General features: G+C 46.2%; 18 protein-coding genes across 33 annotated transcripts in view; 11 read left to right on the top strand and 7 right to left on the bottom strand.

Annotated features, from left to right (window-relative positions):
- LOC104585398 overlaps positions 1-5,775 on the top strand; it is a 7,576-nt gene extending 1,801 nt beyond the window's left edge. For 2 of the 10 annotated variants that reach the window (XM_024457268.1, XM_024457267.1), the window contains one exon: positions 61-4,027. In XM_024457268.1, coding sequence (XP_024313036.1) covers positions 1,424-3,718 — 2,295 coding nt within the window. In that variant the 5' untranslated portion in view covers positions 61-1,423 and the 3' untranslated portion in view covers positions 3,719-4,027. Of the gene's footprint in view, positions 4,055-4,900 lie in introns of those variants that run through there. The other 8 variants (XR_002962080.1, XM_014897693.2, XR_002962079.1 and 5 more) reach the window with 8 other exon arrangements.
- An 18-nt stretch (positions 5,776-5,793) lies between these two features.
- LOC100842832 (auxin efflux carrier component 2) lies at positions 5,794-9,609 on the bottom strand. The gene is made up of 6 exons (XM_003563291.3): positions 8,195-9,609; positions 7,789-8,101; positions 6,735-6,820; positions 6,482-6,639; positions 6,268-6,344; positions 5,794-6,146 (listed from the first exon to the last, which is right to left on the bottom strand). The coding sequence occupies exons 1-6, from the start codon at positions 9,429-9,431 to the stop codon at positions 6,080-6,082; spliced, it is 1,938 nt and encodes a 645-aa protein (XP_003563339.1). The 5' UTR covers positions 9,432-9,609; the 3' UTR covers positions 5,794-6,079.
- A 12,169-nt stretch (positions 9,610-21,778) lies between these two features.
- Positions 21,779-31,543, bottom strand: LOC112269940. The gene is made up of 5 exons (XM_024457479.1): positions 31,309-31,543; positions 22,980-23,082; positions 22,847-22,900; positions 22,486-22,773; positions 21,779-22,392 (listed from the first exon to the last, which is right to left on the bottom strand). Exons 1-5 carry the CDS (start codon positions 31,375-31,377, stop codon positions 21,779-21,781), a joined length of 1,128 nt encoding a protein of 375 aa, XP_024313247.1. The 5' UTR covers positions 31,378-31,543.
- A 3,368-nt stretch (positions 31,544-34,911) lies between these two features.
- On the top strand, positions 34,912-36,360 carry LOC100829859. The gene has a single exon (XM_003560352.4). It carries the CDS (start codon positions 35,331-35,333, stop codon positions 35,997-35,999), a length of 669 nt encoding a protein of 222 aa, XP_003560400.2. The 5' UTR covers positions 34,912-35,330; the 3' UTR covers positions 36,000-36,360.
- Positions 36,361-40,072: 3,712 nt separating this feature from the next.
- On the top strand, positions 40,073-41,754 carry LOC100827451 (transmembrane protein 230). Its single transcript, XM_003563326.4, has 2 exons — positions 40,073-40,502; positions 41,216-41,754. Exons 1-2 carry the CDS (start codon positions 40,313-40,315, stop codon positions 41,335-41,337), a joined length of 312 nt encoding a protein of 103 aa, XP_003563374.1. The 5' UTR covers positions 40,073-40,312; the 3' UTR covers positions 41,338-41,754.
- Positions 41,755-45,804: 4,050 nt separating this feature from the next.
- Positions 45,805-46,299, bottom strand: LOC104582100 (E3 ubiquitin-protein ligase EL5-like). Its single transcript, XM_010231430.1, has one exon. The coding sequence runs from the start codon at positions 46,297-46,299 to the stop codon at positions 45,805-45,807; it is 495 nt and encodes a 164-aa protein (XP_010229732.1).
- Positions 46,300-50,385: 4,086 nt separating this feature from the next.
- Positions 50,386-50,955, bottom strand: LOC104582099 (E3 ubiquitin-protein ligase Os04g0590900-like). The gene has a single exon (XM_010231429.1). The coding sequence runs from the start codon at positions 50,953-50,955 to the stop codon at positions 50,386-50,388; it is 570 nt and encodes a 189-aa protein (XP_010229731.1).
- A 5,975-nt stretch (positions 50,956-56,930) lies between these two features.
- On the top strand, positions 56,931-57,797 carry LOC104582098. Its single transcript, XM_010231428.1, has one exon. It carries the CDS (start codon positions 56,931-56,933, stop codon positions 57,795-57,797), a length of 867 nt encoding a protein of 288 aa, XP_010229730.1.
- A 6,261-nt stretch (positions 57,798-64,058) lies between these two features.
- Positions 64,059-65,243, top strand: LOC104582097 (F-box protein At2g34280-like). The gene has a single exon (XM_014896041.1). The coding sequence runs from the start codon at positions 64,059-64,061 to the stop codon at positions 65,241-65,243; it is 1,185 nt and encodes a 394-aa protein (XP_014751527.1).
- Positions 65,244-68,001: 2,758 nt separating this feature from the next.
- On the top strand, positions 68,002-68,700 carry LOC104582096 (putative F-box protein At1g30920). The gene has a single exon (XM_010231426.1). The coding sequence runs from the start codon at positions 68,002-68,004 to the stop codon at positions 68,698-68,700; it is 699 nt and encodes a 232-aa protein (XP_010229728.1).
- Positions 68,701-81,520: 12,820 nt separating this feature from the next.
- LOC100824364 (60S ribosomal protein L30) lies at positions 81,521-84,263 on the bottom strand. Its single transcript, XM_003563316.4, has 5 exons — positions 84,111-84,263; positions 83,919-84,024; positions 82,097-82,198; positions 81,927-81,995; positions 81,521-81,841 (listed from the first exon to the last, which is right to left on the bottom strand). Exons 1-5 carry the CDS (start codon positions 84,129-84,131, stop codon positions 81,798-81,800), a joined length of 342 nt encoding a protein of 113 aa, XP_003563364.1. The 5' UTR covers positions 84,132-84,263; the 3' UTR covers positions 81,521-81,797.
- Positions 84,264-86,669: 2,406 nt separating this feature from the next.
- On the top strand, positions 86,670-87,242 carry LOC104582095 (E3 ubiquitin-protein ligase Os04g0590900). Its single transcript, XM_010231425.3, has one exon. It carries the CDS (start codon positions 86,670-86,672, stop codon positions 87,240-87,242), a length of 573 nt encoding a protein of 190 aa, XP_010229727.1.
- Positions 87,243-89,712: 2,470 nt separating this feature from the next.
- LOC104582094 (E3 ubiquitin-protein ligase EL5) lies at positions 89,713-90,237 on the top strand. Its single transcript, XM_010231424.3, has one exon. The coding sequence runs from the start codon at positions 89,713-89,715 to the stop codon at positions 90,235-90,237; it is 525 nt and encodes a 174-aa protein (XP_010229726.1).
- A 3,681-nt stretch (positions 90,238-93,918) lies between these two features.
- LOC100825578 (glutaredoxin-C8) lies at positions 93,919-96,933 on the bottom strand. The gene is made up of 4 exons (XM_003563320.4): positions 96,661-96,933; positions 95,820-95,899; positions 94,458-94,556; positions 93,919-94,357 (listed from the first exon to the last, which is right to left on the bottom strand). Exons 1-4 carry the CDS (start codon positions 96,822-96,824, stop codon positions 94,287-94,289), a joined length of 414 nt encoding a protein of 137 aa, XP_003563368.1. The 5' UTR covers positions 96,825-96,933; the 3' UTR covers positions 93,919-94,286.
- Positions 96,934-97,303: 370 nt separating this feature from the next.
- LOC100828949 (protein trichome birefringence-like 5) lies at positions 97,304-98,911 on the bottom strand. Its single transcript, XM_003560350.3, has 4 exons — positions 98,237-98,911; positions 97,967-98,160; positions 97,738-97,896; positions 97,304-97,646 (listed from the first exon to the last, which is right to left on the bottom strand). Exons 1-4 carry the CDS (start codon positions 98,909-98,911, stop codon positions 97,304-97,306), a joined length of 1,371 nt encoding a protein of 456 aa, XP_003560398.1.
- A 180-nt stretch (positions 98,912-99,091) lies between these two features.
- LOC100828649 lies at positions 99,092-102,160 on the top strand. Of its 2 annotated transcripts, XM_003560349.4 has the most exons (5): positions 99,092-99,247; positions 99,869-99,975; positions 100,295-101,137; positions 101,349-101,486; positions 101,604-102,160. In XM_003560349.4, the coding sequence occupies exons 1-5, from the start codon at positions 99,133-99,135 to the stop codon at positions 101,970-101,972; spliced, it is 1,572 nt and encodes a 523-aa protein (XP_003560397.2). In that variant the 5' UTR covers positions 99,092-99,132; the 3' UTR covers positions 101,973-102,160. The 2 variants fall into 2 exon arrangements, with proteins under 2 accessions (XP_003560397.2, XP_014755933.1); XM_014900447.2 differs by lacking the exon at positions 101,349-101,486.
- Positions 102,161-108,751: 6,591 nt separating this feature from the next.
- LOC100828345 (villin-3) lies at positions 108,752-119,221 on the top strand. Of its 2 annotated transcripts, none has more exons than XM_010241881.3 (23): positions 108,752-109,052; positions 111,732-111,853; positions 112,096-112,195; positions 112,539-112,607; positions 112,697-112,939; positions 113,059-113,236; positions 113,319-113,451; positions 113,573-113,735; positions 114,054-114,201; positions 114,315-114,415; positions 114,759-114,914; positions 115,299-115,367; positions 115,448-115,516; positions 115,642-115,779; positions 115,898-116,026; positions 116,616-116,763; positions 116,900-116,910; positions 116,996-117,136; positions 117,229-117,354; positions 117,447-117,512; positions 117,814-118,129; positions 118,215-118,447; positions 118,521-119,221. In XM_010241881.3, exons 2-23 carry the CDS (start codon positions 111,798-111,800, stop codon positions 118,632-118,634), a joined length of 2,907 nt encoding a protein of 968 aa, XP_010240183.1. In that variant the 5' UTR covers positions 108,752-109,052; positions 111,732-111,797; the 3' UTR covers positions 118,635-119,221. The 2 variants fall into 2 exon arrangements, with proteins under 2 accessions (XP_010240183.1, XP_003560396.1); XM_003560348.4 differs by lacking the exon at positions 108,752-109,052 and adding an exon at positions 109,169-109,324.
- A 16,629-nt stretch (positions 119,222-135,850) lies between these two features.
- LOC100827431 (nuclear intron maturase 3, mitochondrial) overlaps positions 135,851-137,918 on the top strand; it is a 5,695-nt gene continuing 3,627 nt past the window's right edge. For all 5 annotated transcript variants that reach the window (XM_014897915.2, XM_014897917.2, XM_014897914.2 and 2 more), the window contains exon 1: positions 135,851-137,918. This exon is cut by the window's right edge and continues 464 nt beyond it. In XM_014897915.2, the coding sequence (XP_014753401.1) occupies positions 135,988-137,918 (1,931 nt within the window). In that variant the 5' untranslated portion in view covers positions 135,851-135,987.

The following is a 137,918-nucleotide window of genomic DNA, read 5'->3' as shown; positions in this document are numbered from 1 at the left end:
AGATGTCGCTTATCACTTCTATAATGGCCCCTTCATTATTGGTTAATTTGCAATCTGCAGAGCTGCAAAGGATCAGCTGATATTTGGCCCTGCAGAAGTGGCAGCATCCAGAATACCTTGAGATTTGATCCAGCGACTTCACAAACCAGTAGCCTTTTTGTTGCTAAGCTCATTAAATACAGTCTTAGAGCATAGTTAGATGCTCATAGTGTGAGATGTTGCAGCCAAATACCCAATAAAAATGACATTTTTTCTCAAAGCATGAAAATTGAAAAGTATTCAGATTTGACAATTTGTTGCATGTAGTTAAATTTGTGTCGATGTTGTTTTCAGAAAAAAAAACTAAGGAGTACAATATTTTAAGATTCCTTGGAACAATTTTTCAATGCTCTTTCAGGTCTTTCTTGTTGATGGTCTCGTATTGCGTGTATATTTGTTTTTAAAATTATTTTGTACAGTTAATGAAACCTTTAAATCCTAGCTGTATTTTTCCTTAATCAAAGGCATAATACTGTTAACGCGAACACGAACAAGAACAATTTTAATGTGGAGTAAGTAATATCCCTTGTTAGTCGGCACATGCTTAAATTTGTATGCCTAAATTTATCAGACTTTTTTGGATTAGTTGAGAATCTTGATCATAAAAATAATAGATACTTACGATGTTTCCTTGCACATGTTCATGGGCCACTGGGCTAGTTTCTTTACAAAGTATACATGCTGAATCAGTTGGCGTCAGGGGGCATTGGCCAGACTGGAAAAGGTTAGGGCTAATTGTCTGTCATTATTTAAATTTGTTCAATCCTTTCCATAAGACCCATGTGCGTTCCACATATTGCAGTGATGGGGAATTAGCTCCTTGGTTCTATTGTAGATTGGATCGGGGGATTCTGTGCCAAGTTAGTGCTTGCGATCTAGTCCATTGCAATATTTCAGTGGCAACAAACCAGAATTAAGTTGCCATTACAAAATGACAGAAGTGAGTCTACTTCATTTTAGAAAGGGACCCCTTATGGATGCATTCAGTTGGTCCTATCATATTTGAGTGGTCCCAATCAACTTGCCATTGAATATGCAACCACCAACTCATACACAGGAAATATTACGTTAAAAAGAATGACTTGGATCTCCTTCGTGGTGTGAACCTAACCCCCCTAAGTCAAGTCAAGAAAAATTAGTGTGCTACTGCAAGTACGTTCAGCTCTCTCTCTCTCTCTCTCTCATACATGTACATCTAGATCTGACTGGATCATACATATCCTGCTCTTGAGCTCTCTGTCTCTCCTAAGTCCGACAGTTGTATTGTGGTCTTGTGTTTTAGATTGCTATTCATAACCACGTAACTGAATGTACATGTCCTGTAAGTTAACCTCAGTCACAGTGCACCCGATAGTTCTTTTCTTGCTTGCGGTTTGGCAGATCAATGGGTGGAGCACCAACCGAATCACTGCTGGGCCTGTGGAATGAATGGGAGATCCAGCTTCTTGTTGTTCTCAGCTTCACCCTGCAGGTTTTTCTCTTCTTCTTCGCAGGGGTCCGCCGCTACAGCATCTCGTCTGTTCTGAAGGTCCTCCTCTGGCTGGTATATCTGCTTGCTGATTTCACCGCAACATATGCTTTGGGGCACATGTCAACAAGATCGTCTCCCAAGCAGCACAAGCTCGTGGCGTTCTGGGCGCCGTTCCTGCTCCTGCACCTCGGCGGCCAGGACACCATCACAGCCTATGCCTTGGAGGACAATCGACTTTGGCTGCGCCACTTGCTAAACCTGTTCGTGCAGGTTTCTGGCGCTGCATATGTGCTCTACAAATATAGCATTGCAGGCTGGTCCTTGGTCCCTGCCACAATCTTGGTTTTCACTGCCGGGGTTATCAAGTACGGGGAGAGGATATGGGCATTGAAGCATGCCGGCATGAAGGATTCCAAATGGCCTCTTCGCTCCTGTATAGATGTCAAAAATCAAGATCACTTACAAGGAGGCTTCACCACGGCCACCACGGGCGGCCATTTTGCAATGTATGAAAACATCGTACTTATAACACACTCTTTGCTCTATATTTTCAAGCCTGGAATCATAGACAGGAAGGTCGGAATGTCACAGTGGAACGACTATCCGAATCTGTGGGTTGCACAGGGAGATGATGGGATCTCAAAATGGGAGCAGACTATGTGTCTGAAGGCGAGAGCAGAGTGCATCTTCAAGGCAGTAGAGGTGGAGCTCTCTCTGATGTATGACCTCCTGTACACCAAGGCAGCAGTGATCCACACATGGTATGGCTACTGCATCCGTGCTACTTGCCTTGCTGCCTCCCTTGCCGCTCTTGTTATTTTCACAGTAAGCAACAAAGATGGTTACAGCACACCTGATATTGCTACCAGTTACATTCTTTTGGTTGGGGCTTCTGCACTGGAGATCATATCAGCTCTCAAGGCGGTTGGGTCAACCTGGACATATCCCATCCTGAGAGGCTACAAATGGGACCGGCTAGCCCGCGCAGTTCTCTTTATACGTTACTGCTTTGTTGTCGTCAAGGATGGAAGGTGGTGTGGTTCTGTCGGACAGTATAATCTGATTTCTTTCTGCAGCCGCGATGCGACCAAGACCAAGCTCAAAGGAAGAATAGCCAAGTTGATTGGGCTCGAGGACCGGTGGAACAGAGCTCATTACACGAGACATGCCAAACTATCCCCTGCCTTGAAGGAGCTTGTATTAAGGAAGCTCGAACAGATACTGTTTTTGTCAGCCTCACATGAATCTTACACGGATGGTTATAACCGCTGGCCTGGGCGTTGGGATCTCAAATGCACGGGCTTCAATGGGAGTGATCTGCTTAACTGGAGCTTCGACTGTGAATTCGAGGAGAGCATCCTGATCTGGCACTTTGCTACAGGCGTCTTCCTCAATTGCTCTGACGTCGAATCACAGATCGACAAGGATAATCCTCAAGCTGAAGCAATCAATACCCTCTCTGATTACATGATGTACCTCCTCACCGTGCACCGTGACATCTTGCCCATCTCAGCCGGAGAGAGCATCTATGATGACACCTGCACTACTTTTGCCGAGGAATGGCGTTCCTTCTCCATCGAAAACGAGAAGCAAGGCCTTGTGGCTGAACCACACGACATGATTCTGAAGTATAAATTCGTGAAGTTTCATCCGTCAAACACCGCTCGATTGGGCAAAGCTGTGCTGGTGAGAGCATGCAGGCTTGTCCGGGGAATGCTCGGCATGGAGTTGGACCTCACCGGCAAGCTCCAAGTGATTGGCCAAGTGTGGGTGGAGATGCTGTGCCACGCATCGACGAATGCCTCTGGGGACTTCCACACTAGGCAGCTGAGCAACGGTGGCGAGTTTGCGACCCACGTCCTGCTCCTCATGTCAAACGTTGGACTCCACAACAGCGTGAAAGTTAGGTGTGACATAGATCCATTGCCGGATGAATTCATCACCTGCACATATGATGAACATGGTAACCATGTTGTTGTCATGCCGGAGGACAATGATGCGACTCTCGAAGAGGCCGTTGACGTTCCAGAGGACAATTATGCGACTCTTGAAGAGACCATTTACGTTCCAGAGGATGATGGTACTTCTCATGAAGAGGCTGCTGACATCCCAGCTGGGGACGTCAGTGCCCGTCCAAATGTCGAGCTGGATTCGGACAATGTCGAGAGGAACTCTGAAGGGGCCTTCTTAGTTTCTATGCAACTCTGAAGGGGCCTTTTTCTATGCAACTCTGAAGGGACCTTGGAGATGCCGGAGAACGTTACTGTCGGTACAATGTCGTGCCATAGTTGAGCTTGCCCAAAAACTCTGATGAAGCATCCACTTCTTTCTCGAGTCTGCCACCGTATTCGTCAGGTGTTAACATTTGTAATCCCATTTCCATGTCAGTTTCATTGCGTGGTGGCAAACCAGTGATCCACTATGTAATCTTGCCAACTTATAAGTCCTCGAGGAAATCCTGTTGAAAAATCAGAAACTACTCATTGGATTCTACAATCCTTGTGTATTTTTTGACCAGTCTGGTAATCTCTGCTTCTTCTGTGATGTTTCTAAATTGCGGTAGTCATGCACAGATTTAAAATCTTGTTATGTAGCAGTATCTTGTTCGCTGTGATTTGGCATTGGAACCCCGCGGGGCTGGGGCAGCCTTCATGGAAGTTAGAGGTGTAACATGGTGATCCTCAGGATACCATTTGACTCTTCTTAGTTCAAACAAATGAAATAGTTTTTCAAAAAGTTGTGTCATTTTAAAACTTAAGTTCATTTGGTTGAACTAAAGAGGATCAATGGGTACCCCGAGGGTCACAAAGGACTACCAGTTTGCTTTCAAAATTAGGAACTCAAAAGTTGAAATTTTTAATGGATTGTCTAATTGAAAATTCTAACACACATATTGTTTTTGTCTCGGCCAAGGTCTAGCTAGTTCGTGAATCCTCCTTTACGTTTTTCCGAAAATTTCTTTGAGGCGTTCGATTTGTCAAACAGAAGCCTTGCAACTTTTAAAATGGAGATGGATGGTTGATGGGTCCTTAGAGGAAATATCCGTTGCATGCACCTAGGATGGACTCCGCTAGGTAATCTTTCGGTGTGTGATGCCTATCTTTCTTGAGATTCCAAGCTGATGTGGAATGCTTGACTTGAGAGTGGACTATTTGATTATCATCCTCCAGACAACCTGAGCTGGTCTATGTAATTAACTACTGTACATGTTGTTTGCCTCGTTTTACTGGATGCCGTTGACTATTGGCTCATTCATTTTTGTTTCCTGTTCATGTCATTCAGCTACTTTAGCACTAATACTGTTGGTCTACTTTGCTGTAAAGCAGCGAAAGTGCTATTAGCAGGCACATTATTTTGTGTACAAAAATCTCACCTGGGTTAAATTTGCAGATCTGGCCCAGCTTGTTAAATGGAGCTAGAAGGATATGAACAGAGTCCACAGTGTCCAGAACAAATATAGTTGCATGCATACGTCACGGATGATTCAGAATATAAAGAACACCATCATGAAGGTATGATGGCGCTCATCAAGGCTAATCAGGTTGAAGACTCATCTACTACGAAAAAACAATCTGTTCGATATCCTAGACCTCCATGTTTCATGTTCCATGCAGCAAAGGACAACCCACTAGCTGCAGAAAAATAAAATACAGAGCTTCCACATGCATGTGAGGTAGCACAGACCAATAGCATCTAGCTAACATCTGACCACTGAAAGTGAATTAATTATCCATCAAGTCACATTGTTAGGCAGACAAGAAGATGTATATATAAATATATATACTAGAAACAATCACAAGATCCTTCATGCAGCTCAGATCCTCTGTTAAATCCCTAGAAGCCAGCGCTTTTTGCATGTATGAATGGATATGCATCTACTGCCTTGGACTCATCAATGCAAGCTATATGACACCTTTACACTACACATCATTGACATCAATAGATTAACAATGCTTCAAGCTAGCTGATTTGCCGTATGGATCCAGATGCAGATTCAGAGTTGGGAGTTTATGTCAAGAAGAGTTCAGTGTTCAGAGATCTGTCCAGGCAGGAAGTACACTGAAGCATCTAGCTCTTGCCCCCAAAGCATCAGAGTAATCTTGCCATGCCATGTGGGAACCGCGAGTATTAGTTTATCTGGTGTATAGGATTGCAACTACAGTTACCTTTGCATGAACTTGTGTCAGGCAAAAATTGTGCAGATCTGTCATTTGACAGAAGAATCAACTGATGGTATGTCTTAATTTAGTAGCAACTTGTCGATCGATTTAACGGTTCAACTCTTTGTACTCAAAGCTCTAGCCTTTACTTTGGATCTAAAACAGTCGCAAAAATATTACATAAAATAAAATAAAATAATGGAATCAAGGAGATATCTGCTTTTTTCCTTTGCATTCCTGTCTAGGGGTCCTACTTAGTTTTCCCTATCCTCCTGCTTGCTTGATCTCATGCTTCTTCAGGTACTCAAGACTACTCACATGTTCATTTGTTGCCATTTCAATTCTCTATAGAATTCTACACTTGCCTACCCATTAATTTGCTGACATGTCTTGTTGAAGGTCACTCTAGCTATATCCCAAGAAGAATATAATAGAGTATCGTGATCGGGAGCGCGATGAGCATTCCAAAAATAACCCTGAAAAATTCAGGAACACATGTACAGATTCTTCAGCAAGAAGTAATTACTAATGGAAAATTGACAAAGTATACTAATACTGCTTATGATCTTAAAACATGAGCAAAAATCAATAGCTTACGCTGTGCTAAGTATTTGAGGATGGCAATTGTATTCCTTGGCGAACACAAACGGAACGATGCCCTGTGGAAGTGCTGCCTGTCGAACAATCACATATTCAAAAATAATTCAGCTAGATCATCACAATATATACAATCCACACACTTGTCAGGATGGTTCTTATCTACTAGCTAGTAATATTTAAGATTTGTGATATGTTGTTCCATTATGCAAACCTGAACAATGGCAACATGTAGGAGGACTCCCCGGAGCCCGACGGCGATGGAGGTGGCCGCGATCACCGCCGGACCTGTCAAGAACCTCACCGCCATGGCGAACGTGGCGACGGACTTGCCGCAGGAGATGATCTTGGGTTGCAGAGCCATGAACAGACCTGGATCATATTAATTGCATACATATTACCGTTATGATTTGTCGGAGAAAGTAAACACAGGATACAATATTTGAAGATGTCAACGCTTGCTGTACCTAGGCTAAACATGGCCATCCCTAGCCCTGCATCGGACAGGATAGATATGGAACCTTTGATTATTGTAGGCATCTGAATATTCCACCTGTAAAATAAATTCCGGATCAGAAGAGCCAGTTACTTTAGTCAATCCATATTAGTACTAGTAATCTATACTCCTATGTTGCATTGCAAAACATGAATTAATGTGATAAGTGAAGCCAAGAGAGGCTTGTAGCATGGATGCAAGCATGTGATCCCTCTGGCCTAGAAATGCAATGCTAGCTCCTGTGTTTTCCCTGAAGTTTCCTCCACCTGTTGGATGTGCCATCCCGTCTCGTCATGTATAGTAAATACTAGCTAGCACGTACAATGATCGATGGATGTGCATAAATCATTGTATTGTACACATGGACATGTCATGTCTGGATGGAGACAAACAGGGCATTAGCATGGTTAATTTGGTGGTCTCCTACATAACTCCAGGTGATGAGGTCTTCTCTGAATGCAGTACACATAAGACCTGCACCTGCACTGCATGGATGGATTCATGCATGTGCTGGCCAGACCAGATCCAAGATCAACGTACCGGCCATCATGTGCTCTCACATGCATGCAATGCAACACTACCAATTAAGAACCAGCAATAATCATCTTGCAATTACCAGTAGCACCAATCCAGTAGACTAATGAGCATATATGATAAGGGTGTCTATTTCTCAGTCGACTTAGAAATAGTTATTTCTCAGTCGACAATTATCATCATCCGATTTAAATTTTCTCATCCTTTGATTCTTGCACGAATCTCAATGATTAGATCGGACGGTTGTTAGCATCGACTTAAAAATAATTATTTCTCAGTCGTTTTAAAAATAGCTAAACCGATATATGATCAAATGCATGGCAATCTAGATTTAAATCTTACTAGTCCCAATTGACGAATTAATCAATTAATGCATGTATGTGAAGGTAGCTAGTGAATGCCATGCCTGAATGAAATGTGAAAGTCAAGTAACATGAATGAAATGTGAAAAGTTCAAGTAACATGAATGGAATGTGAAAAGTTCAAGTAACCTGAATGAGACGAGTGACCAGACGAGGCCGATGAGGCTGGAGTAGGTGTTGGGGTTCCGGATGAGCTTCCGCCACACCATGATCAGGATCAGCCTCGTCATCACGCTCGCCGGCGGCATCGGGTGCGCCGCCTCCTCCTCCACCAGCCCCCCGCCAGCGCCTTTCTTCCTCGGCGCCACGTACGGCGACCCCGTCACCGGGAACTTCGCCGCCAGCCCCGCCGCTGGGCTCTTCATCGTCCCATCCTCGATCTCCAACTCCACCGCACCGCCGTCCTTCATCTTCATCACCGGCGTCACCGTGCCGCTCACACCTAAACAAAACATGATCAGCAAAGCGTGCGCTCCAGAAGACTAAATGACGAACGTTCGCTCCTTATAAATTCCATTGAGTGTTCACTCCTTACCTTTGGGAGTGGCGGCGGCGTCGTGTGGCGTGGCTGAAGCCGCCGCCGCGGGTGGCGCGGCGGCAAAGTCGGTGGACGCGGCGTGCGAGATGACGGCGTTGCGGAGGTTGGCCTCGGACACGGGCGACGCGCTGGAGCTCCACACGAACATGTGCAGCTCCTTGTTGGAGTTGGAGTTTGATCCCCCCAGCTCCTTCTTCCTCGGCGCCGGCGCCGCCATCATCCCGGGGTTAGGCGCCGGGTAGTCAACCCCACCCTTGAACTTGTTCGCCACCTGCTCATCGAGCCCCACACGAGCGCCACCACCATTATTCCCATTATTCTGCCCCTGCTGCCCCATGGGACTCGGGCTCGCGAGCTTGCTCGTCCCAGTCCCCGTCCCCGCTGCAGAGAACATGGAGTAAAAGTCATTCTGGTTAAAGCTCGACTGCCTGGGCGTCGGCTCCCTGGACGTCTGCAAGGAGTAAATCTCAACCCCGGTCAAATTCGACGCCCTGGGCGTCATCCCCCTAGACGCCCTTCCATGGCCGCCAATGCCATAGCCGCCGCCGCCATGGCCGGCGCCAGTGGTGGATCCTGAAGCGGACCTCCGGATGACGACATGGACGCGGCCGTCCGTCCCAACCTCGGCGTCCGCCTGCAACGGCTCCCTCCCGTTGAGGGACACGACATCGGAGTCGACCCGGAAGGAGGCGATGCTGGCGCCGACGTCCGGCGGGAACTGCTCGGAGATGAGCGCCTTGGCTCCCCGGTACTCGAAGAGGAAGAGCATGAGCGTGTACCATATGACGCTCTGGAGCACCACGATCTGCACCATGAGAGATCCCGAGAAATCCCCGTACATGGCTCTCAGCAAAGGGATCCCCATGACCAAGGTGTTGGGCAGCGTGGCGAGGGAGAAGAGGGTGATGGTCCAGTCTAACTGGGCCGGGCCGCCGTTGTTGGGCTTGAAGCGGGAGAGGAGGTTGTGCCAGAGTGCGAGCGCCGCGAGGATGACGAGCTTCTGGAGCGAGTCGGCGGCCAGGAAGCGGTAGTCCATGGCGTAAGGGTCGTTGGTGGAGATGAAGTGGAAGGAGAGGAGCGGCACCGCGAAGACGGCCACGAAGCGGTTGATGCCGGAGCACTGGTCCGGCGTGAAGATGCCCCACCAACGGACGCTGCCGTACGCCATGAACATGGCCACGTACAGCGGCACCACCGCCGCCAGCACGTCGTAGATGTCCCGCCCCGTGATCATCGTCGCCGACGCCGACGTACGCCCGCCGATCGGGAGATCCTTAGGTTTGTTTTTTGAGGGGTCGATTTGGAGAGGATGACGATGATGGTCAAGCAGAGCAAGCTAAGCTAGTGTGGCATGAGAGGTTGGGGCATTCGTTATATAGGAGGGCGATCTCGATCGAATGGTGGTGGTTGATTAACAAGTACGAGCTCCTGTGTTGATTAAGTAGCTAGGAGCAGCTGTTAGATTAAGTTAAGCATGGTGTGCATGCATGTGTGCGTGGGGAAAGATTCCAAGCTAGGAGGGGACAAAGTGAGGACACTTGCACGCGCATCTACCTGGATTTTGTTTAGGAAATTCGTTTTGCAAACTCTAGCCAGAAAAAAAACTGCCGGTACATCAAGTGCATTCATCGTGCGTACATGTACAATTCAGGGCCCGGCGAGCCGTGGCGGCCCGAGAATTGCAAAGATTTGAAGGCCCAGTCCACCAATTCAGTGAGATAATAACTGTAATAAAAAAATAGGGAAAAATATGCCCAAAACCGAGTAGTATGTACCGACTACAGATACAGCGAATTAACTCGCACAGAATCCGTATGCCCAAAAAATAAATCACATAAATATCCCCGACATTTTGTGCCGTTCACGAGGTGCTTCTTCTTCTCTTCTTCTAGGGCGATGCATGCATGCATGTGCTAGATCATATGGTCACAACGGCCAGAAGAGAACCTTTTTGAGCAAGGCACTCAAGGTAATCAAAGCGATCACATCTTCCTTACGGTGATTAGTTTAATCATGCGCGGTCTGGTTGACATGTTTGACTACCCCAACAGCATACATTAATCAATGCTACTCCTATTAATTAGCGTTCACTTGTTGCTCTTGCCGTTACTGGAGCAGCTAGCTAGCTGTGGTTTTGTCCATATGTGTGTGTGTGAAATCTGAAATGTCCTGCTCCCTCCGATCCATATTAATTGTCAAAAGATTGTATGTATCTAAACGTTTTTTAAATATAAATACATACATATTTAGTCAAATTTGAAACAAATAATATGGGTCGGAGGGAGTAATTAAATTTTATTTTACTTTAGGGGATGTTTCTGCGTGTAATCTCTTCTTACGGGTTAATTAAAGTTTTTATTGTTTTTACGATGCGGTCGTTTAAATTTCGATCACCCCACTCAGGCGTAGTGTTAACTTCGAACAAAAACAAAATGCATACCCAACTTTTACACGCTTAACTAACTGATGACTCGATCCAATGTATTTGCGCTTTTGATGTATGTCCGTACCCAACTTTTGATGCATGCATATTCTGAATCATTATACGGAGTAGAGTATATCCGATCATATATAAGTATAGTACTCTCTCCGACCGAAATTACTTGTTGAAATATTTGTATCTAGACGCTTTTTACACATATAGATACATCATCAAATTTGAGACAGTAATACGATCGGAGGGAGTACTAGGAGTACTATATATATAGACGCACGTACGTCGAGCCGTTATGTACGTCCATATGCGTAAGTTGCAGCGCGTAACAAGCTGTCCTTGGGCAGTTGCATGCATAGTGTAGTGTCTGCCGCGGCAGCGACACCACCATGCCTGCATGCCCCGATCGAGGCGCGCGGTGCCGCCACTTATATATACCGCTCCACGTACTATACCGGCCTGACAGCTGATATTACTTGTCCGGCCCGGCTTAAGCTAATTAAACCTGGCCAGTGTGGATCCTGACAGCGTCGACCGATCGACCGGCCGGTTTGACCCGGCACCTCTCGTGCATGCAACCGTGTTTGTTTGCTTAATTTGCATGCTACACTATTGGGACCAGATTGACTTGCTGCTGGACGGAATCCCATTCACACCCCGTGTACTGTCTTAAAAAAAAGAGTGATGTGTATTTATATAAAAAGTTATACAAATCAACCTTCGTTTATTTCGGTATGGAGGGAGTACTGTACTCTCTGGATTCGTTTACCTCTCGGCCTTACGTTTGAAAGGTCAACGCAATAGCTTTTTTTTTTTCCTTTTTTTTTACTTATCGAAGCCATGTGCACCCGTACGTATGTTCTCTGTCGTCCATGGGTGGCTGGCTGTTTCATAAGCTATCGAAAAACTACAGATATTTTGGGTAAAGATGGTGGACAAATGGCAGAGGCTTTTTTGCTTTTGTGCAGTGGTGAGGAAGACGGGAATGATTTGAATGGAACGGGATGACGAGTAAACGGCCGTGTGGCCTGTGCGAGTGCGACACGAGGCCCAGACAAAAATGTGTCAAAGAAAGGCCGTGCAGAATTAGTTCCGAAGGTGGCCACTTGGCCCATTTTGTTGATCAAAACGGAGAATAGAAACAGAGGGAAACAAGGCCTTAGGCCCTTATCTGGCGTACTGGACCGGCTAAAAGCAAGCAAGTCGGCCAGCCCGCCCGTGAAGCGTACGCGAGGGAATACGGCCCAAGCCATGCATCAGGAGGTTCCCGTCCACAATGGGCCCGTTCCCTGTGGATCGTGCTCTGTCTTGTGCTTCCCTGCCGAAGTGGTTTAAGTGCCGATCCAGGGTCCTTGGCATCTTTGGAGCTACGAGAGATATCCACGGTGCAGAGCTCGTGCAGTGTTTATTTTTTCTTTTTTCCGATAGAAATTTTTCTCTAGACTCTGCATCAAAAGTCAAAACAATGTACACAGCCGCAGAAAGGGCCAAACACCGTTATGCATGCATGGAGAAGCTAATTGGGAATCATGGCTGTTGCATTGTTTGGAGTCTGGAGCTAACACTGCACGTCACGACACCAACCTGGCTGGGTGCCTGAGAAACGGACAGGATCGCCTCTGTAGTCTGGATACAAAGATCAGGATGCTCTTTTGTCGTTCCCGTTTTATTTATTTTTGACGAAAAGCAACACGATTCATTAATTAAGCAAGGAGGATATATGACTATACGACAGTCTCAACGGCACCTGAACGGCAAACAATAAAGAGGTATATACAAAGATTGGCAAAGGCCGGCAACAAAAGGAATTACTCGGGAGGTCTAAATCGGTGGAACCATAACTATTCAATCATGGGATAAGGCTAGCTAGCTTGTGCCCCGTGAATTGCTAGGCAGCAATCTCCTCAACGGCGAAGCTAATGATCGACGAGTTGGTGGAACGCTTCGCGATGAACGTCATGTCATTTCTTTTCTTCCAAATCGTCCACGAAGAGCATGAAGAAGACGCCAAGCCGCTCCTTAGCCACAGACGAGGTAGCGCCATCCGCACAGATAGTCCAGTGCTCCACCATCGATTTGTCCGGGGGACCACGCCATTCAGGCGACAGGTTCTAGAGCTGAAACAGCTCATCGCATGGATCCGCCACGGACGGGCAACCGATGAACGGGTGCTGCGCATCCTCCGGCGAGCTTCTACAAAACTTGCAAAACGGATCATGGTCAATTCCTTTGCGGGCAAGGCGGTCAACGGTGAGACAACGGTTTTGAAGCGCCATCCAGGCAAAGAAGCGAACTTCAGAGGGATCGTCACCGGCCAAATTAGAGCAGCCATACTAGGAGTGGAACGGCCATGGAATTTCATGCCATATGTTGGTGCCTCTGCTTTTCTTTCTTTCCGGCCTCTTCTCGCATGCTTGCAACTTTTTATATGAGTTGGTATACATTCCGATCCATACGGTTTAATTAGGCATCTCTTTCACATGGTTAATTTCAATTAGCGAGCTCGCAGAGAAATCAGTGTGAATGCGATGGGTCGTAACCGGGATCTAAATCCCATGAAAAGAAGAAGAAATATATACTTGCTTCGGCCGGGATCTAAATCCCACGGAGAGAAGAAGAATATATATACTTGCTCCCTGTGTTCCAAAATGAGTGATGTGAATTTGTATAAGAATTTATACAATTCGACGTCACTTGATTTCTTGATTTGATTTGGGCCTGAAGGAGTAACATATTTGGTACCGAGGGAGTACATACACATGGTCCCTTGACGTGATTGGTTTAGGTCCGATCCTGTCCTAATCACATTGGTCGGTCAATCGCAAATCAAGAGCTGGAAAGGAGGGCATGCATGGATTTTCTGAAAATGATCTTTCTGGGGCCGCAAAATTAACTTTAGTTGTTGCAACTAATGCTTGATACCGACACTGGTCCTGATCAAGGCATTAATTTCAACTAGTCTTTTACAACATTTTTTGGTGGATGCTTTGGCACTTTGTACAAATTGATCTGTTAGCAGTGTCGGGGATGACTTCGGGTAGGGTCATGATGACGCAACTCTAGCCGAAATAACGGATGCAAGGCCGGCATAGTTACGTATGCCGGCATCACATAGTACAACTAACGCTAAGCCGGCACGCCGAGCGTATGCCGGCAGCGCTATCTTATCTTATGAGTTTGCAGAATAAGGATGAGCACGTTGGACTCGGCAGTAGCCGAGATCTCTCAACGGTTTTATCCTGACCACGCGGTGCAAAGTAAAACAGCGCTATCATCACTCCAGGAAAAGCGGTCAGCGCCTGCACGTCGGTGTCAGGTGACCACGCTAAAGAAGCACCGAAAGAGAATCTATGACGGAAGCCGGCAGAGGATAGTTGTACCCGCTGCCGGCTGGCAGGAAAAGTAAAATTGTCTTGTCCCCTGCGGTACTGCCTGGAGGGAACCAAGCCGTGTGCCTGGCGGGGCTCAAGAAAGATGACGGGGCCCAAGGAAGATGACGTTAGACTCGGCCCATATGACAGTGTAACATGTGTGGCCTATAAATAGAACCTTACCCCTCTGTTGGGAGGGAGAGCATTCTAGGGTTTCTCCTTTTTTCTTCTTCTTCCTCAAGAATACAGTTCAAGGAGCGCCATTGTAGAGCTTATCAATCTCGGCTAATACAACTAAGCAGGAGTAGGAGTCTTACCTCGATAAGAGGGCTCCGAACCTGGGTAAATCGGTGTGTTTTGGTGTGAATTGTGCGTGTTCTTCTTCACGTCCTCCCTCCTCTGGTTCCTCCATCGTCCATCGGCCCCAAGTTAAGCCATCATATGGCATCTGCCGTGACGCCACCACGACAGTTGGCGCCCACCGTGGGGCTAGCAGCGGCGCTGGCTGGAGTTTTCATCCGGACGGGAAGCTTCCTCGTCACCGGAGAACGCGTGGTCTCCGGTTTGGTCCAGAGATTCGGTTCTCTGGGCTTCATCGACAACAACGCGGACTGCTTCAACAACGCTCCGCTTCCCTATGCAGGCCGCTTCATCAACTTTGGCATGCACGAGGTCTATGTTGCTACTGACAGCCCTTGCAGGTACCCAGAGCAGGTGGTGATGGTTGAAGACCCTCCCGCCCTCCGCACGGCTCGCGACCGGCATGTCGACTGCCCCGCTGACCATGTGGAGGTCATGGTGACGGCTCATGACGCTGATGCTGGAAGGGACGCTGCGGGAAGCGGCGCAGTCCCAACCAAATCCGGCAGAACGACGAAGCTCCCCCTGGAGAAGCCGTAGAACATCGCTGCTCAAGCCGGCACGTCGGCCCTGCCGCCGAAGCCGACCCAGCTCCAGGCCACCATCGAGCGGTTAACTGCGCCGGTAGCATCAAACGCTAACCCGGCCCAGCTGCAGGCGGAGTTAGAGTTGGAGAGACAGAAGCTGCTAAAAGAGGCAGTCGATGTCGCCAGCACTCGACAACAACTCGAGATCTCGCTTGGTGAGTATAACAGAGCTCATGGTCTTAGTTCTACTGCGTTTACTAACCCTAGCAGAGTCGGGGAGGTGCGCAACCGTGACAAGAACTTGAATGCCGAGATGGCAAGAGATGGCAGGGGTGTGCCAGCTGTGTCGGCAAGTTTTGCCTCGGCACTTAAGCCGAAGTACAATACCCCAGCCAAAAATCTCAGGCCTGCCGAGGCTGCGGCTGAAGAGTTGCCGAATCTTACGGGAGAGGCACTTCGGCAGCAGCAGCTGCCCATAAAAGAGCTGCTACAAACAGCAAATGAGCAGAATGAGGTATACATGAGAGTGCACAGTAAACGCGGTGCATCGCAAGTCATTCATTCGGCCGCAGACGCTGGTGGCCGGGTTGACAAACAAGCGTCCTCACCTGGTGGCAAACGGGACAAAAGCCTTAACACTGGCCGGGATAAGCAGCTGGAACGCTATGGCCCGGCCCTCGCCGAGAAACAAATAGTCAGAAGGGTTGATGACAGCCAAAGTGGGCTGTGTCCCGACGGCAACCGCCGAGATCAGCAGAAGCGTTACTCATATGATCGTGGGCACCGACCTCAAGATCCGGCACCCAATACTGCTGCGGGACAGCAGGGTGTCGGGCGCAACCCCATATATCGAGGTGAAGATCGCCGTTATGACCGTTACAATGACGGATACTCGGCCATGGCTGACGAGGGTTATATCAGGCGAGAGCGCGACAATCTCGATCCGCTCGGAGGCCGAATTGGGAACATGCAGGTTTCGCCCCTGGATGCTCGACACAGGCTTGATAGAATTTATCTATCCGAGCTTCTGGAGGAGCATGGCCCTCCAGGACCATGTTGTTTCGCGCATCGGATCATGAGGGAGAGAGCAGCCCCGGGTTTTCAGCTGCCCAGGGGTACAACAACGTATGCTTGTAGTACTAAGCCGGAAGATTGGCTGGAAGACTATGTCACGGCAGTAAGCGTGGCAGGTGGCAATCGCAGACGGGCAGTACGTTATGTACCCCAGATGCTCGTGGGGCCGGCAAGGATATGGTTGAACAATTTGCCGGAAAGCAGCATCAATTGCTGGCTAGACTTCGAGAAAGCGTTTGTCAGCAATTTCACTGGCACCTACAAGAGGCCGAACCGCCCTCAACAGTTGTCCATGTGTAAGCAAAGAGACAACGAATTCGACCGGGATTACCTGACAAGATGGAACAATTTCCGCAATTCCTGTGAGGGGATAGTGGAATCGCAAGCCATAGCGTGGTTCGCCCAAGGATGTCGGCACGACAGCATGCTATGGCAGAGGCTGCAAAGAGAGATGCCGACCACTCTATCTGAAATGATCAGGATCGCCGGCATGTATGTGCTTGGCGATCCAACTCAGCCATCGCTGATGCCAGCAGAACCACAAGGGAGCAGCCGACATACAATCCTGTAGGGGTTTTCCGGAGAAATGATCATCAAGATCACCCCAACAAAAGAAGGGATGACAGGCAGGATTACCGATACGGGCCAGCCCATGTCGTTGCAGTTCAGGACCAACTTGACGCTGGTTCTAACCAGCATCAAAAAACAGGAAATCAACAATGGGTTAATAAGGGGGAGCAAAAGAAGCCCTGGCAGGATAAGCCGAAGTATACTCTCGAGGTGATGTTGGATCAGCCGTGTCGTTTTCACACGACTAACCCCAACAAGCGGGCGAACCACACAACGCGGCAATGCAGATGGATGCAACAGGCCCAGAATGGCGAGGCAAGCCGGTTACCTCCGCCTCCACCTCTCACAGGCGCAAACGCACAGATCCAAGGACCCCCTCAGGCAAACAATGCAGTCAACCAGGTGGAGGGACAAGAAATCTCAGGGTATGCCGGGAGAAATGAGTACAAGGAGTCTCACCAGAGCTACATGATTTTCATCACTGAGCCCACTGACAAGCAAAGTCAGCGCAGGCGAGAAATGGAAGTCAATGTTGTTATGCCGGCAGTTCCAAAGTTCATGTATTGGTCGGAGCAGGAGGTCAACTGGAACCGGGTAGACCATCCCAAGGTTATGCTCAACCCTGGTGGATATGCCTTGGTGGTCGACCCGACGCTCATTGGGCCCGACATTAACGTCAAGTTCACTCGGGTTCTCATTGACAATGGAAGCAGCATCAATATCCTGTACCGGGACACGATGCTTAAGCTCGGCATTACAGATAACATGCTTGAGCCCAGCCGGACTACCTTTCATGGTATTGTGCCGGGAGTGTCTTGTGCCCCACTAGGCAAGATTCGAGTGGACGTCTTATTCGGCACCAGGGAGAACTGTCGGACCGAAAATCCAGTGTTCGAGGTGGACCTTAGCAGTCCGTACCATGCACTGTTGGGTAGGCCGGCACTCGCCAAGTTCATGGCTACTACTCACATTGGTTATTTGAAGATGAAGATGCAGGGACCAAATTGTACCATAACTATCATGGGCAACTACAAACGCTCAATGGAATGCGCGGCGGCTGGATTTGATTTGGCCGAGTCGCTGGTCATCGCCGGCGAAAAGAAAAAATTACAAGAAGCTGTTGCGATGGCGCAGGCAGCACAAGTCGGTCTGTCGGCAATGACCAATCCTTATGGAAGTGTGGCTTTTTAGGCAGCCAAGGAGACAAAGAAGGTCCAAGTCGACAGCGAGTTCCCGGACCGCACTGTCATCATCGGTGCCGGCCTAGGGGAGAAATAGGAAGGCGAGCTCAGCAGCTTCTTCCGTGCGAATCGGGATATCTTCGCATGGTCAACTCAAGACCTGCCAGGTGTGCCGAGGGAGTTAGCTGAGCACACATTACATGTTAGACCAGATGCAAGACCGGTGAAGCAGCCCCTTCGACGCTTCGCCGATGACAGAAGGAAAGTCATATCGGAAGAGGTATCCCGGCTTCTAGCTGCTGGCTTTATCATGGAAGTGTTGCATCCCGACTGGCTGGCAAACCCGGTCATGGTCGAGAAGAAGAAAGACGACCCAACTACTGCCAAAGTACGGCGCATGTGTATCGATTACACCAGCCTAAACAAGGCATGTCCCAAAGACCCATTTCCATTACCTCGGATCGATCAAGTGATTAATTCCACTGCCGGGTGTGAGTTGTTGTCTTTTGTGGATGCGTATTCTGGTTTTCATCAGATACCACTGAACCCTAATGATCAAATAAAGACATCATTTATCACCCCTTTCGGGGCTTATTGCTATCGCACTATGCCGTTTGGTTTGAGAAACGCAGGAGCTACCTATCAAAGGTGCATGCAGAAGTGCTTACATGATCAAGTCGGCAAAAATGTACAGGTATATGTTGACGATGTCGTCATAAAAACCAAACAGAGCGCCACGCTCCTGGATGATATCCGGGAAACATTCGCAAATCTGCGGAGGTTCCAAATGAAACTGAACCCGGCCAAGTGCACATTCGGTGTGCCGGCAGGAAAGTTGCTCGGTTTCCTGGTATCAAGCCGAGGAATAGAACGAACCATGTGAAAATTGCTGCTATAGAAAGAATGAAACTGTCAGAGTGCCTTAAAGATGTGCAGAAATTCACGGGATGCCTCGCATCACTGAGTCGTTTCGTGAGTCGGCTCGATGAAAAGGCTATGCCCTTATACCAGCTGATGAAGAAAACCGACAAATTTGTGTGGACACCACAGGCGGACCTAGCTTTTCAAGAGCTGAAAAAGATGATTGCTACGGCAACCATATTAGCTTCGCCGATGGAGAATGAGCCTATCTTGTTATACATAGCAGCGACAAATCGGGTTGTCAATGCTGTCATTGTAGTAGAAAGGGATGAAAATGGCAAATCAGTGCAGATGCCGGTATATTACTTGAGCGAGGTGTTATCATCGTCCAATCAAAATTATCCCCACTACCAAAAGATGGCATATGATGTATATATGGCGGCAAAGAAGCTAAAGCATTACTTTGAGGCACATCAGATCCGAGTTATATGTGAGGCACCCGTTTCGAAAATTATGAGTAACAAAGACGCGAGCGGCCGAGTCGCAAAATGGGCTGTCGAGCTGGCACCCTATGCGCTGCAGTACGACAGACGGGATGCCGTGAAATCTCAGGCTTTGGTGGATTTCTTGGTGGATTGGGCCGAGATGAAGTATGAACCACCGCCCCCGGAAACTAACTACTGGAAATTACATTTTGACGGCTCTAAGATGAAAAGTGGGCTTGGTGCCGGCATAGTTCTGACCTCGCCAAAGCGCGACCAACTTATATACGTATTGCAGATTCACTTCGCAGCATCCAACAATGTTGCCGATTATGAGGCACTTTTGCACGGATTGAAAATGGCGAAAGAAATTGGAATCCGCCGGATTCAGTGTTTTGGTGATTCCGACCTGGTCATCCAACAGGTTTCTGGTAATTGGGATGCATTGAATGCCAACATGGCGCTATACCGTTTTCATGTCCAGAAGATCAATGGCCATTTCGAAGGATGTGAGTTTCATCATATACCTCGGGCGGAAAATGAAGCAGCCGACACATTGTCGAAACTCGGTTCGACGCGACAGACTATTTCAACTGGGGTGGCGTTAGAGCATTTACGTAAACCATCCATCAAACCCTCACCAGAATCAGAGTCGATATTTATCCCGGCGAGCTCAGAAGCCGACGCCACTCCCATGGACGTTGATAGTGGCAGCGGTTCCGATAACCCGGCGACTGAGCGCCTTAACTCAGCAGAAACAATGGCGGTTGAGCCAATGGAGATAGACGAGCCGGATGAGCCAATCTTCACCACTCGTCCTGTCCCGGCCTGGGCGCAACCGATAATGTCTTGCCTTAAAGATGGGAGTCTCCCGGAAGAAGAACTGTCGGCAAGACAAAACCAGAGAAGAGCGAAAGCGTAAACCATCATCAATGGTGAGCTTTACAAGAGGAGCGTTACTAACGTCCTACAGTGGTGCGTCGAGCCGGAGGAAGGACAAGAAATACTTCGAGATATTCATCAAGGCGAGTGTGGCCACCACGCATCTTCGAGAACACTAGTGGGGAAAGGTTTCCGGCATGGTTTTTACTAGCCGAGTGCGCTACAAGAGGCAGAAGACATAGTCAGGAAGTGCAACAGCTGCCAGAGATACGCCAGCAAGATTCATATGCCGGCATCTGAACTCAAGACTATTCCAATCACTTGGCCTTTCGCCGTCTGGTGTTTGGATATGGTAGGACCGTTCAAGCGGGCGCGAGGAGGCATGACGTATATGCTGGTCATGGTCGACAAATTCACCAAATGGATTGAGGTCAAGCCGATAAAGAAGTGTAACGGCAAAACCGCGGTGTCATTTCTGAAGGATATTATCTTGAGATATGGGTACCCGCACAGTATCATCACGGATAATGGAACGAACTTCGCGGAGGGACCTTTCGCGCGATTCTGTGCTGAAAAGAAAATCCAGCTAGATGTTGCTCCCGTGACGCATCCTCAGTCCAATGGGCAAGTTGAAAGGGCGAACGGCATGATATTGGCCGGCATAAAATGCCGGCTAATCGAACCATTGGAGCGTACTCCAGGATGCTGGCTGGATGAGCTCCCGGTTGTGCTATGGAGTCTCAAGACGACTCCCAATCGCTCTATAGGCTACACGCCCTTCTTCCTCGCGTACGGGGCGGAAGCCGTCCTACCAGCCGACATTGAACATGACTCTCCGCGAGTAACCATGTATACGGAGGCCGAGGTGAAAGAGGCCCGAGAAAATGATGTCGAGCTGCTCGAAGAAGCACAGGAATTGGCTCTATCTCGGTCGGCCATCTATCAACAGCACCTAAGGCGTTATCACAGCCGAAAGGTCAACCCGTGAGTATTCCGGGAAGGAGATCTTGTTCTCCGGCTGGTGCAGCGCACACCCAGCATGCACAAATTATCACCTCCATGGGAGGGACCCTTCATTGTGAGCAAGGCACTTCACAATGATTCTTACTATCTTATAGATACACAAGATCCCAAGGCGAACAGGATGGACCGGTCAAGCGAAGAGACCAAGAGGCCGTGGAATGTAGCGTTGCTTCATCCGTTTTATACTTGAGAGCTGAGTATTTGTATCGTTTTATCATTATGTTGAATGTTCTAATTAAGACAATGAAATTATCCGCCAGGTTCTTAAAAGAGACTTAGGGACTTCCTTATAATTTAACTGCTTTGTTACAATTCTCTTTTGTATGTCGGTATGGCTTAATTGCGTAATCTTACGTTAATCTAGTAGCATGTCGGTATTGACAGAACCCCTCTATGACTTCGCTGTTGTCCGTAACCCGGCTTCATGGCAAGATAGAAATGGGTATAAAATAACCGAGCACATGAAAGATGGCTACGAAAACAAGCAAAGAGGCGATCCGAGATACATGTTGTCTTAATTCGTCATTTCTTTTTAACTCGGTTATTGCTGAGCGAATTCTTCGAGTTACTTTTTTTGAGAGAGTGGTTTTGCGACTTTGTGATTCATACGTTGAACGCCGGCAAGGCAGACAAAAGAACCAAAGTTGTAAAATTTCACTAAAAGAAAAACTGAACTCGGGGACTCGGTCGGGAATTCGACAAGCAAAAGACTTAATTGAATTAAAACCAAGATGTCTTACAAGCAGAATTACCTGGATTACATATACGCCCGGCAATCCGGAGATCTAATATTTCTAAGGTTTTTAGAGGACTAAGCTAAGAGGAGATGGAGGGGTTGGCACCCGAACTCGGCGCAGCATTCCCGGTGGAAGCCGACTCCACAACATCTTCCTCTGCTGCAGCCTCTTCCTCTTCCTCGTCGGTCATCTCGGCGTTAGCTTCAGAGGTTGGGCCCTCCACAAACGTATGCACGTCGGCATACTGGATGAAGGAGTAGGCCCGCTCCTTGCGCTTCGCCACCAGCTCCGGGTCCGTGAGATAGGGAGAGCCGGCACGCATCGATTGTAGCATGTCAAGGTTGATGCCGTCGTACCATAATAGTACGAACGACAACGCCTCATCGGTGCCGATGCGCGCAGCCGACTCCCGCCAGTCGCTTAGCCGGGACTCCGTCTCCAGCAAACGTTTTGCCAGAGTCAGGATATCCGCAGGAGCTTCTTCTCCCGGCCACAGCACGCGGAAGGCCCGGATGACGGCGTTCAGCAGGTCGACGCCGAACGACCTGAGCGGTCTAACCCGGCTCGCGATGCTCACCAAGTAATCCACCAAGTCGTACTCGAACGGCTCTCCCGCCGCTGCTGCCGGATCCCTCTTCTGACGGGCGACCTTCACGGCCTCTTGAGCATGCTCGAGAGATGTGGGGAAGAACTCTAGCAGAGACAAAAATAGCAGTGAGTCTCGGCACATTGTCGCTGCTACTCAAACAAGGAATTGGATGAGGAATTTAAGTCGAGATAACTTACTCGTTAGCATGTTGTCGATCTTGATGAGTTCACGCTGAACAACCCGGAACAATGCGATCTTCTCGACGTCCTCCAACTCCGCGGAAGTAGCACGGGTCTCGAGCTGGGCAGCTAACTCTTTGCCCTTCTTCACCTCGCCTTCCAGCTGAATCTTCTCATCAGCTCGGGAAGAGAGGGCCGAGGTGAGTTGATTCACCTCGGTTTGGTGCGCTTCCGCCTGCGCCGCGATCTGCGCCTGCAGCCGGGTCACCTCCTCCCGGTGCAGTTCGGCCTGCCGAGTCTTCTCATCTGTTTAACAGACATATATTACATAGATTGATATCTAATATGGATGGAACCCAGGATACGGACGACGAGTTACCTTGGACTTCGGCAACGCGCTTCAATAGCTCCGCTACTTGGGCGCTGTCCCCGGCTGTGAACGGGAGCAGGTGTTAGTTCTCGCAGAACATTGATACTCGGACAAAGATTCTTTTCTGGTAAAAGATACTTACCCTGGATCTCGCGCTCAGTTTTGAGCGCCTCATGCTCCGCCTCCAACTTCTTATACCTTGCTAGCAAAGTCTTGAAGATGGCGGTGCGCTTGTTCATGCAGAGCTACAAAACAGTGATTCACAGTTAAGGTTACTGCAGCAGGAAGTTAATGGCCCGAATAGGTGTTTGAAGTTCTTCGGGACAAGCTTCAGGCCGACTATTCTAAACCCGCCTTGAACCTCGGAGACTAGGAATATGGATACTATGCTAGATTTAGAAGTTAAAGTTTTCTGAAGGATTGTTCATATCTCCGTGGCTCGGCCGGCCTCGAATAAAGCCACCCGGGCTTGGTACATCCGGGTCTAGATTGACCCCAGAGTTGCTGCGGGCGAAGGTCCCACCAGCGGGCTTTGCCGAGCCGACTGCAAGGTGTTGGAAGTCACCTCGTAGTGGTCGGTGCTGTTCCAGTCCATGACGGACTGGCCCAACGACCCCTAGCTGTGCCTACTGGTCATCCGAAGGGGCACCTCCTGCGGCCTGATAGAAGGCCGCGGGGCAACGGAACCCTGAGCTGCCAACCCTGCTGCAGCAGCAGGGCCTTTGGCCTTCTTGGCCCGGGCGGCAGCAGGTTGGGCGTCCACCGGCCGCGATGGAGACGGAGGCGGCATCGGGGTCGGCTGCGGCCCTTGAGGTCCTTCAGGACCCGCAGTCGGCTGCTGCGGCATCTCCGAAGCTGGTGGCTCCGTCGACGTCTCGACTGCAGCCGAGGTAGGAGCGGTCCCGGTAGCGACCTCGCCTGCTGAGACCGCGGCCGCAGGAGTCTCGGTCTCGCCGACGACCGCAGCTTCGGCACTTGGGCCGACGTCCCGGGCGGGGGATGTCGGATCCCTAGCAGTCTTAGTCCCGCCCACAGCCGGGTTTGAAACCTCGACGCGGGAAGTGGGAGCCGCCGGGATCTCGGACGCGATACACGTCCGAGATTGCGTGGCCGTTAAAGCCTCCGTGCAGAAATAAAAAGCTTAGTCACTCGCATGATTTTGAAGAAGGAAGCCGGCATCAGAGGTTGAGGTAATAAGAGCCTTACCCGACGATCAAGGGTTTCGGCTTAGGACCACGTGCCGCAGTTTTCTTCCGCTTCACGTTCTGCAGAAGATTTTTCTCGGCGGGGCGCTTTGCAACCGCGCGTTTCTCCCGAACCGGAGCAGCAGCAGGAGCCGGTTCCGGCGCCTCAGCGGCACGCTCACCCGAGTCAGCTATTTCAGGGATAAGGCAGGAATAAGCGTTTTGGTTACAAGAATTATAAGGGTTACAAGAAGATGGTAGAGACTCTTACGTTTCGTACGGTGAGGTGAGCAATCGGCATGAAGTCCTCCGAGTCCGGATCTTCATGGTCGATGGTCAGGCGTGGGGCCGCAAAGCGTTTGTCCGGGGATCTCCCGTCTTCATTCTCTTGACGGGCGAACCTCTGCAGAGAAAAATCAGGTGCTGCCGAGTTAATTCAAAGCAAGGCTGGTATAATCTTATATCGGATGAGAGCAGAAGTTACATATAAAAAAAAAACTTACCAGGGACGCTCGGTGCTTCCGGTTGTACGCCGACATACCCCAGCTCCACTGCTCCGGCAGGCTGGTCTTTGCAATCGCTTTGACCTGGTGCCGGACTTCGGCCTGGTCAAGCCGGACTGTAGACACTCAGTCCGGGTCAAGCTGACCGCTGTAGAAGCACATTTTGTGTAACCGGCGCTGGAGCGGGCACAACCGCCGGTACACAAAAGTCGCCAGGAGATCGTCGGCCGTCATCCCCTCCTCCTTGAGCTCGAGGATGGCGGTATGGATCTCGTTGACCTCCGGATTGGTCTCCTTAGGGTCGAAGGACCAGTTCCTCTTCTATTCCAGGGGGGCGACTTCGAACCCCGGCAGGTTGATCTTGTCGGCTAAAGAGGAGTTTTTGACATAGAAAAAGGTCTTGAGCCATTTTTTACATGACTCAAGACCCTGTATCCTTGGGAAAGCCGAGTTACGGTGAGGGACAATGGTGGCGGCGCCGCATTGGGTCATCGGCTTTGCGGCGCCGGGATTATCTTTGTCTGGGAGAACCTGTGGCCGGAACATAAAGTACCGGGACCACAGATCAATGGATGGCCAGAGGCCGAGATAACCCTCGCAGCAGGTGACGAATGCTGAGAGGGTAAGAATGGCGTTCGCCGGGAGATGGTGCGGCTGGAGGCCGAAAAAATCTAAGAAGGTTCTAAAGAAATCGCTAGCGGGGAGAGCAAAACCACGCTCGAAATGCGAGAGGAAGACCACGCACTCACCGACTTCTGGAGTCAGAACGATTTCTCCCCCGGGAACCTGGCATTGGACCTCCTCCGGGACACGTCGGGAGTGGCGGAGCCACTCGATATCCACCGGGGTCACGTTGGAGACCTCCCAGGCGGCGCGCTCAGAGCTGGCCCTCTCCTTCGCCTGAGCAGCAGGGTCGATGGCCGGTTGGCGAGAAGAAGAAACCATTGAGGAAAGAACAGATCTAGGGTTTGGAGCTTCGGAGGAGGAAGTGCTTGCGCGAGGTCTGAGCTAGCAAGCTAAGCGCGGCGGAGGCCTAGGTGGTTGCGGGTGAAGCGACGGCTGCGAGCTCGGAGGCGAGAGACCGCGACGGCGGAGATGCTCGAAGCTAGCAGGCGGCGAAGAAGTGCGCGAGGAGCAGAGGAGAGCGAGGAGTGTGAAGGGTTTTCTGCCCACGCCCTCCTCCTCCTATTATACCCGAGCCGCAGTAATGGGGTGCGCTTTTCCCGTGCCATCGACTTAGTGGCTAACGGGAAGATTGCACACGATTTGGGCAGTTATGCTCATCAAGGCGTGCGCTCGGTTACAGTGCGGCGTGCCGCCAAGAATCCCGCGAGATCTGGAGGATAAGTGTTCGCGTGGGAACCGAAGTTCTATCTTTAAAGGCTCTGTCGGCTTTACTGTCCGACGCGACGGCATGCTCGCCTCAAAAAGCGCGATGGCAGTAACTCAAGCCTTATCCTCCCGTTGGTGACGGTTATGTCGGCAGAAGTGAGCTTTAAACTGTCGGTCATGGAGAGGAAAGAATCTCGGCAAAAAACTAGATAAGCATGCCAACCCGGAGTCCCGGATTAAATTGATCTCAGCTAGGAGAACCTGGGGATATCTTGGCGTCCTTCTTAGCTGGACTCGAGTGAGCGTTGGTGGTCTGTCTATGGGAAACTGTCGCAGCCCGACATCTTTCTATGCGGACCACAACAGCTTCGGGGACTAGTGTTGGGGGGATGACCCCGGGTAGGGTCATGACGACGCAACTCTAGCCGAGATAACGGAAGCAAGGCCGGCGCAGTTACGTATGCCGGCATCACAGAATACAACTAACGCTAAGCCGACACGCCGAGCTTATGCTGGCAGGGCTATCTTATCTTATGAGTTTGCAGGATAAGGATGAGCACGTTGGTCTCGGCAGTAGCCGAGATCCCTCAACGGTCTTATCCTGACCACGCGGTGCAAAGTAAAGCAGCGCTATCATCACTCCAGGGAAAACGGTCAGTGCCTGCATGCCGGTGTCAGGTGACCACGCTAAAGAAGCACCGAAAGTGAATCTATGAGGGAAGCCGGCAGAGGATAGCTGTACCCGCTGCCGGCTGGCAGGAAAAGTAAAGTTGCCTTGTCCCCTGCGGTACTGCCTGGAGGGAACCAAGCCGCGTGCCTGGCGGGGCCCAAGGAAGATGACGTTAGACTCGGCCCACATGGCAGTGTAACATGTGTGGCTTATAAATAGAACCTTACCCCTCTGTAGGGAGGGAGAGCATTCTACGGTTTCCCCTTTCTTCTTCTTCTTTCTCAAGAATACAGCTCAAGGAGCGCCATTATAGAGCTTATCAATCTCGGCTAATACAACTAAGCAGGAGTAGGAGTCTTACCTCGACAAGAGAGCTCCGACCCCGGGGTAAATCGGTGTGTTCTGGTGTGAATTGTGCGTGTTCTTCTTCACATCCTTCCTCCTCCGATTCCTTCATCGTCCATCGGCCCCAAGTTAAACCATCATATGGCATCTGCCGTGACGCCACCACGACAAGCGGCCCTAGTGCAGCAGAGTTTTTTATACTTCTTTTGTTTATGTGCCAATAGCCGCTTGCGTTGATTAGTGGAATTCCCTCGAGGTCATCCATCACAAAATCTACCTTTTGGGCAATATCTTTGTTTTTTCAAACATGCTTTGTAAGCATAGTGTCAATATAACCTCCGTCCACAAAGGATGTGTTTAACTTTGATTAAATTTGAATGCATATATACACTAAGTCATGTCTAGATACATCCAAATTTAACAAACTTGAGACATCTTTTGTTGGATGAAGGAATACATCATTCCCAATAGTCTATGGAATTCCTATATAGAATTTGTAGCATAAGACACGCAGCCACGTCCCAATGCATTTCCATGCATATGCAAACAAGCTAGTGTGTGTATATATATAATCCACATACCAGCCGACACTGCCCAAATCATTGTAGATGCCTTTACATACTTTATATTAGCTTAACACTAAACATGAGCTAGTGGTAAGAATTAGTGAGAGAGGATTTTGCGTAAAGACAGAGAAATTCATGTTGCGTACGAAGCTCATTCTCTGCAATCTTGTCTTGTTGACAAAACTGGAAACTAAAGGATCCTATATATAGTCCCATATTGTAACCTCATTTGGGTTGGATTTGGCTGAGTGGCATATATATGAAAAACTAATCCTCGATCGGAGGCTAGCTCGGATCTCGTGCCAGCCTTCTCCGATTTTACCAGCATGTGGCGTGCATGCCTCCTTGTGCTTAGACATTGCTACCCATATATATTTAGAGTACTCTATTTTAGTACAGTGTGTGCTTTAGATTTGGTTAAAGCAGGGACAGCACCGATAAACAAGCATGAGGCTAATTATACCCCCTTCTTCGACGACTCTTGCCGTGTTCTACCTCTTCTAGATCTGGGATGTCGTCGCTCTGATTTTCATGGATGCCATGAAAACTACTCTATTTTGGTAAGGAAAGTCAATCATTACTGTCCAAGAGCCTGAGCGCGGTAAAATTAACTAATCGGGAACCTCTGATGCATACACTTTACTCTAAATAAAATAAAGCTAGTACTCCGTGGTAGAGTAACTCGTATTATATATCCAGCCATGCATCAGCAATAATTAATTTCGGAGAAGGATTTAACTATATTCCAAGCGTAGAGTCTGCTAGAAGCACCATCGATCTCTCTCAGCTGGCGTATAGCAATCAGCTTTGGAGCCTAGCTAATTCTGACAATTAATCCCAAGGGGAAGGAAGGGAACAAACACATGGAAGCAGCAGGGATGGTCAGGTGGGCCGTGCTTGATTGAGGAGGGCGATCATCAGAATTAAGAAGGTATCCGATGTGCTATTGGACGTCAGCCGCTTGGCGCCTACCGCTCGCCGCCAGATGCCGTCGTTAACCTTAACGACACTAGTAGAATTTTTGCCTTCGTTGGTATAACTAGTACATTTTAAATACATGTCATGGTTTCAGTGCAGAGGGAGTAGCAGATCGTATCTATCTGGCCAATCTTTTCTTTTTTTTTTGACCAGTCTATCCGGCCAATCTTTGGTTTTGATTAAGTTCATCCTCCTTTATGAAGTGTGTATAATAAGGTAGATGTACAAATTTATTAGACGCCCGTGGCCCCTACTAATTAACATTAATCCAGAATTTTCATTTTTGAGAATGTTTGACAGGCCGGGTAAAAATGTTATAGCTATAGCTCGAATGCTCGAGCATACCAAGCCATTTTTTTTGTACTGCGCGCGCGACATGGAGGGGTAGATTTTGGCTATGAATAAATGCGCCGTACGTACGTAGCATGTGGAGTATATTATCATGATCATTACAGTTACAAATATACAATACTATACGGGCGTACGTACGTGGAGCCCTCTCTTCACCTGCGTCTGCATATGCCATGAAACGTAAAGATACAAAATTAAAGCAAGCATGCCTGTTAGTAGGTGGCAAACCTAAATCATATCGTACACTACTACTACACTTGACATCATGTACAGCTACCAACTTGGCTTTTAGTACAAATCTGGATCATGTCGTTCGGGCTAGCTAGCTTATTTTATGGCCGTGGAACAACTTAGAGCTAGATATACTACATGCATGGTGTAGTAATTAAGTGTGAGTGGTCCGGTCCTGAGCCTTTTTCTTTTCTTTCTTTTTTTAGATCTATCTTCTGTGATACGTACGCTGTTACAGAAGTTTTTATTGTAGAAAAAAGAGCGCGTGGTAGTGTAGTACTACTAATATTTCAGGCGGTGTGTGTGTGTCATATGTTGCACTGGGCCGCTTTGAGTAAAGAACGTCCTTAAATCCATTATTTATAGTTTGCGGCACGGTTCAGTGATTGTGCCCTGCCACCACAAGATTTGTTTATGTGAATTTGCTTGTTTTTTAACTCGTGCTATCTGATCGTCGATCTGGTAGTGGACACAGAGATTATTGCCTGTCTTTCTTTATTTATATATTGAGCATACAGTTATATAAATTTTCGACATTTCATCGTGTTTTCCAGCACCGGAATTTCGAAATTAATGTGAAATTGATTGATCGTATAGTTTCCCTAGACTTAGTTTGGATGCAGATATTAAAGGTCTTATACTCCCTCCGTCCAACAAAAGATGTCTCAAGTTTGTCAAATTTGGATGTATCTAGACATGACTTTTATAGATGCATTCAAATTTAGTCAAAGTTGAGACATCCTTTGTTGGACGGAAGGAGTAATTGAATTGGATCAAATACCAAATTGGCAGAAATGGCTCTACTACCAATTTGTTGTTTGTTGGTTGAACAGGATATTGCTAGTTAATTAGATTCAATCTATCAACCAATTCAAAAATTTGTCTGTAGAATTGGATTTGGCCAGAGCTCGCCGGAATTCACCACCGGCGTACTCGGACGGTGGAGTGGTACTACGTACCATACAATTCCACCCAATTCGAGGGGTAAATTAAGCTCGGAATCTAGAGGACACTATTTTAATTCAAACCCAATATTAATGGATTGAGTGTCCAGTTCCATTTCCTGATTATATGGACATCCAAACAATGCAATTCGCAAAACGTACTCAATTTTGAATTATAAGCTTAAAATGTCTGCGTCCAAACGGGGTAATTATCTGATTGATTAGATGTGTACTGGACTAGTACTAGTAAGGTCATGTATGTACGTACGTATGTAGTGCCCAAGAGATGTTCAATCAATTATCTCGCCGGTACGTATATGCATATATTACAGTAAGACGATTGTCCTTCTGGTGTTAGTTAATTCGCTGCGACTATATGTCCCTTGAAGTTTATTTACTGAATCATCCCTGCGACCACTTCCATTGATCCATGCATCTGTATGCAATTCCGTATCATCTGACCTTCAGAGCCGTGCACATTTGACTGCTAAGTACCATACGTACGTGCTGCTGTGTGCTGGGGATTATTATTTTTTGCGTACGTATACGTCACCTGATCCCCACTAAATTATAAAAATGTATATTCTAGTATTTCTCTAGCTATCTACCTAGTTGAGATGGACTGATGGAGTAGTTGGCACCAACAGCTCAACAGCAGACAAGTTTAAGGTTAGTGTGGCCCATATATATAAAGGTAAACAAACAGGGTCTGGCTTTCATATACAGGTCATGCATGAAGATTTTTCCCTTGCTAGCTATGGAGTACTCCTTAATTTCTCCCCTTTCTTTAGTGCCTTTGTTTTCCCGTGTTTCCTTGTAACCCTATGATCGAATGTTTCGACTATCTTGGCAATAAATAGCACGCTGGTCTGTTTCGTTAAAATCATGAATATTTTTTTTAATGCTCAGTCACACTTGTATGCTTTGTATCAACGCATCCAACTATCTGTATCTCTAAGTGTGTGTATATAAACCAAAATTACACTGACATTTCACTGAATTTGCACATCTTCAAAGAGTGCAATTTAGGCTTATTATTATTGTGTGTTTTAGGCGACCGAGATTCTCAGAGATACTAAGCAAAAGTTTGTTAAATAATAGTATTCCCTCCGATCCTAAATTGTTGTCAAAATATTACATGTATCTAGATACTTTTTAAGAATAGATACATCCATATTTTGGGCATATTTGAGTCAAGAATTTAGAATGAGAGGGAGTACTAGATAGAAATCCAAGAATAAATTAAAGTAATTGAAATCTCCAAAAACAATGTGTAAATAAGTAAAACCATTATAGTAGTTTTGACATCGATCGGCTATGAACTCCAATCAATTGTAGTTCAAGCACTGAATTACTGGCATACTTACAGAGTATATACTGTGTGAATGTGGGCAGCAAACAGGTCTGCGAAGGTGGTCCACCGGTCCATATTGCATCTCGATCAATTAATCAAAAAAGAAAGAGTGAGGAAAAAAATAATACGGATTAGTTGGCAATCCTGCAGCTATAGTTATAGTTGTTCCCCATATTGATTTGGTCCCAATGCATGCAATTTCATGCAACGATGATGAGGAGGAGACTTATGGCCTTGCATTGGGATCGATCGGCTTGCCCCCACGGAAGCATCTCTCATCTCATCTCTCACACCATATTTATGGCAGATGCATGGGCTGCTGGGGTATCATTCAAGGATCGGCCATGCATGCATGCAGGTTTTTCTGTTTGCTTAACACACAATGCAAGCAAGCTAGCCAAAGGGAAATATGGCCAAGGGAAGAGCCAAAAATTTGGAGGGAAATGTACTTTGAATTCGAATGTACCCTCCTAAATGCATTGATAGTTTCTCCTGCCCCTGCTCTGGTCCATGGGGGGCGGCAGTTAAGTTGTAGAGCTAACTTGTTTGTTTTGTTATGTCGGCATTAACTCCAATTAATTAACCCCACTGGCCACTGTAATGACCGATCAAATCAATTAACCCAAAAGCTTATAAACTAAGTTACCAGCTACTACACTCAAGGCAAAGCAATATGGGCATGTGACCCCAAGCAGGTCTTGCAGAGTGAGGGAGGGAGAGATCCAGAGACAGAGACAGAAAGATGGTACACCAGCTTCGCTAACTTGGGCCAGTAAATAGAATTACCACTAACGAGTGCCACATGTAGTGTTGTGCAAAAGCTAGCTAGTGCAGGCCCCTGTTGAGTGTTGAGTGTTGACTGCGCGGCAGAGAGCTTTAGCGAATGATGGCGGATTAGGTGACACTGAAACCCAGAAGCTTTTTCGATCGATCCAGGTCTAGCCAGCTTCTTCTTCCTCTGCTGCCAGATGCATCAGATCTGATCCATCCATCGATCTAGCTGCTACTCCTAGATGGTGAATAATATACTGATACGAGAGTGTCTATTTCTCAGTCGTTTAAGAAATAGTTATTTTTTAGTCAACGATCGAAGCCGTCCAATTTAAATTTCTTGTCCATCGGATTTACATTAGTTTTACACGATTCTCGATGATTAAATCGAAAGGTTGTTACCATCGACTAAGAAATAGTTATTTCTCGGTCGCCTAAGAAATAGCAAAACCGTACTGATATACTCCCTCCGTTCCATAATTCTTATTGAAATATTACATGTATCTAGACGTTTTTTAAGAACAAATACATTCATACTTCTACTTGGACAAATTTGAGACAAGAATTAAGGTACAGAGGAGTATTTATTTACAGGGGAGAAAATCGAAGAGAAGAAAAATATGTAATGCGTCCTTCTAATTGTGGCATGCTCTGCGAGGATCGGAGGGATCCAGCGGCAGGTGTGATACACGCATAGATGCATGATGCGTTGCATGCAGACATGTCAGCGTGGCGACCATAAAGGACTTTGCAGGGCTTTGCTTGGGGCTTGAATGCCTGCCTGCATGTACGGCCGCCGTCCGACGTGGCGCCTAGCTAGCTACGTGACCAGCTGCATGCATGCATGCAGAAGAGCTGGCAATGGCGCGGGAAAGAAAGATGCTAGCTGCCGGGCCGGGGATCGCGCGCTCGAGAGAGGGGCGTCAACTGTACGTGGGATCGACGTCCGCTTATTGCCCTACCTTCTGAGTTCTGCCCGCCACGCTATAATTTCAAGGTTTTATTGTTGCGGTTTTCATTTCTCTGTCGGTTTCGACAGTGGTCAGTTGTCGATCTGCCCATTAGAAAACAAATCTTTTGCCACACCTTCAAGTGCACGTTAACAGACCTAACTTTATTTTATTTTTGCGGAAAGAATACATATTTAATTGTAAAGGTTTAGCAGAAATACAAATCATCTCAGAGATAATAAAAAAAAACTATACTACATTGGGATCACTGAACCGTTGGATGCACTGCCGTCACCGGAACGAGCCGGTGACATGCATGTGGTAATTATAAGCATGTACTCTCTGTGTTTTCTGAATATAAGATGATATAGATTTGTCGTAAGTCAAATATTTAAACAAGTTTATAGAAAAATCTGCCAACACTTACAACTCTAAATTAGTTGTATTAATTCCATCATAATGTATAGAGATATATCTTCACTGTATACTTTATTTCATATGGTAAATGTTGATAGACTTTACTATGGTTAAGCTTTAATTTTGTTGATTTAGAATGAAGTTAAAACACATTATATTTAGGAATAAAAGACTTATTATGTAACCTGTCGTGGAAAAAAAAAGTTAGTTAGCTAAAAGGAAAATGATTAAAGCTGGATACGGTAATATGTCAAATGTAGCTTTACTTTTAATCCACTCACCTTGGTACAACTGGGGACGAAGAAATATGAACGTGCTCATCTGTCAAAGCGGAATGCATGCTGGTGTAAAGTTCACGCAGAGCAGAATGAGCAGATGGATCGATGGGACGCGTTGCAGAGACACATCATCATCAGGGCAAAAGTAGGCCATCCAACGGCCGAGATGGAGCCAGACGAATCGGATGGTCCATCGGCGCCAGTCCGAAAATTATTAGGCCCCCACCAGCCCCCTGTCGCGGGGCGAGACATGATACACGGCAGCCAGTCCCCACAAGAAAGGCCTAAAGCGCGCGCGTGTGTGTATACACATCTCTCTCTCTCTCTCGGTGAGACATGATACACGGCCACATGATGTTAAAGCTGCCCGTTAAATCAGTGGCTCGTACATATATGCATATTTGTATCAACATATTTCCAATTTAATTTTACTAGTACCGCTAATCAGGTCTAACTGTAAAATGCTGCCACTAGTTAGTAGAATACTACTCCTCCGGCTGGTATTACTTGTCGAAATATTACATGTATCTTGATGCTTTTTAAATATAGATACATCCATATTTGTGTAGATTTGAGACAATTAATATGCATCGAAGGAAGTACTAGTACTAACAAAAATGTACACTGGTTAATGTTGCTGGTAAATTAACAGTTGGAACAATAGGATTTATAATCCGTGACAAACAAAACGGGACAGGTCCATGTGTGCGTTGTATGCACACATATAAAGCACCCAGCGATGCAAGAATTGATGAGGGACATCCAACCCAGCGATACACATGGCAATTCAGTTTTAAAGTTTTACTACGGATACAGTGTGCCGTATAGGTATAGAATTACCAATACACAGTGTATGCAGATCGACAGAGTAGCATGGAAACGGAGATTAACTTTCACTGTGCATGCATGCATGCATGCTGCAGTAAATTAAATATCCCTGCTGTCCGTATAGATCGAGGTAGGTAGGCAGGCGACATTCTTACTGCCCTTTTACACAACCAATTCTCGGTCAGCCAGCCAGTCAGTTGCATAGCTGAATGAAAAAGGCAGAAATTAACAGCGGTGTCCGGCATCAGTAAAAATTCACACTGTGCCGATAGAGCACTATAGTATAGATCATCGGAAAGAGAGCAGATCAGTAGAACATGGAAGCTCATCTCATGTTCCGCCGCTGGATCCAAGATAGGTTGCAGTTAATTTTCACCGTGATCCGCATCGCATTCCTCCCACAATCATTTGCGGCACCCCTTCCCTGCTTTGGCTTGGCACGGCACCGGCACTGCCACTCTCTCTCTCCCTTCCGTCAGTCTCTTTCTTTTCTCCCATGATCTATTTAACGTGCGGCGAACCCGGCTTTCTGTTTCGCAGCTGCTTGCTTGCTTGCCTTGCCGGCATATAATTAGCTTGCTTGCTCGCTTCCCTTCCCCTCCACGGCCTTCTCCATCCATCATCACCTCCACGCGCTCTCCCCTCTTGTGCTTTACGCGTCTACATAAGCTCGATCCTTCCATCCCCAATTCTCAAGCAAGCAAACATACTGTGATAAGATAAGTTTTTCTCGCAGAATTGCTGCTCAATTGGAAGATTCAGACAAGTATAGCACTCCAGCCGTGGCTACGATGGGCATGGAGCTCGGCCTGTCTGAATTGCCTGAATTGGCGCCGCTCAGCCCGATCCGGACGCCGGCCGGAGACGGAGACGAAGATGCCGCCGCTGCCGCCGCCGGGTGCTGCGTCACGCCGAAGGCGGCAGGATCCGTGCTGTCCGTGGCCATGGCGCCATCAGAGGAGCTAGGCGCCGAAGACGCCGCCGGGCGCTGCGTCACGCCGACGGCCGCCGCGGGCTCCGTGCTGCCCGTGGCCATGGCCATGGCGCCATCACAGGAGATAGAAGGCGGCGGCGCGGCCGACGACGCCGACGTCGTGTGCTGCGTCACGCCGATGGCGGCGACCGGCTCCGTGGCCATGGCGGCAGCACAAGTGCCGCAGGAGGAGGACGGAGGCGTCTCCTACACGACGCCGACGGCAGCCGAGAGCGCGCTGCGGGAGGCCACGGCGTGCCCGCCGGCGCCGAGGAAGAAGAAGCCGTGGGCGGCGGAGGAGGAGTGGGCCAAGAGGAAGCTGCAGCGCCGGCTCTTCGTCCAGGTGCCGCACGACCTCACCACCGTCTTCCTCGCGCGCGGCGACCCCCCGCCGCCGCCTTCGCCTTCGCCGCCGGCCGCCAAGAAGCTCCGCCGCGGCGCGTGCCGTGCGGGCGCCGCCATCGACCTGTGCCGCGCGCTCTCTTGAGTTTTGACGCGCCATCGATTTGGAAGAAAGGGAATCGGCCGGCCATGTGGCGACGCGAAGATCGAGCTGAAGACGAAGGCCGGCCGGCCGGCCGGCCACCGCATTACAGAGAGCATCATGCTTGTGTACGTAATACTAGGGGAAGACTGAGCCAGCAGAATAATCGACCGAATTTGTGCATAATATTGCTGGCTCCGGTCCGATCGATCGCCCGTCTGTTAATTCCGCCTCAATCCAATTCTTCCGCTTGTGTGCGCTGCTCCCTTGAATTCTCCATAAAAATTCGGGCTTCATCGATCATTCGATCGATTGTACTGTAATTCCCAATTGGAATTTGGAAGCTGACTGATTCATCCGTGAAGCTTTCAAAGAGTAGCCTTTTTCGATCGGCTACCAAAATGGGTGCATGCATCGAACAGGGAGCAGGCAGAGGGCAGAACAGATCTGGAGAGGAAAGCAGTTAATGGCAGCTTCAGATCTGATCGCCTCTAGCAGCTTGCAGCAGCTGCTGCTACTCTCCCATCTCCAGGCTTCAATGACTCGGCTCCGTTCCCTTCCTCCACAACTGTTCATGCATAATTGTGGTGCATGCTAGTATGCAGTGTTGGGCTCCTGAAACATTTTTTCTTTTCTTTCTGTCTCTGGACCAGTACGCACGTAACTCGTACGTGCAGCACAATCAGCAGCAGGCTCCGTAGCTCACTGTATGAGTAGCTGCGGCACGCATGTGTGCTTTTTTTGTCTATTTTCGTGCCTTGCGTATCCAAAGAAGTTCTTCGAACATCAATTACGCACTGCGGAAATGTAAGGTGTGATCGTTCACTCTTTAGTCTTAGCGAGGCGGACGGTCATCCCCTGTGTTCTGAACACATGTAAAACAGCTTCAACCGAACCATAATCGCCGAAATTCACCGGATTGCCAATGGCCGCAAACTGTGCACGCACGTGCTGCTCAACTCGGCCATTCTAAGGAACAGATTATAAGTAAGTGGAGTAGATACTAGGCGACTAGCTTATCCAACACAATGGTAATGCATATGCAGATGCAGGCCTCCTGGTGGCGGTACGTGCCAAAGCATATGTTCCTTCTCGATCGTCTTGTAGCTGCTGTCAGAACAATATTCGGTAATCTTGTACATGTGGATATCATGCATCCATCGATTCCTAAACGGTCAGAGATCCACAGTGGGGAGCGCGCCGCGGCGTGGATGTATCTGCCTGCGTCCATGTTCAGATGGCGCTGATCAGATGGATGCATGCATGGATGGATGTCCACCACTAAGTTCCAAAGGCACACCTATTAAAGGTATCACACTTTTCTGAAATGAGCTTTATTTGTTGACCTGTTTCTTCTTTTAGGTAGCATTACTAGGAGTCCATTTATCTTTTCAGAGGCTATAATGGCTAATTAGGTGTGAATTAAACAAATGTTGTGTTTAAATAGTATAAGTGGATTGTCTAGTCATTTTCATTAGATCGGTCTTTTGGTTGTGTTGAGTAGCGCATGAAGCTCTCCAGGCTAATTATATTTACGTATGAGGAATTAGTAAAATTCACAAACCACACTTCTTGTGGCTAGTGTCTCATAGAACCACGATTAACGCTAATCGTCTCACAGGACCTCATTTCTTGGGACAGACTTTCTCACGTACCTCAAATCTCGTAGATTAGGCGATTTGACATGTTTTCGGATAGGTATGACCCACATGTTACATGGCATGTGGACGGGCTGGACAATTATCTTTTGCCACGTTAGATTCCGGCCCTGTCCTACCCGTTAAGTCTTCTTTTCTCCGAATCGCTTTGCAAGTCGGGTCGGAATCCAATGTGGCAAAAAAATCTTGTTTAACCCGTCCACGTGTCCTATGACAGGTGGGTCCGACCTTTTAGAAATCCTGTCAAACGACCTAATCTACGTGGGTAGGGATTTGTGAGAAATCCCGTCCACACCATTAAATGTGATTTCCTGAGACAATTAGCGTTAACTGTGATTCTGTGAACGCATATCCACAAAAAGTGTGGCTTTACGAAATTTACTCTCAGAAATTTCATGGATTGACCGGTGGAGTGGAAGCCATTCAAATTATGGAATGATTGTGTTTGTGTGTTGCTACAAAAGTAGTGGTAGGATTATATGAAATGTGTTGGTACAAAAGTAATATAATTAATTATGTCCATCAAATGGCACATCAATCCCCACTTAATAGAAATCCAATGCCCCACCTTTGTCTCCAGATCGAGACTGCGATGGTTGGTTAATTAGGTGGGGGAAGAGACAAAGACTACCTTCACATGGGAAATATCTCATATATAATTTACATTGTATTATTATTGGTTCAATAATGATCAACTGTCCTGGTGCAAGAGTGACCGAAATAGTACTGTTTTGCTGATTACCAATAGCCTTATTTTTGTTTCTCTCCCAAAATCTTGATACCTTAAGTTGCACATCACTGGTCCTGGAATCGCAGTCTAAGAAATGGACTTTTTAAAAAGGAAAGTAACACTTATCGCCAATGCTATTTTGGTTACAATTGTATACAGAATGAGATAGACAAGAAAGAGGTCGGTTGGATGTTGATTAATTCAGAGGCATAGAAATATTAGCAAGATCTAGAATTCTTAAAACAACTTAAGAGTATGCAGACAGATCAATCCCAAACGGAATCAATAGTCACAAGATTTGGCATGGGACTTGAGAATAATATATCCTCGTTAATGTTGCAAGAATTATGAGCCGAGAAACAGAGAGCTAGTTCAGAAAACGGAAGGCGAGAAACAGAGACCTAGTTCACAGTGAGTTTTCTGAACAAGCCAGATCAGCTCACAAGCTCAGCTCACCTGGCTTGTTCAGAAAACTCACTGCAAACAGCAGATAGCTGAAGGTCAAGAAGCTATCGATCACTGAGACCCTGACCCTGAACCACAGGCCAGCAACAGCAACCAAGAAGATGACCGAGATCCCCGGCCCACCGGTGACAAGGGAGTTACGCCGCTGTTCCGCTTTTGTTTTGACAAGCACAAAAGGCTGGCTCGAGTACTGCTACTGCTAGAGTGAGTCCCCGGCTGGCTTTCGAGCATCATCACGTGCTGTTTCCCTTTCATTGGATGGGGCTCATGGCATGCCGGCTTTGCTTTGCTCCTGATGATGATTCTGACGGGAGAAAAAAGGCTAAAAAGCGGTAAATAATGGATTGATTAGCGTACTGTATGGTGGTATGGGAGCTGATCGATTGGAGTGGAAGCCAAGGAAAGAGTATAGCTTTCCACAAATAATTTCGACCGTCTACTTGTTCTGTGGTACAGTTATCGCTCTGGCGGCTGGCCGGGTTCTCTTGCACATTTGAATTTTTCCATAGAATTATCGTTGAAATTGCAACCGGATAATCCCTCCGATTCTAAATTATTGTCGAAATATTACATGTATCTAGACGTTTTTAAGAATAAATACATCCATATTTGGACAAGTTTGAGTTAATAATTTAGGATCAGTAAGTAGTTTAGTTACGCACATTGCACGATGCAAACAATTTGCAAATGTAAGGTTGATAATTGTACAGTTCGAGTCTCGATCGGTCGAGAAACGTAGAACGGAAGTGGTTGGCTGCGAACGTTGGCCAGTACTTTTACGGGGCAACTGACTTTTTTTTCTTTTTTTCTTTTTGAGAGGAGGCAAACTGAAAGTCGAAACTCTACTCTATGGCTGCGGGCACATGGTGGAGCAAAGGTAAGGCGTAGGCTTTTTGGTAAAAAAGAAAAACAAAGTGAGGCGTAGGCCGGTTCTAGGCCCAAAAGTCTGTCGTCTCTTGTAGTCGGACAGCCCGGTTTGCTTTGGTCGCCGTTCAATAAGCAGTAGGGCTGGGTGTAGGCCCAATTTATTTCCGGACTAAACGGCACCCTACTTCATTTGTTTGCCTTTCTCCAAAAAAAAAAGAACTTCATTCGTTTGCCCCGGAGATAAAACCCAGTCCGCACCCAAAAAGAAGATAAATCGAGAATAGACGATTTTGAATTGACATTTTCTTTTGCTAATGTTTACATAGAACTGGAAAAAACGAATTGTAAATGCAACAAAAAATGTTTTCTACAGTAATTGTTTCGGGAAAAAAAAAGGAGGGGTGTGAAGGAAAAATAAAATAACATACTCCGCCAAATTCCGCGGCGGCGAGCCGGGAGAAGCGACCGCGCCACCTCTTCCTCCTTCGCCTTTGCCCGCCCCGCCGGCAAGCTTCGCCCCTCCAACCAAGTCCCAGATCGCAGCCCGACGCAACGCGCAATCCCTCCCGCTGCCCTCGAAACCACGATCAAGGAGGATGGCGTACGTGGACCACGCCTTCTCCATCTCCGACGACGACGACCTGGTCGGCGGCGCGGCGGGGGGCCCGCGCGGCGCGCCCGTCAAGGAGATCGCCTTCGCCGCCGCGCTGCTCGCGTTCGGCGCCCTCGGCGCCGTCGCGGGCCTCTTCATGGCCGCCCACCTCGTCGGCGGCGACCGCTCGCACGGTGAAAATCCTAGACCCTTTCCATTGTTTGGCGAAATTAACGAAATGTGTTTGTATGCCAGTTTAACCCATCGCATCGCATAGATTAGATGCTTGGTTCTGCAGAATTGCAGATCGTAGAAAAGATTTAGCCATTTATAACGTGCTATTAATGTACAGGGGAAAGTGGGCCAAATAACTAAAATCTACAAAGCAATTTGGTCATGGGAGTGATATACATCCATTCGATGTCATGGTGAAGTGACGAGAAAGTAAAATACGGAGTAATATGGGCTGAGAATGTCTGCTTCAACAAAGAAACCAAAAGCCATCTGTGCACTGTAATGTGGATCCATGTACAGATGGAATTGTTATTGCACAACTTACTGGCACTCAAAAGCTCAGCAATGTGCCAATGCCCACTACATGTTGCAGAAGAGTTACTGAGTTCTGTAGAAAGTAGAAACGTTTTCTTTGTTTCAGTAACTGGATGCAGAATCCTTTTGCATAACGCTGGCAAGCGGTGTGATTCCGATAAATGCAATTCAATCTGTAAGGAAGGGCTGATACCTGATAGCATACGAGCTTGCAAGCCATTGTTGCAATTTGCAGATATTGTTTAGTACTCCAAATGTTAACCTCTTAGGGAGCACTGCCACCCTATTTTATTCGGAGTACATACATAAACAAAATTTTCAACATCTTTGGCTTTTGCTGATCTTCTTTTGGATACAGGGATCTTCTTCACCGTGCTGGGCGTAGTAATGTTCATCCCCGGGTTCTACTACACAAGAATAGCATATTATGCTTACAGAGGGTACCATGGCTTCTCTTTCTCCAACATCCCTGCTATCTGAACCTGGTTGGATCGTCGCGTCGAATGACCCTTCTTAACATATATACTTGCTATTTTCTTTTCATTTCTTTCTCTGTACCGTTACAGAGTGGTGTAGTAGTTGTACATACGGAGTACAAAATTAAATAAAAATACCAGTGTAATGAGACCGTGACATTATGGCGATTCCACCTGAGAAGTTGACCGTTCTGTGATCCTGTTGAGCTGTCAGCCTACCCGCACCTGCTACTTACTGCATTCGGTTCTGTTGTCTGATAGTGCAGGCATCGTCAAGGCAGTTGAATGCAGATCTACTCTGTCTCTGTTGGGTACTTGGGTTGCAAGCAATTTGTCGCACTACCCAATGGCATCCATTTGGAATGGGAAACATGGCAGGGGAATTTCGACATGTTATATCAACTGTTAAGTTTGAAGCTAATTGTTCATGATGTGTCGAATAACAATAATATCATTATCTTGGAATTTTCGTTTGGAGCTTGCAGAAGTTTTTTTCTTTTGAGGGGACTTTGGAGCTTGCAGAAGTGAGCGAAGCATGTGCATGCGCCGGAAAATCCTGGTATTTTTGCCGATGGTACTGGGCTGCTGGCCTGCAGGAACGCAGCACTGCAGTCACGGCTGGGCCTTTGGGCGCTGGGCTGTCTGGAATCAATTCTGTGGGCCAAAAGATAATCATATTTACTGTGTTCTACACCTGGGCTGGACCCGTGCTACAGCCCAGGTATCACGGGCCGTAGGCTCAGCCCTGCACTCGGCAACGGCCTTAAAACACTCGAGCCTGCAACGCCTCACTCCACCTCTACAGAACCCAGGCCGGCTTTGCAAGTTCACGATGCACTCACGGGGTCGTAAAAAAAAAAACAAAAAACAAAAAACCTGACACCTCATGAACTTTCCAGGCTACACCGTCTGGGCGACGTTGGTGTTTTTTGGCATGGACTTGAGCTGCATTTGTCTCATCTAACATCTATATCCGGTGGTTGAGCCGGAGAAAGCCAACATTTTCTTTCTTTCTTGCTCAAGTGATCGGTGCTTGTCAGACGAAATAGTGAGGTTGGACACGCAACGTCAAACCGAAAGTTTACACTTTCCCGTCTAATAAAGGATGTCTTAAATTTAACTAAATTTGAATGCATCTATACACTAAGTCATGTCTAGATACATCTAAATTTTAACAAATTTGAGATATCTTTTGTTGAACGAAGGGAGTATAATGTTACCAAATGCTACATCATCATCTTAAAGTATCTCTGTTTGGAGCTATATAGCATTGCATTGCATTCGCGTGCGGCCGCTGGAAAGTTCTTCCGTTATGTGTTGTCGTTGATGTACCTTTTATGGGTCGGTCTCAGGACAAAGGAGAACTGAAATGGTATTGTCTTAACGTTTGGGCCCAAATTTCCTGCGGAAAAAAAAATGTTTCGCCCCAAATCCGGCCCAAAATCCATTCCAGCAATTCCGCCGTGCCCGATTTCAGCTGCTGCACTGTTTACTGCCTGTTTCTGCAGCAAGCAAATTGGCATATGAAGTACTCCGATCGGAGGGAGTACTTGAAGGCACGTGAGAGTTCTTGTTTACTACCTGTTTTCTGCCGGGAAGTACTTTAATTGTCCTAGGCCTAATATTGAGGACCCGTGAAATAATAAGTGACGTATAACATTGGCAAATGTTTTAGGTGAAACATTGGTGTGGATGTTTGGAATAACATGGATACTTATATGATGATTTGTATCTTGTTTGGATTTAGTGCTTTGTCAGTGGTGGGTTGATCCATTAGTTTCTTATGTGAAAACATGACGTGGGTTGTGTGGAACTTACCCTGAGTCAAGTCGTGGACTTGTACTCGTACTGGTTATTTGTGTGTTCACTTTCAGGTGTCATGCGAGACGTTCGTGCGAAGGAACAACGAAAACAAAGACTATGATGATCCGGGAGGGCACCGGTTTTTCGTACGTTGTTTATACCGGAGGTGTACGGTATTGGAGATATTCGACACGTGATGTTCGAGTTTTGAAGACATCACAAGAAGAGTTGATGGCACGGAGTGACATCGACGTGAAAACATGTAGGTCCAGCCGTGGCTGGATGAGAGTTGTTTAAAGATTAAACAACAGCGTCATCAAGATGGTGTCCGATGGAAAAGTGGTCCATATGAAAGTTGTGCGCGTCGTCGAGGCGAACAACTTTGCTTTTAGGGTCATCTCAATCCGAGGTCTTCTGTGGTCCCCACGGGCAGAATAATGACTGGGACAGAGGAATTCGTGTTGGATTCAGACTCAGTTTAGGGTCGCGAATTTTCGCTTATAAATAGAGCGCGTCCTAGTTAGGGTTTTAGCAAGGACATGAGAGAACTCAGAGCTTTAGATCTAGATCAATTCTTGGAGAGTTCTTGTTTGCATGGTTGCATCTTTTGTAATCGATCGACATCGTTGTAATTAAGAGATTCATTGGCGGTGTCATCTTTGTTCTTCTCGGATCTTCGTGGATTATTCGTGCTAGATTTTTCTAACACTTTGCTGCAGATTTATCACGAGTTCATAATATTTTGCTGCAGGTTTATCACGAGATTAAGGAAAGATCGTGATTATTTCATCTTTCTTGTTATTCCTCGAAATCGATTATAGATTAATTCTCGTAACTTTCTGTCAGCTGTTACTTTTTTGATCATATCTTTTGATTGGTAAATCCGATTGAGCTGATTCTTGTTGCGTTGGTTAGATAATTTTAATACCTTTATTTTTTATACTCGTACGTATTTTTTGGTTCATCCAATCAAAAGTTAAGGCTGTTTTACTATCACGAACAGAAAGATGATTTAGCGTTTGAACTTTCGGGAAAATGTTTAATTTGCTTCCGCGCAATCATTCACCCCCCTCTGATTGCCTGTCTCGATCTCACAGGACCATTAAAAAAGTGTGAATTCCAATTTTTTTTTCCTATTTGACAAAAATATCCTTCGTTTTACCCCATTTAATCAAGATACTTCTTTTGACACAGTTTTAGCCTTTCAAGATTTTGGCCATCCTGACAGAGTGATCTATAGAGGTGCCCTCACGTGCAGTCCTACATGTAGTCTCTATGCTAAAGCCTAAAGGCATATCTTTTGATTGCGTTCCCGATCAATGTTTAATATTTTAGGCAGCGAAATTTAAAGAGAAATTCAAAAACAATTTTTTGCACGCACCCTCATGAACTTTCGAGGCTACCATCTGCGTGACGTTAACATTTGTGGCATGGACTTGAGGTGCGTTGTCTCAGACGAAATAGTGAACCTCCACACGTAGTAACGTCAAACCGAAGCTTTAGTTGTGTAGCAAGCTTTAGTTATATCTGTTTCTAATACTCCATCATTATCTTAATTAAAGTAGGACATTAAAGTATCTCCGTTTGGAGCTTGCACACGTGAGTGAGCAATGCATTTGCGTGCGGTGCCGAAAAGTTCTTCCGTTATGTGTTGTAGTTTTTTTCTTTTTCTTTTCTTTGTCGTTGATGTACCTTTGTGAATCGACCCGTCTCAAGAAAAAAAAATCAAGAACTGGAACGGAATGTTAAAAAAAGAACAAGTTATCTATTCTAGCAATCCTGCCGCGCCCAATTTCAGCTGCTGTTACTGTTTAGTGCATGTTTTTGCAGTAGGTAAAACTCTTGCCAATATCTAAACGAACTCGCGTATGCAATGGCGGAGCCAGAAAATTACTCTGCGGGCCATTATAGTGTATGAGAGTTAAGAGAGTGTAATTAAGGAAGAGAAGTCCCATGCCATGCTTAAAATCAGTGTAATTTAACAATGAAAATATAATTTCAAGACCCAGGCCACGGCCCCCCTTGCCTGGGGCTTGTCTTCGCCTATGTGCATATGCCACACTACCCAAGTACTCAACACACACTTGAAGGCTTTCCATTCTGTTCGTGGAACAGTTGGCAGAACTCCAGTGGATGCTAATGTAGAATTCAGTGCGCAAGCACTCGCAAGCCCGACGGGTTCAGAGTGTAGTCTGAATTCTGAAACTCAACTCCTTCAGATCAAAGGGCTCAAGTGAATTTGGTTGTACTCAAGTTGTTTGCTAATCAACCCAGGCAGGGCTTAGAGCATGTACAATGCAACTTTCTTAGAGAGGTGCTTGTAAAAAAATAAATCAGGTTTTATCCCCAAAGCTAGGTGTCTAAACTTACAAATTGAAAAAACTTACAAATAGCCCGACGCTATTTATAGCGACGCTTCACGCTAACAGCTCGCATTAGCGCCGATTTTCGGGCCGCCGCTAAACTGCTTAGCACGCTATTTAAAACTTTGTCGATCCATATTATATATTCGCAGTCGCTTGCTCATGAACTATATATACAGGAACTACACTGGACGGGCCAGATGGCTTTAAACTAGCTAGAAATTTACAGCACCCATTAATCACTCCTCCCAGTAAAAAGAAGGCCCTTCTTACTCACAGGCCTTGACCGCCGGCGGCGCCATTGATCAATTGAGGTTGCGGTTGCGGACGAACGGCACGGGCGGCCCGGGCTGCACGCGCGGGTAGCGCCGCAGCGGCGCCGGCATGACCATGTCGTTGATGTGGACGACGTCCCGGCGGCAGAGCGGGCAGTTGGCGCGGCACGAGCCGAGCCACCGGTCCACGCACTCCATGTGGAACGCGTGCCCGCACCGCGGCAGCACGCGCGCCGTCTCCCCGGCGGCGAGCTCCCTGATGCAGATCGCGCACTCGGCCGTCTCCTTGAGCTCCCGCCGGGGCAGGGACGCGATGGCCCTTTCCACCATGCATCCCCAGCTGACGGCGCCCCAGAACAGGTAATACGGCGGCAGCGCTACAGGCTCCGGCTCCGGCTGAGGCTCCGCTCTAGGTCTAGTACCACGGCCGGCGGAGTGGTTGAACCGGAAGGCAGCGAAGACGGCGATCAGGACCGCCGCCATGGCCCCCGCTGCCGCGCCCACGGAGGAGACATCCATGTCCATGGATCGTTCCTCAATTTGATCCCCCAAGAACGCGCCTTGGGATTCCGTTCCCCACTCTCTAGGGTTCTTGGCTTGTAGTGGTAGTGTGGAGTGAAGCTAAAGCTGAAGCTGGATGATGATGGCCGGGGGGGGGGGGGGGGGGGGGGGGCGTGATCTAGCTAGCTCTATATAGGTCTGGACAGTTCTTGCAACAACCCTTTTCGGACGTATTTGCTGTTAGATATCGATGCACTGCTGGAATTGGAGAGAGGAGATATGGGTAAACCCAATTCCTTGCTAGGATGGGGGAAGGGAGCAAGCAAACCATGGGAGATCTCTGCTGCAGGTTTTTAATTTGCTCCTGTTTTTGACCTCTAATTAAGGGCTAGAGTTGGCCAGAATTGGTAATTTGAAAAGGATCTACTCCGAACTCTACTCGGTGGTTGGTATCTGCATTCTGTGTTCAATCGGTTTTCGCCCTAAAAACCTCGGTTTTCTAGCATATGTGGTTTCTTTCAGAAACTGCGCGGGAAAGCGCGTCGTGCTCTCGGTGATTCAAATGGCCAAAAAAGGCCGACCTAACGAGTAGCGGCAAGAGCCGCCCACACGCAAGGTATAGTGCAAATCGTCTGCTATTTCTGAAGTGCACCATCAAGCCCTGACTAAGCAACTTGAAAAACAAATGAACCATTGAAAAGTGCGAGAAGCCAAGTGTTGAGGATTCAGACCAGTTTTTTTTTCCGGAACAAATTTCAGGTAGATATGGCAACTGCATGATTGGCAAGTATAAGCAAAATAACAATTTCTCCGGTCCCTGCTGATTCACAACATGGAAAGGTAAATAAGCACGGGGCCAGCCTGGTGTAAAAGCCCTCGGTGACAAAAATACAACCATTCTTTTATCTGCAAACTTCTCTTTCGAAACTTCTCTTTCAAATAGGGCTACCCCATTTTCCATTGAAGTAATGGAAATAATTTTATCTACAAACCACCCCATTTCCATTAAGCAAAATGAAAATAACTTTTATCTGCAAAATACCCCTATTTTCCTTTAAGCAATGGAAATAAATTTTATCTGCAAACTTGTAATTACAATATCACATTTCTGTCAAAATAGCAGTAAGATCTGTAAAGAATCACTGCAGTCAGTGGCTCAGTGCATCATATATAAGTCTGCTTGCTGAAGACAATGGTACGGACCGCAGCTGTGAAGAAGCACAAAATATCGATGGTTATCATAGGATTCAGATAGGAACAGAAAAATGTGTGATAGTTTAGGTATAAAAAAGATGAACTGTTTCAGTTTTCAAGACTATCTAGGAAGACAATTTGTAGGTTTTAACATCTCTCTGCTAATCTGTCAAGCAGCCTTAATTCTTTTTTAGCACGTATATAATCAAAATGCTCTACTAGGTTCTTAGGCAAGGCATGATCAACACTTTTATTAGGAGAAAGGCGTTACAACCCAGCTTTTGTATTACCTGAAAAGAAGGACCCGTGGAGTCCGAGTTTGTTTAGGAGATTCTACGAGTCCGAATTACACGTGGAGAGGTAGATAGATATCGATGCACTGTTTGGAATTGGACAGACGATATGATAAACCCAACTCCTTGCTAGGTTGGGGGAAGGGAGCAAGCAAACCATGGAAGATCTCTGCTGCAGGTTTTTAATTTGCTCTTGTTTTTAAACCTCTAATAAGGTTCGAGGTGGCCAGAATTGGCAAATTGAGAAGGCCACTACTCTGACCTGACTCCATGGAATCCGAGTTCTGCGTTCAATTGAGTTTTCGCCCTAAAAAGCTCGGTTTTATAGCATATGTGGTTTCTTTCAGAAACTGCACGGGAAAGCGCGTCATGCTCTTGGCGATTCAAATGGCTAAAAAAGGCTGTCCAAACGAGTAGCGGCAACAGCACGGTCGGTATGCAAGCTACGGTGCAAAACATCTGCTATTTCTCAAGTGGACCGTCAAGCCTTGACTAAGCCCAGATCCACCATTTGTCGTGCAAATGGCCACAACTTGAAAAACAAATGAATCATTGAAAAGTATGGCAAGCCAAGTGTTGAGGATTCAAACATTTTTTTTCTTCAGAACAAATTTCAGGTAGAACATATAACGCAAGTGCATGATTGCGCCAAGTATAAGCAACAATAACAATTTCTCCAGTGCGTGCTGTGTTCACATGTATATCATACAAAATAAATAATGGTCATGGTAACAAAACATGGAGAGGTAAATAAGCACAGGGCCAACCTGGTGTAAAAGCCCTCGGTGACAAAAATTCAAGCGTTCTTTTATCTATCTACCCCATTTTCCATTAAGCAATGGAAATAAATTTTATCTGCAAACAACCCCCATTTTCCATTAATTAAGAAAAATGGAAATGAATTTTATCTACAAAATAAATACCCCCATTTTCCATTAAGCAATGGGAATAAGTTTTATCTGCAAACTTGTAATTACAACATCACATTTCTGTCAAAATAGCAGTAGGAATTGTGAAGAATCGCTGCAGTCAGTACGGCTCAGTGCAACATAGGTCCGACTGCTAGCTGAAGACAATTTTACGGACCACGGCTCTGAAAAAGCACAAGATATATCGATGGTTAATTATCATATGATTCCGATAGGAACAGAAAAATGTGTGACAATTTAGGTATAAAATGAACTCTTTCATACAGTTTTCAAGACTCGCAGGTTAACATCTCTCTGCTAATCTGGCAAGCAGCCTTAATTCTTTTTGGGCAAGGCATGATCAACATTTTTATTATGAGAAAGGCTTTACAACCCAGCTTTTTTATTAGCTCAAAAGAAGGACGTGTGGAGTCCGAGTTTGTTTCGGAGATTCTACGAGTCCGAATTACAAGTGGAGACGTAGTTCCGCCATAGAGTTGCGGCTACTTTTTGAGTAGGTTTACAAAAAGCGAATGGACTATGCTTGCCTCGAGTGCTGTTGTACGGTATACATAGATCGTATCCATTAATAATACACTCGCTCATACAGATTGACTGTAAATGCATAGATCCAGGTATAGATAATAAAGTATACATAGATCATCTCCAGATATAGATCATGTCCATATACCCTAATGAACTTGCTGCATACTGTACATACATAGATCATGTCCAGATATAGATAATAGTATACTCGCTAATACATAGATCATGTCCATCGACATTATATGTATTCGCTAAAAAAAAGACATTATATGTAGCGTCGCTTGCTCACAGACTATAAAGGGCCAGCCAGGTGGTTCTAAATTCACATAACCATTACTCCTCCTAGCAACAAGACCTTCCTACTCATAGACAAATTCAGGCCATTTTAGCATACAGAAGAATGGTAAAACAACAGGGAAAGGCAAAAAAAGCACCAGGCCGGGCTGTTGTAAGCCCTCGGTGACAAAAACACAAGCATTATTTTATCTGCAAACTATTTCTTAGAACAGGGCCGGCTACACCCATTTTCCATGAAGGAATGGAAATAACTCTATCTGCAAACTTGAAATTACAACATTAAAAATTCCTGTCAACCACTGTTGCCACTCTAGATTGCATGTGTCAAGAGCTAGCTAGCAGCATCTCTCCAATATATGAGATACTGATACCGACCGTTAGGTATACAGTTCTGAAGACTATCTAAGAAGACAATTTGCAGGTTAACATTTATCTGCTAACCTGTCAAGCAGTTTGCTGCCCAGCTTTATATTTCTACAAACGAATCATTCGACCGGTTAATTCCACAATCAAATCAAAGAGATAACGGAGCAAACATCAAAATTTATAAAAAGCCCAGCTTAATTCATATTGAAAGCATATAGTTACAGACTTATACTGCTCACCTCGGGAAACCTCTCGGGTGCTGCTGTACGGTACACACATATATCGATCATGTCCACAGGTAACACACTCGCTCATGCATACATACTGTATCTCACACATCACACGGTACATACACACATAGACTTAATTAGGAGTATACTGCTCGATCCTTGGATTGGATGCCCTGAACTGAATCGAAATGATTAAATGAAAGGCCCAAGGAGGAGCTAGTAGAGTTGCAGACCGGACACAAATCGGACAATGATCGGACGGAGGCAAATTAAGCATCAATCAAGAACCTGCAGGCTGATGTGGCCTTCGCCGCCGTCGCGAGCCTGTGCCAGCGGCGCCCTGCCGTCGGCCTGCGGCAGCGCAGGCGGCAGCATGACCGGCCCCGGAGCCTGAGCCTGAGCCTGAGCAGCCGGCTGTGCCGCGTCCCGGACATTACGGCGCGGCATCCCGGTGACTTCGTTGACCGTCTGGCGGCAGACCGGGCAGTTGGCGCGGGAGCGGAGCCACGTGTCCACGCACTCCCTGTGGAACGTGTGCCCGCACAGCGGCAGCAGCCGCGCCACGCCGCCCGCGGCGAGCTCCCCGAGGCACACGGCGCACTCCGCCGCCCGGGCGAGCTTCGTCAGCGGCAGCGCCGCGATGGCCTCATCGGCCAGGCCGGCGGGCCTGCCGTGGATGGCCCGCCAGAGCTCGTAGAACGGCCGCAGGCCCTGGGCCTCGGCCGGCTCCGCTCTGGCGCTGTTGCCACGGACGAACCTTCGGCCGCACCAGCCGAACCAGAAACCTATGATGCCGAAGATGATGAGCAGCGTCGTCATCATGTAAACCGCCCCCAGGCCGCCCATCGATCCCCAATTCTCGCCTAGGAAGCTCCTAGATCTTCTCCGAGCCCTCCCAAGAACTCACCTTGCTCCCCGCCCTAGCGTTCTTTCTTGAGATGGTGTTAAGTGAAGCTGGATGGATGATGGCCGGACGGGCCGGGGGGTGTGATTTATGGGGATCCTTGGAGATTTCTTGTGTGCTACCATCAAAACTTTTCAGAGGATTTGGAACCCAAGAGGGGACTGGCCGGTTTGTACGTATTTGCTGTTGGATATGTATGACCGGATGGATTAGGATTTAGGAGAAAGGAGATTAAGAGATAACCCACTTCCTACTAGGATGGGGAAGCGAGCAAGCAAACCTGAATGCATGAAGATCTCTATACTTCAGGTTTTAATTTGCTTTGTTTTTAACCTCAATGGGTAGAGGTGGCAATTTGAGAAGTTGTGTTTAACCATCCTGCCACTGTACTCTGAACCCGACTCCGTGGTATGCGAATTCCGCGCTTCAATCCGATTTTTGTCCCCCGAAACCTAGGGTTTCTTTTGGAAACTACGCGGGAAAGCGCGTGGTGCTCTCGCCGATTCAAATGGTCATAAAAGGCCGTCCAAGCCAGTAGCACCAAGAGCGGCCCACCTATACGCAAGTTATGGTGCAAACCGCCCGCTATTCCTCAAGTGGACTGTCAAGCCCTACAGGCAGTGTGATCTTGGACTGAACCCGAGTCCACCATTTGTCGCACATATGGCCACCTTTATTAATTGCCTCGGAAAATTTAAGTGTTGGGCTTGTAATAGTTTGTGCCCATTTCCATGCCCCCAAAATTGCAAGGCCGTGAAGGTCATTGGATTTGTGCCCATTTCCATGCCCTCGGCCATGAAGAGTACTCTAACTATCGTAGGCATAATGTTTTGGGCCACGTAAAAAAGGTAAACAAGAATCTCGTCGAGCCTCAACTCTAGACACCTATTCTAGTTTTACCAAGTTAGAGTACCTTGGGATCCTGTTGGTTTCCATGTTCGTTGGTGCATGTGGGTTTAGGTCTGGCTCTTCACTACGCCAGAATGTGACACTGGCGCATGACCTTCAGTGGCTGTTCGAGCGAGACAAAAAAATCACGGCCACTAGTGCTCCACCAGTGGCGGTGGTCCACTGGTGCTCCACGGCCACTGGTGAACCCCCAATAGTGGTCGTCCATGGGAACAACCACTGGTGACTCCCAACAGTGGCTAGTTTTTTCAGCCCGCCACTGATGGGGGTCACTAGTGGCTGGTTTGTTAGCCAAGACCGGCCACCGTTGACCCCCTCAGAGACCGCTGAAATTTGCAAAAATCATAACTAATTCATAAAAAATCGGAACGATGTGATTCTTTTTGCTGAAGTCTTCATTTCTATTCCTAAATATGCTAGAACAATAATATCACATCATGTTTCTCAGAGAAAATGATTTTCCATTTTTTTCAATGCAAAAAATGAAGTAATTTGTGAAACAAGTAGAATTTTATGGTTCGAATTGGGCCCAGGTGGTCACATTTGTCATCGATCACATCTAATTAAGCATGTTAAAACACTCAAAGGGTTATGCTAAAGTGTAGTATATATGGCACTCTCAAGTGGTGGTTTTGCATAATTATGTCAATTATATTAGACACAAGAAGACATTTTTAAATATACTTTTGTAGATACAGAGTCATTTTTAAATACATCAAATTTACCGAAACAAACAGCATGTACGAAGATTTTGTGTTTTTCACTTAATTAAAGCGTATAGGAGCAGAGAATAATAAACTCACTAATAATATTTTCTGTACAATGCTGCATATCAAACGCTGTTGTGCTGCTATTCAAATATAGAACTCTTCAAAATAGAAAGAATCCCATCGGTTTTTGGTTTGATACCTCTCCTAGTAGCATTACCTCTCTTGGTCAATGATGTAACTATTGTTTCTAGGTATTTCGCGGCCAAAAATAAGAAGGATTGATTCATTTTCAGCTTCGATTGACGCTGAATTATTCTCTTTGAGAGGTTTGGCGGTCACTAGATTTTTTTTAGAGGTTCGGCGGTCACTAGATTTGTTTTTAGAGGTTCGGCGGTCACTAGATTTGAAAAGGCCACTACTCTGAACCCAACTCCGTGGTATCCGAATTCTGGGTTCAATCGGATTTTCACCCTAAAAACCTCGGTTTTTCTAGCACTACAGTGGTTTCTTTGAGATATTGCGCGGGAAAGCACGTCGTGCTCTTGGTGATTCAAATGGCCAAAAAAGGCCGTCCAAACGAGTAGCAGCAAGAGCGGCCTGCACGCAAGCTATTGTGCAAATTGTCTGCTATTTCTCAAGTGGACTGTCAAGCCCTGGCTAAGCCCAGATCCACCATTTGTGGTGCAAACGGCCACAATTGAAAAACAAGAACCATTGAAAAGTGCGACGAGCCAAGTGTTGAGGATTCAGACCAGTTTTTCTTCAGAACAAGTTTCAGGTAGAATATGGCAAGTGCATGATTGCCAAGTATAACAATTTCTCCAGTTCCTGCTGTGTTCACATGTATATCATACAAAGCATGGTCATGGTAACACAAAAAAGTAAATAAGCACCCGGAAAGTCCTCGGTGACAAAAATACCCCCATTCTTTTGTATGCAAACTTCTTTTTCGAATAGGGCTACCCCATTGTCAATTAAGTAATGGAAATAAATTTTGTCTCCAAACTACCCCCATTTTCCATTAAGCAAAATTGAAATAACTCTTATCTGCAAAATACCTGGCCCCATTTTCCATTAAGCTATGGAAATAAATTTTATCTGCAAACTTTTAATTACAACATCACATTTCTGTTAAAATACCAGTAAGATTTGTGATTCAGTTAGTGACTCAGTGCAACATAAGTCTGCTTGCTGAAGACAATTGTACGGACCACGGCTCTGAAGAAGCAGATATCGATGGTTATCATAGGATTCAGATAGGAACAGAAAAATGTGTGACAATTTAGGTATAAAATGAACTATTTTATACAGTTTTCGAGACTGTCTAGGAAGACACAATTTGCAGGTTAACAGCTCTCTGCTAATCTGTCAAGCAGCCTTAATTCTTTTTGAGCAAGTATATAATGAAAATGCTCTAATAAGTTCTTAGGCAAGGCATAATCAACACTTTTATTAGGAGAAAGGCTCTACAACCCAGCTTTTGCATTACCTGAAAAGAAGGACCCGCGGAATCCGAGTTTGTTTCGGAGATTCTATGAATCCGAATTACGCGAATCCGAATTACACGCGGAGAGGTAGTTCCGCCATAGTGTTGCGGCTACTTTTTAGTAGGTTTACGAAAAGCAAATGGACCATTCTTGCCTCAGGTGCTGTTAATTGTACGGTATACATAGATCATATTCATATATAGATAATACACTTGCTCATACATACTGTAAATACATAGATCATGGTATAGATAATAAAGTATATATAGATCATGTCCAGACATAGATATATAGATCATGTCCATTGATAATGGACTCGCTCATATACATACTGTACATACATAGATCATGTCCAGATATAGATACTAGTATCCTCGCTCGTACATAGATCATGTCCATAGACATTATATATAGTGTCCCTAGCTCACAGACTATAAAGGGCCAGCCAGGGGTTTTTCTAAATTTAGAGTAACCTTACTCTTCCTAGCCACAAGACCGCCTAACTTGAAATTGCAACATTAAAAATTCATGTCAACCACGGCTCCAAAGAAGCGCATGGACCCGCTGGTTTCCTCGAAAGAGATCGTCATGTTGCCACTCTAGATTGCATGTGTCAAGAGCCTGTAGCTAGCAGTGTATACCGATACCGGCCGTTTAGGTATACAGTTCTGAAGACTATCTAGGAAGACTATTTGCAGGTTAACATTTCTCTGCTAATTAACCTGTCAAGCAGTTTACATCCCAGCTTTATATTTCTCGAAACGATCTTTCGACCTGTTCCAATATTAATCAAAGAGATAACGGAATTACAAACACCGAAATTTATAAAAAGCCCAGGTTTACACTGAAAGCACAGTTACACACTTATACTGCTCGCCTCAATCTGGAAACCTGATCGGGTGCTGTTGTACGGTATATATACATAGATGAACATGTCCACAGGTAACACACTCCCTCATGCATACATACTACCAATCCGGGCCTCGCCCCTTTCCATTACTAAAGCAACCGAAATACAAAGTACCAGACAACACAACAGAGACGGAAAGTTTTAAGAGCACAAGGAAGAACCCAACTAACCTATTTATGGGCAGGAAACCCACTGGCTAGCATCCGCAATTGGATGCTAACTATGGGACGAAAACCTGCCCCGAGTTGCAGACCGGACACACATCGGAGATTCGGAGCAAAGCATCAATCAATCAAGAACCTGCAGGCTGATATGGCCTTCGCCGCTGTCGCGAGCCTGTGCCAGCGGCGCCCTGCCGTCGGCCTGCGGCAGCACGACCGGCCCCTCAGCCTGAGCCTGATCCTGAGCCTGAGCAGCCGGCTGTGCCGCGTCCTGGACATCATTGCGCGGCATCTCGTTGACCTCGTTGACCGTCTGGCGGCAGACCGGGCAGTTGGCCCGCGAGCGGAGCCACGTGTCCACGCACTCCACGTGGAACGTGTGCCTGCACAGCGGCAGCAGCCGCGCCACGCCGCCCGCGGCGACCTCCCCGAGGCACACGGCGCACTCCGCCGCCCGGGCGAGCTTCGTCAGCGGCAGCGCCGCGATGGCCGCATCGGACAGCCCGGCCGCCGGCCTCATCATTTGGAGGGACGTTTGGTAGGCCCGCCATAACACGTGGAACAACAGCAGGCCGCTGCCCTGGGCCGGGCCCGGCCCGGCCTCGGCCTCGGCCGGGACCGGCTCCGCAGCTCTAGCGCCGGCGCCGGCACCGGCAGCCCTGCCACGACTACGGCTATGACCACCGGCGAACCTTCGGCCGCACCAGCCGAACCAGAAGCCTATGATGCCGAAGATGATGAGCAGCGTCGTCATCATGTAGACCGCCCCCAGGCCGCCCATCGATTCCCAATTCTCGCCTAGGAAGCTCCTAGATCTTCTCCGAACCCTCCCAAGAACTCACCTTGCTCCCCGCCCTGGCGTTCTTGTGATGGTGTTAAGTGAAGCTGGATGGATGAAGGCTGGCCGGGCCGGGGGGGCGTGATTTATGGGGATCCTTGAAGATTTCTTGTGTGCTACCATCAAAACTTTTCAGAGGATTTGGAACCCAAAAGGGGACTGGCCGGTTTGTACGTATTTGCTGTTAGATATGTATGCCCGGACGGATTAGGATTTAGGAGAAAGGAGATTAAGAGATAACCCAATTCCTACTAGGATGGGGAAGCGAGCAGGCAAACCTGAATGCATGAAGATCTCTATACTTCAGGTTTTAATTTGCTCTTGTTTTTAACCTCTAAGGGTAGAGATGGCAATTTGAGAAGTTATGTTTAACCATCCTCCCACTATACTCTGAACCCGACTCCATGGTATGCGAATTCCGCGCTTCGATTAATCCGGTTTTTGCCCCCCCCCGCCCCCCCCCCCCCCCCCCAAGGCTAGAACACCAAATCGAATCCGTTTCTGGTTAGAAGTCTGGTCCGTTTAGGTGTAGGTCTCGTATTCAGTGTTCTAGTCTAATTGCATCTGGCCGTGTATATATGCATGTATACGGTACCTTGTAAGTTAATCCCAGAAAATAAGAAAAAGAGAGAGCAGGCTCGACAAGGGCCTCTAGCCATACCAAAATCAATATTCTCCTGTGTGTGCGTCACGCGAGTACTACTGGTGCTAGCTGCTAATCGATTTGCTTGCTGGGCAGTTTTGTACGTGTGCGTCTCGCCAGAGTTCATCGGCTCGTCGGAAAGTACTCGACGTGTGCGTTGCTTGTTGTTACTGCGTGACAGAGATTTTGGGCTGATTTCCAACATTTGGTATCAGAGCCAAGGTTAATCCGGCAAAACGGTCCCTAGTACACGGGAGCTATGCCGACGGATGCGGGGACGTCGGGAGCCGCGGCTGGAAGGAACTCAGCACCGGCGACGTTTCCAAGGCTCGATCGCAGCGACTACAGCATGTGGGCAATGAGGATGGAGGTGGCTATGGAATCTCAAGAGATCTGGGACGCAGTCGACCCTGGCGGCAACACGTACGCCAAAGGAGCGGCAAACTATCGCATTGATCGCCTGGCATTGGCGGCCATCCACGCGGCTGTGCCGAACAATGTGCTACAACACCTGAAGGGAAAGAAATCTGCGAAGGATGCATGGGATACGATCAAGACCCTACATCAAGGACACGAGCGTGTCCGAGAGGCAAACCTTCAAACCTTGCTGAAGAATTATGAGAGTTTGAAGATGGGAGAAGACGAGGCGATCGACGCGTTCACAGCGCGTGTAAGGACGCTCGTTAACGGGATCCGCGACCTAGGTGAGACACTCTCCGAGATCTCCGTGGTTAGGCGGTTCCTACGCGCGGCATCACCAAAGTATATCCAGATCGTAACCTCAATCGAGCAGTGTGTCGATTTGAAGACCCTCACGGTGGAGGACTTGGTGGGGTGCTACAAGGCGCACGATGAACGACTTTGGATGGTGTTTGGAGACGGCAAAGATGACGAGCATCTGATGATGACCCGTGCGCAGTGGTCTGCTATGGCCGCAAGGAAAACTGGCGATTCGTCATCGTCCAGTGGAAGAAGAGATCAAGCTAAAGGAGGAGGTCGAGCACAAGCAAAGAAAGCTCCTCAAGGTACCGAGGAGAAAGGTGCGGCCCCCAAGAAAAAGTTTGATCGCAAGAAGGTTAGGTGCCACAACTGTGGAATATACGGGCACTTCAAGTCGGAGTGCTGAAAGCCACAGAAAGAGAAAGCATATATGGCCAGGGAAGAAGATGATGATCCGGCGCTGCTGATGGTAGAGATGTGCGAGCTGATGGAAGAAGGTCAAGAGGAAGTCATCGAGGAGAAGTCTGAGTCCGTAACCCTTGTTGAAAAGAAAGTCTACCTACATGATAAAGCAAGAGTGAAGGCGGGCAATGTGTGGTACCTTGACACGGGCGCTAGCAATCACATGACTGGCGACAAAACCCAATTCGCAGAGCTTAACCTAGCGGTGGGTGGCTCGGTGCGTTTTGGAGATGGTTCCACGGTGGCGATACAAGGGCGAGGCACAGTTCTTTTCGAGACAAGATTTGGCGATCACAAGGTACTAACCGACGTATATTATATCCCCAAGCTGAAAAGCAATATAATCAGTCTTGGTCAACTCGAGGAAAGGGGATGTAAAATCGTGTTAGAGGATGGGTACCTGTGGGGCTACGACCGACAACGCAAGCTACTGATGAAGGTCAAGAGGGCAAAGAATCGCTTGTATATTCTTGACCTAGACAGAACAGAGCCGATCTGTTTGCTAGCTGGTCTTGATGATCCAGCATGGAGGTGGCACGCTCGCTACGGGCACTTGAATTTTCACTCGCTTCGACAACTCGGCCAGAAGGACATGGTGGTTGGGATGCCGACGGTGGATCATGTTGAACAAGTGTGCGATGGATGCCTAGTAGGGAAGCAACGGCGAGCGCCGTTTCCCAGAGAAGCAAAGTACCGGGCAGAGAAGGTACTAGATTTGTTTCACGGTGATCTGTGTGGCCCAGTTTCACCTGCAACCCCAGCCGGCAATCGCTATTTTCTACTCGTGGTAGATGACTACAGTCGGTACATGTGGGTTGTGCTGCTTAAAACGAAAGCTCAAGCGTTTCAAGCATTCAAGAAGATCAAGATTGCTGCTGAAGTAGAAGCAGAGGCAAAGTTCGGCTTTCCGGACTGACCGAGGAGGAGAATTCATCTCACATGAGTTTGCTGCATATTGTGAGGAACATGGCATCAAACGTTTTCTGACAGCCCCATACACACCGCAGCAAAACGGTGTTGTTGAAAGAAGGAACCAAACCATGGTAGCAATGGCTCGAAGCATGATGAAGATCAAAGGCTTGCAGGGGAGGTTTTGGGGAGAAGCGGTGACTACAGCGGTATACTTGCTAAACCGTGCACCGACGAAAAGTGTCATTGGCATGACACCCTATGAAGCTTGGTGTGGAAGAAAACCTTCGGTCGATCACCTTCGTACTTTTGGGTGCATGGCACATGTGAAGAATGTTTCTGGACATGTGGGAAAGCTGGAAGATCGGAGTAAGCCGATGATCTTGATGGGTTATGAAGCAGGCTTGAAGGGACACTCGAAGGCTTATCGTGTGTACGATCCACGAACAAGAAAAGTTCACGTGGCACGCGACGTCGTCTTTGAAGAAGAGAGGGCATGGGATTGGTCCTCAAACAAAGAAGAGAATCAACAAAATTCGGATGATATGTTTGTTGTATCTTACCCTGTCCCTGAGCATGCAGGTCATAATCGTGGAGAAGGCCACGACCATGACGCAGGTGGCGAAGATCCACCAGGAACGCCGCCGGGCCACGGCGCTACACCGGTGTTCAGCTTCAGTAGAGCACCGGCCTCATCCTCTGCCACGGCAGGATCCGCGGCAGGAACAGCGGCAGGAATCCCTCCCGCGGCAGGATCCGCGGCAGAAAATTCTGCCACGGCAGAAATCGCGGCAGGAAGATCTGCGTCTGCCACGACGCGAGAAACGGCAGAAAATCCCCTCTGCCGCGGCAGGAGCGAGTGAAGGGGAGGATGCAGCAGCCGGCGGAGACGCTGAAACTTCTACCGCGGCAGCAACCTCTCAAAGGGCATCGACGATGGTACGATCGCCGGTGCAGACTCGGTCGCGGACTCGACGACCTACGCCCGAACGACTTCGACCTCTATCGGAGTTGTACCCTTCTCCAAAGAAGATGATCCGCAAGACGAAGACGGTCAAGATGAAGCGCACATCGAAGGAAAGGTGCTTGTTAAGTACCGAAGAACCAACCTCGTTTGAAGAAGCTAGCGAGGAAGAAAGTTGGCGCAAGGCAATGGAGGAGGAGATGGGATCAATCCAAGATAACACGACATGGAGCTTGGTTGATCTCCCTGCAGGGCATAAACCCATAGGCCTTAAGTGGGTATTCAAAGTGAAGAAAGACTCCAATGGCAATGTGGTAAAGCACAAAGCACGCTTGGTAGCAAAGGGCTATGTGCAGCAACAAGGCGTTGATTTTGAGAAAGTGTTCGCTCCAGTCGCAAGGATGGAATCGGTACGGTTGTTGATTGCTTTGGCCGCTCAAGAATCCTGGAAGCTGCATCATATGGATGTGAAATCAGCGTTCTTGAACGGTGACCTACAAGAAGAAGTATATGTACAACAACCTCCAGGTTTCGTCGAAGGGGGAGCGGAACATAAGGTGTTGCGACTGCACAAGGCATTGTATGGGCTACGGCAAGCACCGAGGGCATGGAACACCAAGCTGGATGCTACGCTGGTGTCCCTCGGATTTGAGAAGAGTCCATTGGAGCATGCTATGTACAAACGAGGTGATGGGAAGGAACGGCTCCTAGTTGGAGTATATGTTGATGATCTGTTGATCACGGGTGCAGATGAGAGGGAGATTGCAAGATTTAAGAAACAGATGCTAGATCTTTTCAAGATGAGTGACCTTGGTTTGTTGAGCTACTACCTCGGGATAGAAGTATGTCAGCGAGAAGACTCAATAACTTTGTGTCAAGAAGCTTATGCGAGGAAAATCCTTGAGAAGTGCGGCATGGAAGACTACAATGCTACCTTGGCATTGATGGAAGCAAGGCATAAATTGAGCAAACACAGCGAAGCAGATCCTGTTGATAGTACCGAATATAGAAGTATTGTGGGAAGTCTGAGATACTTGGTGAATACAAGGCCAAATTTGGCATACTCGGTTGGGATCGTTAGTCGATTCATGGAGAACCTCACAACAGAACACTTTGCAGCAGTGAAGATGATTTTGCGGTACATCAAAGGAACCCTGAATTATGGGTGTGTTTACTCAAAGAAGAAAGAGGAGAAGACACAACTAGTCGGGTACAGTGACAGTGATATGGCCGGCGACGTTGATGACCGTAAAAGTACTTCGGGCATGGCGTTTTTCCTAGGTGGAAATATTGTGAGCTGGATGTCACAGAAGCAGAAGGTTGTGGCTCTATCCTCGTGTGAAGCTGAATACATTGCAGCAGCTACCGCAGCATGCCAGGGAGTGTGGCTAGAGCGATTGCTTGCTGATCTACTAAACCGAGAACCAGAAAAGTTTGAGTTAAAGATTGACAACAAGTCCACTATATCTCTGTGTAAGAATCCGGTATTTCATGATAGAAGTAAACATATCAACACCCGATTTCATTACATACGAGGATGCGTGGAAGAAGGCAAGCTTGATGTTGATTATATAAGCACAGGTGAACAGTTGGCCGACATATTGACGAAGTCTCTTGGAAGGATGAAGTTTCAGGAGATGAGGAAGAAGATCGGTGTTCATGCTGTCAAGTAATTTTTCGTTTTGATCTTACAGGCAGAATGTAAGCTTAAGACCAAATCGAATCCGTTTCTGGTTAGAAGTCAAGTCCGTTTAGGTGTAGGTCTCGTATTCAGTGTTCTAGTCTAATTGCATCTGGCCGTGTATATATGCATGTATACGGTACCTTGTAAGTTAATCCTAGAAAATAAGAAAAAGAGAGAGCAGGCTCGACAAGGGCCTCTAGCCATACCAAAATCAATATTCTCCTGTGTGTGCGTCACGCGAGTACTACTGGTGCTAGCTGCTAATCGATTTGCTTGCTGGGCAGTTTTGTACGTGTGCGTCTCGCCAGAGTTCATCGGCTCGTCGGAAAGTACTCGACGTGTGCGGTGCTTGTTGTTACTGCGTGACAGAGATTTTGGGCTGATTTCCAACACTAGCTAGGGTTTCATTCAGAAAGTACGTGGGAAAGCGCGTTGTGCTCTCGCCGATTCAAATGGTCAAAAAAGGCCATACGTCCAGTAGCGCCAAAAGCGGCCTGCGTGTATGCAAGTTATGGCACCCGCTATTCCTCAAGTGGACCTTCAAGCCCTATAAAACAATGCAATATTGGACTGAGCCTGCGTGAGCCTGAGTCCACCAATTGTCGTGCAGATGGCCACTCCTTTCGTAGTTGCCTCAGAAAAAATTAAGTGTTGGGCTTGTAACAGTTACACGAATCTTCCCAAAATTGCAAGGCCGTGAAGGTCATTGATTTGTGCCCATTTCAATGCCCTCGACCACGAAGAGTAATATAACTGTCGTAGGCTTTGGGCCACCTAAAAATGGTAAACAAGAATCTTGTCCAGCCTCGGCTCTAGCCACCTATTCTAGTTTTACCAAGTTGGAGTACCTTGGGATCTGGTTGGTTTCCATGTTCAATGGTGTGGTTTTAGGTCTGGCTCTTCCGATCTAAGGTTTCATCTTTTGCAATGGATGATGCCCTCATGCGCTGGTCCCTTGGGGCCTTAGCATAACGACTTCCCTATCGCGTACTACAACAAACTCTCATTTGGCAAGCCTTGATCGGCACCGATAATGGATAGAGCGAGGGCAGCGGCCTGTCTTCGGCTCGTTCCAGGTATCATAGTCATCGCTAGGTGGTCCGAGGACCTATTTATCATTTTTATTGATTATTAATAACATAGTGGACCTTTTCAGGGGAAAAAGTTTATCCCGGTTAGCCATTCTAAATTTACAAATAACAATACATTATTTTTTTCTTTCTTAAAAATGAAAAGCAGTGCCGGCCCCAGTGTTGGTGAAAGAACCCTAATTTTTTAAGCTAAGATCATTTTGCCTTATGTTTTACTGTTTAATCGATATTTTATATGAAAATTACTTTGGTTCTTGTTTCATAGTGAATAGAGTACACACAAACTAATCGAAAAAAAAGAAAGGAAAAATAGAGTACACACAAACTAATCGCAAAAAAGCAAGAAAAAGAGTACACACAAACTGCACGCGCGCCGGCCCGTTCTACGCTAACACACACGTCTGCATACACCCCCACGCTACTTGCCTACTTTCCTTTTTCTTCTCAGCTATCTATTTCTTTTATTCGGGAGCAAGTTAAACATATAGTTTGTCTCTTAGCTATTGCTGAGAGTATAGATCTTATCCTTTATTTTTATTTTATTTTAAAATAAAAATTGGGCCCAGGTGGTCACATTTGTCATCGATCACATCTAATTAAGCATGTTAAAACACTCAAAAGGTTATGCTAAAGTGTAGTATATATGGTACCCTCAAGTGGTGGTTTTGCATAATTATGTCAATCATATTTGACTAGAAGCCATTTTTAAATATACTTTTGTAGAATGCAAAGTCATTTTTAAATGCATCGTATTTACCCAAAGAAACACCATGTACCAAGATTTCGTTTTTCACTTAAAGCGTATAGGAGCAGAGAACAATAAACTCACTAATAATATTTTCTGTACAATGCTACATACTGTATCAAACACTGTTGTGCTGCTATTCAAAAATAGAAATAATCCCATTAGTTTTTGGTTTGATTCCCCTCCTACTAGCATTACGTCTCTTGGTCAATTATGTAACTTTGTTTCTAGGTATTTTGCGGTAAAAAGAAAGAAAGAAAGATTGATTCATTTTCAGCTCTTTTTTTTTAGCGAGATTCATTTTCAGCTTCGATCGGCGCTCGGCGGTCACTAGATCCTTTGGAATTGTTCTCTCGACACCGAGAAGCGTACGGCACCGTCTATCGGCCCAGTAAGTGAATCTGGGCTCGATGAAGATCCAGTCCGGCCTAGTTAGCCGACCCCATTCCATTCTACACGGTAGGAGGCCCATGGCTCAGTGGTAAGGACGTAATTTCGATAACCACGGCTGCACCTATATACCCCCTCTCTCGTGCTTAACCAGTAGGAGGCCCAAAAATGTTGGGCGAGAAAAAACAAACTCCAGAAGGAGCCGCGCAGGATCAATTCCGATTGAAAAGTTCCTAATATCTAAACAAACTGCTTCCCAATCCTACTGCAACAAGCAGAATCTTATCGATCCCCTTGGTCCTCTACTGCCGGGTAAGTTGTTTAACAACTGGTGCTTATCCCTAATTCCCTATCAACGTCAAAGTGAAGTACAGTAGTTACAGCTTCAACCACGCACACGCAATTCTACACAGAGCGCAGCAATGGCGGAAGGCGGCGCGGCGACCACGGCCACCACGTTGCCGAGAGACGTCATCTTCGACATCCTCTCCCGAACCCCGGTCAAATCCATATGCCGCTTCCGGTGCGTGTCCAAGGAATGGCAATCCCGGATCTCCGACCGGGCCTTCATCGCCGCCCACAGATCCCACGCCAACCCGGAGCCGCTCCTCGTCGGCACCGCCCATGGCGCCCTTCTCCTGATGAACATGGACGGCAAAATCGTGAAGAAAATCAAGGGCTTAGGCGTCCTCCCCACCTTCCGCTCCACCCTCGACGACCTCATCTGCGTCTGCAGCACGGATTCCACCACGCGCGTCCTCGACATGGCCACCGGGAAGCTCCTCCTGACATGCCGGCCGATGCCGGACGGCGGCAGGATCTACGCCGTGGGCCTGGGCCGCGCCGCCGCGTCGGGGTCCATCAAGGCCGTCCGCCTCACCGAGGGCCTCCGCTACGACGGCCCGTCCGACCAGGCCTGCGAGGTCCTCACGCTAGACGACGGCGGCGGCGCCTCCGCCGCGCAATGCCAATGGAGGCCGGCGCCGTCGCCCCCTTTCCTGGCGTGCCTCTACGCCTTCTCGGGCGCCGGAACCACGGCCAACGGCGCCGTGCACTTCCTCACCCAGAACGTCGCCGCCGCCCGGGCCGACGACGACGACGACGACATCCCCGTAGACAGCGTGCTCCGCTTCGACCTCGAGAGCGAGCAATGGCGGAGCACGATACAAGGGCCGTTGCTCAAAGGGGATCACGACGGCGACGACGGCGCCGGGTCGGCGTGGATGAAGACGGGGCAGATCCGGCTCGGCAAGCTCGGCGGCGCCCTGTGCATGGTCCAGACCGAGGTGCGCCGTGCCGGCCGCGTGTACTGGGCCGACATCTGGCTCCTGGATGATCCCGACCGCAGCGTCTGGGCCAAGGCGTACGCGATCCCGATGCACTTGTCCTCTGACATCATCGAGCCTTTGAGGGTGATGCCTGACGACGGCGTGAGGCGGCTGCTCTTCCATTACTTCAATCCGGCCGTTCAGGTGCCCTGGCTGAAAGTCTATGATCCTCGGGATGAGGCTTGCACGGAGGGGGTGCAGATGTTGCATACCAGCGGGAGAATTGGCCTTTGTAGCTTGCACTTGGAATGCTTTGTGGGGGCAACGACCAAGAACTAACCTTCCTGCTTCAGTCTGCGATCTGGAATTAGCAATCGAGAAGACATTTTGTCATGTTCTCTCTCCGTCCCATTTTGACTGACTAGACGCTTTTTAGACATAGACATTCATATTTGGACAAATTTAAGTCACTTGATATGAGACGGAAGAGGTACTGCCTTCAGATTTTCTAATCGCCATAAATTGTTTAGTAGTAGTCGACCACCGGGACACGATCAGCAAAGAATATTGAGTTCTGGGATCCAGCAAATGTTCTATCTTTTCAGTAAACTCGTTTCGGGTGGTGAACACTAGAACTGGATATCAGTTGCGTCCACTTCTCCTCTGTGCGTTGCAGAGGAGAGCTCCAGCAGGAGCAGCATAATTAATTTTCCGACTGGAAATAAGAGTAGGCGCATTTTCTACGAGCAGTCAAAATATTTCCAAACAGAGCGGATGTAAGTCACCTAAATATTGTATTGATCGACAAAAAATTTAAGCATATGAACATCGAAGATTCATCGTAGTTCACAAACGACTACATTACAAGTGGCTTATCACTGGTTTTTGTAAACAAATATCGCCTTGCGCTTGCTTCACATATACGGTTATTACCACACATAATGCGTTTGAAAATTCAAGTACAGCACACAATCAAGTGCATATAAAAGACAGTACAATAATAATCCAAAATATTAAAACTCCACTTTAACTTGAAATGACTCGGTGACTAACTCCAAGCTTGAAATTTACAGCTAGCCACAAACATATTAAAGAGACCAGAACACCCAACAAGAAAAAGACTTTCTACAACAACAGGCTGCAGGTTTCAGAAAACAAAAGTAGCTCAAATGAACCGAGACCTCTTAGCCTGCCTTGTCCCATTGTTACTCCTCATCTTCCAAACCCCCTAAAGTTGGAGGCTTGGCATACATGTCTCCCATCCCTTTTTTGTCACTAAGATATCAGTGCTCACATGTTTCAGAAGTAATGTGCCCCCGCCGAAACAGCTCCGGTGCGTTTTAGAGAGAATAATCCCAAGTGGTTCATGGGGCCATTCATTTTCAAAATGACCCACAACATATCTGCAATCCCTGGAGTCGACATGTTTTCTTCCCACCTCTTGTCGTCCTCACACAGCAGATCTTTGGCTGCTGAAACGGTGGCTTCTGGTGGTTTGCACATAGGTTTAAAACCATTGACATCCGGAATCCAACGATCAGTCGAAATGTTGGTATTTGCAAATCGCCGAACCAATTTGTCTTTTTTAATAGTGTCAATATTGAACATTTGATCGATGTACCGGAGATGTAAAATGTAACATCAAAACATTTCTCAGTAAAACTACAAATGAAAGAACTACTGCGTACTACAAATCATTCTAGAGCAAACATGTTGTACTGCAGTATTTATTAGCAATATACTTTATGGGTTTCCCCTACAGTTTTTCCCTAAAAAAAATAACAGAAAGAAAAGTGGTTCTATACTTTCTGAAGAAAAAAACACACACGAAATTTAAAGCACAGGAAATGCTATGACAATTAGAGGAATCTAATCCACGAGTCGGTCCAAACTGTTCCACCGTCGCTCCTCTTGCGGGCCTCTCTCATTGCTGCTGTCTTGCAGAAAAAAAGCTTCTTCACCGTACGTGAGTAACGATGAGATCTCGAGAGGAAGCAAAAGAGACGCGGGTGGAAGAGGCAGGCGAGCGCCTTCTGTCCATGTGGTCCGAGTCATCCCCGCGCCGCTCCTCTGTCTCGGCCGCCGCCGCCGTGGGTAGGGCTCGTCGGCGCGCAGCGTGGTAGGGGAAGGAGGAGGGAGGGGCGTCACGGAAGAAATCTGCTTCGCAGCGTACGTGCCAAGGCGCCCATTTCACGAACGAAGACGCACGACGACTGCAGGACTCCTTTTCTCAGGTAGGTAGATAGATAGATATCAGGTGATTACTCGTCCAGAATTTTTTCAGGTGTCGATCTGCTCCTTTTTCACGTAGGGGTGGCTGTTTTCTTTCCCAGTAAATAAATTATTATATTCCTTCCATCCAACAAAAGATGTCTCAACTTTGTCAAAATTTAGATATATCTAGACATGAATTAATATATAGATGCATTCAAATTTGGTCAAAGTTGAGACACTTTGTTGGACCGAGAGAGTAATAAACTCATGTGTCAGAGTTGTACGTACTAGGTTCTAGACTTCGAATACAATCCAACAACTGCTAGCTGCATAGAAAATACGGAGAGCAGATGACCCTGATGACGACACAAGGCCTTGATAACAACTAGCTAATCTGAAAACGCAAATCGTCTTTGCTCTCCAACGCAACCAGCAAACATGCCAGGACCCGCCGAAACCCCTGCGTCCTTACCAGACGACATCATCTTCGACATCCTCACATGGATGCCGGTGAAGTCCCTGTGCCGGTTCCGGTGCGTCTCCAAAAGATGGCGTGCCCTCATCGCAGACCCCGCCTTCGTCGCCGCGCGCCGGCGCCGGCACGTGCTCATCACCAGCTCTCCCAGCAAGGAACCCGGCAGCAGCAAAAGACATGACCTTCAGCTGATGGACATGGACGGCAGCGTCGTGAGGGTGATCGAGGGCGTGGGCTTCTTCTCGACGGTCTTCTGCCCGAACCTGCCGGACAGCCCCATATGCCTCACCCGCGACGCTTCCGTCGCGCGCCCGTGCAGTCGATCTGGCCACCGGAGAGGTTCTGTTGACCTTCCCGATATTTGGACCGGGAGGAGTGTCGTACTCTTTCAGCATTGGCCGTGCCGCCATGTCCGGCGCGTACAAGGTGGTCCGCCTCGGCAGCCGCTGGGGTTGCCATGTTGAGCAGACATGCGAGGTCCTCACGCTGGGAGGCGGCGGCGTCGAGTGGAGGCGCTCGCAGCCGCCCCAGACCCGGATCCGTGCCCGGTACTGCCAGAGCTCCGTCGCCGCGGCCGCGGTCAATGGCGTCATGTACTTCCTTCGCGACTTTGACTACTACACGGTAATACCGCAGGTAGATGATGATGGAGATGACTATTATGTACTATGCTTTGACCTTGAAAGCGAAGAGTGGAAGAAGATGATCAAAGGGCCATTGAAAGTGAGCGACGAGTCGTGGACGAGCACGGAGGCAACCGGGTTAGCCGAGCTCAATGGCGCCCTATATATGGTTCAACTCGAAGAGACATTTGGCCATCCAAGCACGAATATATGGCTCTTGGTTGATCCCAAGGAGAGCATATGGGTCAAGACCTACACAATATCCATGGCCCGAACCACTAGTCTTGTGGTGCCGAGGGTGATGTCACATGGTACAAAGCTGCTGATTTCTATTTTTCGTGTTTACAACTTAGGCCCGACGTTGCAGGTCTACGATGCCCGTACCGGGTTATGCATCGATGTGATGAAGACATCGAATAACCTCTATGGTGGAATCGGTCTTTGTAGCTTGCACATGCATCATTTTGTCTCGGCTGAGATCTAGTTGCTATATCGTACTTGTTGTACTCTTCCTCCTTTTGCCTTCTTATATCTAAGTAATTTTTCAGAGAATATTAAGTGTATTACGCGGACCAAAAAACATGGCCTTGTGTCACCGAATCGGACATGCGAAGATTATCGACACGATGATATATATATCGTCTCGTGAAAATAACCGGTGCCGATGGCGCGGCGTACATGGTTGGGAGAAAAGATGCTTGTAGTAGAAAATTCTGAAAAAGGACATCGCACAATGAAATCTTTCAGGTCTCAGTTGATGTGCATCAGTTTTATTTTACACTTGATTTATTTACATGGGACATACATACTCCGTCCGTTTCATAAAAATTGGCACACATGTTCAAATTATTACCCGAAGTTGAAAACGATTTCAGGTTCATTTTGGTTTGAATCGTGCAACATCAGTCGAATTAACCACGCTGGGGATTTAACTCCTTTCCTGAAATATATTGCGCGATGGAAAAGACCTGGGTTTTTTAATTGGGGATGGCTAGGTGGTGCGCACGCATTTTTTGGCATGGGGAGTGCGTCCCGACGTAACATGTCCGAGTGGTCCCAGATTTCCCATAAAGGGAAGTGAAGCATAGCTGCTTGATCCGTTTTGTTGTCCACTGCATGCAAATCCACGAAGCAAATCCCTCTGCGTCTCTCAATAAACAACACAGAAGCAAATTCCTACACGTCACTCAACAAACAGACATAAGCAAAACAAATAGCTAAAAAACCCATACCGCAGTCTCCTTCAGAGTCTATCAAATCTCCCTTTTCTTTCGTTCTATCTAGGAGAACTCTGTACATCTACCAGATTTACTTTGTCCAAACTCACGATTAACATCTATAAAAATTCAAAAAGTCAACTCTTAACAAATCTAAAAGTAACTCTAGGCATCACATGAACTCAGCAAAGTAACTCACACATGCAAAACTACATCCAACAAATCTAAAAGTAACTTTTAACATTTGAACTACATCCAGCAAAACTCTTCTCTACGCATTTTGTGAACTTAGGAAAGTAACTCACACATGCAAAACTACATCCACCAAATCTAAAAGTAACTCTTAACTCTACTGAACTCATGAAAGTAACTTACATGTTAAAGCTACATCCGGCAAAATCTAAAAGTAACTCTAACCTGGAATTTACATCCGAAGAAATAAGATGGTCTCTTTATGGAAGAAATTCCTAACTCAAAGCTGTCACTAAGGCTAGAGGAGCAGAGTGCAGCAGCCTCGATGTCGCGGGAGAAGCCGGAGGGGTCGAGCACCGTCAGACTCGGGAAGGAAGGGGTGCAGGCCAGTGAACCCGTTGGAGGAGACGTTCAGCACCTCGATCGCCGGGAAAAAGGACTCACCGTCGCCGGTGCAGGAGCTCGCAGGGACGAACTTGCCGGAGGGCCTTGGTTCGCGGAGGGAAGGAGCGGCTGTGGCAGCAGGCCAGCGGCTCGCGCGGAAGAGGGAAGGGGCGGAGGCGGCGGCTCACGCGGAAGAGGGAGGTGGCGGCGGAGGCCCTCGCAGGATGGAGGCAAGGGGCCGCTGGGTGCGCCGATGTGGACTGTGGAGCACAGCAGGCAAGACCGCGAGAGGGGATCCATTCGTGGAAGAGAGAAACTCGTGGTGTGTGGCTGTGGGACAAAGAGATAAGGAGCAGGGAGAGACTGAGAGAGATAAGGACGGAAGTAAAAACAGTAACGGACAAAAAAATTGACAAAAGGAAACGTTCGGGAGGAAATACAGCCGCTCGATTCGATCTGACGGAGCTCCCGTGTGCGCACAGCTCAGGACAAAAGAGTGCCCACGCACAAATAAGATTTGGCGTTTTTAATTGGGTCTGTCTACCAGGCAGTCGCCTGGTTTTGCAACAGAAATCAGTCGCCTGAATTTTGATCTTCTTCCAGTCGCCTGATTTTGGCTGTTAAAAGCAGTCGCCTGAAAATTTTGGCAAAACCAGTCAACATGTACTATTTGGAGGCGAACTGGCCAAACATTCAAAAAGCAGGCAGTTTTGGTGCTTTTGTGCCGTAAGTCAAGCCCACTGGGTGCATTCTGGCCCAAGCAGAAGCAAAAAAAAGGCCCACACATAGCTAGCCTGTCAAAAAAAGACCCCACGCAGCACAAAACCACCGCTAACACACCCCAGGACAGATCAGCGGCACGCGGATCCCCAGAAACTCACCTGACGGCGCAGGGGGGTGACTGGGTAAAAAGATCACGGCGACCGGGGGGCACAAAATCGGTGGGACATGGAACCTAACCTTCGATCTTCAAGGTATGTCCCTTTGTTGTTCTTCTTGCCCGAATCCCCTTCTTCTTCTCTGGAAGCTGCCTGCATGCAAGATGATGTTATGTCATTATCATAGTGCAAAAAAAAGTGAAAAGGGTATGGGTCAACTGTCGAATTGCTGCTTGCTAAACACCCTGAATCATGCTAAATCATGTCTTATTGGGCTGTAATTTCACCCTTTCAACCGCTAGAAACCAAGAAACACACTGAATTGCGCTGTTGTACACAGATAATTGCAGAAAAGTGAATCTAGTAGAGAGTTGATGTAATTGGTCATGCTGTATGTTCAAAATTCAAAAACCAGTTGCACCCACTTTCAGTTCAAAATAAAACGCACTGTCAATGTAGAGGGATTGCATAAGTGCAACAACTGCGCAATGAAGAATTATTTGCACTTACTTGGTAAAAAATGCCTGGCAAAAAAAAAGACATGTTCAGTTTAAAAAAAATTAAAAAAAAATAGCTAACATTGCACACCCATAGAACAGTAAAATGCAAAAGTGCAACTAGTACACAATAGGAAGTCGATTGCGTTTCTTGTGTACTATATTTGCAAAACCCAATCAAACCTCTAAGCTTACATATAAAGACTCCCCTACTGTTGGATATTGGACTCTTCTATATTCTTATAATCGAGCCTTCCACGGTAAAAATGCGCTGTCATTATACAGGGGATTGCATAAGTGCAAATACTACAACAAATATATAATTACTTGCGCTTAGATACTAAATGCGATAATAAATCGGCAAAATAGTCCAACATTCAGAAAACATGCATAGAAAGCACCTAGTGTACCGCGGGAACAAGATTGCACTTGCTGTAAGATGCAATTGCATAAAAGTAGGCTATGGGCACTTTGCAAAAAAGAACAGTTGCTGCAATTTAAAAAGGCAAAAAAAGGTTGCTACAATTAGAATGAAACTGAGGAATCGATATAAAAGAACCGACATTGACAAATAAATAGCTACATTGTTCAAAAAATAAAATAAAGGAAATATACTCACAAAAATATAGCGAGCGAGATGAAAAAAGGGATCGACGCAATTTAATTTAAAGGTCACTGCAAAAAAAAGATGACAATGCAATTTATTTTGATCTGCTTTCGATATGAAAATATATAGTTTTAAACGAGCTTTTATTAATTGTTATGTTATTCAAAACATTCAGCGTGGTTGATCAAAGAACACAGCTCATAGAAGAAATGCCAGAGGATGGGCTCGTTTCTTCATCAGCCAATTGGATGACAAGTGGAGACACACACAATGAGGTCTCTTATATCCCCCAGATATTACATAGTTCCATTGATATATTATGAAGGGAAATTCATTAGAATTGACATTTGCTAAAATTGGATGAACATAGTGCAACAAATTAGGTGGACCAAATACTCAGAATTCTGTCGTCATTGATGAAAGCTGCTTGAGGGATACAGTATCAGAAAATCCTGACGGACAACAACAGGTTTGAAATTTTCCCATTTTTTTGAAGAAAATAACACATTTTGTTGTTGTGAGAATTTAGTTGACCAAAACTGTATGTTGTTTTCGACACTGACAACATTGTTCTAAACACGCCTGGGCAACACAAAAATAGCTATTTAGGAAATAAGCAAAAATCGATGTACAAAACAAAGCATATATACAAGCAACATTGATGTACAAAAAATAGCTACTTAGGAAAGGCGCAAAAACAAATACATTGCAAAATCAAGTTTCCTCACAATGCGGTTGTCGATTTCCTCGTGATACTGTGATTCCTCCTTGTAATAAGAATCCAAAATCAAGAAGCACCTCTCAGGGATGTCAATGACAAGAGCAAACCAATGTGCAATATGTAGGACTGGAATGAATATCTAAATACCAAAATTGAAATACAAATTTGTTACGCAAAAACGCAAGTAAAAAAACAGAAACAAAACAGGTAAGGCTCATATAAACAAACCAGATCACACTTGTCAAACTGCGGGAGTGCATTCTTGAAAGATTTCTTGACTTGAAGCAATAACTCAGCTTTTTGTTCTTCACTCTCAAGATTTCCCAATATATACTCCTTTGAAAGGCACAAGTAGATCCACCGGGTGCATGAAAAACAACTAGTGATGAAACATACAATCTTCATGCAATGACAGTGCCTAAAAAAAATTTAATTTACTTACCCCAACAATGCTGAAAAGGAAAATTTTCTTAGACTCTGCTGGAGGTACGTCCAAACTTAGCTTACGAGAATACCCATTGAGGACCCACAAGTCTACTCTCCCTCTGACCCTGAGAGATTCTCCAAGAGACTTTATTGTAACTCTAACCTTCTCGTAATTGATTGCTGTTTTGCTGGTGATTAAAAATGAAAGGAATCATAAAACCCAAACTCATAAATTGAAAACGCAAAAAGGAAAAAAATTATGCACATAAAACACTCACTATGCAGCAGATTCAACTTGAGAAAGAGACACAATTGCATTATAGTACTTGATCTCAAACTGCTGAAGATGGCATTTCAATTGCGCGTTCTCATAGGGGGACAACTTCCAGTAACTTGGCTGAACATGCCTCTTTGGACGATACATTGCATTTTGGCCAGATGAACTATCACTAGCTTGGCCAGATGAGCTACCACTAGCACAGCCAGAATTAGCGAGATTAAGACTGTTGTTGTAAATCCTTTCAGCATCATCAGAAAGAGAATTGCATCTCGAAGTGAATTTGGTTTCACCACAGAAAACAACGTCGGGAGACTTTGGCGTTGACTCTGAGGTCTAGATGATAACAAGAAGTAAGTAAAAGTTCAAGACAGAAATTTGAAGTTTGGCAAAAAGGTGAAAACATAACATGGCTACACGCAAAGGAAAAATTTACCAGGTCAATGATTTCAGATGGCTTATTCGAAGAGGGCGTGGGCTTTGGGTACATAAAACTGGTATGGGGATATGCTATCGCATTCTCTTTTCCTGAGCATTGCGGCTGTTGGTTGTAGTTGGCAATCTAGGTTAGAACAAAAAGAGGAGGAAAAAATGATAAGTGTTTTCGACACTAGGATAATAAAAACAAAAAATAAACTCACAGTAGGGTGCCTGCTGCGATCTGAGTTGGCATCTTGGAGAACATTGTTGTATTGCTTGACCTGCAGAAAAATCAAAGACACCTATTAATGTAGACAGAAAAAAGCAAACAAACAGAATAAGAAGCAAATTTGCACGGGAGCTTACATTGGACCTAGCAAGGGCGGGTTTGTTATATATATTGTTAAGCCGAAACCGGTTGTACTGCTGGGTACACTTAAGATCAAAATCAACAGACAGCCATTGTTTTGGGTCTTCAATCTTATTACCAAGATCATCTTCCCATTCAGAAAAGCGGAAAGAAGGCAAAGTTGGGTCGTCGTGGAAGTAAGGAACTTGTTTAGGAACAATATTGCTGGGCTTTGATAATTTCCTGTTAACATTCGACCTTTTGACTTTGGTCATCGCAGGCTCGCTGTCTTTGAAATTTAATCAAAACAATAAGAAGGGAAAAAAAGTCAGAAAAATAATTAGCTGAGTACAAAACAAAAAAAATCAAAAAGGTTTGCCGAGGGGAAAAAAATTGGTTCGACGAAAAGTTACCATCAGTTTTTGGATCTTCACAAATAGCAACACCCCCAAAAACCGGCAAATCAATAGCATCAGATTCTAGCTGCCCAATGCTGGCTTCATAGTGGGAAGGTGTGAGAGGGTTATCTGCAATAAAAGACAAGCTATCAATTCCCTCGAAAACCATGGCACAAAAAATTTATCCAACTCCAATGCCCCTGGAAAAAAATATAAGTGAAGCCAAGGCAGAAAAATATACATCCGTACAAAACACAATACTCGAAGCTCCCTGGATGTTAACATCCGTACGACTAGTAGTTGCACCTGCGTGGCCTTGGCTTGTCTTAATTTCACGATCAAGAGGGCGCCATAGTTTGGGGTCGTCAATAATATTGCCTAGATCATCTTGCCATTCGCACAAGCGGAACGAAGGCAAAGTTGGGTCGTTGTGGAAATAAGGGACTTGTTTCGGAACAGGATTTCTCGGTAGAACTAATTTCCATTTCAATTTCATCCTTTCGAATTTGCTCATTGGATGCTTGGTGTCTTCAAAAGATGTGAGCAAAAATATAAAAAAGGTAAAGAAAAAGATCAGGACTGAAAACACACAAAAAAACTAGGCAAAAGGCCATAGGGTTTAATGCAGAAGTTAGGATACGTAATATTTACCAAACAAGAGTTCCCCGTCGGGATTTTGATCTTGACATGCAGAACTGGTAGGTTGTACATGCAAATTAGTTTCTCCCGCTGGCTTATGCACATTTTCCAGATCCAATTGATTTTTAGCGTTCTCAGGCAAGTTTTCGAGAGGGGCTGCAGAAAAACAACAATGATGCACTCTCTACAAGAAACAGTTCTACTAGTATGGGGATGGGAAGGGGAAAAGATACAAAACGTGACACAGAGAATTTATAATTGTATTTCACAAACTGAGAACCTGAAAAAAGGGTGTACCCATCGTGTGCATGCCATTTAAATCAGAATTGCAAGCAAGCGGGAAAACAGGCACATCGATATCATCAGATGCTAACTTACCAACAGTGGCTTCATCATGCAAATGCATAAGAGAGTTATCTTGCATTAAAAAAAATTGAACTGTCAGTACCAAACAAACCCGTGGCACACAAACTGATCAAACACTTATGGTCTTAAAAAAGATAGGTGAAGCCACTGCAAGAAACAATGAAGTAAAAGCACAGTACCTGCAGTTTTCTGCATGTTAGAATCAGGAGGGCTAGAGGTTGCAACTGCATGACCGTGGCACGTTGGCGGCGCAACATGACAATCATCAGAGGGGATAGGCACAAACCTCGAATGGGTACTAATTTCCGGCAATACCGCATCACAATGGCCTGCAAAAAAAAATAGAACTCAGATACATAGTAAAAAACAAATTTCAATTTGAATTACATCTATTCCAACAGTACCTGGAAAAAAAGGTCATAGTACCTGAGGTTTTAGAGTCAACAAGATCGGAATGCATATTCGTCGGCATTAAGCGACCATGTTCAGAAGTTTCGTGATCGTCGATGTTAGGGAGGGCATCATGCGCAGAAGCCAAAACAGCGCTAGTATTCGATTGAGAAAGAACAACATCTTGTACATCCATGCATGTCAAAAAACCCACAATTTATAATTCATACTAATGACAATTAAAAAGAGAATCAATTTCAGCACAAATAGTACCTTTGATCATACTTTCGTTACAGTTAAAATTCACACGCATCGACTGTAGTTGTTCTGGACTCAGAGTTTCAAGTCGATCAGGTCCACGGATAGTGCCAGATTTATTGCTTTCATGGGGAAAAACTTCATTCACAAGATTCCGACATGTTCCTTTGAACGAATGATCAGGTAAAAAACAGAGTGAGAAAATTAACAGTGCTCGCTAACATAAAAAGGATGTATTAACCCAACAAAACAATTAAGAAACCACACACAGAATACCTTGATTGCTTAATTGTTCCGTGTCAGAATTAAATACCAAAGTTTCAGCATCAGACAGTTGGTTCGGCAAATCATGTGCCCATTCGGTGTCATAGGAATCTTCAATCTTTTCAGTTGCTTGAGAATCAACAGCAGCATCGGCGTCAATCGCTTCAAAATTTCTGTTGCAGTTTTGAACAGTTCCAGAAAATGCAGCCAGGTTTTGATTAACAACAGGGGACAGCTCTTTCCCACTTGAAGTAGACCCTTTCAGTTTATAACTAGCATCTCGAATACAGTTGAGCACAGATATAGAAAACTGCCCCGCAGCATTCATGACATCGCGTCCAAGATTATTTTCAGATCTTTCAAACAGATTGCATATGTCTTGTACCACCTACAAAACACAAGAAAAAATACCACTATATATCAGCCATTAACGCAAAAAATAAAGGGATGACGGCTACATGAACTTAGAAAAAACAACGTTGAGTCATTACTTTATCATGTAGCGAATCGCGAAACAAATTCTCCAAAGAAGATTTAAAATGAGGCAGATATGAGCTGACACAAGTGGATTTGGAAGCAGAAGCATAACAAGTCCTGGATAAATCTCTCACCTTCGAAAAAGAAAAAGAACATCTATAAGCAAATTAGTTAGGAATTTTTTTTGAAAAAAGTCAAAAAAGATCACAAAATTGATGCAAAAAAAAACTACACATACATTCCGTAAGCCATACTCATGAGCACTCTTTTGGTCAAGGCGAGCGAAATCTTTGATAAGATCATGTTTCCAAACTAGAGTCTTAGGGAAAGAATTATCAAGTTTCACTTCGCCGAAATCGGCGAAATCCAGGTACTTGACCTGAAAACCAGAAATTAGGTAAGGGGAAAACATAAAAAGAGCCTTTCATAATGCTGTTAAAATAAAAACAAGGATAAAAAGGTTTAAGGAGAGTGAGACGTACTGCCGCGACATACATGCATCCCCCCAAAGTGAGATTTGACCTTGAAGACAAAGCTTTTGATTTACTCTTATCCTTTTGATATTTAATGACACTCTCAATAAACCACTTGTGACCAAATGATGCCCAATTGTAAATCCTCACATCATTGGCGATGAGCAACGAACCCAAGTACTTGACGCTGGGGTATGTACTTGAATTAGGACACAAAAAACTGGACAGAAAAATAACCATAAAGCAGATAAAATATTTATCATTTGCAAGATCATTGGTTAGGAGCATTTTGCCAAGCTGTTTGATGGTAGGAAGCTCAAAAAATCCCATTAGTGAGAGAAATTGCTCCTTTGCACCCTCAAAATCAACTTTCACATCCAAACCAGAATTTCCAAACCCAATAACGTCAGAAAAGGTGTCTGCCCCCAGATGAATACTACCACTCTCGACAATAATGTCAGAACTCTCAGGCTGGATGTGATCAACTATCCATTGGGCAAAAGACCGAGGCGCGCCAGAAGAATTGAGATGGAAAACAAAGGGGAACTCATAACCGCAGATAATCTCTTTCTTGACATATGGTATGCTATTGATGATGTGAGACAACCAAGCCAAATTTCCCCTGTTAGTAGCCTTTGTATGATCAGGCACCTGGTTGGCTTCATGCCTCTTTTGCCTCTATCAAATAAACAACGTAAAAAAAAAAGGGACACAGCAAAATTTAGTGGAAAAAAAATCAAGCAAAGCAAAAAAAGAGGCGTGCTAACTTTCAAGTGGTGACATTGAGCATCACAACGTTTTCGTTGTCAGGCATGATGCTCCTGCATCAAAAGAGTCAATGTCAGGCATGATGCTCATGCATCAAAAGAGATAAATTAACGAGAAACAAAAACCGAAAACAATAAGTAACGAATATGCACAATTCAGGTTGACGTGCTTTCAAAAAATTCATACACTAAAGGTACCACCCCCCCCCCCCACCCACCCCCCAGCCCAGACGGAGAAGGGATACGCAACATTGATCGACCAAAACATCACAAGCAGAATGAATTTGGACATATCCAAATCACATGCAAAATGATCAAATCAAAAAAGGACGCTAGCTGTCATCCAGGGGTGGAAAAGACCCCCCATTACACAACTGCACCTATACAACCACACACGCAATTGCCATTTTTCAGGTGGGTGTGTAGAAAAGCCAATTTAAATGGTGGAGTTACAAAAAAATCGCTACCTGTAATTCATCCCTATCGCTAGCTTGCAGTACCTAAAAAGCTGAACATAGTCTGCAAGTTGTTACAAATCAAAAAATGCAGAAAAAAAGCATCAGCTTAAGCGATCAAAAAATCTATCACTGCGCTTGTAACGATTAATCATCAGCTTAAGCAATCAAAAACCTATCAAAAAATTGCATGTATATGTTACGTTTTTCATAACGAGTTGCAGTTATAGAACACTAGATAATACTGGGGGATGCAATTTCCTCGCGTTTGGAGCAATCAGGCTAAAAATGAGCTGTCATTGCTCATGAATTGCTATGCCCCAACAAACCAACACCAAAAAGTGTCATGACAGTACTGCTAATCCAACAAAAATGCCATCGGCAAGCAAGCTCAGCCCCTCCTAACCACCCCAGGGCAACTACCACACATCATCAAGTTGGATCCCCAAAAAACAGATCATCATTACAGTAGTACACCTCCCTGCTCTGCACCACACACAAACAATTCCTCTCAAAACATGTCCCCGCACGCCCCTGGAGATGCCACTGCAGAGCACGAAAGCCCCACGCGAGGGGGGGAATGGCGTCCTCCCGCGACGCATAAACCAAAAAATCGTCGCAGCCGATGAGCAAACCTCAAAACAACGAACGATCTGCTGTAGCACACCAGGAAACGAGAACCTAGACCCTCGCGAACAACTACGCCAGATCCACAGAGCAGCGAGCTCCTGCCCCCGCCCCCCTCCCGCTATTTCACCGGGCAGGAAGCAAAACGAACCGCCGAGAACAGTGACACGGGCACAAAGAAGCTGGAAGAGAGGCGGGGAATAGGAAGGTGGAGCTCACCGGACGGCGGCGGCGCGGCCGGGACAGAGGACGGCGACGAGGAACTCAGAATCGCCTCAAGCCCCTCCCCGCCCGCCTCTCCTCTCTCCGTTTTCTCGATAGTTCCACCAGCTAACAGACAACTCGGCACGGATTTCAAAGAAACAAAGCTGCGAGCGGTCGGACGAAACAACCAGACCCGTCAAAGAAACACAGATCTCAAAACAACGATCGGACGCGCAGCGCGTTGCCTGGTTTTCAAACAAAACCAGGGGTGTATAGCAAAATCGTTTTTAATTACCAGAGAAAAAAAGACCAGGTTGTTTACGAATTACCCTTTTTATATCTGTACGTAACAGATCACGCTGTATATTTTCGGTCCATAACTGGAGTACTGCTTAGTCTGAAAAAAATAATATAAACATCTATCCTTAAGCCACGTACGATCAAGGTCTTGACAGACAATCTCAAGAACGAGCGATGCCTGGACCAGCCGCCGTGTCGTTGCTGCCAGGAGATGTCATCTTCGACATCCTCTCCCGGACTCCGGTCAAGTCGGTCTGCCGATTCCGGTGCGTCTCCAAGGACTGGCTGGCCCTCATCTCCGACCCGGCCTTCCTCGCGGCGCACCACTCCCGCACCGACGGGGACCCGCAGCTGCTCGTCACGGGCTACCACGGCGAAGGCAGCCGCGTGCTGCTGCTGGACACGGAGGGCAACGCCGTGCGGAAGATCACGGAGGGCTTAGGCACCTACCCCAGCTTCTGCTCCACCCTCGGCGGCGATTTCCCCTGCGTCGTCTGCTGCGCCGACGAAGGCATCATCCGCGCGGTCGATCTGGTCTCCGGGAAGCTGCTCCTGACCTGCCCGGCGCCGGGGAAGAGGGAGATCCTCGCGTTGGGCGTCGGCGCCGCCGGATCCGGGTCCGGGTCATACAAGGCGGTCCGCCTCGTCCAGCGCTTCCCCCCGCGCTACGGCGACCCCGAGCAGATCTGCGAGGTTCTCACGCTCGGAGGAGACGGCGGCGGATGGAGGCAGGCGAAGCCGCCCCCGGCCCAGCTCTGCCTCGACCTCTGCTTCCTCCAGGGCGTGGTCATCCCGGCCACCGTGCTCAACGGCGTCGCGCACTTCCGGAACGGATCGACGGCCGCGGCGGGGATGCACAAGGACAGCGTGCTCCGCTTCGACCTCGGGAGCGAGGAGTGGGCCGACGAGCCCATCCACGGCCCGCTGGGAGCCCACCCCGGGCTGTGGGCCGAGACGCGGCAGATCCGCGTGGCCCAGCTCGGCGGCGCCCTGTGCATGGTCCAGACGGAGCTAGCATGGCCCAGATGGAGCGAGAGCGGCGGCGGCCATAGGTGCACCAACGTATGGCTCCTGCGGGCCGGCGGCAGCGGCGGCGTGTGGGTCAAGGCGTACGCGGTCCCGGCGGCCGTGGCCTCGGAGATCATGGAGCCTCTGATGGTGATGCCTGACGGCGTGAAGCTGCTGTTCTATGACTATCTTAGGGAAGACAAGGTGCGGGTGGTGCGAGCCTATGATCCTCGCGATGGGACTTGCACGGAGGTCATGAGGTTGCCCACAAGGAACTTCGGCAAAATCGGGCTTTGTAGGTTTCATTTGTATAATTTTGTGGCTCCGATAACGAAGATCTAGTGACTAGTGGATCCGTCATGCTCTTTTTCACGGATAGCCGCTGGTCGTCGGCAATTGAGTTTCTGGGATTTTGCATTCTGTACCATCAAGTAGGTCCTTTGATCCATGATTTCGTAATGTACTCGTATTTATGCTGAAGAACAACCGCGCAGTTCCTACAAGCGATCACAGCTACAGTACAATATTTTGGAACGGAGATGGAACCGCATAAATAATGAATTCAACAGATTCAGAAGGCGTCAATGTATTAATTATATTATCATTTATTATTACCAACTATGTATTATTCGTATTGTTATTAGCTGCTATTAAAAGGACATGAGCGTCAACCCAGCATCACACAATAAATCACAGTGCCATTAATCGGGTGAATACGCCACAACATCACTTTCTCAACACAAGATGAAAAGCCAAACACAACAACATACTAATCGCCAGGGTAGCCAATAGAACAAAAAAGTAGCCTGCTCCATGAAAATAAACATCTCATAAAACAAAACTATAGGAATGTCTTGCAAAACAGCCATATGAAATTTGAAACTGTATTTGTCAGCTCCAACTCAATGATAGCAAGTGACAATTGGCCTTGTAACCAATGACTCCACCCTAACATCATCTGGACTAAATAGGTGAGCTTCTTCCAATTCACTGGGTGGTGCCAGGGGCGGTGCTGATGATGTCCGAGTCACCTGAAAGCATGACGTGACCAAAAGTTCAGTAAGTCACTAGGACCAAATGAAAAAACAGGAGAGAAGGATTTTGACAGCAACGAACCAGGATCAATGATGCTGAGACAGCACACCCTGTAGTACTTGCCGCAGGCAGTTCCAAGATCAACATTGTCTGAAAGAACATAGCCACATAATTTAACAAATATTATACCAGAGAACCACTCAAACATAAGCATTGGAAAAAATGTTCCAAACAGGATCAAATAATCTTACTTCCATGGAAGTGATGCACGCTGATCTTTGCCAACATAGCGTAGTACTCAATCTCAGACTTCCTAAGTGGAGGGCAGTTGTTTGCAAGGATGATCAACTTCCCTGCACAAATAAACAAATTAGAATATTTGAACAGAGACACATGTAAAAGAACACCAATATGGAGTACAAACTAAATTAGTTCATCTGAAGCTTTGATGACAATGGGCAATCTTAAACAGCTAAACCAGAATAGCACAAGCATTACAGACATGTAGGATTACAAAGATGCAGTGGCTACGCCATGATGTCAATCATTTGAGCCTAATTGTACATCAGAATAACCTGAACATGGTTTTGATCTCACTCTCCTAACAGAAATTTATCACTCCTAAGAATAAGAAATCATTTCAGAATACGTCTCCATGTGGTTCCCCACTGGATAAGAATGGGCCTGAATTATAACAAAGCGGTAAACTGCAGAGCTATACAACATCAACAACTACAAATGCCCTGAGCTACAAATTTTACACTACTAATAACCTGAAACTACTACAAAACACACAATGAGAACTAACGTCGGCAAACAACAAGTATTGCAACCTCTATTCTCTCACAGATATTTAGAAGATCTTAGAGTAGTCTTAATCAAGAAGCTGGCAATGTTCTAGGGAGCTGTATTCATCTCTGCGGGACGGCAAAAGCAAGCCAAAGAGGTAAACTTCAGTCCCATTCTAGAATCTAAATTCCAAACAGCACACAGTGAATATCGTCGCACAAACTTAGAAATGGTCTCAGTGCATATTTCAACTCCCCATTGATAAGAAATAGATCTTGGAGAAACTTCACCCAGAGGATGGCATTGTGGAGCATTATGGCTAATTGTACATCAGAATAACCTGAATGTTGTTTAATCTGCCTCTCCTAAGAATAAGAAATCATGTTGAAATAAGTCTCCATGTGGTTCCCCACTAAATAATAATGGGGCTGAATCATAACATAACTAAAGACCTTAGCACCTACAAAATTCAGATTATGAATATCATGAAATGACTACAAAACACATAATGAGAACTAGCGTCAGCAAACAACAAGTATTGCAACCTCCATTCCTCGCAGATATGTAAAACATCTTAAGAGAACACCTACAGATTTTACATTACCAATGACCTGAAACTACTACAAAATACATATGAGAACCAACGTCAGCAAACAGCAGGTATTGCAGCCTCCATTCTCTCGCAGATATGTAAGAGATCTTGGAGAAGTCTTAATCAAGAGGATTGCATCGTTCTAGGGCGCTGTATTCATCTCTAGGGCACGGCAAAAGCAAGCCAAAGAGGTAAACTTCAGTCCCATTGTAGTAAATTCCGATATATCGTCGCACAAACCTAGAAATGGTCTCAACCCTATTTCAATTTCCCATTAATAAGGAAGAGATCTGGGGGAATCTTAATCGAGAGGCTGGCATTACTACTCAAGGGCTGTGCAATCCAAAACCGAACAACTACAGACTGCAGTACATTGAATATATCCTAACATGGAGAGCATTGTACCGTGCTACTACAAATCTGCAACTTATTCTACTAAGAACTACTACCAGTAATCAACCTACAGCTAAAGTCATAGAGGCCACGAGCTTCTTACAGTTCCACACACAAACAACCACAGGACAAACATAAGCCGCTCGTCTCCACACATGAGGCTACGCTGCGATCTGCAAGAAGATTTGATTCTGCATTTCTGACATTTGGATCCAGCAAGCGAGCGGGCCTAACCAATACATTCACCGTAACGGATCAAACCAACCAACCGAGAGAGCAGAGAGGCCAGCCGTACATACCCTTGGAGCTACGCAGCGTCTTGAGGACGGTCTTGTAGCCGAGGGTGTACTTGCCGCTCTTCATCACCAGCTGCAGCTTGTTGTTGATGTTCTCCGTGCTCTTCTTCTGCAAAGCCCGGAGCGAAACCCGTCAGAAAACCAAGCCCAGCGGAGGAGGAAGAGAAGGAGGAGGGATCGAGGTAGCGTTCGTACCGTCTTCTTGGTGGGAGCCATCGCGTTTCGGGCAGCGGCGGCGGCGGCGAGCGAGCAACGGAGCAAGGGAAGAGGAGAAGGAGGCGGCGAGCGAGCAACGGAGCAAGGGAAGAGGAGAAGGAGGCGGCGGCGGCGCGGTAGGGTTAAGTGCGAGAGGGAGTATATAGGCGCGGCCGTGGTTACCACTGGGCCTCCTACCGTGTGGACTGGATCGCCTAGATGGGCCTAATTGGATCTTGCTAAAGCCCAGATTTACTTACTGGGCCCATCCATGGTGTCCTACAATATTTGGTAGTTGGGCTTTATTGGATCTTGCAAAAGCCCAGATTCACTTGCTGTCATCAACCATTTCGAAGGAACTCGATGAAATGATAGTAACCGTGAGCGCCGAAGCTGAAAATGAATCAATTCTTCAGAGTTTTGATTTTGAATAGCCAGCACAATAGTGTTTGATATGCAGTATTGTGATACTCTAAAAATATGCAGTATTGTGTACAAAATATTATTTGCGAGTTTATTGTTCTCTGTTCCTATATGCTTTTAAGTTAAAACAAAATCCCTGTATGGGGTGTTTCCTTTGGTAAATTTGATGTATTCAGAAACCAATAATTTTTACTCTAGGAAAATGTATTTTAAAATTACTTCTAATAAAATGTAATTGCCATATTTATACAAAACCACCACTTGAGGGTACCATATATGCTAGACATTAGCAATACATTTTGAGGTTTTGAACACGCTTAATTAGATGTGATTGATGACAAATGTGACCACCTGGGCCAAATTATTTATTTAAAATAAAATAAAGTAAAGGATAAGATCTATACTCTCAGCAATAGCTAAGAGACAAACTATATGTTTAACTTGATCCCGAATAAAAGAAATAGATAGCCGAGAAGAAATAGGAAAGTAGGCACTAGCCAACAGTAATGCCTTGGACCAGTGGGTGCTGATGACACTAGCGTGGGGGGTGTATGCATGACGTGTGTGTTAGTGTTGAACGTGAGCGCGCTTAGTTTGTGTGCACTCTTTTTTTCTTTTTGCGACTAGGTTGTGTGCACTCTTTTTTTCCTTTTTGTGACTAGTTTGTGTGTACTCTATCACTAAAAACAAGAACTAAATAAATTTACATATAAAATAATGATTAAACAGTAAAAAATATGGCAAAATGATCTTAGCTTAAAAAATAGGAAAAAATTATGTTTTTCTATGAAAACTGGGGCCGGCGCTGCTTTTCATTCTTAAGAAAGAAAATTTTGGATGGCTGATCAGGCTAATTCTTTTTGTGAGAAGGTATACCGATTTATTAATAGTTAATAAAAAATGACAAATAGGTCTTTGGACCACCTAATGACGACTACAATCACCAGAACAAGCTGAAGCAGACCGCCGTCCTCGCCCCTCCATCACCGAATCTGAGCAAAGCTTATCAAATGAGAGTTTGTTGTAATAGACGGCGGGAAAGTCGTCGTTCTAAGGCCCCAATAGACTAGCGCACGAGGGCGGCAGCCATTGTCAAAGATGAGAACCGTAAAACAGAACAGTCAGACCTAAAACCACACCAACGAGCACAACAACCAGTCAGATTCCAAGGTACTCTAACTTGGTAAAATTAGAATAGGTGGCTAGAGCCGAGGCTGGACAAGGTTCATGTTTACCCTTTTTGGTGGCCCAAAACATTATGCCTAGGATAGTTACGGTACTCTTCATGGCCGATGGTATGGAAAATGGGCTTGGATTCAATGACCTTCACGGGCTTGCATTTTTGGGAAGATTCATGTAACTGTTACAAACCCAACACTTGATAACGTTCGAGGCAATTAGGAAAGTTGTGGCCATTTGCGACAAATGGTGGACCCGGGCTCAGTCCAGGACTGCGCTGCCTTTAGGGCCTGATGGTCCACCAGAGGAATAGCATGCGGGCGCCATAACTTGGGTATAGGCGGGCCGCTCTTGGTGGTACTGGTTTGGATGGCCTTTTTTGACCATTTGAATCAGCGAGAGCACAACGAGCTTTCCTGTGTAGTTTTCGAAAGAAACCCTAGACGCTAGAACACAACGCGCTTTCCCACGTAGTTTTCGAAAGAAACACTAGACGCTATAACACAGAGGTTTTGGTGCAAAAATCTGATTGAACGCAGAATTAAGACACCAGGGAGTGAGGTTAAAACTATTGTCAAGACTATTAAAAAGTAAAAGCTACTTATCAAATTGCCAAATTTGGCCACCTTTACCCTTGAAGTTAAAAACAAGAGCAAATTAAACCCTAATTAAAGCAGGGTTTGCTTGCATTGCTGGCTTCCCCATCCTAAGGAATTGGGTTTATCCCTTGATCCCTTCTCCAAATCCATCAGGGCATACATATCTAACCGCAAATACGTACAAATGCAGTTCCCTTTTCGGTTCCAAATCCACCAGAAAAAGATGGTAGCACAAGAAATGTCCGTGTTAAATCACGCCTCCCCCGGCCCCGGCCCCGGCCATCATCCAACTTTACACTCTCACACAAGAACGCCGAGGAGGAGAAGAGGAGCTAGTAGCAAGGCCAATTGGGAATCGATGGACGCAGCCGGGGTGGTCGGGGCTGCGTACATGTTGGTGACCTTGCTCGGCATCTTCGGCACCCTGGTCTTCTTCCTCAACAGGTGCGCCGGCGCCGGCGCTGGAGCTGCGGAGCCGGTGCCGGCCGAGGCCGAGGCCGGGCCGGGCCGGACCCAGGGCGGCCTGCTGCCGTTCTACGTGTTCTTGCGGGCCGTCCAATCGTCCCTCCAAATTATGAGGCCGCCGGCCGGCCTGTCCGATTCGGCTATCGCGGCGCTGCCGCTGGCAAAGGTCGCCCAGGCGGCGGAGTGCGCCGTGTGCCTCGGGGAGCTCGCCATGGGGGAGGCGGCGCGGCTGCTGCCGCTGTGCCGGCACAGGTTCCACGTGGAGTGCGTGGACACGTGGCTCCGCTCGCGGGCCAACTGCCCGGTCTGCCGCCAGACGGTCAACGACGTCAACGCACAGCCGGCTGCTCAGGCTGAGGGGCCGGTCGTGCTGCCGCCTGCGCTGCCGCAGGCCGACGGCAGGGGGCCGCTGGCACAGGCTCCCGACGGCGGCGAAGGCCACATCAGCCTGCAGGTTCTTGATTGATGCTTAATTTGCTCCGTCCGATCATGGTCCGATGTGTGTCCGATCTGCAACTCTACTAGCTCCACCTTGGGCCTTTCTTTTCGATTCAGTTCAGGGCATCAAATCCAGGGATCGAGTAGTAATTAAGTCTATATGTATATATGTATACAGGAGCCGGCCACTCGGCCGCGCGCTATAGCCTATGGACATGATCTATAGTGTGATGTGAGATACAGTATGTTGTATACCTGTGGACATGATCGATCGATCTATGTATACCGTACAACTTTGCTTTCAGTATAAACCCGGGCTTTTTATAAATCTTGGAGTTTGTTCCGTTATCTCTTTGATTTGATTGTGGAACCGGTCGAAAGATTGGTTTGGAGAAACATAAAGCTGGGTTGTAAGCTGCTTGACAGGTTAGCAGAGAAATTTTAACCTGCAAATTGTCTTCCTAGATAGTCTTCAGAAATCAGAACTGTATGCTAGAGTTCATAATATACTGGGAGATAATATGCTGCTAGCTAGCTAGAGGCTCTCTTGACACATGCAATCTAGAGTGGCAACATGATCCCTGACGAGGAAACCAGCTGGTGCTTGCGCTTCTTCAGAGCCATGATGCATGGTTGGGTTGACAGGAATTTTTAATGTTGTAATTTCAAGTTTGCAAATAAAGTTATTTCCATTACTTTATGGATAGTGGGGGCAGGCCCTGTTCTAAGAAATACTCCCTTGGATACTAAATTCTTGATTCAAATTTGCTCAAATATGGATGTTATTCTTAAAATGCGTCTAGATACATGTAATATTTTAGGATCGGAGGGAGTAGTAATTTGCAGATAAAAGAATGCCTGTGTTTTAATTAGTCACTGAGGAGTGAGGACTTGCACCAGCTTGGCTTGGGGCTTTTTAAATTACCTTTCCGTGTTGTTTTACCATGCTTCTGTGTGATATACATGTGAACACAGTAGGCACCAGAGAAGTTTTTTGCCTATCCTTGACAAACATGCACTTGCCATATTCGACCTGAAACCTGTTCGAAGTAAAAATTTGTCTGAATTATATCTGTGCATCAACTCTTTGGCTATACTTGACAAACATGCACTCTGCCAGCTACTTGATCCAGGACCTATGGGATGCACCATCTTCTATTGATTCTATGGAGAATCTGGGACTCAAGAAATGATAAGGTGTTCCGCGCCCTGTCTGCATCTCCTTTTGTCATCAACTATAATATTATCTCAGACTTAACTCTATGGACTCATCGTTTCTAGACAGCGAACGATCAGGTGGCCGCTACTCATTGGCGCAGCCACCTATCCGCATGTAATTCGGACTCCAGGTGAGTCCGAAACACTCTCGGACTCATTTTCGGTCCGCCTTTGGATTAATATATTCAAAAATAAAAATTGTTCTGAATCATCACTTGGCCTATCACATTTATTCGATGGGTCTTTTGTTTCCAGGTTGCTGTGAATAATGTAAAATTTTGGTCTAATATGCATATTGTGCAAAGGCGGTAATAATAAAGCTTTCATTTTAAACAACCCTTGCTCCAAAAGCTTCTACGTTTCTCTAAAGCCTTCGGCTTCTCCTTTACCTTTTTTTGGGGTGGCCGCCCAAAGCCTTGTGTTTAGGACAATGAAAGTACTCTTCATGGACGAAGACGTGTACAATGGGCACGGGTTGACCTTCACCGCCTTGAAGTTTTTGGGAAGGTGCATTGGACTGTTACAAGTTCCGAGGCAACAAAGAAAGCTGTTGCCATTTGCGCGACAAATGGTGGACCCCGGCTCAGTCCATGATTGCACTGCCTTTAGGGTTTGTCGATCCATTTGAGAAGTAGTGGGACGTTTGAGCCATGACTTGTGTTGTTGTGTATAGGCGGCCCGCTCTTGTCGCTACTCGGTTGGGTGGCCTTTTTAATCAGCGAGAGCATAACGCGCTTTCCCGCGTAGTTTCTGAAAAAAAACCTAGATGCTAGAACACTGAGTATTTAAGGCAAAAATATGATCAAACGCGCGGAATCCAGAAGCGTGGGAGTCGGGTTCAAATTACTGAAATTAGTGTCAAGAAGATTAAACAACTTCTCGAATTGCCAATTATGGCCACCTCTACGGCTCTACCCCTTGAGGTTAAAAACAAGAGCAAATTAAAACCTGAAGTATAGAGATCTTCTCTGGTCTGTTTGCTTGCATTGTTCGCATCCCCATCCTAGGAATTGAGTCTATCCCTTGATCCCTTCTCCAAATCCAGCAGGGTATACATATCCAACAGCAAATACGTACAAACCCAGTCCCCTTTTGGGTTCCCGAATCCACCAGAAAGGATGGCACCACAAGAAATGTCCAAGGCTTAAATCACGCCCCCCCGGCCCTGGCCATCCCATCATCCATCCAACTTTACACTATCACAAGAACAGCAAGGCGTGTGTTCTTGGGCCGGAGTCGGAGAAGAGGATCTACCTAGCTAGGTGAATTGGTAGGAACCGATGGCGGGTTTCATGATGGCGCTGCTGATCGCCATCTTCGCCGGCATCTTCGTCTCCTTCTTCAACAGGTGCTGCGCGAATCTAGTCGCCCGTCCTTGCAGTAGGTTTGCCGGCGTCCCCCGCGCCAGAGCGATAGTGCGGCTGCCGGCCGTGGCCGGCGCCGGGCCCCTTGGAGGCTGGGGGGCCCGCCTGGCGGACGCGGCCATCGCAGCGCTGCCGCTGACGAGGCTGGCCCAGGCGGCGGAGTGCGCCGTGTGCCTCGGGGAGCTCGCCGCGGGGGAGCTCGCGCGGCTGCTGCCGCCGTGCGGGCACAGGTTCCACGTGGAGTGCGTGGACACGTGGCTCCGCTGGCGCGCCAACTGCCCGCTCTGCCGCCGGACGGTCCGGGACGCGGCGCAGCCGGCTGCTCAGGCTGAGGGGCCGGTCGTGCTGCCACCTGCGCTGCCGCAGGCCGACGGCAGGGCGCCCCTCGCACAGGCTCACGACGGCGGCGAAGGAAGCTACAGCCTGCAGGTTCTTGACTGATGCTTTGAATTGCTCCGATTCAGTTGAGGGCATCCAATCCAATTAGGATCATCGAGTAGTAAGGTAAGTCTATGTAGGCGCGTTATAGCCTTTGGAGTTTGGACATGGTCTATGGATATCTTTAGTGTGATGTGAGATACAGTATGTATGCATGAGCGAGTGTGTCACCTGTGGTCTGTGGACATGATCGATAAATCTATGTATGCCGTACAACAGCACCCGAGAGGTTTCCCGAGGTGATCAGTAGAAGTCTGTAACTATGCTTTCAGTGTAAAGCTGGGATTTTTTTATAAATTTGGGTGTTTGCTCCGTTATCTCCTATTTTGATTGTGGAACCGGTCGAAAGATAAAGCTGGGCTGTAAAGTGCTTGACAGATTGCAGCAGAGAAATGTTAACCTGCAAATTGTAGACAGTCTTCAGAACTGTATATCGGTTTCTCTCAACAACAACAAAAAACTGTACATTGGGAGATATACTGCTAGCTAGCTAGAGGCTCTTTGACACATGCAATCTAGAGTGGAAACATGATACCTGGCGGGGAAACCAGCGGGTGCGTGCGCTTCTTCGGAGCCGTGGGTCCATAGAATCGAATTGCGCTTCTTCAAAGGTTACTGCTAGTTTGACATGAATTTTTAATTTTGTAATTTCAGGTTTGCAGATAAAGTTATTTCCATTGCTTGATCAAAAATGGGGGTAGCCATGTTCTAAAAACTACTCCCTCCAATCCTAAATTTTTTGTCGTGGTCTTAGTTCAGATTTGAACTAGAATTTAGGATCGGAGGGAATACAATTCTACAAAAAGGAGATACACAATCGGTATTGAGTAGTTCCAAAGTTGGCTAAATCAGAGAGCACGCCAGCCCGGTAATCTGAACGAGTTGAGTTACAGAATTCAGACTACACTCATATACCGGATGTGTGAGTGCCTGCGCCGAACTCTCCATTAACTAGATGTGAAACCAAAGCTTCCTCAATATATGGATTCGTTTGGTGGATGCACAAAAACTCGATGAAACTAGAATACGTGGCTAGAACCGAGGTTGAACAAGGTTCCTGTAATCCTGTTTACCTTTTTTAAAGTGGCCCAAAACATTATTATCCCTAGGACAATTAGAGTACTTCATGTTTTTTTTTTTGAGAAAGAGTACTTCATGGTTGAGGGCGTGAAAAATGGGCACGGATCCAAATGACCTTCACCGCCATGCAGTTTTTTTTTATAAGATGCATGTATGTACTTATTACAAGCCCAACAATCAATTTTTGACACCTAAGAAATTTGTGGCCATTTGCATCAAAAATGATGGACGCGGGCTCGGTCCAAGATCGCACTGACTCAAGGGCTTGACGGTCCACTTGATAAATAGCATGTGATTTGCATCATGACTCGCGCATAGGCGGGCCGCTCTTGCTACTACCTGTTCGTTTGTATGGCCTTTTTGGCCATTTGGATTAGCGAGAGCGCGACACGCTTTCCCGCAATGCTAGAACATCGAGATTTTGTGTACCGGGGGGTTGGGTTCAAAGTAGTGGCAATACAATTAAAAACAACTTTTCAAGCATGCCATTTTGACCACCTCTACCCTTGAGGTTTAAAAACAAGAGCAAATTAAAATCTGAAGTAGAGATCTTCCCAGCTGGTTTGCTTGCTCCTTCCCCATCCTAGGAGTTGGGTTATCCTTCCTTTCTCCAATTCCAACAGTGCATCGATATCTAGCTATCTACCAGCAGTCACCTGTTGGGTTCCAAATCAACAAAAAAGTTTATTCCACCATCGATCACAACACAACAAGCCACCCATCAGGCTACACTATGAACACATCGGACGTGCATTATAGCATCCGCTGGGGTGGCGCCGAGGGTCCGGACGGATATATACCCTAATTCCTGTAAATGTAGTTGCATCTTGCCATGCAGATTTGGCTGAAATGCCCCGTCGAGGGTGTTCTGTTCGACTGTTCCGCACGCAGAATGGAAAGCCTTCAAGCTGTGTGTGTTGGGTAGGGTGGCATATATGAGAGTTCGTTTATACATTACGGCAATTTACTCACGGCAGAAACAGGCAGTAAGCAGTAAATAAGATCAGCTGAAATCGGCCGCGGCAGAATTGCTGGAATAGATTTGGGCCCGGACATTTTTTCGCAGGAAATTTGGGCCCAAACGGTTACGAAATACATTACGTTCCGTTCTTCCTTTTTCCTGAGACCGATCGATAAGATACATCAGCGACAAAAAGCTAAAACAAACAGCACCGCTAAAAAAACTTCCCGGCGCCGCACGTATGTGCAAGCTAGCTCCAAACAGATATACTTTAAGATGATGATGTAGTATTAGAAACAAATATGAACGAACGAATTGGCTTCAGATTACGTTACGCTTGATAAAGCTTCCGTTTGACGTTACGTGTCGAACCTCACTATGACAAATGCAGCTCAATTCCATGCCAAAAACCGAAGTCGCCCAGACGGCATAGCCTCGAAAAAGTTGATGAGGTGCCGCCTGCGTGCACCTCATGAGTTTTTTAGAATAACCTGTAATTTTATTCAAACACGAGAACCATTACAGGTACAATGTTTTGAATCATAAACTCTTGAAACTACAAGGTAACTCCTATAATTAAGAATTACAATGAAATCTCTTAAAAACATCTTTTCCGTGATTTCATAATTTGCAACATGAAATTCTGCTGAGGCTTCAACATAGAGACTGCAATCAGACTGTAGCAGCAACATCGTTACTGGTATCCCTGCACGAACTTGACTACCTTCAAAGGTTTCGAAAAGCCACTTGAGTCGCTCATCCAAAAAGATGAGAAGTCATGAGCGTTGAACGTATTTGGGCCGGGGATGATCCCCTAACTGTGCAGGTCGTCGAACCGCAATATCTTTATCAGAATGCCATAGAAGTATTCCAAAATTACAAAAGATAAAACCAACAAAAGCACCATGACACACTAACAAAAACTCAACATATACGTATAAACACGGATCTGCGAGTACACAAACCCAAGATCGATCCACAAGATCGGGTACACTAAGCTCACGGGGATTAAAAATTTCTGGCTCCGCAACAACACCCGTTGAGGCACCACCACAGCAGAGAAAGAACCAGAGTACCTTTATTCACGACGGCATCGCAATCTCCGCCATTGTGTCGCTGATCGGAACCAAACAATTAAAATATGCAAACACTTCTGAATAATCTTAGCAAGAACCGAGGTTTCCCCCACCTCCCAGCGTCAAGACGGCGGCCGGAGATGAGAGAAACGCTAAATCTTCATCGGTGACGGCCGGCAAAGAGGAAAACCTGCGATTGAAGATTGTCTGGAGAGCAAGTTGCTGTTGGTGTATGTTCTAGGCCCAGCTGGGTCGCAGGCAGCCCAGGCCATGGCCCGAGTCTTGGGGATAAAACTTAGCCCATGCCATAGCAGATTTGGTCCTCTGCCCGGGCCGTATTATTTGACACACCGTGACCGAGTGATTTCGCTTTGTTACAGAGGACTATATAACTTCCCCCGTATATAACTTCAATCAATGGGACCGATTTCTAGTCTTATAGCTTCGTAGTAATAATTTGGCAAAGCTGCAGCATAATTTCCTTTGAAATGGAGTCAACATCCATTGTGGTCCTTCATTCTATTAAAAAAATCTCCGCTCCAAAACCGTACATCTATAAAAAAAATCTTTTCAGCATAATTTCTTTCCGATCTGGTAAATTAGTATTGTATGACTCATACATATTGTAGACAGTGCTAAGCTTCAAGGACAGGCGAGCTATGTCTGATAGGACAGAACAAATTTCAATTTGCTGTGTAAGACTGTAAAGTGATGCATAAATGGTCTGGGGTTGGTGCTTGAAATGCAAACTATCAGCATGTCAAGAAGCAAATGATAGAATTAAGACGTGAGATGATCTATCCAAGGGACTGCCACAAAAGTACGGTCAAGACCGTCTGAACGGTGATACAGATATCAGTGATAGACTCTAGGCAATTGCAAATCCAGAGTCGCATAGCAATGCCTCGAGTACATGAAAACAAGAGCTTCCACTTTCAAAGATCTTCCTTGACACTAATATTCAGAAGTTTAGCGAGCTCCCCACTTTCATAAGCGTCAACAGTATCTGCAATTTTATCCATGAAAATCGAGAAGGGTCAGGATGGAATGGTTGTTTATAGAAATCCTTGCAGTAACCGTTTTGTGTGTACCAGAACACTACATACCATCAGAGCCTCCCAAGTGCTTTCCACGGACAAAAACTTGAGGAACAGTGCGCCTGCCAACCATGTCGGATAATGCATCCTGAATTTCCCCACCATCCTCTGTATCACAACGAGAATAAAGGTTCATCATGATAATCTACTAAAATTAACAGGGTCTTGGTGTCTCGGGTCTCAGAACAATATGTGTACCTCAAAAAAAGAAAGGTCCAAGAACCAGGGGCAGATACAGGCATAGCCGCATAGGGCTGGTGGAGCTGTAGCCCCAGGCTTAGCTAAATTACTGGTGATAAATTTAATACTAATTTGTTCAATTTGTAGATTTATAAAGGCATATCCCTAGGTTTCTAATATCTAAATACGTTTTCTATCTCCCCTGTCCATAGGATTTGGAAGATCCTAGCTCTGCCACTGCCAAGAACAATATATGTTGAAGGTTCAAGGAGTAAAACTAACAAAAAGGAGTGATGGTCGAGACAGGCTAAATCTGATATACCTGCTCGTTTTGTTTTATTGTGTAAATGGGGACAAATGGTTAGGGAAAAATGATGTGTGGGGCCTTTACGCCTTACTTATTCCATCAGTTTGCCAATGTCTTCTGTCCAGTTATCTGAAGTTTTAAACCTATTATATGGTAACTTCAATGTGTTATTTTAGAGAAAATACAAGCTACAATATGACCTGGAAAAAGAGACTAACAGCTGCTGAAGGTGATATTTTAGGATCGATTCATCAGGTAGGATGAAATGAGAGAAAGGGAAGATGCTGCCTCGACATCTGTTTGTCCGCGGTAAGGGTAATGTGCCCTAAACCATAAGTTGGAGTATGTCCTCTCGGACAACCGACGGTTCTTCGATTCCTTGGCCCTCTGTTGGTTCTGCTACCCGGACCCCAGCCGGGGCTTTAATCATTCCCGGTGATTCGGTGCAGACGCTGTACTTATATCTTCTGCACATCTTTTCATTAAGAGGAGAAGCAGCTTTTAGTTACAAGAGAATACCGGCAGGGCAAACATGTGCCCCAAACGAACACCTATTCTATCACATGCTAAGAAAAAAGTATTTCAATGTTGTTTTTTCAAATTGTGATAACATTCTATACAAACCTATTCCATAGGCACCGCCTGGTTAGTCAAACGGAACTATGGAACTTCCGCTGGGGGTAAAACATAGCTGAATGCTCAAGACATATACCTCAAGATTACCAGACTCTGAGAACAAAAAGACATAACCACCTGTACTTTCTGAAGTGGAGTACATAACAGTATATTTTGAAGATAATACCTTTTACATATGGGAAAACAAATAGCATAAAGACATCCGAAAATGTCTATAAATACAATATGAACATGGTTTTAATACAAACCTCGCTGATCAAGCTCGACAACATACGGGTCCTTCTTCAATTGAAGTTCCTTGAACACAGCTTTTGCCCTTCTACAATACCTGCAGAATTGAGTACTTAAACATAAGAGTTTCTTCTGACAGTATGACAACTGGTAGTTGTTTTTGACAACTATGGGCATCATGATAATTCATTTTATTCATATCATCTGACTACATCTGCCTTCTTAATTCATATTGTGACCTTATCTGTGTCGTCACACAGACATGTACTATCTATAAGTGTTCAGTAATTTTCATACATACATTTGAGTTTAGCTCCTTTCACTATATCTGGCAAGGTAACCGGACCGAGCTTTACCTGACAAATCCACCTAACAGACCGTTCTAAAAGGAAAGTAGAGGGCCAGATTCTCCTACAATTTCTATGATAATGAAACAAAAGCCGGATTAATTCGACTACACCAGAACAGGCGTTTTAAAAATTTGAGACCAAACAAGCAGAATAAAAGAAACTGCCAGCTTTCTCTTGTCACTTAGCAAGAACTGAGAACAAATAAACATTCAATAACCAAGTAAGGCCAGAGACCTAAATACCCTAGAACTGCAAAGCAGATAATCACTTGGATCTGCGTCCAACAGTTTGTACGATTCCCGTCCTGGTTTTACTACAAAGCAAAAACCCACCAGTCTACAGTTACCAACGCAAGGGGCTAAATCTATCAGTAAGCAAGGCTCGAGATTTCCTACAGCGCCACGATTGGATCAGCGCAAGCCCACCACAGCGACCACACACATCGGAGCGCAAACAGGGAGAGGAACCACGGATCGAGGAGTTGGAAGAGAAGGGGTGGGGGGCGTACGGGCAGTAGGACTTGGAGAAGATGACGACGTCGTGGGCTTTGACGGTGGATTTCACGAAGGCCGACTTGGACGACGACTCCGAGGCGGATCCGAAGGCCGCGAGGGCGAGGAACGTTGCCGCCGCTGCCGCCATGCCGAACCGCCGGCCCAGAAACGCCGCCATCGTGTTCCGCCGCCGGCGAGGTCGAGATGCGCTGGGAGCTCGGAGACGGCAGGTAGTTTCGGAGGGGAATGCACTGGTGGTGGTCCGACGAGTCTTCCCAGCGTGGGTCTTCTGAGTCTTCTCTTCTGCGGCTCCGAGGATCCACGAATACACAACCACGTCTCGATTACGTAAAATCAGAATACGTATCCTGTTATCGATCGTCTAAAACTAATACAGTACGTCTTCAATGGTCCTCGTCCCCAAAACACGGTTTCAGAAACAGAAGTTCAGAAACAGTGACCTGCTAAAATCTCCAAAATTGCTCTCAAATCTTGGCTTCAGAAAATCGAAACAAGCTACTACCCGCAGTACTAATCAAGAACACAACACGCATTTTTCATTTTTCTATAAGAACACAGCACAAAATTTCTCCCTACATTTCTTTTCTTTAGACAATTAATTACAAGCTCAGATCAGATGTCTCATCTTCTAAAATCTCATCTACGATTCCAGGAGCTGGGGCTGGGTTCCATGACGAAGGAAGCATAAATAAGCTCGTTCCAGACATCGGGCACGCCAGGGAGGCACCAGTGGCTGCAGTCCTGCTTCTTCTTCCTCCTCCGTTCCGCCGCCCCCGCCGCCTTGCCGTACACCGAGGGGTGGGCGTCCTTGCGGAAGCTGGTGAGCCTGGTGACGTTGAGCAGCCTCACGGGGAACCTCATCCGCGCGATCACCTCCGCCGCGATCCTCGTCTTCTCCGGGTAGCTCTCCACAACGGCGCCCCTGAACGCCGGCTCCGTCTCGCCGCTGCACGACCCTCCCGCGTCCCACTCCCCTCCCCTGAAAACATACATCAGTTTAATTCCAACATCGTCAAGCTCTGGAATCGATCGATGGAGCTGAAATTCAGAAATTGGTTGGTCAATTTTGCCTGAAGTGCGCGGTGGAGTAGCCGCGGTAGAAGACGACGGTCTTGTCCGGGTCCATGTTCTTGTCGACCCAGCGCGCCCACGTCGTGAGCGCCCGCCGGTAGGCCTCCGTGGAGTCGAACTGCGGGTACAGCGTGTCGCCTTCCTTGTAGTAGTTCTTGCTGCAGGAGAATCAGGAGCTAGCAAACCCATGGAAAGTGAGAGCAAATTGGCATGCATTCCCGTGTTTACCCTCTGGCCGTCTTGCCGTGCGTCCACCAGTGGCCGGTGTTGAAGACGAGGACGTCGGCTTTCTTCCACCGGCTAGCCGTCTTGTCGATCCGGTCGATCTGCAGCGTCGGGTTCGTGCTCCCTTGCCGGTTCACCCGCACCCCTTCCCGCACCAGGAAATGCGACCGCACGAACGCCACCGTGCACCCGTAATCCTAGAGATGAACGTTCATTCTTCAATTCTTCAATGTTCAAGGAACAATTGAACAATGGATCTGAATCTTTTTGTACCAGGAACTTGAAGACGAAGAAGCCGCGGCCCTTGGAGATGCGCCAGCCGTGGGTCTCGACGAGGCGGGACTTGTCGGGGAGCGCCTGGCGGAGGACGCAGAGCATGGACTCGAATTGGTTGCGGTTCATGGAGTCGCCCACGAGCACCAGCCGCCGGCCTCGGAGCCGGGAGAGGAAGTCCGTGGCGTTGAAGGGCGGGAGCGCGCACCGCCGCGGCGCCCAGCGCCACCGCGTGTAGGCCGAGTCCGGCCGCCCGTTGGCCGCGCACGCGTACGCCTCGTCCACGAAAGGGCACGTCCCCGCCGCGTACAGCGGCCGGGAGGCGTCCGTGCTGCGGACCCATGTCCCGTCGTAGATGTCGCACCGTGCCTTCTTCTCGATGGCCGGCGGACTGGGAAGCGGCGGCGGCGGCGGTGGTGGTGGAGAAGGTGATGTAATTTGTGTCTGCGGCGGCGGATAAGGCGGCGCGTTTGTCGCCGGAGGTGGAGGAGAAGGGATTTGAGGGGAAGGGAGCCAGGTGAGGCGGTGGAAGGAGAGGGGATGAGGGGAGGAGGAGGAGCCGGGGCGGAGGAAGAGGATAAAGGGGAGGGTTAGCGGGAGGAGGAAGGGGACGGAGACGAAGGCGACGAGCGGCAGGGCCAGGCGCCACGCCCACGGGAGCGGCGGCGGCGCCATGGATCCCGGCGGGCGAAGGGCGTGGCGGGAAGCGCGCGCGTCAGTTACCGGCCTCTGTTCAACAGAGTTGTTCGTGTCTGTCCGATCGAGCCCGGAATAATCAGATAATGGGCCGGGTTTGGGACGAGCCCAATAATGGTAGGACGGGCCCAAGAAGATATAATAAGCGATCTTGTTTTCTCAAAGGAAAAAAAAAGCGATCTCGTTTCATCCAAAATACCATGAGCTCTCCTCCCTCGGCGGCGGCGCCGGCATCCCCTTCCCCAGCCACCTCCAGCCATCCTCCCCCGTCCGGCTCTGATGGGCCTCCGGTTCATAGCAAGATTGCTCCAGATTGTAAGCCGATTAGATTTGCTTATCTGACCATAAAATCTTACTACTTCAGTTTACAGCAAGATCAGTTTTTCCTTTTCCTGTTATGCGTAGCATGTTATTAGGTCTCCAGCTCAGATCTTCTCGTCACAAAACAAAAGCATACTCGCAATTTTTTGAATTATAATCCACCCAATTTGCATTTCTTCTGAAAGCTTGGATTTTTGGGTTAGGGCCACACAGGAACACCATCAAATAGATTAAATTGGGAGGAGATCCCAAGAGAAATATGTTGTTCAGTTATCAAATAACTATACTTGGCCGGCTATAATTGGGTGGAGCTCCACTGGAATGTTCTGTTTGCATTAAACAAATTTGTTTAGATGAACGGTTTGAACAAATCTGAGGATACTCAACCGTTTTTGCAGAGGATCAATACTCATATTGAAGTATCTTTTGTCCCATGCTGAAGCAAACTGCAGTTTTAGGGCATTAGCGTTCTTGCTCTGAATTAGTTGGATTAACGTGGATCCAACTTGGATCTGTCTATATGTAGAGAAAATGCCAGCTTCGTCTTGTATTCATGCTTCCCAATTCCCTTAGTGCATGTCTGTACTTTTCCATAACCATAATGTTGTGTTGCAGATGGATTGATTTCAGTGCCTACAAGAATGAGATCTCACCACCACCGTCAAGAAAACAGTTCTCCTGGTGGCAAAAGAACGAGATTTCCTGGGCCAGAGCTTCCAGAGGTACAACCCGAAATGTTATTTTTCCTGCTCTAAGCAGATTTTTTAGGGTTGCAATGATCTCCTAAATTCTGCTGCATTAGGTTTGTGTAAGTATTATTCTGGCAGTTTCAGATTTAACCCTCCAGCAGAGAACTGTCTTATGAGTCTATTCCCATTTGTTATCTTCCTATGGAGAAAATATCCACTAATGACTCCTGGGAAAAAGATATTTGTGTACAGTTCTCAATTTACTAGGCTGTTAGTCCATCTGCTTCTGTTGATTCTTCCCCTCCATCCTGTAGCCATTTGCCTTTACAATTCCAGTGTCTTAAATTTGCAGGACATCTGGTGTCATATACATTCCCTGATGCCGATGCGAGATGCTGCCCATGCCGCCTGCGTGTCTCGGGCTTTTCTGCGTTCCTGGAGATGCCATCCCAACCTCGTATTCGATCGAAAAACACTGGGCTGCAGGTTCAGAACTGTTTGGGATTTTGAAAGCAAAGTTGATGATATTGTGAAAAAACACTCAGGCATTGGTGTGAAGACATTCAGTCTTGAATGGCACTATGGCATCAATGCCAAGGCCTGTAGTTATCTTGATAGCTGGCTTCAGATGGCTAATGCACCAGGCATTGAGGAACTCACCCTTAACACGTATTCAATATATTCAAGGGGAACCGAGTACAACTTCCCATGCTCACTTCTATCCGATGATGGTAGAGGAAGCTCGATTCGGTACCTTCGCCTTGCCGGTTGCTCCTTCCGTCCCACGGTTGAACTTGGCTGCTCCTTGCGAAGCCTGACAACGCTGAACCTGTGCGATGTGCGTATTACGAGGGATCAGTTAGGGTGCCTTCTCTCTGGGTGTGCGGCTTTGGAGCGGCTGGAACTCAGGAGATGCTCCGAGATAACTTCTCTGAAGATACCTTCCCTGCTGAAGCACCTCAGCCACCTGCAGGTGTTTGGATGCCGCAGGCTGCGAATGATAGAGAACGAAGCTCCAAATATCTGCAGTTTTCTATTTTGGGGTCTCCAAGTACAGCTCTGTCTTGGACAGCTATTGCAATTGAAGGACCTGGAGTTGTGCTGTACCAGTACCACCACGGTCTGCTATGCACGTCAAGAGCTTCCATCCGTTGCGCCGAATCTGGAAACTCTTACCATACGTTCATATCACCAGGTATATATACTCTAAAACTTTAGGTGATTAGTATTAACTAAGAGATTTAGTAGTATATGTAATTAGTCATACCTTTGATTAATACTCCCTCTGATCCATAATAAGTGTCTCAGGTTTAGTACAACTTTGTACTAAGTTAGTACAAAATTTGAGCACTTATTATGGATCGGAGGGAGTACTAATCAACATCTAACATCAACTATGAATGCAGATGGTCAGTACAGCAATGTTACCTAGCAGATTACTCCACCTCAAGTATCTGAGCATTTATCTGAGTGGGGACTATGATTATTTCTCTCTGGTTTCTTTTCTTGATGCTTCGCCCTCCTTGGAGACATTCATCCTGAATGCAAGTCGATCACTGTTCATCCTGCAAATAATACAATATGGAGTATATAACTAGTGTTCACGGTCGGACCATTAATTCAAGTATCTTAGCCTTTCTTTCTTTTTTGTCTTTTTTCAGGTACCGTCGTGGGAAGATTTGGCAGAGGACTCGGTTTATAGAGAACCCTTGCATCTTAGGCGGATGCCAGCATACCACCATGACAAGCTCCGGACAGTGAAGATCTCTAGGTTCTTCCATGCAAAGAGCTTGGTTGAGCTAACGCGCCATATTCTTGAGAATGCACCATCACTTGAATCCCTAACATTGGACACCACTCATGGCGTTCTTTGGTGCTCTACCAGCAAATTTGGCGCATGCTATCCTCTGAGAACCCCTTTGGAACCCCATAAGGCAGCCCTCGCTATCAGAACATATATCGAGGAGAAAGTTCCATCTACAGTTGTGTTCAATGTTGTGGAGCCTTGCAGCCGGTGCCATGCTATATAAATAAGCATCCTAGTTCTTTCTGTGTGTGTAATTGGAGATGGGTCGTACTTGTACCTTCAATTATGTCAAGTGTCAACTGTCAAACCTTCTTTTGTTTCCATATTTATGCAACTGTACAGTGTTAGCACTTCAGTGTAACATGATTGCACAGGCTAAAATTTCGGCAGAAAAATTGGTCATTAGGTTTTTTGGATTGTCCACACACAACTTCAGCGCGTTGATCCACAGGGAAGAAGTTATCCACACACGCATTAGCTCCATTTGCCAGCCACCCCAAATCTAGCCAAGGAGCAAGTGAAGATGAGACGAGAGACAGTTAATTTCCTTTCCCGCTGCAGAAATGACACCGAGTATTTCAGGTCCAACCTCCGTTGATCAAGCTACCCTTGGCCAAAAGGCTATTCTTAAGCAGAAGCCACATAGAAACCTTGTTTTTTAATTTTGAGGCATCTTGAGTTTCCGCCTACGCTAAGTAGCATACTCCCTCCGTTTCATAATTCTTGGCTCAAATTTGCTCAAAAATAGATGTATCTATATTCCTAAAAAGTGTCTAGATACATCTAAGATTTCGACAAGAATTATGAAACGGAGCAAGTATAACATTGCTGCAGGTCTGAATCGCAAATATACAGACAGACCAGTAGTGTGGAAAAAGGGAAAGGTGAACTCCTCGCTGTTCAGATCGAGCCATCGGCTCAGGTAACAAAGACGGGCCCAGCAAAAGACGAGCCCAACAATGCTAAGACGGGCCGAGTTGCAAAAAATACTTATTGAAGTTGTGATCCAAATTCTCCAGGCATCGAAACTTCTGTCTCAACATCCAGCCGCACCTCCCGTTGTTCCAGGGGCGGAGCACCATGTATGGCAAGTTATGGCCTCTGCCATACCTTGATTGGGCCGGCCGGAAGACCCAGGTCCAGTATTTGTGTGCCATGGGATCAGTTTGGGGCAGGTTTTTTGGCTAGGCCTTGGATGGACGGTGCTACAGTGGGCTTTTTTTTTTTCAGGCAGGCCCAGTGGTTGGTAAATAGAGGACACGGAGTAGATCGATCCATATTCTCGTCTTCCTGGCTCGATCAGTTTTCTGGTCTTCCTCCTTGGCTCCCTCGAAGTTAGAACATCAGATTACATTAGATCAACTACAGATGCTATTAAGATTTGCTAAATTTGGTTTTTTAGACACTTTATTTCGTAAAACTCATGGTAAAAATTTATGAGTAAATATCACAAAACTCCTAGTTTCTGACGAATTGTATCGCAGAAGTACACATTTTCGTTTTTTTTTCACTTAACCCATATTTTTGGACTAATCCGTATCGCAAAACCCGTAATTTTGCTTTCAACGATGCTAATAGGGAAACTGCCATGAGGGGCCTACTTGTCGGCCTATGAAGCGAAATCATACTTAACTTAGTAACGCATGCCCTGCCCCAAGCCCCCTCCCGCGGGTCTTCTTCTCCAAGACCGGTGAAGTGCCGCCCGCGCCAATCCCCTTGCTTGCAACCTTCCGCGCCAAGACGACACCAGCAAAAGCAGCGTGACGTCTCGAAGATCCCTCTGGCGCACTCGCCCTCATCCCCGGCTGCCTCGAGTGCCCCCGCACCGAGCTCCTCCTCCGCCGGCCGTGCCTCGCCGTCGACTCGCCTCAACCGGCTTCCTCTTCCCTGATCGACCTCGCCTACGAGTTCGTGGTGAGTTTCTCCTTTCTTCCCTCCTCGGATCCACCCCCGTAGAGCCCTGCCGTATTGGATGCCGCCGGCGAGTTTCTCCCTTGAGCGTTCTGCTCCCCTGCGCCGTCCGTCCATGGTGGGAGCATTCCAGCCCAAACCAGGCCCGCAGCCCCGCCGCACCTGCAGCCCCCCTGCCCCGCCTAGCCGCCATGCTGCCCAGCCGCGCCGCCCGCTCGTCGTCCCGGACGGAGGCGAGGCCGCCACCGCTCGTCAGTTTCCCTGTTAGCGTCGTTGACAGTCAGATTTAGAGTTTTGTGATACGGTTTAGTCCAAGAATACGGGTTAAGTGATAAAAAACCAAAATGTGTAGTTTTGCGATACAGTTCGTCAGAAATTAGGAGTTTTGTGATATTTACTCAAAATTTATCTTACATCTTACTGTTTTTTTATCAACTAGATGTAACAGGTTGATGTAATTGCTCTTCGTACCAATATACTCAATAAATTGGTGGTGTATCCGTTGGAACTTCACGCATTGTTCACATCCCGTGCTATTGGTTTCGCCACATCAAAATTTGAGTTCGTCCTCCATCATTGGTTGTTCTCTGTTACTATTCGAGGAATTTGCAGAACTTTCGGCTGCGTATCCAGAACTTCCGAATATTCAGCGATAGCCCGTGATTTATTTTTCCTCTCGTTGTTTGAGAGATTATTTCATGTTAAATCCGTGTATACTTGTGTATGTTATGTGGTGGTTTCTTCTCGTCCCGTTCCTAACAATACCACCTTCAGCAGTAAAGGCTACCCTGAGCTGCACGTGCGTGTACGTACGTGTTGTCCGATCTGCTTGGATTCTTAGTAACAGTAGCACCTGTTCCACTTGTTTTTTTCTGGACACTCCAATCCTCGATCGTCATGATGGTCCTGATCCTCTCGCTCTCTCGCAGCCTGATCACCGGTTTCTCGGTACTAACTCGGTCATCATGTGCCCGAACTGATTGCTCCAAACTTTTTTTTTGTGTGTGCCCGTCAAATTCATCTACAGTGGAGTACTTAACTCGAGGGCAAAACGCCCACAAAGACAACACCCCTGAACGACGACATGTATCCGGTATCCAACGCACGGGCGCCATATAACTACTCCTGGGCAACTCCACCCTGTCAGCCCGGTGTCCAAACACACCTCGACGACCCCCCAGCCCAAAAGAAATGCATGCAACTAAACTATGCCAGTGTGGAAGAAACGAACGCGGTACGGAACTCTTGTCTTCGCTACTAAAAAAACGTCCATCAGTGACGGTAAAAAATGCCTATCAGTAATGGGCAGACCGTCTGTCACTAACTTCTTGCCAGTGATGTGTGGTACATCAGTGACGGATGGTCGGCCCGTTGGTGATGATATGTACATTAGTGGCGGGCACTGTAAGGACCGACAGTGATGACATTTTGGTAGAAAAAAATCCGCCCCAAATTCCGCTGGGGCACATCCATGACCGTGCCGTCCACCTCAGCGCCCGAATCAACAAATCCAACATCACGGAACGAATCTCAAATCACATTTTTTTCTCAAGCATCACAGCGGATTACAACGGAAAAAAAAATCCAAAAACAAATCACGAGAAAATCGCCGACGTCCTCGATCTTGATCTGCTTCTGCATGCTGTTGTTCACGCCGGGGCCGGATCCCGCGGCGGCAGTGGGAAGAGGGAGGGATCCGGCGGCCGCGAAGTCGGTCTCGGCGTCGATGGTCGTGGTTAGCGACTGCTAGAGAGATAGAGATGGTGAGAGATAGAGGGTGGAGAGAGAGAAGTAGATGGAGAGAGATAGAGGGTTACCGGCGGCGGCGTAGGTAGTCTCGGCCGGAACCAACGGTAGTATGGCGCGGCTGGCGGCGGGGGAGGCCGGATCCGCCCGCTTCTGGGCTGAGGTATGCCGGATCGGGCCGCTGCAGGGTCATGGCCGGCGGATCCGGCGCCGCTGCGCGCCATCGCTGCTGCTCTCCATGCGCCGCGTGACGGGTGAAGGGAGGGGGCGCCGTGAGACGGAGGTAGGGCCGAAGTACGTGGTCGTCGGAGGCGGGGGCCGGCGGTGGGCGTGCGCTGCAAGGAGGAGAGAAAGGGAGAAGGAAGAGAGAAAGAAAGGAGGAAGAGAGAAAGGGCTGTGGCGGCTGGGAGGAAAGAAAGAGAGAGAAAGGATGGGGATTCTGGAGGGGGTTAGGATTTGCTCTTATATAGATATTTGGTATGGGTTGGGCCTGGGTTGGCCCAAACTAGCACTAGTGACGGGTATAAATGTCAAACCCGACACTGATGAGCCCATAAATTTTTTAAATAGTTGCACATTTGTTTGTCATGACAAGAAGCACGTTTGTGCAAAGCATGGATACATTATCATGAATAATGGCATAAAAATGGCAAAACTCTGGTCATTTGGCTTAAACCTAAAATTCAACTATGAGAAATAACAAGATTGTACTACATATGTCATTTTTCAAATGTTACCATATTATATTATTATTCTACTATGTTAAGAAAGAAAAAAAAGATTTTAGCAAAAAGAATCACATTTTTCTGATTTTTATGAATTAGTAATGATTTTTTTAATTTTCAAAGATCTCCCGGGGTCATCATTGGCGGGCCCAGATGAGCCCGCCACTGATGTGTGTTTTTGTGATATTTGCAATTTTTCATATTTTAACGTTAGTGGCGGGCTTTTCGTGCCCGTCACTGATGAGGAGTCATTGGTGACGGTCGCAATACGCCCGCCATTGATGAGGGTTCATCAGTGACGGGTGTTGTGCGCCCGTCACTAATGAGGGTTCATCAGTGATGGGCTCACCGCAGACTTCATCAGTGACGGACACGAAAGACCCGTTGCTGATGATGATTTCTCGTCAGATATGCAGTGTTTTGTAGCCGTGGCTCCCGCCTTTTCCCGAAGCTAAGCTAAGCTAGCTACTTGATTAACAGGCGCACGTCACCCTCATCATCGTAAGTTCGACTTTGGAGGATGGGCGCCCTGTCGCTCTCTCCGATCCTATTTTTTTTGACTCCATCTCTCGGCCGGACTGGGCGGTGGCCGACCTTATTAGGTTTGCAGCCAGGCAAACCTAATAATCCTACTTGTCACCTTTCGGCCACATTTCTTCCATCCGTGGCCCCCTACACGACCGGCCCCAAACAAACAGCTCGGCTCAGCTCAGCGCCAACGGCGGTGGCGAACGCAAAAGCTGTATAATTTAGCCAGCTGATCAATCAATAAGTACTCCAGCGCGCGGCTGAATTGGAAAGAGTCTCGAGAAAGAGACGGAGGCCACGTTTAATCAATCGGTAACTTTTGTTAAATAAGCGGCATCCGTGCCGGCTGTCCGTAAAAAGAGGATTTTCCTTTCGGTCGTTGCACTTAAACTCTTCTGTAATTAAGTTAAAGGGGAATTAAGGCGTGTCTCTTGGCACGCCATCTTAGCCATTTTGCTCACATGCCACCCTCTTAATGATGAAACTGTTTCTTATACTAGCGATTGTCTCTTCACACAAACCAACAAAAAGTCATTAATTCTCTCTCACAAACTCTTAAATAAGTGCTACTTTAGATACAACAACAAGAGACAATGCATTGGGGGTAAGAGACAACACCTCAGAGACGATCCATTGGGAGTGACATAAGATCGATCGATCGGTGCGAAACAGACATGCATATCTTTGTAACCGAAAGAAAACATGCATATACTCGATCATAAGTATATGGAAATATATTTTGCAAGATTTGTAACATGGATCAATGTGAACTTGATCATAAATATTTTTCATGCATGAATTTACTCCGCTCGAAGAAATATGCATGGTTTGCCCTTGCATGAATGGAACGCCGCATGCACTCTAGTTTCGCTGTCCAGATTGCAATATATTCTTCTTCTCTATAACAACAAGGACAGTAATGGGATCATGCATATATATCTACTTAATGAAAATTGTCTACATAATCTGTACTTAATGAAAATATGATTGTCCCTCCATAAATTGAAACTGCGAGTTGGAACTTCCTGGCATGTTTTGAATACATACACGGTTACTACCACTCTAGGATGCTCAACAAGTAAAGAGTTTCCTTCTGTTTCGGTTCTTCTATAATCAGAACGGTTACTACCACTCTAGGATGCTCAACAAGCAAAGAGTTCCCTTCTCTTTCGGTTCTTCTATAATCGGAAGGCCAGCATTGGGATCATGCCTAGCCCCTTTGTGTTTGAAATATGGAATATTTACACGATCAAAAGGCGGTGCTTCCGTGAATGGAACCGGTGGTGTGGACATCCTCTCATATTCATAATGTTTACACGATGGCAACTCTAGAAGCGTTGCAAAGTTGGAATGGTCGTGCCAAATCTATACTTGATGATACGAAGACGTTGTTGTAAAAAGTGGAGCATGAATGTGCCGAACGAATGGCATGGCATTATTCGAACCGTTACCGAACTAAGTTGAATTGCTTTCCGTGCCACACTTTGTGCATAATGGCGAAATAAATGTTGTTGCGGTGGGCTTTAATGAACGTAAGACGACATAATACCTGAACTATCATGCCACTCGGAGTCCAAGCGTTTCTCATGTATTTTGCAATCTTTTCATATGTTCGATACAAACGGTCATAATATGTTTAACCGGGGTTTTCGCGCCATACAACATGTAACGGAATAGTCATAACGCTACTCTGAAATAACTACCATCAACCTTTCTTTCGCGCCATATTCAACACATAGCAGGTGCAACCTAACTACGGGGTCTATGAATCGTCATGCTGCTCTAATTTTTTTTTCCCTTCATTCATCATCTAAATTTATCCTCATTGAAAACTTTCAAACTTTTAGACAAAATGCAGCATCCCCTCTCATTTTTCCAAAGAGTCAAATTCCAACAACCTGATCTAGCTGCTCGCTCCACTTTGGGTTCTTTGGCACACTTTCTACCAACTCTCTCCTCGGCCGTTGGATCGATCCCATCGCATCATCTTTAGGTATATCCTGTCCAGCTCTACTCTTTTTTTTTTCCAGTTCCTCGTCAGAGTGGGAATTAATTTTTCTTCCCAAAAATATATAAAGAGCTCAACAAGCTCCCAAATCAATTCTTCCACCACCTCGCCGCTCGTCCTCCTCCTTCCTCCCTCCAGCCCGTAGTGGCGACCACGCCTCGCCTCCAATAATTCCCCTCGCTCTTCTCCACTCCACCGCCGTCCCGAGCCAGCGTGGTCTACCGGCGGATTCACCGGGGTAAACCCGCGCTATGCTGACGCCATCCATCTAGCCAGCGCGCCCGAGCCAAGCGTGTGCAAGCAAGCGCGCGCGGCACCACCAGCGATAGCAACAGCCGGGGGGTAGCTAAGTCCTGCGCACGACTCTCTCTGAGTGTGACCCCAGGTGAGCGCGACCGAATCCCGTCTGGCCGGGCGCCGATCCTTGATTTTTATTTTTAGGAAAACAACGGAATGGGGTGGGAGATTTGTTTAATGGTGGCTTTGCGTTCGGGGGTGGGAGTGGTGGGAAGGGAAGAGGGGAGTTGTTAAGTTGGTCTGGTCGATCGGCGCCGGGGGTTACGGCTTCTTCTGCTGCTGCTGCTCTGTTCTGCTAGTCTGGGGCCGATCTGAGGGAGGGCCGGGGCCATGGCCGCGCCGGGGTCCGCCGCGAGTAAGGTACGTACGGCCGGTTTCACGAGTTGCCGGTGTTGGGGGATCTGGGGGGGATGCCCGAGTTCGGGGAGGGAGGGACGGCGTTTTGTTTGCTGGTCTCTCTTCTTCTCCGTGTGTGTTTGAGTTTTTTGATGCTACGGATTGGGTTGGCGATTTAGTTGGGTTTTGTGGTTAGCTCCTCGATTCTGTGTACCGCTGTGCAGACGGGATGGATTTGGGCTTTTGCTTTGGTTCGTATGGTGATCTGGGATCTGGTGGTCTTGGCATTTGGCCTGGAGGTGGCGGTTCTTCCGTTTGGGGTGTATGCATTCTGGGAGAAGCTGTTTCAGTGCTTCTTTTTCCTTTTTGCGGTCAGTTGGATCTGTGTAGCCGGAAATTGATTCTGTTTGCGCAGTGTTCATTTGCTTCGTTTTCTTGCGTCAACCTCCAACTTGATGGCTTTGGTGTACGATTCTGATTATCTGTTGCTGACTGAAAGTCACAAGATTTGCCGCTCAGGTTGGGCTGTTTTTGGAGACGATGCTTTGATCAGGTTTACGTTTTAGGAGCTTCGGGATTACGTGATTCACATTCCACAGTAGGATCTTCGGGATTATGTGATTCACATTCCAGTAGGATCGTTGGGATTATGTGATTCACATTACAGTAGGAGCTTCGGGATTATGTGATTCACATTCCTTTCCATTAGGAGCTTCAGGATTATGTGATTCACATTTCCATTAGCCATTAGGAGTTTCGGGATTATGTGATCCACATTTCCATTAGACATTAGGAGGTTCGGGATAATGTGATTCACATTACAGTAGGAGCTTCAGGATTATGTGATTCACATTCCATTGCATTAGGAGCTTCAGGATTATGTGATTCACATTTCCATTAGCCATTAGGAGCTTCGGGATTATGTGATTCACATTTCCATTAGCCATTAGGAGCTTCGGGATTATGTGATTCACATTTCCATTAGACATTAGGAGGTTCGGGATAATGTGATTCACATTCCACTTCCCCGTGGCTTTTGGTTGTGTGTTTAGTGAGCTGGATGTGGATTGTTTGTCCCATCCTGGATGCCAGGCTTAGTACTTTGGATTTTGCCTGTTGCACAAAAAATGACACATTTCTTGGATTTTTGTTTGACTTTTTATTGGGTTGATCAAATTCAGCCTCTGTTGTATAGGGAATAGAAGGAGGTTCAATTTTGACATACCTTCAGGCTTCAGCTTAGGGATATCCACAACTTGTCATCTTGTTTTTCTTGACGTTAAAGTCTTGATTAGTGGCGTGCGGCCATTGGGGTTTTGCAGGTGGTGGGTTTATTGATCCTCGTTGCCACCATCTGCTTCAATTCGTCGATTCCCCTCCCTTCTGCTGTGCATTTCTTAGGGCTTTAGTAGAGCATGGACACCACCGGTTTGAAAGCAAAGTTTACTGGTTTCAAATCCTGTTGCCAAATGGCATGAGAAGTTGAGAACCAGCCTTAGGCTGTCTGATCCTGGAGAAGAGATGTGGCTTGATGACTTCATACACCATATTAGGATGGAGTTGGGAATGCCCTGCAGATGGCTTGGAAAGGCGAGAAGTAGGATGGACTTGTGAAATTTATCTAAAGGACCTGCATGGATCATGATAGAAAGATAACTGAGAAAGTTAACTTCAGAGATTTTGTCACTAAGAGTATTAATATAATGACACTCCATGTAAGCCCTCATCCCTTTGGATGATCACATTGGATTATGTTTTGATTCATGAATGGCTGTGTGTACTATCTAATATATATTTATTTCCAAAAAAAATCTTAATTAGTGAGTGGGTTTTCGAAGATATCCATAGTCCATATACAGAGTCCAGGAGTGCATCTGTGTGTGTTGTTGCCACTTTCCACGGCCATCTGTGGAGTCTGATTGAAGCAGCTTCATTTAATACCAACGATGTGTTTAGGTACTGTCTTTGTCATGGGCACAGGAGGTTGATACTGCAAAAGGATGCACCATTTTGTCTGGAATTTGCTAAATTTTAATTGGTAGTTTCAAATCTTAACCTTGTGCCCAATTTTAAGTGAGCAACTCTTGGTGTATGGTTGAAGCCGGTTGATGTTTGATCTGATTGTACCCACTCTTAATTTTGATTTATTATTTCTCCAAAGCAACTGTTTACTATGCTAGATATTAAGCGCCTTTTGTTGGAGCTGCAATCAGTGTATTGGGGTCTAGCAATTGGCAAACATTTTGTTGTATCGGAAGATGTAAACTCTCAAGCTTTTGGCGTGGTTTTGTTTTTCATGAGATGTTTCAATAGGAGAACTTTTTTATCCTTTGCTATTTGTTAATTTATATAATGGGCTTGCCTTGAGCCTCAAAACATTATGTTACAAATGGTATCTCCACTAATTCACTTATGAATTTTCTGTTTTCAGCACACCTTCTCTTCTCTCTTGAAGCAGAAGTCACTCAAGACTAGTCCGACCAAATCTAGGAGTACTATGGCTGTTTCAATGAGGGAAGTGGACCCTGTCTTTCAAGGGGCTGGTCAAAAGGAGTATCCTTTAGTTGCTAATTTTGTCACTGGGTTACATAATCATTTTCATGTGTGTTTCACATATCTATTCATCCATCATAACTGTTATGCACTATGTTTGAATTGATGACGTGTATGAGAAAATATTGCACCGTAAGTAAGTGAACATAAAGACCTGCAATGCTTATAGTCATATTCGATTATGTTTATTCGTATAATGCATGCTTAATCATCTCTGGATAGTTATTCTTAACGATTCTCAGTGGATTGGAGATATGGCGGATTGAAAAGTTACAAGCCGTTCCTGTTCCAAAGGAATCGCATGGGAAATTTTTTACAGGCGATTCCTACATAATACTGAAGGTATGCTACCCTGTTCAAATTGTAGATGCACCTAAGTCCTGTGATTAGTTCTGTGTGAAAAACATTTCAGAGCTGTATTATGTCAGCAATGCAATGCATCTCATTCCTTACACTTATAGCTACTATAAGTCGTTTGATTATTTTGGCGTATTGTTTATGCTACATAATAGTAATAACATAATAATAATGATGGAGATAGTGTCATCAGCACATTGGTGATATGTCACCCCTGTAGGAATTAAGTGTTTTGTTAATACTACTTGTTGGAGTGCAATCTGTTAGAATTAATATATATTACTGCAGAATTGTGATTGACATTATAATTATTTTGTCACTGGAACAGACAACTGCCCTTAAAAATGGTTCTTTTCGGAATGATATCCATTATTGGCTTGGAAAAGATACCAGTCAGGTTTGCTATTACATTTACCTTATCCGATATGCCAATAGCCTACCTAATGAAATAGCAGACTTACTTGTTGCAGTGTAACTAATGAATAGGATGAAGCTGGTACAGCTGCAATCAAGACTGTAGAACTGGACGCTGCTCTTGGTGGCCGTGCTGTTCAATACCGTGAAGTACAGGGAAATGAGACTGAGAAATTCCTTTCATATTTTAGACCCTGCATTATTCCAGAGGAAGGTGGAGTTGCATCTGGTTTCAGGCATACTGAAATCAATGAGCGGGAGCATGTAACACGATTATTTGTCTGCAGAGGAAGGCATACGGTCCATGTCAAAGAGGTGGATAATTTTTCTGTGTTTCCATCAAAGGAATATTTTTCTGCATTTATTTTGTTACTCTGTCCTTTTACGTTGATAGTTACCAGATTCAGATGTCACATCGCACTTCTCCTGAACAGGTTCCTTTTGCACGATCATCACTCAACCATGATGATATATTCATTTTGGATACCAAGTCCAAGATATTCCAGTTCAATGGATCGAATTCAAGTATTCAGGAGAGGGCTAAAGCCCTTGAGGTTGTGCAGTATCTCAAAGACACTAACCATGAGGGAAAATGTGATGTAGCTGCAGTTGGTAAGTTCATTTTTTTAACAAAATGTTCTCCATGGACCAAGTAATTTTTCCTTCCAGAATTATAATTTACTTATTCAATCAGAGGATGGAAAGTTGATGGCGGATGCTGATGCTGGTGAATTCTGGGGTCTCTTTGGTGGATTTGCTCCTCTACCAAGAAAGACATTTTCCGAGCTTAATGGAAAAGATACTGCTTTCGCTTCAAAGCTGCTCTGGTAATGTATATCACAGGAGACGAATTCCTTTCTACAGTAAATGCACTCTTCTAAAATATGTGGTTGTTACATATTTGTTTTTTCTCTTGTGATAAAACATTGTTTTCATTTGTATTTTCAGTGTCAATAAGGGCCAAACAGTTTCTGTTGATTGTGAAGTTCTAACAAGAGCACTGCTAGATACAACAAAATGCTACCTTCTGGACTGTGGATCTGAAATCTATGCCTGGATGGGTAGAGAAACAGCACTTGAAGATCGGAAACGAGCAGGGTTGGCCGCTGAGGTAGTATTCTGTCATTTCTTCTCTCTGGACTGAATAATTTTGACAGTTTGTGATATTTTGCAACTCAAATTAATTGCATGTCATACATGATTGGGAAATCGGTATCTGGTTCATATCCAGATTAATCAGTAAAGTTAAGAAAAAAAAATCCTATGGTCCCAGCTAATAAAGTTTACCATCACTATGGAGACACACCATATATTTGCTTAGAAATGTCGCCACCTGTTGCTATGGTTAGGGATGGCATAGTTAGCCAGTTAGGCACCGGGCATCGAGTATTCGCTTTTCCGTGATAGTGTTTTATTCTCACTTCTGCAGGAATTACTTCGTGAAGGGAATCGACCAAAATCTCATATTATTCGTCTCATGGAAGGGTTTGAAACTGTCATATTCCGATCAAAGTTTAACAAATGGCCTAAGAAAGCTGAGGCAGTTGTGTCAGATGAGAGCAGAGGAAAAGTTGCAGGTTAACGTCTATGTGATCTCTAATATTTTTATTGGTCATGGATTATATTTTGTTCTGCTTTATTCATTTTCTGTATCAATAATAATACTTGTTGAGTTGTTTATAAATTGTAGCCCTTCTTAAGCGCCAAGGATTTAATGTTAAGGGAATAGCAAAAGCTGCCCCTGTAAAGGAAGAACCTCAGCCTCAGATTGATTGCACAGGAAATTTACAGGTCAGTTAAATTTCCTTCCTAAATACTCCCTCCGTCCCATATTAAGTGACTCAAATTTGTCTAAAAATAGACGTATCTATATACTAAAATACGTCTAGATACATGCAATATTTTGTCACTTAATATGGGACGGAGGGAGTATTTTGCAACCAGACCAAACCCAGTTATGGCTGTTCCATATTTCCTTTCCTGGTAAATATTTTAGAACCAGGCCATACCCAGTTATGGCTTGTGCATACTTGTTTGTCGGACTGTTGTGAGAATACCACTTGTACCCTGGAACAAGATTGTTGCTAAAATTTCATTTAGACTTGCAGAATCTGAAATTTGGTACATCTTACAGGTTTGGCGCGTAAATGATAGTGACAAGACTTTCCTGTCATTCTCTGAGCAATGCAAGTTCTACAGTGGAGATTGCTATATCTTCCAATATAGCTATACTGGCGATGAGGGAGAGGAATGTCTTGTTGGTACTTGGTTTGGAAAAAGAAGTATTCAGGTACTATTTGACATTTACCATCTTTTGTAGTAGCAGTTTTTTTTTTTGAAGAAATAGTAGCAGTTTCTGAAACAATAGAAATGCATAATGGTCATGCAAGTGTACTGGATTGATAACTGGTGAAGGGGGATTAGTGCATTGTGAGTTATCTTGCCTTTTAGGTTATCATAATTAAGTGGGAATATATTTTCCATTATTTTGCCCTTAATGGAAACAAAAGCTTTAGACTCATGAGAATATGAGCATGACTCACACTTGATGGTCTTAATGAAATTGACTCTGTTTTTTCTTCATTCTATTTCTACCAACATTTGTGTGTTAAATATATCGGATGCTCTCAAGCTGGAAATAATTGCATGATCACATATTTCTTTTTGGGGACAGGAGGAGAGGACAGCAGCCATTTCACTTGCTGATAAGATGGTCGAGTCACTGAAATTTCAGGCAGTTTTGGTAAATTTTCTATCCTTGTCTGAGACTGAAAGATGCGCAAAACCATGGTTGAGAATCTCAAAATTCTCTGGTTATCACAGGTTCGCCTTTATGAAGGAAAGGAGCCCATTGAATTTTTCCCAATATTTCAGAACTTGGTTATATTCAAGGTTGGCCTTCTACTAATTCTCGTGATTATCTTCATTGTCTTATTTTCTGCCTAACATATCCCTTTAGTATTTACTGTGAAAATATGGTTGCTGCACCTGTACATTTTTTTAATGAAATAATACAGGGTGGTGCTAGTACTGGGTACAAGAAATTTGTCTCAGAAAATGGCATTGAGGATGACACATATTCAGAAAATGGGGTTGCACTTTTCCGGATCCAAGGTTCAGGACCAGATAATATGCAAGCAATTCAAGTTGATACGGTACTTTCTGCTTAGATCTCTTTTTACTGGACGGGACATTATGTTTGTGTTATGCGCACTTTATCTTAGCCTATGTCTACACCACTTGTTGTAACTATGATATGGTACTTCTTATCAGGCAGCGCCATCTCTGAACTCTTCTTACTGTTACATACTACATGATGGAGACACGGTATTTACATGGGTTGGCAACCTAAGCTCGTCAATGGACCAAGAGCTTGCTGAGAGACAGCTAGATGTGATCAAGGTATGAGGAATACTCTTAAATATGATTCATATGTGAATATGTGTGATCGTTCAAGTGCATCTTGGTTGACTTATTTATGATGGTTTCGTTTCACATTCATATCTATCTTGAAAGGTGGTAGTCGGTGTTGGTTAAACATTTTTCCAATTAATATGTGAATAATTAGTTACGAGTCGACATAAAAGAGCAGTTACTACAGTTATCTAGGCATCTATGTTCATTTTTTAACAATAAGATGTTAATTCTTGTTTGTGTTCCCACGTTGTCATTTTGTAACAATATTGATGCACATCTTCATATAACATCATGTATGTTTTCTGCTACAATTTCCACGTTCGCTTCCTGTACACAATTAACGTCAAATATATAGCGTGTGTGACCATATTTACAGTTCTACAACATTCATGAAGGTTTAATGTAGTTATTGCAGTAAATATTCACCATCTGACATTTGCTTCCTAATTATATCTTGCAAAGTTAAGTATTGCCTTAATTAATGTTTGTACTTTACCCGAGCATGTTTTCTGTTCAAATAAACTACTGTAACGCCGGACTTTCCAATTCTGCTCATCCAATGTATTATCTGCAGCCAAATCTTCAGTCCAGATTGCTGAAGGAAGGATCAGAATATGACCAGTTTTGGAAGTTACTTGGAGTCAAGTCTGAATACCCCAGCCAGAAGATTGTGAGAGATCAAGAAAGTGACGCCCATTTGTTCTCTTGTACTTTTTCAAAAGGTATGAAAAGGTTCATAAGCTTTCCCTCACCCATTTGTTTTCTTACTCAGTGTTTATCATTCAATATGTACCTTACTTATCCACATGTTCTCCTTCCTAATCAATGTTTTCTGCGGCATGCTTGGGCGTAATGAAGGAGTGCTTAAGGTGAGCAAACATAAAGTTTATATGTACTATTGCAAAAGTAAGTCAAATTTGATGAAAAATTAATGGCGGTCTACTGATATTACAGGTTAGAGAGATTTTCAACTTTGCACAAGATGATATGATGGCAGAGGACATATTTATTTTGGACTGCCATTCATCTGTCTTTGTATGGGTTGGACAACACGTGGACACAAAAATACGAGCACAAGCTTTGAGCATTGGGGAGGTAAATAACAATTTCATGATTTTCTATGTGTAGAGATAGAGAATTCCTTTTTTAATTTTCCGTTGGATTCATAAAACTTCCTTTTCTCCCAGAAATTTATAGAATTTGACATTCTAATGGAGGACTTGTCACGAGAAACACCCCTTTATGTCATCGCCGAAGGAAGCGAGCCCCAATTTTTCACCAGGTTCTTCACTTGGGACTCTGCAAAATCAGCTGTAAGCATTTACCTCATAAGTTTCTGTGATTTTTTCTGTGTTGTAAACTCCAGGGGCTAACCTCACGCATTTTGTCTTATAAATTGTCTCAGCTACATGGTAACTCATTTGAAAGGAGGTTGTCTATAGTGAAGGATGGATTGAAACCGAGAAGAGATGTAAGATTTCTGTACCTTTCATATTCCATTTTAAGCCCCTAAATTGCCTCTCCTCCTGCTATGTTAGGTAGTTGTGATCAAAGGTGAGCTTGCCTGTATCTGCATGTCCAGCATAGCTGTTGTGCATTTATCCCTAGTTATTGCAGCCTTCTGCAGTGGAACATTAGTTTAGGAAAGGTTATTGATTTGATGGACACTTTGTGTTGTGCATGAATATAGTCGGTAGCAAATTGGTATTACCAGCTGTTAAATACTGTTTCTCCTAGAGTATAAGGTTAACTCTTGGTTGTGTAATTTGCAGAAACCTAAAAGAAGACCAACTACATCATCACACACTGGAAGATCCAGTGTACCTGATAAATCACAACGGAGAAGTGCTTCTTTCAGCCCTGACCGTGTAAGAGTTAGAGGAAGATCACCCGCATTCAATGCATTGGCTGCCAACTTTGAGAACTCCAATACCCGAAATCTGTCAACCCCTCCACCAGCTGCTAGAAAACCATTTTCAAAGTCTTCCCCTGATCCAGCAAAGCCACCCCAGAGGGCTGCTTCAATTGCTGCAATGTCTGCTTCATTTGAGCGGCCTAGACCGACTTTGATACCAAAGTCAATTAAAGGTATTCTAACATCCTCAACAAGGACTAGATATATTTTATGTTGCATACATAGTTATCTTACCTGCTATGTTCTTTTGGTATCAAGCGAGCCCTGATGTAAACAAGCCCCAATCTGAAGCAAGCAAACCAAAACCAGAGGTAAATGCCAAGGAGAGTACCCCTGCTGTGAAGGATGGACAGACTCTAACTTCAACGATACAGGAAGATGCAAAGGAGGGTCAGCCAGAAGACGAGGAAGGGCTTCCTGCATATCCATATGACCGCTTGAGGACATCTTCCACCAATCCTGTCAAAGACATTGATCAAACCAGGCGTGAGGTACCTGCTGTTCTACTGACTCTTTCATCTAAGCCTCCTCCAAACCTAACCCTACTGCACTGGCACATTGCAGACATATCTATCTTCAGCGGAGTTCAGGGAGAAGTTTGGCATGACAAAGGAGGCTTTTGCGAAGCTACCAAAGTGGAAGCAGAATAGGCTCAAGATCGCACTTCAGCTGTTTTAAATCTGCTACTGTGAAATAGGCTATTATCTCTGCTTACTGAAGAAACAATGAAGAGATTGGTTTTCAAAGGAAAATCTCATTTTCCACGCACAGACACTTGAGGATCTATTGCACTCATGGCGATGTTAAGAGTCATTAGAAGTGTTTGCCTATCCGGGTCAAGGGACCCTTGGTAGGTGTCAGAGGAGCGGGCCCAGTGAGTTTTTAGCTGCTCATGCTCCCGAATGGTGTTGTTGACTGACAATTTTTCATGTTGTGTCGGATTGCTGCATTGGCAATCCAGCTGCACCGATTCTTTCCACCCCAGGATCACAAGTTTGTTTGTGAGCTTGCAATGCTGCTTTCCCCCCTTGAAAGCTCACATTTGTTTCATTTTTTTTCAAGCTGGGGGGTTTCCCCTGAGACAATAAGGTTCACGTATATGATGTAAGTTAGGCAATGTCATGAACATGGGGTGAAAAATCCCCTTTCTCCGAAATTTTAGGCAATGGAAAGTTGTGTACAAATCAGTTTGTAAAATGTCTTGCCTGTTGGTGTCTTGTACTCCAGAGCTGTTCACTTAAAAAGTTGTGGCCAAGATTTTAGTTTCTCTTCCACGTTGCCATGGGGTCCTGGCCCGCTTGCAGCAACGGGGGTTTCTTGTTGTCTTCTTGATATGCCTACAGAACCATGGTTTGCTCATGGATATGGAAGTTTGTTGTTGTCTTCTCGATGTAGCTGTAGAGACGTGGTCTCACGTGTGGCGATGGAGGATCTTTGCCTCCTTGACGTAGTTACGGAGAGCACGCTGCTATGGAGGTTCTTCATCTTGACTTTGTTGTGGAGTCATTGCTCGTGTGTTCAGTGACGGAGGTTTGCTCTTGTACTCTCGACACATGACCATGGAATCATGGCTCACACACGGCTATGGAGGCTCTTTGTCTCTTCTCGACATGGCCGTGGGCAGTGGCAGAGCCAGGAACTAATTTAGAGCAGGGCCATCATGAAAACGATAGTCTTCTATTCGTCCGTCCGACAAAATATGTCAAGTTTATCAAATTTTGGATGTATCTAAATATAACTTAGTGCATAAATGTATTCAAATTTGGTCAAAGTTGAGACATCCTTTGTTGGACAGAGGGAGTACAAAGTTTCAAAGCAGGAAAAAATCAGCAAAAATGAAGTTCAGTTCAACACTCGTACTTGGACATGGAATCTCTTCGGCATCTTCTCGGCGTAGATGCGGACTTGTGACTCGTACCTGGACATGGAGTCTCTTCGGGATCTTCTCGACATATCTACAAAAGTCCTAGCACACACTGAGCTATGAAGGCTCTTTTGATGTCGTCAAAAGAGTCATTTTTTATGTCTTCTCGACATAGCTGAAGAGTCATTGCTACCATGCGTCTTTGGAGGTTCATCGACATATTTTTGACATAGGCGCAGAGTCCTTGATCATCTTCTCAACATGGCTACGGAGTCGCACACGATCGTGGAGGCCATCCTTGTCTTCTACTACCTCCGTTCCATAATTCTTGACTCAAATTTGCCCAAAAATGGATGTATCTATTTCTAAAAAGTGTCTAGATACATGTAATATTTCGACAAGAATTATGAAACGGAGAGAGTACTCAACATGGATTTGGAGGTATTTGGTCTTTTTCTCGACATGACCATGGTGCCATGATCGCACCCGGCCATGGAGGTCCTTTGGCTTCTTCTCGACATGGCTTGCACACCGTGACCATTGTTTGCGCATGCCCGTCATTATCTTCTAGGCACCGCCGCATACTCATGACTTGTGTGCGCTGATGGAGGTTCTTTTTTTTTCCGTCTCGTTGACATCGTCTTGGAGCTCAGAGGTACATAGGGGCTTTGCCCTTCGTAAGCGGCATGTCATGGTTTTGTCGTCTGATTTGCCATGTTGGCATTTGGTTAATTAACCGGTTCGACGCGAACCCTAGACGGATGGGGTCAACGAGACTGACATATTTTCCCGTGCCCATGTGGGTCTATTGAAGTCTTTTCTTGGTTTTTGCGGCAAAAAGAAATGGACCGGCGGCAATAAATAATAATATCGGTTTTGCTATTGATAAGTCACCCGTTTTTTAGTTAGAGATCAAGACATGTTAGCCATCGGATCTTAATCCAACGATAGAAAGTGAGAGATGAGAGAATGGAGATGACCCTTGGATCTTAATCCAACGGATTTGAAACGTCGACTGATATTTAAAGCTCATTTCTTAAAAATCGAGCGACTTAGAAATAGTCACACCCTAATAATATCTAATGCCAACATAGCGTACCGACGTGACAGGTTCAGGATAAAATCATGCCACATTGGCACCTAAAACACTTTAGACGGGTGAGGGACTATTGTGAGAATTGTACCACCAAAAGCAGTCTGCTTCCTTGTGTTTTTTATGTGAAAAATACAATTTTGGTTAGCTTTTTATTTTTTCCAGCGGGAGGAAAGAAGAAAATCGAACGAAAATCATCGTATGTGTGCCTGGTTTCAAAAGTTGGGAGATCAAAAGTATAAAAAGAAATTGACAGGCCATCTGCGTACTTTTCGACTTTTCTGTTTGCCCTATATAAACGAGTACAAGACGAAAAAAAAGGATACGAGAAGCTAAAAGTCAGATCACAATATGGAGCGCCGCTCCAAATCCTCCGGAACCCTAAACAAATTCATACATCTTCTTCTTCCCGAACCAACCCACCGTCGACGACCGCTCGAGAGACGCCGGCGGGCACCTCTTCGATCACCGACGACCGCCTCTCCGCGCTCCCTCATGTGGCCCGTTGGCCATCTATAATGTGAACGAGTGTTCGTCCTGACCACTCGGGTACCGCCTCGTCTTTATTCCCACAAGCCTATATATAAACGAGACGGGAAAAAAAACGGTGCACATCACAACATGGGGCGCCCCTCCAAACAGCTCCGAACTGTCCCCGCGCCGCCGCCGGGGGGATCTTCTTCGATCACAAGCGGCCGCCTCTCCGCCCTCTCTCATGTCCTCCAGGAGGAGATCTTCCTCCGCCTGGCCACCCCAACCGACCTCGTCCGCGCCTCCGCCGCCTGCGTCTCCTTCCGCCGGCTCATCGCCGACCGCTCCTTCCTCCGCCGCTTCCGCAGATGCAACTCGCCGCCCTTGCTCGGCTTCATGGATCGGAGCCGCCCCGTGGACTGGAGGAGCTTAATCGCGCCCTCCAGCCTCACTCCTCCGCGCCCATCGCCCGCGCCGCCGATTTCTCCTTCTCCTTCCTCCCGGCCACCCTAGGAGGCTGGACCGTCCGGGGCATCCGCGACGGCCGCGTCCTCCTCGACCGCGGCCCCAATGTCTTCCCCGAGATCGCGGTGTGCGACACTTTGCACCGGCAGTACCGCCTGCTCCCCCCAATTCCTGACGACCTAGCTGCGTCGGTCAGGTACACTCTCGAGGTGGGATTTAAGCGCTTCTCTGAGGTCATCCTCGTTCCTCCTGCCCCCGGCAGCAGCGAGGACGAAGATACTTCATTCAGAGTAGTCTGGATGGCACAGTGCAGCACTGAAGCCGTTGCATTCATGTATTCTTCAACCACAGGACAGTGGCAACAAGGCATTGCATCCCGGAGCTGGAGCGATCTGTTTGCCGGCCCGCTGACCGAGCCGTCGAAACACCCTTTGTTCCAATTTTTTCAGTATGCCTACGGATGCTTGTACTGGCCGATGAATGGGGCGGCGTTATGGTGTACGGGCCTCGAGAGGAAGCTATGCTCGTGCTTGACACCACGACCATGGAGTTTGCCCTTGCTGATTACCCACCTGCAGGAAGAGCATGGAGGGGCCAAAAGATTGGCATTGTGGAGGCAGGGGAAGGCAGGCTTGGATTGCTTGCTATTTCAATCGGCGGCAGACCACAAGTACTTCATTATTACAGCGTTTTTAGGGGAAACAGAGGTGAGACTTCTTCCAACGAGTGGCGGATAGAGAAGGTATTCCCATTGGATGTTGCAGGGTACTGGCATTCTATCGAATGTTCAACCGAGAGGTACTTGCTCCTACGAAGGAATGCTTTCATGATGTGCGCCTGGGACTTTGAATGTTTCTCACTGGACGTCAAGACATTTCAGCTTGAGAGGCTGGGTAAATCTGGTGTCACGTGTGGACCCATTTATGCCAACTTCCCACCATCATTATCGTCAAGGACAGTATGAAGTGGTATATAGTTATCTCCCAAATTCATAATTGTCACATAAATTATCTGATGCTTGATAGTTTTATTTGATACGTAGTAAATTATTGTAATACGGAGTAGCTATATTGTCTTTTGTTTGTTTCTCTCCATTGATTATGAAGCTTATTGTAATTGAATCCCCGGTAGTTTCCAGTCAAAAGAATTCTCTATTTTAGCTTCCTTATGGTATGATCATAAATGCATCATTTTTATATTAGATCGTTTCGTATTTTCAGAATATTTCTGCATAATATGGAATGAGCTTTGTAACTACACTGTAGCATGCTACTATTTTCGTATGTGATTTTCAATTCTTGATCTTATATTTTACAACCAGCATTCTTGAGCTTATCCATGATTTCCTATTCTTTATCATAATGATATATAGTCCTCTTACACAAGTTCGTTATCCATCCTAAAATATAATATGATAGTAGGAAATATCATAGTGGGGTTGCATACTAGGTTGGCTTCTGACCAGGTATTTGTTTTTAGTGGAATACAAACTGTAGGAAAATGTCTGTTTGGGATGCTAAGGAATTTAATTATTTATCTTTTGAACAAGTATTTTGTTTTCAAATAGAACGAAACACACTATTTGTCTATTGTTGTAGTATAACTACTTCTCCTCTTTCAGTTGGGTTAACTTCTTTATTATTCTTAATTACACCATGTTGACTGTTGATCCTTGTTTCTGACCAATTATTTGCAGTGTGAAGAAAAAGCATATTAGCAAGTTCTTGGACAGTCATCAAAGATGATCAATCGGCCGCATTTAGTTGAGAGGTGGTTGCAAAATATGTGGTGTTTGTCCTTTAGAAACTTGTGTAGTAGCTATACCAACATTATTCTTCATGGCTTCTTGTTTCCTGTTCTATGTTCCCATGCAGTACCTTTGGAGAAATGTCAAGGATAATATGATTGAGATGCTTTTCTATGATGTTAACTGCATGTCTGCGTATCAAAGATGTTCCTCGTTGTTCTCCAATCTAATGTTTATTCGCTAGTGAATGAAACTGTCCTGCAAACATAAGACAAGTTTGGCTTGACCCTTTCTGAAACATGTGCTTCCCTGGAACTTTTCTGATGATTTCACCGGCTAGCTATGCAGCTTATAAGATCCAAACCCTGGTTTATATATGTTATTAGTACGGAGTATACTAAAGTTCTGTCACGATCGTCATGAATCTCGCACTGCGTGGAATGTCACAAGGAAACCCGCTTGCTAAATTTTCGGGTTGCATGAGGGGGTGGTTGAATTGCTATATAGGTGACTCTGTAAATATCTTTCTTTTTTTCATCACATGAAAAACCTAGTTCCGTGCAGAAAATTTGAGAAGAATATATCTGGACTATTTGTAGTCGTTCTTGCAGAGGCCAGATTGCGTATCCCCGTTGGTTTTCTTTGGCAAAGGTTATTCCCAATTGCTTCGCTTCGAACGGGCACGCATGTTGGAAGCCGTCCGATTCATCCTGGTGCTTCCGTGCCTCGCGATGCAGTTAAGACAGCCTCCCCCCGTCGGTCGGGTGGGCCCCACGTGTCAACATGTTAAGCTCTTTCTTTTCAAAGCTTTGGGGGACACGCCGTTGTCTCTTCCGCTTTCCCATTCCCCATTCCCCCCTCGCGAACCCGACCGCGCTCTCTGCGCTCTCTCTCTTGATTTCGCATCGGCGATTTCGGCGAACTTCGTGTCGACGAGGCGCAGCGGAACAGCAACAAGGCCGTCGACAGTGCCGGGACGGTCGGAGGCGACATTGGCGCCGAGTTTCACTGGAGGCGGTGGGGGCAAGGGTTTCGGCGAGGAGCGAGTTTTCACCATCGATGCTATGGGGGTGCACGGGGGCTCCTGCATGTCGTAGGGCGCGTTGCTGAGGGCTCCGGGAGGGCGACCCCGGCGCTGAAATCCGGTGCTGGTGGCCACAACATCCCCGGCGGGCACATCGACCACCGCTGGCGCAACCAGCACGACTGCACGAGGCGGGACGCATCGACTACGGCAGCGAGCGTGCGCGCAACATCTACGGTTAGCCCCCCCTCCTCGCACATCTCTCCTCAACATACCCAAACTCGAGCATGCGCGCACACCATCTACAGTAGATGAATCCCTAGTAGATGCTCCAGGCTAGCGATTAGCTCATATTAGGGTGCCATGGATATTGGGGGGTAGACGTCTGGGAGACGTTTAATCTACATAATCTGCGCCAATTCCAACCGTAACCAAATCAGTTGGAATTGGATTGGAATTTTTGGACCCAGTTCAGTGCTGAGCACTTTTTTGACGGGTTTTTTTGGGCCCTAAATTGCATATGGCAACTTCTAATTCAGCAGAGCATTCTAAATTGCTTATGTCATGCTTTTGTCCGTACCAAATTATCAGGGAATTGCTTTTACTGTGCATGTATATGGGGTAAATTTGTGGTAGTTGCTTCTATTGGGCAATTTTTTTCTCAGGGAGTTACTTATAGGAGTATCGTAAATTTGTTCAGGTAGTTGCTTCTACTGGGCAAAATTTTCTCAAGGAGTTGCTTCTAGGAGTATCATAAGTGATTTTTGTGTCTCTTTTTGCCTTTTGTTTTAGGGGGATTTTGCATTTTTTTTACTTGCCCCTTACTGCTGCTTAGGCAAATTCTTAGGAGTTGCTTTTTACTGTGCTTAGGCAAATTCTTAGTCCAATTCTTAGTGGGGGCACTTATATTTTTGCTCCAGGTGTTTTATCAGGATGCAACACTGTGTTTTAGGAGTTGCTTTCTATAGGAGAATCATTACTGTTCCCACTTCTTTAGGCAAACTTTTGACACATCTGTCCACGTTGAGGTGATTTTTAGTTCCCAGGTTCAGGGCATAAACCTGTGCTGAATTAGAAGTTGTTAAATGAGCTATGCTATGTCTACATTTCCCCATTTTTTATAGGTTGATCAGTAACTGTGTATGTCCATTTTTTTCACTCATTGGGTTGGGTTGTTTTTATAGTGCTGTAAACTAGCCACAGAAAATTCTGCATCTTTATGCATCCCTTTTTTCTGCAGGAGCTATAATGAACATTATCGAGGAAGGACCTGAAGACGGTGAAACTGGGGGTTTAATCCATCGCCGCAGGAGACGCAATTCTAAAGCCATAGCAGAACCCGTGGGAGGCATAGCAGGCGGTGTTGCTATGCTATCCCTAGGGGTACATTTTTATGTTCTTGTGTTTTGTTTTGTTTTTGCTTTTTTAGGAACCCATAGTAATTATTTAAGTTGTTTTTTACATGCAGCGTTCTCACGAGGCTTCTGTCGCTGAGGCTCCCACGGAGGCAACTGTTGGCGAGGCAACTATTGATGAGGCTCCCATAGGAGGGAATGTTGCCGAGGCCCCTAATGAAGCTGTCAAAGAGATTGTAGATGTGCAGGTTGCTAAATGCGTACCCCCAGGAGGACAGAGAAAGAGGTAATAGAATCACTTAGTTTGCTAAAAAATAGGTGGCAACCTTTTTATGATTGTTTAAAGTTGCTAACTACATTATTACAATCTCATTTAGCTTGCTTATTTTCTTAATCTAACCTTTTATTTCTGCTTTCTTTGGTAAATACTTTAGGTCGGGAGGAACAAGGCGTCTCCTGCTAGGCTCTACAAAATTAACAAAAATATATCACCCGATCAGAAGGCATTGATCATGAAGAGGCATTTTGGTGGCTTACTATTTTTGCCTTCTCACACAATGCCAGCAGAGTTCTATAAGTTTGTGATGAGCTGCTACAACCCGGAGTTATCAGAATTGGTTGTTCCTGAGAGGGGTATCATCGAAATAACGGCTGACAGTGTGTACAGAATGTTTATGTTGCCAAACAAAGGCGGGAGAGTCAACTATGTGATGAACCAGGAAGCCACATATTTCATCATGCAAGAGTATGGCTTCAAAAAAGGTTCATCACCAGATATCACAGCTTGGTGCAAAATGATTGGCGAAATGAAGGAAGCAGATGACAAGTTTCTCAGGGCCTGGCTGATCGCCGCAATGTCCTGCTTTCTTTGCCTAACTACAGGCCTGAAACTCAGCCCACGGTGCTAACCGTCCTTCATAAATTTGGATTCTGTTGACAACTTAAATTTCTGTCAGTTCGTAGTTGATCAACTACAAGTAGCTTTTAAGAAGTTGGGTGATGAAAAGAACTCAGTCCGGTGCTGCGTGTATCACCTTTTCGTAAGCTTTATCAAAACTCTTTCCTTATTTAGTAGGATTCATTTTTCCTCCATTTTTCCTTCTTTTTTTTTAATCTAAACCCATAACTGAACTTAAACTAATTTCCAAATCTATTATCTCGATTCACTGATCACCGACGAGCCCTTGAGCAACTGCCCTGTGCGTATCCAGGCATGGACGACGGAAGCCATAAACAGAGTGATCCAACAAGATATGAAAGGACCTAGAGTTTATGGGAATTTGCATGTAAGTTATTCTAAAATCGCGTTCTCAGCTCATTTATGCAGTCCAGCGGCTAATTTTTCTGCTTGTGCATTTTTTTCTAGCCCTGGAAGCTAACTGTGTCTTTTTTTGGTGTTTGTTCCCCTTGTTTCAATGTGCCAAACAGCTGAGAGTTGCACCGAGAACTACAACAAACGGTCCCAAATGCTGAGTTGCCAGCGCAATGTAGCTTGTTCGTGGGATTACAACAGGCTGAAGAGTTTGTTTCTTCAAAGTTGCCATTTACCTACAACAAGACGGTATGTGCTCTACACCAATCGGCCTCCATTTTTGTGTGCCTTCTTTTTTTTGTATTGCAAATTTTCATTTTTCTTGTATATAGATTGTCCTTTTTAACTTACCCTTCTCTGTTGTTTTTAAAATCCACAGAACAAGAGGAAATTAGCAATTATGATTGGAGAACTGTGCACATGAATTTCAGACAAGATTGGAAATTTTGTGAAGAGCTTAGGCAAACTAGGAGATGAGGAAAATGACAACCAACCCAGGGCTGGAGATGTGAAGAGAAAAAGGGTGGGAGGCACTCGAGTTGATACCGCTAGAAATGTTAATAACAAGAAAAGGAATAGAGATGGCGGAGACCATGTGAAGCAACCCCAAGCATGCGGCAAGGACAACAGAACGGATTGTGTTGCGGATGGCAAGGAAGAGGTGCAAGGAGATGACGACGATGAAGTCGATGAGGAGGATGACAAAGATGACGAGGATTACAAGGGAGGTGATGATGATACAGGGTCTGAGGGGGGTAATGATGATGATGGTCGGCAAAAGGCAAAGACAAAGAAGGAAACATCATCTCCCTCCATCGGTCCAACAATCGTCACTTGGCTACGGAATTCAAATAAGACAAAACAGAACAGTGTTGCCGGGTCTCCTAGGCGCAAGCTTGGACTTGCAGATTGCAAGATCAATCTCACTCATCTTGTAAATGCAGAGACAAAAAGGGACGGCCCGCCCTTGCAAACACCGGTTTTTTCGGTTGTACCGACAGTAGTAGTTAATGAGTTGTCAAAGTTTGCCGAACCAACAGTCAAGCCACCCAACATAATTGCTGAAAGTCGGCACAACAAGGCAACAGATGTTGTCATTGTAGGCATGACAACACTTGGCGTTTCTGCAGACGGAATTAAGGTTTGGGACTCAGCTCACATCGCGGCAACAAAAGATGTGAGGGGTACATCAATCAAGCAGGGAGAACTGACTGAAACAAAACAAGAGGCAAATAATCTTGAAATTGAAGATCTCATACCAGCTACAAAGGAAGCAGATGTGGCAGCAGATAAGGTCAAAAAGGCAACGCCTGCGCTCAAGGCCAAAGGCAAAGTTGCAAATCAAGGTGCACAAGCTGCAAAGCTTTTGACCAAATATAAGAAGCTAGTGTTTCGGAGGAATCTCAGGCTACCTTCACCACCATCTAGTGCGGGCGTGGCAGCAGCAGCTGTAGAATTTCCAAAATTTGTTGAAGTTGTACCTGCTCATAGTCCCATGCACCAAGGCAAAGCTGCAGAATCCGCAATAACAAAAGATGAGAAAATCTTCCAATCGCCAGCAAATCGTGAGTCAGTTCAACCTGGAGTAGTAGTAGTGGAGAGCAACAAAAAGCCAAAGTTGCCACCAAGAAGGGCCGGCATTGCAGGGCAGCGCAGTGCTGCGTCAAACAAGGTCAGATATTGCCCTGAACCATCCCCATTTAAAACATGGGCTAGAGCTGAAGATGTGTTCGCTCATGAGCTTAAAGCAAAGTTGCCAAATGGACAATGAAAGTCACCAGACAAGGCTTGTAAATGGGAAGATCTGGCTCCAAAGTTGATTGCCCCAGCTTCATTTGTTCAAGCAATCGCAGAGGTGAAACCATCTAGACTAGTTGGGACACATCTGCAACTGTACCCCCCAAGGAATAGAAATGTGCAGAACAGCAACACACCATACAATGGGGCAAGTATAGAAACACGGCCTCCGAATGCTCTCTTACGGCCAGCATTCCACCGCAGCAAGTCAGACGATAATATGCATTCAACTCCGGCAAAGGATCACACGCAGAACATCAAGCCTTTGATGAGAAGCAGTTCAGGCAGCGCCACTAACAGAATGGATTTCCCCGCTCCATCCTTCGACATGGGTTTTGGGTTTGACTCACCACCTGATATGCAAGGAAAGTCAGACGGACAAGCAATTGGAGGGATAACACATATCAACCTAGAGGATTTTGATGATCTAGCTGATTGGGATCCCGTGTTGCTATCGGCAGCTTGTGCCGACACAGATAAGTTGACCCTCGAGCTAAAAGTAGCTGCTGAAAAAAAGAAGCAAGAAGAAGAAGCAAAAAAGAAGCAAGTCCATGTTGACTTGTCCACACCTCCTGAAAATTTAGCCGAAGACCTAGAGTTAAAAGACGCGGAAACTATCGATCTTAGTACACCACCCCAACAAAAAGCAAGCAACAGTGAAAATTGCCAAATAAACAGTTCTGGATCAACAGCCCCCCACGGTCCTGAGAGGAGATTTATCAAGGCTCTGGCTTGCAAAAGGTATCCTTATGTCGACTACAATACAAAGAACTCCTTCTCCTATTCAAATGAAGTCAAAGAAACCTATGCAGCAGTACTTGCTGTTGGTCGGAGAAATACAAGGGTTGCCGGAGAAGATAAAAGGTTTTTTTCCTTTGCCTAACTACTCCGCTTTTCTATATTGAAGAATCAACCTCTCTTTTTTTATCAAATGCATTGACCCTATTCTTGTGTATCTGTAATGTCGAAATGGAGCTCAGAGATTATTAATTACAGTGGCTATTACAAGCTTGGTTGAAGAGATTATTAATTATTTTGAAAGAATTGGTGATGTCAATGGCACCACAAGCTTGGTTGAAGAACACCGTCGTCGAGATTGGCATCGAGTACATCAAGCTAAAAGTACCAAGAAATGTCAACAAGATTGTGATGCCATTAAGAATCACCATAAGCATCTTTCTTGCTTTTCTTTTTGTTTTAGTTTTTTCAGAGACAGCAAACCATGCAACTAAAAAGGACTAAAAAACTTGTTTCTCTGCTCTGTCAAACAAAAAACGCAGACCTGGTTGCAGCGTTCAGACCTGACCAGCTGTGATTTAAAGAAAAGATTAGACAGGGGAACAATGCACCTTGATCGGCTGGATGGTGAGGAATTGCGTTTTTCAATGCCCCATTTTCATGTCCTTTTTTTCTCCAAAGTCCATGCATTAGTAGTTGCTGGAGCGGGCCAAAAAACTTGCTTTGTTAACTGTCAAAATCATTTTTCATCCCCTGAGTTGCTAACTAAGCCAAACTTGCCTGCAGCCTAAGTTTCTTCTCAGAGAGTAATTGCCTAATTTGTTTTTGCTTTTTTTTTCTGTAGGTAATGTTCCCAATGCTTGAAACATTTGATTCAGAAAGCAAGGATGGCCGCTATTGGTTACTCAATATGAATATAAGGGACAAGAGATTCGAAGTTCTAGACTCAATGAGATCATTAGGAAATAAGACGCTGGACAAATGCACAAGGGCTATAATTGCATCAATATCACTCCTGTGGACTACGCATTACACAAACTCAAAAGCAAAAGTTGACATCTTCGAACTTAAGGATATTGGAGGGCCAAAACAGGAAATACGTAAGCTCGCTTACATAGTCTTTTCAATTTTTTCCTGTCAGCAACTTGAACTAACAGTTACATTTTTGTGTGTTTCCTTTGATTTTTGCTCTCGGCCGTTGGGGTTTTTGAAGACACGACTGTGGGATTTTCATGCTCATGAATGCACAGTTATGGGATGGAAGGTTACCCCCAGATTACGGGCAATCCAACGTGCCAAACATCAGGAAGCTGTTCACCTATCTTTGGTTGAGTGCTGACTTCAACAGCATGCCATGGAAAAAGATTCTGAACCTGAAATAGGTACACAAAACTTCTTGTTCCATGTCTCTTTGAAGCATTTTTTGCATCACATGTTTTGGTTTTACAATAAAGCAGAAAGTACTACCATTCCAGCATCTCTTTTATTAAAGAGAAAACATAGGTCTCAAATATTCGATCCAGCCAACATTACAGCTGTTATACAGCAATTAACGAAAAGTTAAGAAAAACTTTGTAGCAACATTCTAGACCATATAATACGGATTACACATATCACCGATATAGCATATCACGGATACAACGTATCTTATCATACTCACAATCAAACCAATCTAGAAGTACATGTTGCTTGATTGTGCTCTTCTGAACAACACAAAGCACATTTGTTCTTATGCTTGGGGCACAGCTCAAGTGCGTTTTCAAACCTCTTCTTCTTTGTCCTCCCTTTAGTTGCCAACCTCACTGGATTCCTAACCGTCGAAGCTTCAGGATTTGATGGGGCTGTAGGGGCTGCAGATGATGAAGGGTTTGATGGGGCTGTAGGAGCTGTCTTCTTCCTAGCATCCTTCCTTGTCTTGTTAAGATGTAAATTTCAATCCGCGCTGCACGCATGTGCTTCTTTGCAATCTCTTTTGATGCGGCGGATGCAGAAGCAAATTTGGCAAATTTTCCAAACTGAACCGACAAATTGGCCAGCCGGATCTGCTTCTCTGACTGTTCCGGCATAACATCAGGTTGATCACCTTCACTAGCACCTGCATTCTCTCCCTGAATTGCTTGCTGCGTCCAACGTTGCAATATGTAATGCTCTAGTATCTCATCAACAGAACAGCGAGTAAAAATCTTCAGTATGTGGCAACAAAGCAATCCATACTTCAGAAATTTGCAGCACTCACATGAATAGGAAGCTTCTTCAATCCTAGCAACGACCTTGTAAGTTCTTGTGCCATAATTGCAGGAGTACTTCTTATTGCGCACAAGTTTATAAACATCACCCCCAAGATGTTTAACATTGTATCTTCCGATCATCTCGAACTCTTCCCGGAATTTGTAATAAATGTCTCTTGTGTAGACATTCAAAACTTGCCTTTTCAATTGGGTACGAAGACCAAGTTTGGACCTTTAAATGATCTGTCCTATAGTCATTCCCACCTTCTTTCACAAGGATCTTCAATTGAATCTTCTCATATTGGTGCACAAAATTTAGGATAGAATTGTGTGGGTTTACATAACGCTTCAACACAGCATTAAAACCCTCACTACGTTGTGTAGACTGGAGAAACGGGAAGAAATTATCTTTGAAGTAACATGGCACCCATGTGGCCCTTGTATTGTACAGCCAAACGATGTGTTTGTAGCCAGCAACCTCATCTCCATGTTTTGCCATCATTGTTGTCCAACTTGTCTCAAACTCCTCAGGGCTCAAGCTGTAGTCCACACATTCATTGAAATCAGCAACAAATTCTGGCCTCCTCCCTAGGAATGAACCCAGTTTTTCGTTTGCTTACTTTATTATGTGCCAGCGGCAATTGCAATGAACGGTGTTTGGCAAAATTTTAGCAATAGATTCCCTCATTGCCCAATCCTAGTCAGTTATAATGTTCTGCGGGGCCCTCCCATGCATTGCATCTAGGTAGGTATTGAACAACCATTCGAAGCTACTTGCCTTCTCATCCCTCGGGAAACCACAACCCAACATAAAAGACTGCCCATGCCTGTTTATCCCTATGAAGGGGGCAAAAGGCATATTGTACTGATTTGTTAAGTAGGTAGTATCGAATGAGATGCAATCAGAATATGCCTCCTCATACGCCTTCCTTGCAGCTCCATCAATCCAAAACAAATTTTGAACTCTCTGTTCATCGTCTAACAAGACACTGAAGTAAAAGTTTGGGTCATCAAGCTTCTTGTCAGAGAAATATGAAATTGTCTCTGCCATGTCACACCCCTTCATTTGTGAACGCAATTTAGATCGATAGTTGCTTATAGCTTTGGTTCTATAGGGAACCAACAGGCCAGATCCATAGAATGATGACATCAAGCACATCATGCGCCCTGAAAAAGAAGACAAATATAGAACAACTAAGCAACTTCCAAGTTTCTAGTGTGCATGTACACAAAAGAATTGCGGAAGTAAATTTTGACCCTTTCTGTTTGTCGATGGATAGGTTTTTTCAGCATACCCAACGTGAATTGCTTTTCACAAAAAAGCAGCAGCAGCAGCTTTGCATAGCACTGTAAGTTGCTTTTTTACGGTGCTGGGGCTCAATTTTTTGATTTTTTGTAAACCTGTTGCTAAATTTTGCCTCCCAAAATAAGTGGAATTTTCCTGTTTAATTTTGCTTTTCCTAAACGTACATTTTGGCAAGTTTAACATACAACTAGTAAAAGGGGGGCAACTATTAGGGAACACAATGGGCGAAAGCTAATTATCACCTGTCTCGACGTTGCAATCATGTAGAACTGTCAAAAACTCTTCTTCCTCCTTGGATATACCTGATGCGAACGGAGATACTTCGTGAGGGATGGCTTTGCAGTCAAAGGATGATTGTGCTCACCAATGAAATATGTTACTTCCCACCTAAAATCTATTAGCTTCACCATCATCCGTGCTTTGCAATTAGTTTGTTTAATTGTTTCTCTTCTTCTCTTCTTCACTACTTTCTTGCCTTTAGCAAAAGCATGTTCATCAAGTTCGGATTCCTCATCGCTATCCCCTTCAGACTTTAGGCTTATGTGTACTGCTACCTTCAGGTTTAGGCTTTCTGAACTTGCTGCAAACAAACTGTTGTTTCACAACTTCATTCATGTAGACCGACCTCCTAGAAGTGTTTGATCTTATTGAGAACCCAAGCTTCAGTGCATAAGCATTGTAGTGGTTACGAGCACACAACAAAGTATCAAATCTCATCCCTAGGAAAGGCTCTTGTGGCTGTGACAAAGCTTCTTCACCATCATATTGTTCTTCAATATGCACTTCTCCAGGGGCATCAATCGATTGCTGGTTTAATGATGAAGACTCAAACTACCCAACATGCCTTTCGTGAATCAAATTGTCCACTGCATTTGCATTTGCATTATGGGACTCACCACAATCACCTTCATACTGATGGGTATCTTTGTCAGGCAGTTTTTGGGTGCAATACAATGCGAATGAAGTTGTTCCATACCCTTCCTCAATCCCAACAGCAACATTGAGTTCGACAGGACACTCGTTTAAGTCAAAATCCCCCATCTGCAACCAAATAGGAACACGAAAACAACCAAAAGATTCATAAGCAGAACCCTTAAAATGTCCATGTCACAAGAACCAAGCAACTTTTTTGTACTACATTTTTGTCCCATTTTTTGCACCAATAGAAACTGAACCAGCAACTTATCCCCCTTCCCCTGCATTTTTAATTCTTTTTTTTTTGGCAAGCCACAACTCATAAACCAACAATTTTTTGATCTACAGGTGTTGTTCAGCAAGGTGGGGCTTTTATGTGTACAAATACAGTCTGTAGGCCGTGTAAAGATGATGCACAGGTTTTCCCAGGTTTTGTATAGATGCAGTTTTGGGCAGGTTTGTGAACATGCACATAATATCAATTTGATGGAGATCAGATGGATAAGAGCAACATCTATAATGCAGCAAGCAACATCCCTTTTTTGCTACATCATGTACTCTCTCCTAGTTTGTTTGGAAAAGCAGATTTTGGAACGACCCATCAGGGATGTTTTGCATCTTTTGTTACAGCAAGTATAGTGTGTGTTTTGGTACTGTGTTTGCTAGGTGTTGCTTATGCACTTGTGCTATCTTAGATAAGTCTCAGATAACGTGGAGTGCAAGTTTGATCTATCCTGTTTTTGCATTGTCTGGTGCGAAATCAACCGATTTTTTTGCTTCCTATGCATTTTTATTTGCCTTTTTTGCTTTTCTGAAATTTGCTTTTCCCTAATTTCGTACTAATTTTTGTGCCCAGTTTTGTGTCTTGGCAAACCAAAAGCAACTACTATGCATGACCCCTGTACACAACTTCAAAAGCAACTACCGGGTACGCCCCCTATACCACTCCCCACAACTTTGATCATAGATCAGCAGATTAGCTACTGGGCATAGATCAGCAGATTAGGGATGGGGCAGTCCTACAAGGAGATTCATGGGAGGTTCTGGCAAATACCTGCAGCGATTTTGCTTTTGACGTTGGGGCAGCCTCGTCCGTTGCATCAGTCAGGTTTTTGCCTGGGAATTCATGGAGGTAAAGCAATGGCGGGGTAGGGGGAGAAGGTAGGGATCGGTGGAAGGGGAAAGAAATCAACCAGATCTGTTTTTTGGGTACCGAAGTTGCCTTCTGCTTTTTTCGCTCGTATGCACTGCGTTCTGTAGACAGGCTGGCGCGCGCCTGGGCAAAAAGGGTTGGGTGGGGGAGGGGGTTAATCCTGGAGAAAAAGGGGGCGGGTCGGGTGCGGGGACCGAATTTGCCTTTTTCGGAATCGCGGGACGAACAATTTCCATATATGGGTGTGTGCCCTGTGCACCCTAATAGTGCACGGGCACCCCAAGTCGCGTCCAAGGTTATTTAAGTCCTTTCATGTTTTCAGTTTTCGTACAGAAGTAAAACAGAAAAGAAACTAGAGTCTCTTCTCTCTTTTTTTCGGGTTGGGGGGGTACTTGGGAGTTGGGACAGCACTGAGCTGATCAGCTGAGCAGCAACGGCAAACTCTGTGGCTCGGGCGCGTCTCGGGCTCTCGGCCCTTTTGCGGCCCACCTGCAAATTCTCGACCTCCGCAAAGCTTCCTCTTCCTCCCGCCCGCCGCCGCAGGCCGCAGCCGCCTACCCCACATGCTCGCCCGCGCGCGCCGCCTCCTCCTCCTCCCGCCCCACACACCTCGCGCTCTCTCCACCACCACCGCCACGCCGGCGCCGCTCTCCGCCGCGGAGCTCGAGGCCCTCCTCCGCCGGGACCACTACTCCGCCGCCACCCGCCGCTTCCACTCGCTCCTCCCTCTCCTCACCCACCCCTCCCTCCTCCTCGCCTCCGCCCTCCTCCTCCGCCGCCGCTCCCACCCTTCCCTCCCCCTCCCCCTCTCCTCTCCCCTCAACCTCCCCACTCCTCTCCCCACAGCCCCACCGTCCCCGTCCTACCACCTCCGCCTCATCCTCCCCTCCCGCCTCAAAGCCGCCCCGCTCCCCTTCCCCACCCTCCCCCTCCACCTCTCCCTCGTCACCGCCGCCGCGACCCTCTCCGCCGTCTTCGCCCCGCGCGCCGCCACCTTCGCCTACCGCGCGCGCCACGCCGCCGTCCGCTACCTCCGCGCCATCCCCAACCCTTCCTGGTTCTTTCGCCTGGCCATCCCTCGCCAGCGCTTCTCCCCGCGCCACGTCCGCCGCCTCCTGGCCACCGTCTCAGCCAAAATCGATGACCCGGGGTTCCTCGACTACATCCACCAGCTCTTCCTGTCGGACGCGGTCGCCTTCGACCTCGGGGGCAACGATCTCGGCCGCGGGTTCCCGCAGGAGTCGGACCTCGCCGCCACGCTGCTCAACATATTCTTCGATCCCGTGGATCGAGAGGTCATGGCTGTCCGGGAGGAGGTGCACAAGAGGAATCCTAGAGTTAAGGATGAGAGCGTCCTGCATACGCCCGTGAGAGTGTATGCCGCGCGGTATCTGGATGAGATGATGGTCGTGACTTCCGGTTCGTCGAAGATGCTCACGCTTGAGGTCAGAGATCGGATTCTAACAGTGCTGGAGAAGGACTTGGAGGTGAAGGTTGATAGGCTGGGGAGCTCGGTTCATAGTGCTGTGTCGGAGAAGATGGAGTTCCTGGGGATGGAGTTCCAGGCTGTGCCGCCGTCGGTGTTACACCCTCCCATGTCGGAGAAGGCGAAGAGGGAAAGGAAGATGTATCTGAAGAGGAAGGCGGCACAGGCACAGGAGCTGAAGAATGCTCGGGAGACGCGGAGGAAGAAGCTTGGGTTGAAGATACTGAACTACCTGTTCAAGAAGGTGAGGCGGGGGTATGAGGTCGAGTTTGGTTTCCGTATTGAGCACGAAGTGCGGCAGCAGTTCAAGGGTTGGGCGGAGGAGACAGTGGCCGAATACTTCAAGTCGCAGGACCACTGTCGCTATTGGCACCGGTTGCTCATGTCTGGTGACTTCTTGTCATTGAATAGGGTGAGGGATCAGTTGCCGCCAGCACTGGTAGACTCCTATGACAAGTTACAGGAAACAGTCGACAGGTTCTTGATGCCGATGAAGGGCCATGACATGACTGAGGACAAGGAGAGGCTAGCAGAGGAGGAGGATGAGAGACAATATGAGAAGAGGACTGTCGAGGACTTGACAGAGTTGAAGATGAGGGTCAATGCACCAATGGAGCTTGTAAGAAAGGCTGTAAAGTTGGCTGGGTTCACAAATTCCATGGGACGGCCACGGCCAATAAAGCTACTTCTCTGTTTGGATGATGCCGATATCATCAAATGGTATGCCGGTGTTGGGAGAAGGTGGCTAGATTTCTTCTGCTGCTGTCGGAATTTCAGGATGGTCAAGATTGTTGTGAGTTATCACTTGAGGTTCTCCTGCTTCTTGACATTGGCTGAGAAGCATGAGTGCACCAAGAGGCAAGCAATCAGGCATTATACAAAGGATTTGAAGGTGACAAATGAAGATGGAGCGGCAGAAGTGTACTTCCCAACAGAGCGGGAGATCAAGATGATGGGTGATAAGAATCTCTCTGATCCGAAGCCTGTCGATGGAGCCTTGACAATGAT

The sequence above is a fragment of the Brachypodium distachyon genome, chromosome 1 (assembly GCF_000005505.3).
Source record: "Brachypodium distachyon strain Bd21 chromosome 1, Brachypodium_distachyon_v3.0, whole genome shotgun sequence".
Taxonomy (NCBI): Eukaryota; Viridiplantae; Streptophyta; class Magnoliopsida; order Poales; family Poaceae; genus Brachypodium; species Brachypodium distachyon.
The sequence above is the reverse complement of the archived record's forward strand: the minus strand, read 5'-3'. Positions and strand labels throughout refer to the sequence as shown.

What these genes read in the sequence shown, in the direction of transcription:
- LOC104582098 (XM_010231428.1), top strand. Translation starts at nt 56,931, where the DNA reads ATGCCGACGGATGCGGGGACGTCGGGAGCCGCGGCTGGAAGGAACTCA.
- LOC100842832 (XM_003563291.3), bottom strand. Translation starts at nt 9,431, where the DNA reads ATGATCACGGGGCGGGACATCTACGACGTGCTGGCGGCGGTGGTGCCG. An exon ending in TACATGTTGCCATTGTTCAG is followed by an intron (nt 6,345 to 6,481) that starts GTTTGCATAATG and finishes ATTGTTCGACAG; the next exon opens with GCAGCACTTCCACAGGGCAT. An exon ending in CCTCAAATACTTAGCACAGC is followed by an intron (nt 6,147 to 6,267) that starts GTAAGCTATTGA and finishes TGAATTTTTCAG; the next exon opens with GGTTATTTTTGGAATGCTCA.
- LOC100828649 (XM_003560349.4), top strand. Translation starts at nt 99,133, where the DNA reads ATGAGCTCTCCTCCCTCGGCGGCGGCGCCGGCATCCCCTTCCCCAGCC. An exon ending in CTGGGCCAGAGCTTCCAGAG is followed by an intron (nt 99,976 to 100,294) that starts GTACAACCCGAA and finishes TTAAATTTGCAG; the next exon opens with GACATCTGGTGTCATATACA. An exon ending in TGGAGACATTCATCCTGAAT is followed by an intron (nt 101,487 to 101,603) that starts GCAAGTCGATCA and finishes GTCTTTTTTCAG; the next exon opens with GTACCGTCGTGGGAAGATTT.
- LOC100828345 (XM_003560348.4), top strand. Translation starts at nt 109,295, where the DNA reads ATGGCCGCGCCGGGGTCCGCCGCGAGTAAG. An exon ending in ATTCCTACATAATACTGAAG is followed by an intron (nt 112,196 to 112,538) that starts GTATGCTACCCT and finishes TCACTGGAACAG; the next exon opens with ACAACTGCCCTTAAAAATGG. An exon ending in TTCGCTTCAAAGCTGCTCTG is followed by an intron (nt 113,452 to 113,572) that starts GTAATGTATATC and finishes TTGTATTTTCAG; the next exon opens with TGTCAATAAGGGCCAAACAG.
- LOC100825578 (XM_003563320.4), bottom strand. Translation starts at nt 96,824, where the DNA reads ATGGCGGCGTTTCTGGGCCGGCGGTTCGGCATGGCGGCAGCGGCGGCA. An exon ending in TTCTCCAAGTCCTACTGCCC is followed by an intron (nt 95,900 to 96,660) that starts GTACGCCCCCCA and finishes TCAATTCTGCAG; the next exon opens with GTATTGTAGAAGGGCAAAAG. An exon ending in TGTCGAGCTTGATCAGCGAG is followed by an intron (nt 94,557 to 95,819) that starts GTTTGTATTAAA and finishes GTTGTGATACAG; the next exon opens with AGGATGGTGGGGAAATTCAG.
- LOC104582100 (XM_010231430.1), bottom strand. Translation starts at nt 46,299, where the DNA reads ATGGACATGGATGTCTCCTCCGTGGGCGCGGCAGCGGGGGCCATGGCG.
- LOC104582099 (XM_010231429.1), bottom strand. Translation starts at nt 50,955, where the DNA reads ATGGGCGGCCTGGGGGCGGTTTACATGATGACGACGCTGCTCATCATC.
- LOC100824364 (XM_003563316.4), bottom strand. Translation starts at nt 84,131, where the DNA reads ATGGCTCCCACCAAGAAGACG. An exon ending in TGGCTCCCACCAAGAAGACG is followed by an intron (nt 84,025 to 84,110) that starts GTACGAACGCTA and finishes CGGGCTTTGCAG; the next exon opens with AAGAAGAGCACGGAGAACAT. An exon ending in CGTGCATCACTTCCATGGAA is followed by an intron (nt 81,996 to 82,096) that starts GTAAGATTATTT and finishes ATGTTCTTTCAG; the next exon opens with ACAATGTTGATCTTGGAACT.
- LOC100829859 (XM_003560352.4), top strand. Translation starts at nt 35,331, where the DNA reads ATGGGCATGGAGCTCGGCCTGTCTGAATTGCCTGAATTGGCGCCGCTC.
- LOC100827451 (XM_003563326.4), top strand. Translation starts at nt 40,313, where the DNA reads ATGGCGTACGTGGACCACGCCTTCTCCATCTCCGACGACGACGACCTG. An exon ending in CGGCGGCGACCGCTCGCACG is followed by an intron (nt 40,503 to 41,215) that starts GTGAAAATCCTA and finishes TTTTGGATACAG; the next exon opens with GGATCTTCTTCACCGTGCTG.
- LOC112269940 (XM_024457479.1), bottom strand. Translation starts at nt 31,377, where the DNA reads ATGCAATATGGACCGGTGGACCACCTTCGCAGACCTGTTTGCTGCCCA. An exon ending in ATTCACACAGTATATACTCT is followed by an intron (nt 23,083 to 31,308) that starts GTAAGTATGCCA and finishes ACTGTTTTGTAG; the next exon opens with CTCTGCATGAACAAGCGCAC. An exon ending in GCGCGTTGCCGAAGTCCAAG is followed by an intron (nt 22,774 to 22,846) that starts GTAACTCGTCGT and finishes TCTGTTAAACAG; the next exon opens with ATGAGAAGACTCGGCAGGCC.
- LOC104582097 (XM_014896041.1), top strand. Translation starts at nt 64,059, where the DNA reads ATGGCGGAAGGCGGCGCGGCGACCACGGCCACCACGTTGCCGAGAGAC.
- LOC100828949 (XM_003560350.3), bottom strand. Translation starts at nt 98,911, where the DNA reads ATGGCGCCGCCGCCGCTCCCGTGGGCGTGGCGCCTGGCCCTGCCGCTC. An exon ending in TCTTCGTCTTCAAGTTCCTG is followed by an intron (nt 98,161 to 98,236) that starts GTACAAAAAGAT and finishes GTTCATCTCTAG; the next exon opens with GATTACGGGTGCACGGTGGC. An exon ending in CACGGCAAGACGGCCAGAGG is followed by an intron (nt 97,897 to 97,966) that starts GTAAACACGGGA and finishes ATTCTCCTGCAG; the next exon opens with CAAGAACTACTACAAGGAAG.
- LOC104582095 (XM_010231425.3), top strand. Translation starts at nt 86,670, where the DNA reads ATGGACGCAGCCGGGGTGGTCGGGGCTGCGTACATGTTGGTGACCTTG.
- LOC104582096 (XM_010231426.1), top strand. Translation starts at nt 68,002, where the DNA reads ATGTCCGGCGCGTACAAGGTGGTCCGCCTCGGCAGCCGCTGGGGTTGC.
- LOC104582094 (XM_010231424.3), top strand. Translation starts at nt 89,713, where the DNA reads ATGGCGGGTTTCATGATGGCGCTGCTGATCGCCATCTTCGCCGGCATC.